At 39.4% G+C, this 143,426-nt stretch overlaps 9 protein-coding genes across 10 annotated transcripts in view; 4 read left to right on the plus strand and 5 right to left on the minus strand.

The window, feature by feature from the left end:
- Positions 1-1,097: 1,097 nt before the first annotated feature.
- On the minus strand, positions 1,098-40,425 carry dchs2 (dachsous cadherin-related 2). Of its 2 annotated transcripts, XM_088075858.1 has the most exons (21): positions 37,528-40,425; positions 32,117-32,308; positions 31,689-31,920; positions 29,576-29,812; positions 24,891-25,919; positions 24,344-24,531; positions 23,828-23,927; positions 23,570-23,739; positions 22,097-22,940; positions 21,324-21,563; positions 16,676-16,810; positions 13,818-14,027; positions 12,394-13,254; positions 11,440-11,553; positions 10,487-10,698; positions 10,231-10,382; positions 8,434-8,564; positions 8,046-8,332; positions 7,105-7,246; positions 4,259-4,785; positions 2,987-3,209 (listed from the first exon to the last, which is right to left on the minus strand). In XM_088075858.1, exons 1-21 carry the CDS (start codon positions 39,271-39,273, stop codon positions 3,129-3,131), a joined length of 7,830 nt encoding a protein of 2,609 aa, XP_087931984.1. In that variant the 5' UTR covers positions 39,274-40,425; the 3' UTR covers positions 2,987-3,128. The 2 variants fall into 2 exon arrangements, with proteins under 2 accessions (XP_042340233.2, XP_087931984.1); XM_042484299.2 differs by having other exon boundaries at positions 1,098-4,785; positions 37,528-40,306.
- A 940-nt stretch (positions 40,426-41,365) lies between these two features.
- LOC148189982 (uncharacterized) lies at positions 41,366-44,095 on the plus strand. The gene is made up of 5 exons (XM_088075859.1): positions 41,366-41,502; positions 41,652-41,852; positions 42,945-43,150; positions 43,545-43,694; positions 43,887-44,095. The coding sequence occupies exons 1-5, from the start codon at positions 41,366-41,368 to the stop codon at positions 44,093-44,095; spliced, it is 903 nt and encodes a 300-aa protein (XP_087931985.1).
- Positions 44,021-51,991, minus strand: plrg1 (pleiotropic regulator 1). Its single transcript, XM_042485040.2, has 15 exons — positions 51,792-51,991; positions 51,459-51,565; positions 50,010-50,146; positions 49,190-49,243; positions 48,978-49,071; positions 48,740-48,830; positions 48,113-48,211; positions 47,914-48,006; positions 47,235-47,384; positions 47,015-47,116; positions 46,221-46,323; positions 45,999-46,107; positions 45,368-45,507; positions 44,400-44,593; positions 44,021-44,313 (listed from the first exon to the last, which is right to left on the minus strand). The coding sequence occupies exons 1-15, from the start codon at positions 51,798-51,800 to the stop codon at positions 44,254-44,256; spliced, it is 1,542 nt and encodes a 513-aa protein (XP_042340974.1). The 5' UTR covers positions 51,801-51,991; the 3' UTR covers positions 44,021-44,253.
- A 3,452-nt stretch (positions 51,992-55,443) lies between these two features.
- Positions 55,444-60,241, minus strand: fgg (fibrinogen gamma chain). The gene is made up of 9 exons (XM_042485042.2): positions 60,095-60,241; positions 59,965-60,012; positions 59,679-59,865; positions 59,287-59,371; positions 58,116-58,246; positions 57,591-57,724; positions 56,358-56,542; positions 55,924-56,201; positions 55,444-55,807 (listed from the first exon to the last, which is right to left on the minus strand). Exons 1-9 carry the CDS (start codon positions 60,155-60,157, stop codon positions 55,623-55,625), a joined length of 1,296 nt encoding a protein of 431 aa, XP_042340976.2. The 5' UTR covers positions 60,158-60,241; the 3' UTR covers positions 55,444-55,622.
- An 8,559-nt stretch (positions 60,242-68,800) lies between these two features.
- lrata (lecithin retinol acyltransferase a) lies at positions 68,801-72,550 on the plus strand. The gene is made up of 2 exons (XM_042485982.2): positions 68,801-69,543; positions 72,050-72,550. The coding sequence occupies exons 1-2, from the start codon at positions 68,818-68,820 to the stop codon at positions 72,200-72,202; spliced, it is 879 nt and encodes a 292-aa protein (XP_042341916.2). The 5' UTR covers positions 68,801-68,817; the 3' UTR covers positions 72,203-72,550.
- An 857-nt stretch (positions 72,551-73,407) lies between these two features.
- Positions 73,408-75,887, plus strand: LOC121963621 (lecithin retinol acyltransferase). The gene is made up of 2 exons (XM_088075273.1): positions 73,408-73,893; positions 74,940-75,887. The coding sequence occupies exons 1-2, from the start codon at positions 73,408-73,410 to the stop codon at positions 75,093-75,095; spliced, it is 642 nt and encodes a 213-aa protein (XP_087931399.1). The 3' UTR covers positions 75,096-75,887.
- Positions 75,888-88,956: 13,069 nt separating this feature from the next.
- On the plus strand, positions 88,957-90,920 carry npy2r (neuropeptide Y receptor Y2). The gene has a single exon (XM_042485969.2). It carries the CDS (start codon positions 89,458-89,460, stop codon positions 90,592-90,594), a length of 1,137 nt encoding a protein of 378 aa, XP_042341903.2. The 5' UTR covers positions 88,957-89,457; the 3' UTR covers positions 90,595-90,920.
- Positions 90,921-100,753: 9,833 nt separating this feature from the next.
- LOC121941698 (PDZ and LIM domain protein 3-like) lies at positions 100,754-113,951 on the minus strand. The gene is made up of 7 exons (XM_042484539.2): positions 113,773-113,951; positions 109,612-109,763; positions 107,670-107,754; positions 107,376-107,563; positions 104,074-104,201; positions 102,587-102,698; positions 100,754-101,491 (listed from the first exon to the last, which is right to left on the minus strand). The coding sequence occupies exons 1-7, from the start codon at positions 113,863-113,865 to the stop codon at positions 101,302-101,304; spliced, it is 948 nt and encodes a 315-aa protein (XP_042340473.1). The 5' UTR covers positions 113,866-113,951; the 3' UTR covers positions 100,754-101,301.
- A 2,236-nt stretch (positions 113,952-116,187) lies between these two features.
- sorbs2a (sorbin and SH3 domain containing 2a) overlaps positions 116,188-143,426 on the minus strand; it is a 59,631-nt gene continuing 32,392 nt past the window's right edge. The window contains exons 9-30 of the mRNA XM_088075860.1: positions 143,335-143,426; positions 141,592-141,767; positions 139,302-139,368; positions 138,331-138,381; positions 137,982-138,195; positions 137,064-137,178; positions 133,620-133,691; positions 131,402-131,458; positions 130,667-130,716; positions 129,520-129,695; positions 127,342-129,165; positions 126,187-126,266; positions 125,763-125,860; positions 125,260-125,374; positions 124,996-125,124; positions 124,638-124,832; positions 122,846-123,841; positions 121,462-121,944; positions 120,726-120,806; positions 120,326-120,363; positions 119,922-120,028; positions 116,188-118,602 (exon numbers count right to left, since the gene is read on the minus strand). The exon at positions 143,335-143,426 is cut by the window's right edge and continues 35 nt beyond it. Coding sequence (XP_087931986.1) covers positions 118,541-118,602; positions 119,922-120,028; positions 120,326-120,363; positions 120,726-120,806; positions 121,462-121,944; positions 122,846-123,841; positions 124,638-124,832; positions 124,996-125,124; positions 125,260-125,374; positions 125,763-125,860; positions 126,187-126,266; positions 127,342-129,165; positions 129,520-129,695; positions 130,667-130,716; positions 131,402-131,458; positions 133,620-133,691; positions 137,064-137,178; positions 137,982-138,195; positions 138,331-138,381; positions 139,302-139,368; positions 141,592-141,767; positions 143,335-143,426 — 5,278 coding nt within the window. The 3' untranslated portion in view covers positions 116,188-118,540. The remainder of the gene's footprint in view (positions 118,603-119,921; positions 120,029-120,325; positions 120,364-120,725; positions 120,807-121,461; positions 121,945-122,845; positions 123,842-124,637; positions 124,833-124,995; positions 125,125-125,259; positions 125,375-125,762; positions 125,861-126,186; positions 126,267-127,341; positions 129,166-129,519; positions 129,696-130,666; positions 130,717-131,401; positions 131,459-133,619; positions 133,692-137,063; positions 137,179-137,981; positions 138,196-138,330; positions 138,382-139,301; positions 139,369-141,591; positions 141,768-143,334) is intronic.

Below are 143,426 nucleotides of genomic sequence, written 5' to 3' on the forward strand. Positions count from 1 at the left end.
TAGCATCAAGTGTTAGATTGATTAAAAAATAAGTAAAACGAATATGACTACAAATTCAGATTTCAATCAAGCATGATGTAGTCTTTATGTGACAGCATTGTTCTATACTTCGAAGCAACTTAGTAAGATATTTAAGGAAAACAAAGTACAAAAAGATTTGGCTTTTAACTATGGCGTTTCCAACATGTGGAATGCAGTATTTGCTTCACTTTGGATACTCGTTGAGGAAAAAAACAGGAAAAAACTGAGGGGTGGACATGCAGAAAATAAATTCATGAAAAACTGGCCATAAAAAAGCAATAAAAAAAAATCTATGATATATTTTAAAGAGAAGAACTTAATACTAACATTTTATGCATCAGTGAATTCTCAGCTCTGTGTGGTAAAAATACATCTAATGATCATGGATTCATTACTAAAATGGCCTACTGGGCACAGGCCCAGAAGCCCAAAATATCAGCCCCCCTTCCCCCTTGGCTTTCACCTACAAAATGTCACTCAAACTAACATGTACCAACCACAAAGAGCCTCATAATGACCACAAAGAGATGCAAAGACACTGCAAAGGGACACAAAATAACTACAAAAATGGTCAATACAACCACAGAATGACTAATAAGCAAAAATGATTACAAAGGCACACAAAACAACCTAAAATGATTGTGAGACACAAAACTACTGAGACAAAATGATCTTAAAGAGACACAAAATTATGTCAGAGAGACACAATACCACCAAAATATGCATAAGAGCCACCAAGTCTGTGCCCTGCTCTTATGTAGGAGAGGTGGTGGGGCGTTTGTGTAACTGTGCCCAGGAGCCCATTGTCTCATTAACCACCCATGCTAATGAGCTAATTTTCGTTATTTTATATTTTCCACTTTTTCCTTTTATTATTCCTTTTATTTGATTATTTCCTGAATGTTCAGAATTATGTTTTCATTATTGTTGCATTTTACTTATTCTCACTAGCAGTGAGAAATCTTTTTTTTTTTTTTTTTTTTTAACGCTATACACATATAACAAGCTGATAAATCATCCTGAAATGACCATGGGTACCACAACATCACAACTTTTAGATGATCAAGCCAAGAAAATACAGAGGAAAGTTTCTTTATTGCAAATTTGTTTGCAAATGTATTAATACTTAAACTACAATTTTCTGGAAATGGTACATAAAGTGCTGTTTATTAACAGGGTGTCTATTGTTTACAGTCAGCACACACAAACAATCATGACGGAAACAGACCATTTCTGTTCATAAGAAAAACTAAAACAGCCACAACCTAGAAGTGGTTTGTGGAAATCTGCCATCATGCTGACCAGTGACAGCAAGACAATATAATCCCATTTCTTTAATCCGGATGAAATTAGTGTCAGTGAAGAATCCCTCATTTTTGGGGTTTTGAGGGCATAAACCTCAATGACCCTTTTAGCTTTGAACAATTGAACAATATCACATGGAAATTAAGAACGGTCCGAGACTGAAGGAATAAAATAAGTTCTGTTTGTCATTTTTTGGCATTTTACTGGCAGAATATATTAAAGAGGAGGGAGGGAGGATAATATGGGTCTGTATTCAAAACCCTGGGCTTTATGATTCCAGCTAGATAGACTCAACCACAAAACAATGTTGCCTTTCTCTGCTTATTAAAGTTAAACCAACCTTGAAAGGTTTTCATTTAGAGGCTGCAACCAACTGCCATTACAAAGTGTTTCATTTTATGCACATATAAACATGTTTACAATAAAACATTCAATAATTAATTGCCAACTCGAACATCTGCTTCTATTCAAAGTGCAAGGCTGAGTGTAGGCATTTCCAGATATTTGTTTTATAACAGAAGTGAGTTATGAAATCAACCTCATTCTAAGTAATTAAATGACAACATGACGTTCAAATGACAACTTTGCCTGGTATCGCCCCTTTGAGACTAAACTTATGACACTCATGAGCCTAAAACCGTAAAAAAGGGAACCGTGGAAATCAGTCCAGGACTTTATTGCTTTATCTCTGAAAACGTTTGATATGTTGTATTTCATGAATAAGTCAGAATGTTCTCAATAAACCAAACTCACAACAACACTGTGTCCCTTAAAAACACTAAGGGAAATACCTTAAGATGGTGAAAGGAAGATGAAATTTAATGTTACAGATAAACCTGATCAAAGTTTGTGCCTACACCTGGATTTCCGCCTCCAACAGGCTTGCAGTGAGGGGTCCTGAGTCAAGTCTGATACCTCCCACCCCGGTGTCAGAGACAACTGGTGAGGCACTCGGGGTCCTAATGGTGAGAGAAGACAGTGATGGAGAGAAAGTGGGTGTCATGGCTGAAGGGGTAAGTCCTGTGTTCCTGGCTAAGGGGGAATATGCATATTTGGGGAAAGAGGGCTTCCGTCTCAAGCTTGGCACACGCCCCGGCTTTCGTGGAGGCACAGTCCTAATGCCAGGCTGAGCCACTCCTGTTATAAGAGGCGGTGGGTACATGAGACAGCTTGCCTCTGCTGCTAGGTCCTCACGGCCGCCTTGAAGCTCCTCATCAGGGAGCATCCCGATATCGGTGAAGACGGAGGCCAGAGTCTGGTAGCGTGGCTCCCAGTCCAAAATGTAGTCCCAGCTGTAGCTGCCCTGCAGCTGCTCCTCCAGACACACAAGTGAAGACAGAGAATCTGCAGACGCCTGGGCATCCGAAAGCGGAGCGTACCCATTCGTCCTCATGCTCTCCTCCAAATCCCTTACCCTAAGTATTGCAGGAAGTAGTCCCTCACCTCCTCCCTCCTCTTTGAAGTGATGGAGGCTTTCTGTGCTGGCCATCCCTGAGACTAAACGTTTATTGATGGATAAAATATGCTCCGGCCCTACATCGATAGAGTGGCAGGAGATATTGTCTCCAGGTAGAGCAGAGTCCGGGATCTCTGTGGCCTGGTTGCATGGTACAGATTCATCTCTTTTGCGGCAGGGGTGCTGATTTATCCACTTGATCTCCTGGTCCTCAGCTGTCTCACCTTCTGCTGATCCACGACCACTGGAGTCTGACTGATTGTATAGGTTTGCTACGTCCCTCTTGGCCACCAAGATGCCTGGCCGTTTAATCTCCTGGAGAGAGATGCCACTGTGGCTACTGGATCTACCAAATGAGCCTGTGCCATGGTTCAAGTTCGCAGCAATGGCAGCAGCCTTTTTGATTGCCGCTTCCTTGATTTTGTACCTGAGAACCAAGCCCACAAAAATGAGAAGGACAAGGAGAAACATGATTAGCGAGACACTCAAACTGAGCATGTGCGCATCAAGAGGCACCCCAGTGAGTGCCTCTGCTGAGCTGGAGATATTGACAAAAACTAGACAGGCAGTGGTCCTGGAGCCCATTCTGGGACTACCTGCAGACACCACCAGCTCCACCATGTCCTCACTAGCATGCCCGCCTCTCCTGCGATACACAGGCCCTGACACAAAAATGGCACCAATTGTTTTGTTTATTGAGAAAAATGGTGATGACTTCATAAGGGAGTACTCCACCAATCCGTCCACCCCTCCATCATGGTCCATCGCCATCACGTAACCAACTGTCTCTCCAGGCTTGGCGTTTTCTGGCAACAGGAAATGGTACCGGTTTTGGGTGAAGATGGGACTGAACTCATCCACTCCCTTTATGGACACCTGCACTCTCACCGTAGCTGCTTTGTCGCCTTTGTCCCTGGCCTCCACTACAAAGCAGTACTCACTCTCACGTTCGTAATCAAAGGTCTGTCTGGTGTGAATGTCGCCGGTTAAGGGGTCGATAGCAAAGGCCTCCCTCTTCTCAGGGCTGCCACTGCCATAGTCCATAAAGCAGGAAGACACAATAGAGTATGTGAGCTGGCCGTAAGGGCCTAAGTCATTGTCAACAGCGTGAATGGAACAAGTGTGGGTAAACGCTGGGAGGTTCTCCAGTACAGAGCAGTTAACAACAGGAAACATAAAGTATGGAGTGTTGTCATTTACATCCAACACTGTGATGAAGACCACTGTAAAAGCCACTTTACGTTCATCAGATGATTCACTGCCATCAGATGCTCGAATGGTGAGGGTATATTTTGAGTTTTCCTCATAATCAAGCGAGTGGTTGACCACCAGAATGCCAGACTGAGGGTCTAGCTTGAGGTGACCTTTGCTGTTCCCCGAGACAATGTCATACTGCAACAGACCGTTGGTTCCCAGGTCAGGATCCTGAGCACTGACCTGGACCAGGCTGGTACCTACATGGCTGTTTTCACTCACCTGTGCATGGTATCCTGTACTGGAAAAGATGGGGGCATTGTCATTGCAGTCTGTCACAGTCACCATAACGACAGCAGAGCTGTTTAGTGGAGGTGTTCCGCGATCAGACACGCCCACTGTTAGTGCATAACTCTCCGTGGTCTCGCGGTCTAAAGGGTTACACAGAACAAGTTTACCTACATTTCTCATCTGATTCTCAACCTGAACCATTTTTACTTCCAGACAGAATCGCCTCTCCTCATTTCCTCTGATGATGCTGTAGTCCAAATGGGTGTTTTCCTGACTCCAGTCTTGGTCCTCTGCAGACATAGTCAGTAGGGTGGTGTCTGTAGGCGTGTCCTCTGGGACAGTGAGCGTGTACATGTCCTGGTGGAATGAAGGTGCATGGTCGTTGGTGTCCAGAATCAGCACGTCTATGGAGGTCACAGTAGATTGCACAGGGTCGCCTTCGTCTTTGGCCTCAACCAGAAGATGGATCATGTTGCTGTTTGTGATGGCCTTCAAGGGCTTATTGGTGAAAACAGACCCTTCAAGACAAAACGTGTTCATGAATGAATGCATTTTTTTTAACCCACAATATTTTGTCCAATAGTAATGCATCCAAAGACGGTGCAATGTGAAAGAGTTATTGACAGACATGCGGAACTCGCGTCTCGTCACTTGTTTAAGGTTAGACTTGAGTCGCAAATTTGAGGACTGGAGATATGCTTGACTAACACTGACAAAAGATTTAACTTAAGCTTGAGACAAATGACTAGAGAGGACTTGACTTTTTAATTAAAAATTTGCAATTGAGATATTGAGAAGTTATATTTCTTTTTTAAACATGACTGGTGATTTCTAGTGCAGTGCACGCAAACATGGCAACCCACGAATACACGGTAGACCAGCATCGGTCATTGCAAAAAAGCAGCTTTTATGGAGAGAACTAGACCAAAAACAATAAAATTTGTATTCAAGCATTATGTTTGTTGATGACAGTTTAGAGAAGAGAACATTTCTAAGAGAACATCTATATCAGAGAGCAACAGTTTGCAAGACCTGCAGCTCAACAGTGATACGACCACCACAACATCCAACCTTACACGTCGTTACAAAACTCACAAAGAAAGGTACTTGAATGTGTGATTTTAGCCAATACATTTGACCAAATATCACATTACCTAACTTGTGTGACTTGCACAAATCGACTAAATCGACAAACAATTACCACCAAACTTTCCTTAGCTCTATGGAACTTTTTTGCTACTTTTAACTAATTGTTGTACACTATGTGTCCAGGACAGAACAGACAGACAAAGTTAGACATGATCATAGCACCTAGCATGCCAAAGAGCCAGCAGTCTCTGTCAGGAATTGATAGAGAGTAAAACCGAGCTAAAAGGAGAGGGACGACTGGATTGAGGTTTTTTCAAATTGTGAGAAACGTGACACCAAATGAATGCTGATGTTGCTTTGCCAACAGATTTGCCAGAACAACTTTACAAGACGATTTCTGGCACTGAAAAAACAAACAAACTAAAATTTGTTTCACTTTTATCGAAACATTATACTATATTATATATACATTACATATGTTGATGTGGTCTTACAACAAAACTGCTGACATGGTATAGAAACTTCAAGGGAGACCTGACATTTGGTCTCTCTAATATAAAACTATATTCAATTGCTCAAACAGATGGTTCAGCAAATCCAAAGAATGTTCCTGGATTAGTTTCTCTTCAGATTACGAACTATAAAACATGTCTGCTTATATGACAATTTACTGAGAGTTAAATCAAAATTGTCCTTGTCATTAGACACCACAAAACAACATCATTTCCTGTGTGACTATTCTTTAATGAAATCCATGTGCAGACTATGAGAGCAAATGTTCCTCCTGGATGACAATTAAGTGTTTGTCCATCCAATTTATTGTTCCACTTCCCATCCACTTAAACTTTTCTACTTGATGACTTTATTAATTCTGAGCTGTACTCTAAAGCAGCACCAGTCATTGTTTGTGAAACAAATAGGCACGGAAAAACCAAGAGGCACCGCACCACAAAAAGCACCATATTAAATTTTTGGATTTAGAGAGCTTCAGTCAACACTGATGCAATTTTCACTTTCCATTGGTGCTCCTCACCACAAAACATGGGCAAATACACGTCTTTGATATTAAACTTTGGAGTTCAGACATGACAGAAGCCCATAAATCATACTTGAGTGGAAAATACTGCCCAGAACTGAGGTTGGGGGGGTTGGGGGGTTCCTGTCAGCTCTGTAGGATTTATCTTCTTTCTTGGGTTTAGAAATTTTAAAAATGAAGATAATAGGATAGGCATGGCTCCTCCAAAGCACTTTATCTCAATGGCTTCTAATTGCCTTCTCTGCTGCTTCTCTTTCCCCCTGTCCAATGAACTCACTTGCACATCCAAGACTACAAAAATATAAACACTGGAGAAATATACTGCTGCTGGCAGAATGACAGCTCTCAGTAACTCCTGATACTGTGTGCTGCTCATAACCAGGCAAAGGCTTTCTCTGTGCCCTTTTCTTTGGCGGATGCTGCTTTAACTGTGCCAGAAAATCTGATTTTAATGGAGGGAATGAGAGGGATGAATATGAAAATCAGACCACCAGACAGTCATAAGTCATAAAACTTGTAAAGCTTGAGGTAATGTCTTTTGCAGAGGAACTGTAATACATTTTGGATCATTGTTTTATCCTTCTGGTGACCTCTTAACCTCTCTCTTTTCAATATTTTCTAGTATATATAAGCACTGCATGGGTTTAATGTCAGAGACATTCATTTCAGAGCTATTGCAGGATGTCTTTCCCATGAGTTAAGCTGTTCTTACCCTTCTCTGGCTCCATGTAAAAGCCTTGTAAAGGAGATGAAAGCAGTCTGTAGGTGATCTTTCCATTGAGTCCAGAGTCTCTGTCGGTAGCGGACACTGACAAAACTAACGTGTCTGTTGAGACCAACTCTGACAGCTCCACCTTGAAGAGAGAACAAATGATGTGTCACATCTGCAGCAAGATTGTAATGTTTCCTGTAAATTCAGTCGCATACCACTTAAAAAAATTAGGTTAGTGAACACACACAGCATTTTTAAGAAACACTTTTGGGTTGTCTAAAAACAATCACTTTGACCAGTATATAACGTTTTACACCTGATTTGTCTTTTTAGTTAACTTTTTTAATACATGATTCAACAAATGGACAGCCCCAGTCTTATGCCAGGTTCACCCTGAATGCGGAAGCACTGCAAATGACGCCAATTTTCTGTGGAGTACTGTCCGCTTCCTTCCACACCCATGTCAAACAATTGAGCTGTTCACACAGGACGTGCTGTGATCCTGGGTTTCATGGCTTGCTTGCAATCTGATGTGATTGTTTCAGTGTCTGGTCCATTTTACCATGAGTGATTCTAGCAAGAAAACATGCCGATAGTTCACAACAAAGAATATAAAGGATATATAGACCTGTGATGTGATATAAATGATCTGATTCATACAAACCATGGAATATGCATCCCATGCTTACTTGTCAATGTGGTTCTACGTCCCATGTGAAGATGATGTCGAACGGAGGAACAAAACCGCAGAGCATCTGGAGATCTTTAACATTAATCACCACTTAACGATCTTGAATTAAGGAAGCTTTGTTATAAGCTTGTTCCTTTTGTCATATTACAGTGGCAACATGTATATACTGTTTTATTTTTGGCTTGGTGACACCAACCAAGTGTCCTTTTACCTTTTTAAATATAAATACTTAGAAATATATCATCTGTACCTGGTAGGAGACCTTGGTGAAGACTGGAGCGTTGTCATTGACGTCAAGCACTTGAACTTTGACCTCTCCGCTGGTCTGGTGGAGCGAGTCAGACGCCCAGACTGTCAGGGTGTACTCTGTCTGCTCCTCATAGTCCAGGGCTCGAGTCAGGGTGATCACACCAGTATATCGGTCAATAGCAAAGGGAGCATTGGTGCTGCTGTTGTCTGAGAAGCTGTAGGTGATAGCTGAGCTCAGGTCCACATCGTTTGCTGTCACTTGGGTGACCATGTAACCTGCCGGCAGATCTACAGTAAAACAGAGGGCGTCGCAATAAGTCCACAAATAGACAAAGAACATAGATGGTAAAAGCGTGTTTGTCATTGAGAGCAGTCCGGGTTGGTCTTACTCTCTGCTATAACCACAGGCTCCATGGGGGGGATGGCAGGGCTGTTGTCATTGACGTCCACCACTTGGACCCTGATGGTGGTGGTGGTGCTGAGCGGAGGGTCCCCCCTGTCTGCTGCCTGCAGAACCAGCCTGTACCAAAAAAGTAGTGAACAAATGATGCCATTTTGCATATCCTGGACGGTGTGTTGATGTATTATGTTATTTTACATATCATGTCAGTCACTATCAATAACAGAATTGAGGAGATTGTTTTGGGTACACTGTAAAATCTGACAAGTCTTAGACTTGTCATGATCAAGACTTAACTTAACTTGATCATGACAAGGTGGATTTTGCCAATGATGATATTAGGAGATCTGTGAGTTTAGTTTTCTCAAGAAAATACAAATATGACTGACTAGTATGCAACCGACAGAATACAGATATATGGAACAGTAAACTTGATTTACTGAAGTTGCTAAAACTTAACACAAAATGAAATAACTGAATTTTGAGTAAACTTAAAGTAAGCCCACTTAAAGTAAACATAAATTAAGATTAATAGTTATATTTACTTACATTTTTTGAAGGCAATCGGTTTCCTAGATTTTTAAAAGTAAAATCAACATGACAGATCTTAGAGAGCTTTTTTACATCGAATCAATTCTGAAATCAGCAATTCTACTTTCACTTGCTGAAAAAGTAAAAATTACAGAGTTGTACTTCTGCTGTGTCAGGATATCAACTTCCTGCTGAAGAAAATACAGGAAGTGCACGGTCATAATTTAATTTCTTGATCAGGATCAGTGACCTACTTCATCAACTTATCAAAATTCAATATGAGCTTATTTCCTCTCAATCATTTACAGTAGTAAATAGAAGTTTCACTAATTACATTAGTAACCCATGTATGAGCTTGCAGGAACCCTGTAGGCCTTACATATTTGTCTGCAATTTGCTGTCAACAATTTTATAATAAAATGGCCAACTAAAGCAAAGATTAATCAATTGGTTGTCAATTCATCAATTAATCAACTAGTTTGATAATTGATGAATTAGTTTAGGTAATTAAAAAAAGTCAATATTTTCTGGTCTTAGCTTTTTAAATGCAAATATATTACATTTTGGTTTTCATTAATCCTTTATAATAGTAAACTTAACATCTTTGGCTTGTGGGCAAAACAAGTCGAGGGTGTCATCTTGGGCTTTGGGAAATACTTCTCAACATTTTTCACCATTTTCTGACATTTTATAGACCAAACCACAAATCCATTACTTGAGAAAATAATCAACAGATTAATAAATAATCAAAATAAGTGTTGACTGCAGCCCTACTGCCACCATTTGCAATCTGCATGCACTGTAAGTACTGGTCTCAAATCATGTCGCCCTCTCACTGTGACCACACACACACACACCAGGAATTTAGCCCCCATTAAAACTAATTTAAACTAACAGAGGCCTGGCCTCTGACTCCTGACAAAGGTGAAACAATCATTATTTTGTTGACGTTCAAGAACTACACTTTGCACCGGGGTCTGACTGTATGCCAGTGGCACAGACAGATGGGATGTGCGTTTGTTGAATGCAAAAAAAATAACTGTTGCTAAATAGTTTGATGCTTAAAAAAAAATTAACATCTAACATCTAATGTTTACCTTTGTATATGGACAAAAAAAACAGTCATTAGAAAACTCAAAGGCTACCTTTGACAGTGCCCTCTATTTCGTATGTAGAAACATACTGATGTAGTTTGTCTCGACTATAAGACAAAGATGGTTACATAATACTTTTTTAATATGTATGGTGGACGCACTTGTATGAGGGGGTGATCTCACGGTCCAGTAAGACATTAGTAGCAAGAATCCCACGAACAGAGTCCAAGACGAATGCTTCGTTAGGGTTACCGGACACAATGGAGTACTCAATCTGCCCGTTCATCCCACTGTCAGGATCAGACGCAAATACCTGCAGAAAATATTTCATATCTTATTACCAAATATTAAAAACTGAAATGTATTAAATACCTGTTTGACAATGTCAAAGAGTGCATAAATATTGATAGTAACTACCTGCATGATGTAGGTGTTGTGCACTTGCCCCTCCCAGACAGCTGTCCTGTAGCTGCCATGTTCAAATACTGGTGCATTGTCATTGACATCCAGCAGGCTGATGGAGACCCTGCAGTGAGCGGTCTGCAGCCCGCTGTCAGCCAGCACCACCAGTTGGATTTGAGGGCTCACCTCAAAATCCAGAGAGTTGTCTTTCTGCACACGGATCTCACCTGGAAGAGAGGAAAAAGATATGATACATTATACATCTTTTACCCCAAATACTGTGCAAACCCAACATAAGAGACTTGTATAACCCATTGTACTACGGTTGGTGTTTTTATCAGGTCGGGGGAAAATGAGGGCAAAGTAATGGAAATAAAAACATAACTTCTCATCTCTTAAAAAGGTGTTGACAGAAACACTTTTAGGTTCAAGTTTTTGTGGTAACCCTAAAAAAAATATTGAGCTCTACGTCAGTATAATATTGTGTATTTAAGCCTAACTGTGTCTGCTTTATTTAGACAGGAATCCAAAAGAGAGTTTGGGGTAGATTATGATAAAATGAGGCAGGCAACAATCATAATTCTTTAGGAAATGCACGCATACAAACAACCAGATAATCCACATAGGTTGAAAGTGCATTTTAAAGATGAGCCCATTTTAAATAAAAGGAGCCCATTGTTGGACTGAACGCTTATTGATCAAAAAATAAACAATGTTGAGGACTAAAAATCAAAAGCTATTCTTTGGATACTTTTGTGGAAAATAAAATGGATGACTGAATGAAATTTTGTGCTATTAGCATAACTTCAATGATGAAAGCATGCATGACTTGCTCTTGTAAATACATAACAAGAACACCATCTGCTAATCATAACCAGTGGACTCTAGTAACAACCTTGGATCGACTGTAGGTACTGAAGAAAAAAGCACAAAAGCAACGTTTTTGATTTGTTTTGGTTTTTTTTTACCCGTGTGACGGTTGATGGAGAAAATATGATTCTCGTTGCCACTAAAGATGGTGTATGTAATCCTTTGTCTGCTGTTGGTCTGGTCACTGGCTTCCACTTTTGCAATCCAAGTACCTTGAGGAAGAGAAAGTGGAAAGGTTGATGAGGATTTTAATGGTACACTCTCTCGAAATAGGGGTTCCAAACGTGTTTTTCCTGACGGGCTGAGGCTCTGCCCAGAACCATTTGCTTCTTAAAAACCCTTTGAAAGGGTTCCTCAAGGGTTCTTTGTGAGACCAAGGGTTCCGTTAAGAAGCATTTTCATCCAAGAACCCCTTTTGGAAGAAAGAGTTCTTGTTAAAAAAGCACAGGTGTTAAAGGATCCTCACCCTAAAATACTCAAATGTAATTTTTTTTGTGGATACCTGGTACTACATTTTGTAGTTGATTCTATTTTGTAGCCGAGTTTTGGTTCTTTTATTGTTTTTTCTTCTTTATTTTTGGTTCTGTATACTTCTTTAGAGCCTCACTGCGTGGGTTCTGGGATGAAACTCTTGGACTATAAAAAGCTTTTCCTTTGAAACCCCTGGGTTAGTTTTTGTTAGCACCCTTAGAAGCGGGAACAGTTCTGGATGAAACCCCCAGACAGGGTTCTGGTTGGAATCATCTCACATAGAAGGGTTATCTGGAGAACCTTTCATAGGGAGTTGTGGCTGAAACCTTTCACACATGGATCTAGGTATAACCCTTTGGTGTTGAGTTCTTGGCAGCAAGTGTTCCACCAGGAACAAAAAGGGTTTTTCTATGGGGACAAGCTGAATCCTTTTGGTTCTAGCTAGAACCCATAAGGTCTACCAAGAACCAAAAAGGGTTATTTTATGGGGAGAATCCAAAATCCTATTTGATTCTAGTCAGTACCTTTATTTCTAAGAGTGAATTTGTGTAAACAGAAGGAACGGAGGGAGTAAAACATACCAGCTCTACTGTTCTCCTTGACAGTAGCGTTGTACACTTTGTTACTGAACTGCAGTCCTTCGTGTTCTCCCTTCAGATGGATGAACACCAGGCAGGTGGAGGTCAAAGCAGGTCGTCCTCGGTCTGAAACCACCACCTGCAGCTTCCTGCCAGAGAAACCGGCTCTCACTCGTCTTCTCAGTGAAATCTCTCCTGTCTCGCTGTTGATGTCAAACAGGTTTTCCTCATCAGACAACATAAAGTGTATCGTCCCGTTGTCACCCTGGTCACCATCTGTTGCTGTCACCATGGTAACTATCTGGTTTGGTAGCATCCTCATGGAAACCCATGCGTTAATGGGATTCTGCTCACAGATTGGCACATTGTCGTTCACGTCCTCCACCTGTATTGTCACAGATGCGGCGGCGCTCAGTGGTCCTTGAGTGCAGCCATCAGTGGCCACAGCTCTGAGGGTGTACTGAGCCCTGCTCTCTCTGTCCAGAGACCTTGTGGTGCGGATCACACCTGTGAAAGCGTCCACTGAGAAGGCCCCCTGACTGCTGTCCTCTGTTAGAGAGTAGGACACGTCCCCATTGGACCCCTCGTCAGGATCAAAGGCGCTAACATGCAGGACCTCCGCTCCTGCAGGTAGGCCCTCACTGATGGAGGCGTGGTAGCTCTTTCGGGTGAAGGAGGGAATGTTATCGTTCTGGTCCAGCAGCAGCAGCTGGAGTTGGGTGGAGGAGCTGAGCGGGGTGGGGCCATAGTCACGGGCCTGTATTGTGAGTGTGTAATTCTGCCTCTCCTCACGGTCGAGGACCTGCGTGGTGCTGACAGCACCTGTGTGGCTGTTGATGGTGAAGCGACCTCTGTAGTCCTCACCTAAAGATAGAAATAAGGGACATTTTCAGTAAATAACATTCATTTCCATCGATTATGTACTCACCAAAATTGCTAAAACTGTTATGACTACGTTAGACGAGAGCAGTGAGACATTTACATAGATTGTAATCCAAATAACAATTTAGTCAAATCATCTAAACCACTTTATTTAATGTAAAACCTGAAATGAAATAATCCCTCATTGCACAGAAAACATAGCATGCACAACAATAACAAAGCTGAACTGGTAACATGGTCTGTTAATATGGGATGGATGTTTACGGTGGACAGTTAGGGAAGGGCAGGGTAGTACAGGGTAGTAATTTTATAATTTGCCTCCATTTTCTCTTCAAAATTAGTTTGTCTTACCTTCAGGTTTGTGTAAAACCTGTATGTTTGCTTAGTTTCTTTCCCCCATGAACTTCTTTTTCACAATGTCTACAAGCTTTGAAACTTGAAACTAACTCTGCAATATAAGGTTATTACCAAAAGAAATGCTAGCCAAAACTATAAAACAGTAACCCAAAAAGCTAAATATGCAGAGCATTATCTGGGTTTCTCACCTAAAATTGAGTAGTGTATGGTTCCATTTTCTCCGTGGTCTGGATCAGAGGCCTGAGCAGTGTGGACCACCCCAGGAGGCAGGTTTTCTGGCAGGCTGATCTGGAAGGATGTCTGCATGAACTCTGGAGGGTTGTCATTGTCATCCAGCACAGAGCACAGCACTGTGGCCGTGCCCGACAGAGGCCGCGTGCTGCTGTCACGAGCCTGGACTGCAGAAGGCATTGAAAGGAATTCACGCCTTGTGATCACTGTAGGAAACTCAAAATTATTTTATATTGATAATAAATGAGTAATTGAACCAGACATGACAGTCACAGTATGTGTCTTGACCACTCGGCCCCCGTGAGGCCTCTAATCTGTGTTTTTTATTTTCTGTCTGAACAGGAATAAGAGTTTGCGGCCATGCTAGCAGCTTTGTGAGGCTGTCATGACATTAACATGCTAACATGCTTACAATGACACCCCTGACATGTTCAGCAGGTACATTAATGTTACCATGTTTATCGTCTTAGCCATAGACTCTGGGCTATGTGAGGACTGACGATGTGTCTCCACCAGCTTGCAACGATTACATAATTTAGAGCCAGAATCTGAACAGTAGCGGCCTTGAGCTCCTGCCCCTAAACCCGTCCAACTCAACTGTCCATTGATTGCAAGCACACTGTTTGACACACAAAGCTGTCATGAATGCCATCAGACACATGTTGTCCATCTTTATATGCAGACATTGTTCCTTGCATGTTAGCATGCTAACATTTGGTAATTGTTAAACAGCTGATGGGAATGCTATTAGTTTTGTGCTGGATGGTGCTGGAGGAAAGCTCAAGGCGTTGACAGTGTTTTAGGAGTCACGCTCTGGAAAACATGGATATTTGTACCAAATTTCTTGAAAAATCATCCAAATGCTGGTGAGATGGTGGTGGATGAACCAACAGACTTGGAGCCATGCCTCCAACACAAATAAATATGAAATACAACTTGGCAAACAGCTCAAAGAGGCCACAGACTATTATTAGAGCTCCTTCAACAATAATTCATGGTTTATACTGAAAACATAAATATTACATGTAAAAGTGTATTGAAAATGTACTTTTTTAAGACATCTCAGTCTCAATCTCTGGTGATCAAAGACTGGAGGCAGATTCGATTTTTAATAGCAGCACAGACCCACAGTATTACAATAATCCAGTCAACAAAACACATATGGCACCAGCTTTTTATAGATGCTTAAAAGAACTCATTTTATTTCTTTACAAATGTATCTAGAGCCAGAGATAATTGTCCCCACGTCTTTCTGCATTTCCCAAAAAGCCCTGCATGATTCTGGCACAATTTCAAGACCCTCCGGCTCTCCTGTTATTATATTTTGTTATTATATTTAATTGTTCATCATACTGCTGACCGTACAAATATTATGATAAAACATCTGAAAGCAGTTTATCACTAAACACTGCAGAATAGTTTGAATGTAATTGCCGTGTATGCCACAAGAGAGTGAAAGCAAACACTTCAAAAGGCAGAGGGTGCAGTCAGCAGAGGTTAGATATACTGTAGCTCAGCCCTTTAAAAGTCTACTGTTTCCTCAACATAAATCAATCTGCTGGTTTATGTTGCCTTCATACAAAAGAATTCTTTATGACTTTGGCCGCCAAGCATGGCAAGAGAGGAGAATAAGAAACAGAGAATGAGAGAAATATCTGTGTTTGATATAGACTTTATACATTTTGTTTTAGCAGCTTTAGGCTTTAGATATTTTTATAACCCTTTGGTATAAGATCTGAGCCAGGGATCCACTTAAATGTGAAGCCAAGAAGCAAAGAAGAGAGTCACAGGCTTTCGAACAGTTGCTTGTGCTTACATCCTCAGTTTCACACTGAAGGGGAATTCATTAAAATACATAATTCATTCAGGAAAACCTGATCACAGGCATTATAATACTACAGGTTGTTTCGTACAAAATTTAAACTTACATCAACTCTATGCAAACTTGAAGCATCTGTCCATCTGGTGATAATGAAACTAACTTCAGCCTGGTGTCTGACCCGCAATGCCCCCATCAGCACCTGGTCGAGATTGATTGTCACTTCTTTTCTCAACTTGTAACAACCCGGATAGTTTTCTTTTCTCACTCCACTGACTCTGCAACATGCTGCTCTGATTAATTATAGCAAAAGGAAACGTGTTCAAACACTCCATACGCTTGCTGAACTGAATCAAGCAAATCCTGATGCATCCCAGCATTATCAAGCCTCCCTGAAAAAGCAAAAGGCTTTGAAGCCAATATGACATGGTGGCCAAACTGAAATTACAATTTCTGGGTTCAGCATTTGATGCCATTGAGCCCAAAAAGACTTTTTTCCCCACAGGCTCACATTGTGAAAGAGATGTCTGTAAATGCTGGCTACATTTGTTTTTAACATAGCAACCCCAGCAAAATAAAATCATTATCAGAATTTGATTTATTTAGTCGGATAACATTTCAAAAGTCTAGCAGAGCTGCAAGATCAAATCATTTCGTCCTCATTAAAGTTCGTTAAACCTAAAGTTAGCTGCACAAGGCTTGCTCTGTGGCCCTAATGATGCAGATGATCCAGGTAATTTTACATCTGGGAAGCTGAACTTTTTTGGCTTCATGCAGCGCTAATGTTGCGATAACCTTGTTATCTCAAAGCACATGTGTTTTTGACGCTATCTTCACAGGGTTAGACCTTATTTATTAACAAGTAACACAACACCCTTGAAGTAAAAAACATGATCAAACTGCTTGCCAACATTAATAGTGTGTTTCAGAGCACTGCTTCTCTTCATACCTCCATTTCTCAGGTTTAAGAGGTTTAATGGGGAGTGTGTGTTTTACCTCTGAGAGTGAAGTGATGCTGCTGCTCTCTGTCCAGGTAGGAGGTGGTGGTGATCAGACCGGTGTATGGGTTGATGCTGAAAAGCTCGTAGCCGGGGCCTGGCAACAGGCTGTACCACACCACAGCGTTCTCCTCTGAGGGAGGAACACAGGAGGTTAATGTGTGTTTTACACGCTCTGGAGTAACACTGTAAAACAAATCCTCATTTCACAGAATGTGAGGAAAATTACCAAAATAAGCAGAGAAAAGAACAATTAAGGTCCCTGATTATTATTATTATTATTATTATGGTTACTGATTGATTTGTTTAAGGATCCTGCACTACATGGTGCCACATATGTACTTTGAAGATGATGAATCCACTTAAAATTTAAAAGGAAAACATTTAGAGAGAAATGTCCTATGACGGACACCAGGTGCTCCGTCACAGCTGTCACTTAAAAAAAAAAAAATTGCTAAACAATCAAAACAACATGGCATTCTTTAGCTAAACTTTTGGTGCCAACCTCATTAGCCAGGAAAGGCACCTCTGCCTTTTTCTTGCTGTATAGTTAATATGAAATTCTATACAAAAATGTTCTTTAATTTGAATGTAAAAGCTTTGCCAGATGTCATTTTTCTATTGTGATTATAAATGAGAAATTTCATGTTACCTTTGTAGTGAATAAGCCATAAAAATCAGTCAGTATTCATCCATTTGTTTTTTCATGTTTAAAACAAGATAATACTTCTATAATGTATGAGTGTTTAATCAAGACTGACACGTTTCTTTCTTCTTTATTGGAGGTTCAGTTTAGCACCTCATCAGGTCAGTTCATGCTCATGGCTGCTTCGGTTTCAGACAGGCCTTATCTGATGCCAAACTGAAAACAGAACCATGAGGTAAAGTTAATCACACAGTGTCATTTGTCACCTTTAAAAAATGGAGAGGGGAGCAAAAGCTTAATCTGGTCCTGCTGCTTACATGGATTTTCTACCGGCTGCCACACATAAACCAACAGACTAAAGTTAGCCTTGAAAGTGCAAACTGTGGCGAAGCTTATCATTGTCTAGCAGCTTCTACAGAAAAATATCATCTCAGTATCAGGAGCTTTACAGTTGTACAACTGTCCTGTGACAGTAAATGGATGCCATGTTCAAGGATAAAAAACAATTCTGTCAAAGCTATGTGTTCCTCAGGTGTCGCTGAAAGATGAAAAAGCAATGCAAATCTGCATCATGCCGTCATTAGAGTTCACTTTTCCTTGATGTGATCAGTTTTCAATGAAAGTATTTTCTCCTTAAACAAGTTTCTGAAAACTGTTGACGGCCTGTTCTATAGCTGTATATATATATATTTTTATTTCTTGAGCTAAGTGAAAAAATATGTTTTTTAGTGTAATTTCAGTGAGCCAACTCTCTATGGTGTTGTATGTTGAGATAATAACATCACTGCCAATGATTTTATAACTGGTTTGACTCCCATTTCATTAGAAAAGGTGTTTTTAACTGTCTGAAAAGTGTGTTGAGTGAACATTTGTGAATGCCAAGAAGCTTCACAGAACAATTTAGAAGGTCTTTTCTGCAGACCAACAAAACTTAGCTTACTCTGTGACTCAGAATATAAGATCATGTTGGGTATTCGTCATTAAATGTTCTTATTCTTAAAACATAGACAGTGAATTCTTCATACTTCTGAGAATAAATTGTAAGGTTTAAGAGAGCTTCAGCACAAGAGATACAAAATGTGTACATTATAAACTGGACTTATGGTGACTTAAAAGAACTCTATGAATAATAAAACTGTCTCTGCATTCATGCGTGGCCTTGTTTTGCTGAGTGGTATGTACAGTTGATCAGCTGTTCTTAAGCTCATGACGATACTTTCCACAAAATCATTAGCATTTTTGTCAATTTGGAAGTTATATGCCTTCTTGTTATGGTCCACTTTCATTGCAACCCTCCCCCCTTACAGCCGACTGGCATGACACAAAAACACACTTGGCCTTTACACCAGATTCCAGCCTCCTCAGGCAAAAAATAATGACACCAAAGAGAGGTGAAGTTTTTGTTGACCAACCAACCAACAAACTGACAGAACGAGCTATAGAAAAAAAAAAAGAAAAAGAAAAATCCCTGTGAACATCTGAGCATTTTCTCAACAATGTGAAATCCAGGACACACAGAGTAACACAAGGGTTAGCTGTCACACTCGCTGATATGGCACATCTCCTCTGACTGACTCCAACACATGGAAACTGGATCCAACTCTGGCACAAAACAATGGTCATCTTTGGGGAGCGTCGTGGAGGGAAAAAGCAGCACAAATGATAATCAAATAAGACTGGTAGGAGAGCGGGCTGAGCTGCCAGACGAGGCGATTTGAGGAGACAGATGAAAACACGGCGCCTATTGGCACAGATGGCTTGGATTATGGAAATCATCATGAGAGAGGACCTTCCAGATCTCCCAGAGGAGCTGTGTGCTTGCTGTTCTTGGACAATTCTCACCCCCAAGAATGTTAGTTCACATCGAAACCTCTCCTGTACAGATCCTGCTGCCACATGCCCTCCACCTCCGGCATTTAAAAGGACTCGTACTGTCAACATGACGAGATGAAATGGGATTTAGGAGGCCCCGCGCACAACGTGTTAAAATAAACAGGACTGACGTGTAGATTTGTGAATATGATTAGGGTTTAGATGAATGAGATTTGCTGCGATGTACAGTGAACGCAGCACGTGGAAAAGACACAAATGGAACAACACACGAGGAAAAAGGGGCAGGGGTTGGTTTCAATTAAACTGCTAATGGAGTGAAACAAAACAGACGATAACCTTGATTCACTGCAGGGCTGAGGTTTAACCTAAACATGGCAGAGAGAGCTGCTGCTCAACTGTATTTTTTCATGTGGTACTATGCTTTAAAGATAATAAAAAGCAACCGTTATACTTCTGCTGAAACAGAGAAATGTTGTTGGGGAATTTCCTCTTTTCCCCTCGTAGTATTTTAGATATTACAACAGGTTTAAATGCCACAGAAAGGAAAACTAAAGATATAACCATGTTTTCATAATTTATAAATACATCATTACTTTGGAGCTCAGACATTTAGTTTTTTAGTTCAATTTTATTTCTGTTTGTCACTATGTGGTTTTATGCATACTGAGTCTGTGGTTGGAGGCTGTTCGGCCTCACGGACGGATGCTAGTGCTGCCATCTAGGCACTCTGGAGGCACACTGCCATCTCCACTTCCACATTTTAGGCTAAATTTGAATACTACTGGTTGAAAACTGCAGCTCATTGAACAGTTGTCAAATAAAACATAATTGGGATTTTAGAGAAAAACAGACTCTTCAGTTTATGTCAGACTACACTTGATTCTTGTCATTACTCCTCATTACTCCTCAGGACATAATGTGCAATTATGTGACATTAAAGGAAATACCATGGCCATATTCATGAACATTATGTATTAACTATCTACTCTAGATCTCTTACGCAAACTGCTTCATCTCTGACAATGTATACAAACAGTGCTAAAAACAACCTCATCCACACTACTAACTTGTTTTGGCATTGTATATATTGGATTGTACCTTACTTACATCTTACTGTTACCTAGTTGTTAAATTTTACGCCCACTGTTATGTTAGTTTTTCTGTATGTGCACTCTTTCAAATTTGTACTGCAACTACTACATAACAATTTTCCTTGGGGCAAAAAAAGCTATAACTTATCTTTAATTCCTCATCATTACCAGTCTTTGGGGGCTATATAGTTGAAGATTTAGTTCAACAGCACACTTTTTACAACCTGCACAACATGCAACACCTCTGTTTTCATAAAATCAGCAGAAGGGAGATTTAGATATAATTCAGATGCCATCATCAGTGGGAGCTTAAGGTCATCCTTGTTCATTCTTTATTCTGAAAAGCAAGAATGCTCTCTCTGTATTTGTGTCAAGCCAAACATTTACGGTATCTGTATTTTAAAATCACTGCAATAGAAAAACATGTGGGTGTCCTTTTTAAGTGGAAAGAAAGTACTTTTCTTGGACTGTATGCACTGCAATCAAGAAAACAAGAACAAGAAGAAAACTGTGACTCATATTTTGAGTAAATAAGCAACTCAACTCAATTTTTCCCCCCACAGCTTTTAATCTCATCTCATGGTTATCATCAGAGCAAGTGGAGTTTGCCCAGTTGTCATGGACTTGGTTCAGTTCAGTCATCAAATAAACCTAAAAATGAACTTCCCTCAAGTCGTATAGTCAATCTCAACCAACATCATAACAGCATGACTGAGCTGATACAGATCATGTGGTTGAAAGCTCTGCAAAAAGCAAGCAAGTGAATTTTGGGTTGAGATTATTTTGTTTCAAAATGAGAGTAAATATGGAGTTGGCTTGAATTTTTGCTTTTGCTGGCGAGCACTGAGGGAGAGAATGAAGAGCGGCATGGAGTTGGCCTGTTTTCTGTTGGACAGGTAGGTGACGACAGTTTTTTTAAGTATCAGCTTATTTATTACTACAAATGTATGGCTGCGACAATAGTGGCTTGCTAAGCAGTGTAAGGAGGAGGCACCAAATCTGAATGCATTTACAGTGACCAACAATTCCTGTATAGCATCCCTTTAAACAAAAAAAAATCTGTTAACAATTATTACCTGAATCTTTGTCAGTGGCAGAGACCCTGACCACTGGTTCTCCAGGATCTCTGTTCTCTGCAACACTGGCGTTATAGATGCTCTCACTGAAGACAGGCGACTGGTCGTTTACATCCCCCACCTCCACTGTCAGGATCTGGGTGGAGGAGAGCGAGGGCATGCCGCGGTCGACTGCACGGATGGTCAGACGATGGAAACGTTGCGTCTCATAGTCCAGAGGGGCCGAGAGAAACAAGAGGCCTGTAGAAGATGGAAGACAATGGATTTTTAGATGATGATGCCTTCATTTTTGAAAGAGAAAGTAGCATGAAACTCTCTGACCTGATATGCAATAAAACAAAACATCATGCAGAATGGTCAGGATGCTTTTTAAGAAACTTTTTAACCTTGATTGCTGCTTATTTAGTCACCATCAATACTGGATTTTGGAGGCCAATGAATATTTGAGGGTTTAAAAGCTAATAGTAATTTGTCTTACAAGCACATCACATAAAAAAAGTAGATTGAAACACAGTATGTTCAATGGCCAAACTATGCAATGTAAGCACTACAAACTCTTTTAGGACTGTACGCACATCTGTGGACTTTTTATTTTAATTTATTAAATAAAATAATCAAGCAGTGCTTATTTTTTTCTGTACAGCATTTGTTCCATCTTGTCACAGACATATAGCACCAGTAAAGCTAAAACAGCAGGGTACTGATACCTAGCGATATCCGGACTATCATTTGATCATCAGTAATTGATTAATCATGGCCTGTTAAAATCCCACCTGTTTTCTCCTCCAGTGTGAAGAACCCTCTCTTGTTTCCGGCTGTGATGACATAGGAGACGACCCCGTTTTCACCTAGATCCCCATCTATGGCCACAAAATGATGCAGCAGACTCCCCACCTCTGCATCCTCCATCACGTGAGCTGTGTCCGCTGATACAAACACCGGCCGGTTATCATTCACGTCCAGGAGGAAGACCTGAGCCGTCACTGACGCCTGCTTACGCTCGGCCCTCCCCTTCGCCTGGTCGGTGGCTGTCACAGTGAAGGCGAAGCTGGGCGTGGTCTCCCGGTCTAAAGGTGCTGTTACAGTCAGGCTCCCTGTGTGAGGGTTGATCTGAAAGGGGAAGCGTGATGAGGATCTGCTGATTTTAGGGTCAAAGGTCAGGGAGTAGTGGAGGGCACTGTTAGCAAAGGTCGCGTCAGCATCCCTGGCATGAAACGCAAAAGCTAGCGATCCCACCGCGGCGTCCTCCCACAGGCCAAACATCACCAGTTTGTCTGGGAACCAGGGCGTGTGGTCATTTACATCCTCCACTATCACACTGACCAGCACAGACACATTCGCTCCCGGAGTGACGTCGACGTCTTCAGCTCGGATCATGAGGAAGTACTGCATGGCCGACTCGTAGTCCAGCGGCTGGTTAATGTAAATGTCACCAGAGGAGCCATCGATGCCGAAGTGGATGCTGCCGTCACCCTCTGAGATGGAATACTGGAATCTTCCTTCATATGAAACACTGGCAGAGCCAATGACAGCGGCGGGCTCCGTGTCCTCTTTCACCGTAAAACGCCTCACAATCTGATGGTCAGAGTGGCTGTACAGAGCCTCCAATCCATGAATCTGCAGGTGAGACACAAGCAGTGTCATTTTGCTTGTTGGTTCACTTTCACAATATTTAAGATTTTACAATTCATATAAAACTATTACAGGTTAAAACATTAAAAAATGAGGCAGTAAGAAGAAAAAGAACAACAAAAAAGCAGTGAAACAAATCATGTGGTTGGAAAAAAGCTCTCCAGTGTGTAACGATTCGGATCAGCATGCTGAACACATTGATCACACTTTGTTAATATAAGTTCATTAGAAATGTGTGCTTTTCTAATGCAAAATCACATCATTGTGCTTATTTTTTGCCTCTGTACTTTGCCTACATAGACTGGAGTGTATTCAAGGACCGTTCCATTATTTTCTTTTCACGTATTTATTTGTTCATTCTATTGTCTTTATTTATCCTTTTATTTCATTTATTTATCTGCTTTTTTTGCTTTTCACATAATTGAAATGTCTTAATGGTTAGTTGGTTATGTATTTTGTTCTTGTATGTTCACATAAGAAAAAAAAGAGAATTACAAAAAAAATCATGTAGTTATACAATCATTTATTGAACAATTTAAGACTCATCTCTGCATCTCTAAATCAATACGTACAAGGTATATCCAGCAGTAACAGTATGAAATGGACGACTGTACCTGTACATGAATGACTGCCGTGTTCTCCAGAGGTGTGGCTCCGCTGTCCTTGGCTGTTATTCTCAGAGCGTAGTATGATGCAGCGTTTTGAGTGAACAGCTCCGTCGTTCGGATTTCTCCACTTTCACTGTCAATCTCAAAGTGTCCAAAACGCTCCTCCTCTAAACCAACTGAGAGAGACACGAGATGGGGACACTCTGAAACTCATCAGCAGTATTGTAACAGTTAAAGTGCATTACAGCAATTTATGTAACTCACCTGTCACCAATGAGAAGGTGACTGTTCCATTTTCTCCTGCATCTAAATCTTTGGCAAACATGTTTGTGACCAGGGATCCTGCTGGCAGACCGGCCCATATCTGCAATAGATAATTTAAAAATTATTGTGGTGAAATTGTTTTGTCAACTACACTACACAACTACAAGCTCAAAATGTATTTTTAGTTACAACATGTAAGTCAACACGTAAACCCTTAGTAACCTAAGTGCTGAAATGTAAATTAATAGTAAATAGTAATAGTATATAGTAATAGTATAGTAATAATAATAATATCGAAAATTCCTGTTGAAGAAGTCTGTATCAAAGAAATAAATCAAAAGAGACAGAACATATTTAGTGATTCACTTATACAAATGAAAAAAAAAACACATGATCTCAGGCTCATATTAAATTAGATACAATTATTAGAAGAAGAGTAGTAATGCCCTTTTTGCTGCATTTTAAAGATTTTGTTTTGTGCTATAATCTATTAGGAAATATTTCCAACATGTCTACCTGAACACTGAGCTCCTTGCTGGCAGGCAGGTGTGTAAACTGTGGAGTGTTGTCATTGATGTCAGTGACCAGGATGTGAACAGTGGCGGTGGCATTGAGACGAGGGCGGCCCTGATCCGTCACCATCACCTTCAGACTGTGCTGGCTGTGCTGCTCCCGGTCCAGCGCCACCCAGTTTATAATTTCACCTGGACGGGTAGAGAGAAGAACAAAAATGTGACGACGGCTAAATGACAATTTTCACTTACACACATATTTTACATTTATCAACCCTCCTCCACACAAACATGCCAAATCCCTCTGAACCCCCCTCCTCCCCTCACATAGGCCCTTCAATCAGATATCATAAAAGAAAAAAAATTACAGTGAATAAATAAACAATATTACAGAAAACCAAGCCTCCTCACTGCAATCAACCATCATCTCTTGGTCTATGAAATGCCTTCAAGAAAATTTTTGATATTCTCTGTCCCACATAATCAAGGAATGATTTCCATATATGATAAAACATGCCAGTTGATTATGTTATTAATGTGATTTGTTTTACCCGTTTTAGCGTTGATGCGAAAGAACTTCCCATCTGTGAGCAGGATGTAGGACAGCTGGGCGTTTTTTCCAGAGTCCTTATCCATGGCGTGGACTGTTCCCACCAGGCCTTGAGGTGATGACCCCTCTGACACAGTGAAGTAGTAGACATCGCTGCTGAACACCGGAGCGTTGTCATTGATGTCCAGCACCAGCACGATAACTGTGGCTGTAGCCGTCATATTTACCAGTGACGCCTCGCTGGCTGTTGCCAACACTCGAAAACGAAATGTGGATTCAGTCTCATAGTCCAGATTATTGGAGAGATACAACCATCCCGTCTTTGGGTGAATCCGAAATGGAGCGGGAGGAAATCCGGCTTCTGCCTCCAATGAGTAAGTGAGGCCTGAGCTGGACATGTGAGCTCCGCGGCTCCGGTGCGCCCTCACCTGGATGACCCTGGAATCTTTCCTGTAGCCCTCACCTATCTCTACCTGGTACACTAACGTCTCGAAGGCGAGGCCGTCTTCAGCAGTGGTTCGGTCCACATTGACAATGAGGGTCAGTGTTGAGCTCAAAGAAGGTTCGCCTTCGTCTTTAGCCACGATCTCCAGGCTGTACCTCAGCTGGTGATCCACCTGTAAACTCTGATTTAATGTAACTGTCCCCAGGCTGTGGTCGACAAAAAACATACCATTTCTGGTACTTTTCAGGTGATAATGCACTCTTCCGTTGGTGCCACTGTCATAATCGTGTGCATGAGCGATGAAGAGCACTGTCCCTGGGAGCGTGTTTTGGGACACAGTGATGGTGTCGCTGACTTTGGGGAAAACAGGTGAGTTGTCATTAATGTCAGCGATGGTGATGTTGACCTGTGTGGTGCTGTAAACTGGAGACGTGTCTGTGTAGGACTGAAGAACCAGCAGGGCGTACGGCTGCGACTCGTGGTCCAGACGTTTAACGTTGCTGATCAGGCCAGACTTTGGGTGAACAGAGAACAAACCCTGAGGGTCTCCAGAGGAGATTCGGTAGGAAACTGACTCCAGAGAGTCTGCAAAGACAAAGAGGTTTTATTGACAGAATGAAAATTGATTCTCTTAATATATTAGTTGTTGCATTAAACTGTGCAGACAGTTTTGGTTTTATTTGTCCAGGCTTCTGAGATATTTCTACTTCCTCCTTAAAACAATAGAGGTGAATGAAATTCCAGGGTGTCTACAGGTATCAAAATCTTAAATTGAAAGACCTTTTCATGATAGTTTTTAATAAAATGTAAGACTGTCATATTTAAGCTTTGCAGTTGAATATAAAGGTAAATAATACATATGTAGTCCTGTGCAGTCGTAGGCTTTCCATATTCGTAGGAATATGGTTAATAGGTCTATCTGCATTTTAACAACAGGTGCAAGCATAAAGTAAATTACATTTAGTAGTAGATTTGTAACATCATAAATATGGATTTTTACACATAAAAGCTTGATTCATTTTGACAAAAAGAAATCAAAATATGGATAAATGAAATTAGATAAAACATTTGTGGCAAATTAAGATCACACAAGTTCAAAATGGATATTATTTAACTACTCATAAAATGTAATAATAACCTAAATAAAAGGTAAAATTATAATTTATAAATTAAAATATTTAAGATATTTTAAGGACCTGCAGACCCCTTGGAATTTTAATTTGCTGTTTTTTAGTGCTTGCAACAATAAAACTAGAGACCATATAGCAATGGGATCACACCATCTGCAATAATACTTAAAACAAACCCCGACCTATTTCTGGCTCCCTTGCTCAGACCACATCCATCTTTAAGTACAACCCTCATTTTGATCTCAACTACACACCTGCAAAGTTTCATGACTGAATCTGTCCACAGACAGACAGACATATAATAATTTACTAAAAATACTCAACCTGGCATCTATCTATCTATCTATATTGCAAATACACCATTTTACTTGCATGAAAGCATCAAAATGAATACACTGCACAAACACACACACACACTAAGTAACATTAAGTAATTACAGTCTAGCTCAGAAGACCGTGCTAATCCCCTCCCAGTGTTTGTTGCGCTTCAACAGTAACTAACAAACAGCTGAAACAAGCAGAGAGCTTAACGCCGACCTCTTTCAAACACGCCAGTTTCTGTTGTTTCTGCTTTAAGTCGAAGCGTTAATCTGTTAAGTGATTAGACAACCTTAAATAACTGTCTAGTGTAAAGAGTGGTTCAGCTGCTGAAGGGACTAAGTGGGGTTAATGGCGTGTAACAAGTGGACTATGACGGATAATCCTGGAAAACTGGGGTGTCATGAAACTCCACAGAGAGAGGAGCCTCTAGTCTGTGTTGCTGTAGACTAAATATAATACAGAATACAAGCAGCTGTACCTTATTTAAGCATAACCCTGCCTCTCACTGATAACACGTAAAACTCACTTTTACCTTCAACTACAAAGAGTCACACAAAAAAATTATAGTATAAATATTTATAATAACAATAAATCCTTCACCAGCCCAGCTGTAAAAATATGACAGGATTATTATCTTTGACTTCTAAGAATACAGATAAACTGTGCTGTCTTTGACACGTTATCATGTGTCATCTGTGCATGTGGTTTAGGAGGATTAAAGATTAAACCCCCCTCTTTAACTGCTCGCCTCTTTATGTCTGGAAAGAGATTTAAACAATGACAACGATCGCTCAATTGTCTTTGTCACAGTCATCTGTCAGGATAAATCCCACTAAATACAGCATTTCTGCAACATCCAGCACTGGAGAAATGAGCCTTTTTAATCAATTAGTTAACTTTATATCAACACTGATTATGAAATTATGTAATTGGACATAATATTAGGTTACATTTGTTCAGCCTTCTCACATAGTTATAAAAAATAATTTAAAAAAATGTCATGCATTTCAAAAGTAAGTGATCAATTTCTACACATGCTTAGCTGCAGCCAATTAAAGCGAAACTATTTTAAGTTTCCAAATGACCTGACGTGCACTTCTTTGAACAGACACATGGAGAGGAGACGGTGATTACACCTGGGTCACCGTGCCATGTAAGGACATTTTGAACAAACTCAACTTTTTTTCCCCACTATAAAATGCCAAAAGTGATTGAGCATAGGTCAGACACAAGTGCTCACCTTGTGGAATTGATTGAGGTAATTCTGCCTTGGCTTACATGAGGCAGCGATGGCTAACTTCTTAACTATAATTGGTGGTATTTAAGCAGCAATATTCTTTCTAAGCGTGTGCAAAATGTAATTCTGTATTTAATTATAATTATGTTGTTGGGGGGAAAGGGAGAGATGCATGCTGGTGTTCTATAAACACAAAGTAAGTTGATGTAGTTCAGCATGCTGATCTGGCCTCCTTATAATTACAGTCAGCAGGTGGAGCTGCAGCAGAGGCTGTGACACACAGCTCACTGGAGGCAAGTCGGGTACTTAAAAACTCAAACCATGTTGGCCGTAATTTGCATAACACATGATACACATATATTCAGTCACATAATTCAGTGTGACATAAACTTTCAGAAGAAATCCACATCTCCAGTGTCCATCACAAATAAACAGTAAATCCACAATCATAAATCACAGGAAAAAGCCTCTCTAACATCAGAACTTGCCTGAGAATCATCACGTTTTCATCAGTATAATCAATGCAGTGATAATTGTTTGCACATCCATTGGTACACTGCTAGCATTAGATGCTGATATCCAATTCTAAATACTTTTTAAGTCAGATCAATTTTATTTATAACATTATCACAAAACACAATTTGCCTCAGAGGGCTTTACAGCATACGACATCCCTCTGCTCTTGGACCCTCACATTAACTAACTTTTAATGATGCTAATTTGCTAAAATGTAAACAAATATAGGCTAAATGCACACAGTTAACTTGCTAACTCTGTGGCAACAGGATGCTGTCTTCCCCCTTTAATTCCTTCTGGTGAATACTTGATCTGTTTGTTATGATGTGACATATTTTATTGGAACTATCTGCAGAAGATGAAGATGCAGACAGATTTCAGCCTTTTCGCTGATTTGAAAAAAATTATTTGGTATGGCTGTCAGTGTCAACGTATTAATGGTGATGCGATTAAGGTCTGTAATTAATATGTTAATTTTTTAATCACTGGCCAACATCCCTGTCTTTAAGAGGCAGTACCGCACTGACTTTAAAGCTAGAGCGATGATACTGGTATCATATGAAACTAGAAGACCTGAGTCCAGCACAATAACACTCCAAAGTTAGGCCTAATTTCAGCAACTGTAAAAAGGCATGGGCATTTCACAGGGGACCCTTGACCTCTGACCTCAAGATATCTGAATGAAAATGGGTTCTGTGGGAGACAAACCCACTTTATGCTAGTCCCATGCAGTTTTTTGCTAACATCTGATCACTAATCAAGACAATCTGGTAAGAATTATTTCACCTTCTCAATATGGACTTCAAAAAAGCTTAAAATGCAAAATAATGGAATTGAAAACCTGTGATTAAAGTTGCGATTAATCGTGATTAACTGTTGAAATTCTGCGATCAGAAAAATTAATCGTTTGACAGCCCTAGTATTAGGTAATCTGATTACTCTTATATTAATCTGTGGTAATATCAGCCTCAACCATCCCCTCTGAACATGCTGCTCTCTGACCAGAAAATTACGATATTGCCAGATATAAAACTCACCTGCTGGGCTTATGGCCTCCACCGTCCCCACAGGAGTCCCTGGCGTCGCATCCTCGGGCACCATAAAGGTGTAACGTGATCTCTGGAACACAGCTGGAGCCTGAGCGCTGCGTAAAACATTGATAGTGACCTCTGCAGGCTTGACTGAGGTTAAACCCTCCCCATCCTGAGCTGTTATTGAGAGCTTCACACTGGCTGCACCCAGGTGGGTCAGAGTAGAGCTCAGGAGGAGCATTCCTGCAGGGACAGAGATGAGCTTTATTTATTAAGCTGTAAGAGTAAAGTCAACATAATAGCATTATTTCAAAGTTTTTCTGCTTAATTTCAATGACATAACTTAATTGAATTGTGATTTTTCTTCATTTTTTCCTTCATATAACCAGGTAAAGTCTCATCAAGATAAGCAATAAATATTACTCAATCTGGAAAGAAATTACCCAACAAATGTTATCTACAATAGACTTTTGGAGTGTTTTGGACTGTGTTCTGGTCAAAACTAAAAATCTGAATGCATCACTTGGGCTCTGAGAAATTATAGACAAAACAATCTATCAATTAATTGAGAAAATAAATATCAGTTTGATCCACAATGAAAATCATTGAAAGTTGCAGCACAAAAGCAGTGCAACAAAAATACAATTTTAATAACAAAAAGTAAACAAACAATATCCATGTCACATTGACATGCAGGTATTAAAATATTCTTTAAAAAAGTTTTTTTCAAGGAAAAAAATGCAACATCTTGTATGGTAATAACCACATCAGAATCAACACTTCGTTTACTCTGTTTATAGACAGACAGCATGATGACAGATGGTGCATGAACGTAACAAACTTTTGTCCCCTAAACTCCCCTTTCCATCTCATCCCTACGATCCCAGAGCATCCCCGCTCATACTGTGTTCAGTCGGAAAAGCTTTCATGTGCAGGTACTTTAAACACAGCTGTTCAAAAATATCTGGCTTATTGTTCTATTTCAAACATTTTATTCAGTTTCACATTGCAGCTGAATCTTATTTCACACTCAGCCACATGAGGATGTAAAGCTTTGGGCCTCCTGCATCACCCCCGCTGAGCAGTGACACTGGCAATCATATCATGAGGACTTACACAAAGTAAGCACTTGTTTATCCCTGAATGCTCGGACTGCCAGCCACACAAGTGACTTAAAGACTAGTGGATCTCCGTGGCAAGTCCCTGAAGCTTGGGATGTCATATTTACAGTTTAAAAACTCAATTAAAGTTTAACTATCCACCTAGAAACTGTAGTGTTGTGTGATTGTTGTGTTAATATGGTATCCTGAGTTTGGATTTGACTATGACAGATTTGTTAACTGGTGAAGTGCCAAAAAGTACCGAGGCTCAGAGGTACAAAACACATTTCACAAAACACAATATTTCTCCCTAACATTTTAAAACCCACATTAACAGTTCTGTAAAAACACAATAAACACAGTGCTAGCCACTGTTTGCCACGTGTTTCACTCTTCAAGTCCTTGTACTTGGGACAGATAATCATGTATGAAAGATCAACTGATCCCAAGAAAATAAACAACATCTATTCCATTACACACATGTGGGGCTGTGCAGTCAATCAAATTTCAATTATAATTTTGGCTTTCAGTAATTGTGAAAACAAGATATAACATTTTAAATCATTCCAATGCATGCTGCTCAGAGTAATCACAGTCCACAGCTCCTCTGCAAACAGTGCAGGGTTTCTCCTCTTGCACCGTGTTTATATCTATAGATCATATTTATTTATCTCTTTTTATGTTTTTTTCTTTGTTTCTGTTTTATTTATATTTGAAGTTCAAGGAAATCCACTGTTAAAAAGAGAAGTTTTTCTTTTTTTTAGTTCAATACATTTGGCTTCCAGAGTCAGTGAGTAATCATGATGACCATCATTTCACATGACCAAAATAATCATAATTATTATTTCTGCATAATCAAGCAGCCCTAAAATCTTGATAAGCCGTTGTTGCGATTAAAAGTGCTGCATGGAAGCTTTTTATGTTTATTGTTTTTTACTCTTTAACTGTAACACATACTTCTACTTGGTAACAAATGAATAAAGACACGGAGAAGTCTGTGTTTTCTTACGCTTGCTTACCTGTTTGTTTATCCAATGTGAACAAACTGGACATGTCTCCAGGTAGGACGTCGTAGGTGATCTGTCCAAACCTGCCAGAATCTCGGTCAGTAGCGATAACGTTGAGAATTTCTGTGCCGGGCTGCGTGTGGCTGCTGATGCTCATGGTGTACTCGTCAGGGTTAAACACCGGAGCGTTATCATTGAGGTCTTCTACCTCAATGTGCACGTAGGTTTGAGCACTCAGGCCTCCCTGGTATTTGAAGAGTAAAAAAGAAGAGAATTTAGTAAGAGAAATGGAAAATTTAAAAGCTGAATTTTGTGAGTAAAATGTGACCTTGTAACCTTATTTTGATCACAGTGCGGAGAGTAAATGATGATGCTTATAGAAAAGTCAGGTTATGACAAAGTACGTCAAAGCTAATTATTCCTAAATGAAAGCCACTCACTGGATCTTCAGCTTTGATCAGAATGTCATGGACCATTTGCCCCGAGTCTCGATCAATATCCTGAGAGACACACAGCTCTCCAGTCTGCGGGTGGATGTTGAAGAGAGGATGTTTGTCCTGCACGTCAAAGCCGTCAGACAGAGAGTAGAGCAGTGTGCCAAACTCGGGGCTGTCTGCGTCTGTGGCAACAACCTAAAAAGAAGAAAAACACAGGTAATGCAAGAAATGAAAACACCATCTTTAACATCTGTGCTACAATTAGGGAAAAAATATGAAAGATGTGTCCAGCGTAAAAGACTTTCAAGAAGAAGGGATCTGTAATTTTAAAACTTTAGATTTCAGAGACACTCATACGTCCTCGTTCTATAATTGCATTCTATGATTTACTTTATTAAAAACAGCAGTGGAAAAAGACAATCAGCCCTCAGACAACTCACTGCTGCCAGATTTAAAAAAAAAAAAAAAAAAAAGAAGAAACCAAGCAAAAAAATAAAAACCCTGTAGAGAGTGAACTCATATGGATTTTATATATAGTTATCTAGAAGGCAACAACATTTTACATAAATTGAGTATAAGAAACGGCATTTTAAAATGTTCATATTAAATCATTTTGGGGATTTAGGGGAGTGCGTATGAAGACAGCCTTTTTGGGTAACACTGGCATTTTCTCAGAAAATGTATCAATATGCACAGTCCCTGTCAATACATAAATAAATAAATACATTCATTAAAAACTGTCTGCAGTATGACTTGTCCCTGTTGGAGGTGGCTGTCTTTGGACAAAGCTAACTCTTAAACCTGTAAATCCTTATTTGTCAGTAATCCTTTGTTTGCCTCGACTAGAAGGCTGTTATTTACTGTAAACATCACCTGTGTATTTAAACCGATAAGCCTCCATTAAGAGTCAGGTAGTGTAGAGTTTAAAATGCATATTTCATACAGAATTTTGTCTTCCAACAATATTTATTTTTACTGTTTCTGCCAAGGCAACATTGGCCCTCTCCATCACTATTTACGTAAACACAAGGGCGTCGGTTGCGTCATAACATGTGGGGGACACAAATATGAAACTGAAGGATTGGGGGTTCTCTGCCAGACAAATTTGAGTCTCAAACACTATTTCCTGTATTCTTGTACATTTGTATATACCAGTCTATGCCTTTTCTTCAGCAATTTGTTGTAAAAATCTTTAATTTTGTCAAAAATAATCTGCTACACCTGTGCATATACATTCTTATAAATTGCTTTCCCCTAACCTTACTTAATATACTGAAACACTTTGATATAATTTTGACTTCAAACAATAGTAATGACCAAGATTATGCAAATTTTTAGTTAAGTGCGTTTGTATTTATGTGCTTTTGATAGCCATTTCTGTTAAATACCAGCACTTAGTGTGATGAGCATACGTCGATTTCCCAGTGTACAGTTTGCAGTGTTTCATGTACAATGTCATGGGAGTGCCCTCTGCAGTAAGCGTCATCTGTCAATGTTTAGATTTAACCTCTGTAGTAAACGTGAATCATAAGACTTGTCTTCTTCTGCCGGAAAAGGTCTACATAATAAAATCATTAAAGTATCCCCACAATCACAGGGTGAACAGTAAAGACACACATTAGAGCCAACAGAGCTTCTTTCATGTCTCACTGTGACCTTACAAGAGACACATTTTACAGATAGAGCGCTCACTTTCCAGCCATAAAAATGATATCTTCTCAGAGTTTATGAACTCTGATCAGAGCAACATTTACACACATGGGTCAAGGTCTGATTAGACGTGTAACACACCCAGAAAGCCTTTGATCAACTTTAAGGCTCTCTGTCTGTCTGCCAAGAAAGCGATTCATTTTCAAATCCTGGATTTCCTCTGATCTGTTTACAAATAATTGACTCAGCATAGGAAATCTATAATGTACCACAGGCTTAATAATTCTCAATCCTCTATAGTTGAGGCCTAGGATTCATAGAGGGACATTATAAGTTCTGCCACTTTGTTAATAACACCCAACTGAAACTAATGCAGTCTAACAGACCTGCATCCATCCAACAATCCTGTCTTTATGAAGATTATAATATTCAGTTTTTGTTTAAACTGATTCAGAGAGGTGTTGGAATTGCCTAATATTCTCTGCTTCTCATCAAATCAGTGGCGCTGCCAAGGGTGGCCAGGGGGGGCAGGGGGCCAAAGCCACCCTGATACAACCACTAAAATTCAGTTAAGTTTTTTGGTTTTGGCGTGCTACCCCAAGATTTTCAGGGGCCCCATCTGGCCACCACTATGACAAATTTCTGGGGGCACCACTGTCTCAAATATAAAGATGTAATGCTTTTCCCAGTTTTGTATTATTGTAAAGTTTTTATCTCTGCGCTTTGGATTGTTGGTAAAAGACGAGTCGCCTGGTAGCTCATTTGGTGGAGCAGGTGCCCCATGAACAGAGGCTGTGTCCTCGCCTTTGCTGCATGTCGTCCCCTCTCTCTCCCCCTTTCACGCTTAAGCTGTCCAATATTTAATAAAGGCAAAAGCAAGATACATTTGACAACATCACCTTGAGCTCTGAGAAAATAATCACAGGTATTGGTTACCATTTTTTGAAATTTTACAGACTAAATTCGTAATCTGAATAAAAATCAACAGATGAATCAATTATGAGAGCAACTCAAGTTGCTTCAACTTTTCACCTCTCACTTTTATCTCGCCCTCTGCTGAGGATTTACCTTTGTCAATTTGTTTCAAAGTTAAAGTTTGTGTGGACCATCAGACTGTGACTGATTCTCTCATATTAAAATGTTTGCTTTGTCTGAGTTCCTCACATTTCTGAAAGCACTTTGTTTTGGCATTGAGCTGACTTAAAAGAGCCTAAGCCCACTTGCAAAACACATACACTTACAGGCTTCAGCTAGAACACTCTACAGTGAAAAATATATATCATTTTTAGTCTCTACATGTTAAGTATCACTTATGTTTACAATTTATGTAAACAAGGCTTCTTTTGTATTGGGCTTCAGTTTGTGCCAGGCAGCAGGAGTTTGGTACCAGGCATCACATCTGTCATATCAGAGTCACACTGCTCAACTGGAAAGTGTGTGCGTGCGCGCGCGCGCGTGTGTGTGTGTGTGTGTGTGTGTGTGTGTGTGTGTGTGTGTGTGTGTGTGTGTATGTGTGTGTGTATGTGTGTTTAGGAGGAACACTGATGTCTTTGTGTTTACAGACTGAAGGCAACTTTTGTCATATGAAACATAAGAAAAAGAAAACAAGACAGAACAGACGATGTTGAATGCCGTCTCTAAACTCTTCTTAAAGCTTCTCTGGTTTGCACCAAACTCCTCAACTTTTTGTAAAAAACTAATTTAGTTGATGTATATTTGTTAAGTTAGAAGTAACATGTTAGTGTCTTGTTGAGCAGAGGTTCCCAAGTTTTTGGCTACGTGACAACTGAAAATAAAGCAATGTCAGCTTGTGTCAAAAATTGCAATTTCAGAAAGACTGAATATTTTGCAAGAAAAAAGCAAAGATTAGAGACTTCTATTTCAAGTGCTGATGTAAGGTAGCAAAATGCCTATTGTTTCTCTGAACAACCCTTTCCTCCTATGACTTAAGTCCTTCATTTCACATGGCTTGTAGGCCTGAACAGGACAAGATGAAACTTGAATTAATGGTCTTTGGTCCTTCAGCCATGACAAGTAAGGCAACTCTATTTCATGGAGATTTATTCTTCTCTATGTACAAAAACAACAAAGATAATTTTGGGGAGCAGCTCTATGTTTTTTCCTTGTTTCCTGGTAATCATCTCATGACCCCTGAGATTAGTACTGTCACCCCTGGAGGGGTGGCGACCCCAGATTGTGAGCCACCGTGCCTTAACTTTTACCAAACATTACACTACCAGGAAGAATAACATGAATCAAAACAGACGGAATAATGTCATTTATAGGGTCAGTTCATCTACATTAAAAAAAAAAAACATTTTTGACTCTGGTTTTGTCTTTACATACAGACTGCTTTGGTGTAAGTTTGTGCTGCAACTAATTATCTTCTTTATTACGATAAATCTGCTGATTGTATTCCTTAATGATCAATTGGTGCACAAAAAAGGGCCCATCATAACCTCTCAGAGCTCAAGATGACATCTTAAAATTGCTTGTTTTGTCTGGACAACAGTCCGAAACACAAAGATATGCAGTGAATAATCACAATGTATGAATTGGAACTAGTGAATTTTGTGGAATTTTAGCTTGAAAAATGAATGAAATAATTATGTTATTACAACTACCCAATATTAGATACTGATCACTCACATTTGTGTTGGGTGATGGGCATTGTGGTGGCTGAAGAGTTTGAGACACTCATCATCACAGCTTCAGATGGTAAATTTTAATAACTTTTTGTCATATTTGCTAAAACTGTCACTACACCTACACAGTATTATATGAGAGAGATATTCTGTGACAAACAAAAAATAATGCTCCTCTCTCTGCTCATAGCACCTTTAATGGCCTTTGTTAGAATCCACCTCACCTGAAGAAAAATAACCAACCAGAGCCGAGGAGTCTCTAATGCAGCTGTCAATCACATCAGTCTCTGCTTGAGAACTGCAGTCAAACTGTTAAAGTAGGCAGCGTGGATCAAAAATGAATCAAGATTCTGTTACTGCATTGCCTAAATCTCATCCTAAATTTTCCCAGAAACATATTTTAGTGTACTGTTTAGCAATAAAATGAGAAAGTTTGCCACGCCTGGTGGGTGGCGCTTCAGTTTTGGCTCAACTGTTTTCAACATGGCAGCCGAGTCACAAATGCTCTAATTTTACAGCTGAACAGTACACTAAAATATTTTTCTGACAACATTTATGGTGAGAAATAGGCAATGCAAAAATGCTAATTCATATTAGCGACCACAGTTCATGAGCAATAATTGACAGCTGCATTAGAGACTCCTCGGCTCTGATTGGTTGTTTTTCAGCTGGGTTTGAGACTCCTCATCTCTGTTATTACATTACAAGCACTATGTGAATGAGGAGGAACATATTTTTTCCCACAGATTATCTGACTCAGGTAATCCTGTGTGGATGCAGTAAAATGTTCAGCAAATATGACAAAGTTATTTTTTGTTAAAGTTTCCAAATACAGCTTTAACTCAGTTTCAGATCTGACTGGGTAACTTCGGTGTATAAAGTAATTCCCTTTACTTTCTATTGTCGTTTCCTGTCAACTCTCTACTAAATACAGTGCAATCAACACAATTAAGTCATCAAAATGCCCCAAAATAACATGAAAAACTGTACTGGGATGAAGGCAAAATTTTCAGGGACAGATATCTTAAAAGCACAAACTATTTGCAAGACAACTCACAACTAAATGTAAGTGAGAAAATTTGCTTGTGTGCATTTTATCCTAACTATTCTCCAACATACTTGCAAAAAGCAGCTCCCAACGTCACTGTGCTCTGGTATGGACACGTTGTACAGCTGCTGCTGGAACACAGGCTCGTTGTCATTGACGTCCTCCACCAACACTGTGACTGTAGCCGTGGATGACAGAGCCAGTTCCCCTCCATCAGCCGCCACCACCAGGAACCAAACCTCCATCTGCGTCTCTCTGTCCAGAGCTGCAGCTGTTGTGATCAGACCTGACTCCGGGTCGATGCTAAGCAGGCTGTCCTGGTTGGACTTGAGGATGGAGTATCTGACATCTGAGTTGATACCCTCATCTGCGTCTCGGGCCTGCATCTGGATGAGGGAGCTCCCCTGAGGAGCGTCCTCAGAAATACTGATGATGTAAACATCCTTCTCAAAGACTGGGGGACAGTCATTGCTGTCAGCCACCCTCAGGAGGAGGACCGTCTCACTGTTCAGAGGTGGGCTTCCAAAATCTGATGCTTTCACCTTCAGCTCATACAGATCCTTTTCTTCCCTGTCCAGCTCTGCATTGACACACAAAGCATACAGAAAATCATCTGTCTGCTTCAGGGTGAACTTCCCATCATCCTCCTCCAGCGTGACCGCGATCCTCTCCTCTCTTAAGTCGAGGTCCGACACTGAAATCCGGGCGACGTAGTCCCCAATCGCTGCTGCCTCTGACACTACTGCATCTCCTGTCTCGCTGAGAAACAGCACACTGATGGTGGGGCTGTTGTCATTGACATTAAGCACCTTGACACCCACAAAAGTGCTGCTGTACTCAGGCTGAGCCCCGTTATCTTTCGCGCTGATTATCAACTCATGAAAAGCCTGACTCTCATAATCAAGCGGCTTGTTGAGATATACTTCCCCACTGGTTTTGTTGATGGAGAAAACCTCATTTGGGTCGCTCTGCCGCCTGTTGATCTCGTAAGTGATTCTGCCGTTGTCGCCCAGGTCGAGGTCAGTGGCGTGGACCTGGCACACAGGTGACATTACCGGAGCATCTTCAGGAAGCGAGGCGTGATATTCAGTCTGGTTGAACACTGGTGGGTTGTCGTTCTCATCCAAGACGTGGATGTTCACCTGAAGAGTCCCCGTCCTGGCTGGGATGCCACCATCGAAAGCCTCAATCGTGAGGGAGTAGAAATCCTGTGTCTCTCTGTCCAGTTTGCTTGTGAGGATGAGATCCAAGCTCGGGTGGCTCTCAGACCCGCTGCGGTACTCCAGGTGGAATAACTCCCCCTTCTCACTGTCTGTGATCCTGTACCCCTGGGTACCAAACTCACCCTCATCCTCATCTTTAGCAACTTCGAGCTGAAATCGGCTCCCCGGTGGGCTCAGCTCTGATACCTCCAAGTCCACCTCCTCTGAGGGAAACACAGGTGAATGATCATTCACATCTTCCACCTCCAGCTTCACTTTTATCATCTCACCTGTAAGAGTGGCTGCCACAAATTCATACTTATCTCTGCTCTCTCTGTCCAGGATCACAGCTGTGGAGATGATCCCCGTGTCTGCGTCTATCTCCAAGTCTCTGAAAACATAAGAGTCTCTGCTCTCTGAGATGAAGAATCCAGTGCTCGGCCTGCTTAACCCCGCTCCCAGATCCCCGACTATGGTTTTAGCAGGCAAGCCCTCTTTAACAGACAGCGTCAGGTTAAACACCTGCCCGAGCGACTGCGCGCAAAGCAGCGACAGGAAGACCGTCCAAAGGAGCGACGTTGCTGCGTTTTGGCGACCCATTGCTCCTCTCCACATGGCTCTGAACTTTGTGAGTCGAAGTTAGACTACATATTTCCGCGTTACAGTCCTTAATCACATTTCAGAGCACCTCTCCAAAAAAAACAGCTACACGCACCGTGCATTTTTGCGCGCGGGAAAACAGCCAGCAGTTACTCTCCATCACAATATTTCAGCAGCTTGTTGCGTGATTCCGGAGACTTGATATCAACACATCTAGGAGCGCAAATCCTCCTCTGGGCTTCTTCACACATCATGGCACGGAGTGGCCACAGAGCACTATCTGTGCGCACTGAACACACCTCCTCCTGGCAGGCGGCACGTCCCACGCTGATCGGCTCCATCTGTGGCCTTGATTGCCTCAGATTAAATTAGGCCGAGAGATTACCTCCAGGTCCACGTGTTTAAAGGTGTCATAGTACGTTTGACCTGTTGGAGACCTTTTGAAGTGTGCAGGAAAGTGGAGGAAATCGAAATAAAACAAATGCAGAGTAAACTGGTGTGAAAAAGTAATTACAGTCTGTGATTTATACCACCTGATTTTGGTAAACTGCTGAGACTTAATGAAACCATTAAACAGAGTTTTAGTTTTGGCAGAGGTCCATATAGTATTTGGGTGACTTCCTCCACTGGTACAATCGAGAACTGCAGGCACTGCATTGGAAGCTTTTACTGCAACTTCCCCACAAGATTAGTAAGAAAAATTTGAGTTTGATCAATTGTTGTGAGCTAAAATGAGAGTCAATAACATTTTTGCACAGGAATGAAGAACTTTTAGATATTAGTCCTTTAGTGTTTTCTGGGCTTGTGTTTTTTTAAATCTGTTTTTGTTTTTATCTGTTTCTATCTGGTTTTTTTTTTTACTTGTTTTTATTGTCTGTTGTGCAATTCTTTTTTACTGTGAGCTGCTTGGCGCTGCAATGTCCTTCAGGAAAATAAAGTTAATCTAATCTAATTTTAAGTGCCTGAAATGATGCTCAGAAATAATTTGAAAAGCTGTGGTTGTCTCTCACCTTTTCTAAACCTGTAAAAAACTTGTAAACCTATCCTCACAATAGTACGTTGTCTACATAAAATTTGTGCATAAAAATTCTGAGGAAAGTTTGCACAATGTGTGTGACACTGAAGTTTTATGTGCGCACTGAGGTTTAAGTTATGAGTTTTTGCCATTGTTTGATGAAGTTACAGAGGGAGGGTTCACACACAGATTCACACTCATATAACTAGGGCACATATACTACTTGTTGCTATACAACTATTGAAATCTTACTCATTTGATCAGCCCATAATGTTAATGACTTGAAATGACTTGATTTATGTGAAGGATACCAACATAAAAAATATTTAATGTTTTTACTTTTAACTTTACTTTTTTAAAAACGATTATTAATTCTCCTACATTTTAAGCTAAATAAACTCTTTCTAAATCCTCTTGGATCAGATGAAAAATGTGTTGTCACATTAGAGATGTGGTTCTGACAGAACAACCATACTACAATAATATTATGATATTATCTCATAGATTATGATGCATCGCTGTACATTAAACTACCCAACAGTATATAGAGTAAAATATGTACACAACCACATTTGCAGCTGTAAAATGCACCATGCAGTTTTAACATTAATCCAGAAACTTCATATTTAACAGTAAAACTGACAGGGAACATTTTACTGCACAGTGAGTACTTGTACTTTTCATACTTTAAGCACATTTAGTTGATTAAACTTACATACTTTTACTTATGTGAGATTTGGAATGCAGCACTTTTACTTATTGTGGAGTATTTTGTCAGTGTCCTATTAGTACTTCTACTTAACTAAAAGATCTGAATACTTCTTCCAACACTGCTTTGGTCACATAACTCTATTATCACCTTGATTATCATCGTGTAGCCCTCATTGGTCCTGCAGGGCCTCATGCAGCCTCCCATGGGTGCTTACAAGCACTGCAACCAAGCAACAGATGTAACCTGAGCTGTGTACCTGAGTAACCAAGCATAGCTGCTGAGTGTCCCTTTGTCTTTGTCAGTTTGTTCAGCAACTCCACAAACCTCACCAGCTTCACACAGGATTGTTTTCTAAAAGATATCAGTGTAAAAAAAGGAACATGCCATCGCATATTATGCTTTCCTACCAGTGGGATGACCAGGCTCTTGTGAAGAAGATATACAACCGCCTCAGAGATGATGGTCTACCAGTGTGGATGGATATTGAAGGAGGAGTGACGGGGAACATAAACGACTCGTGAGTACAAAGGAATCATAATCACTAAGCGGATAAATGATGTATGTGTTAGATAAATGAGACTAAATTTAGTTTTTTTTAAAGCAAAAACTCTCTCTCTGTGTGTGTGTGTGTGTGTGTGTGTGTGTGTGTGTGTGTGTGTGTTTTAGGATGGCCGCAGGCGTGGAGGAGGCTGTGGTGATTTGTCCGTTCATGACTCCAGCTTACCAGGCGTCTCGCAGCTGTAAGAAAGAGCTCAACTATGCAGACTCCAGGGAGGTCATTATTGTCCCCGTGATGCTGGAAAACAACTGGGAGGCCAGTGAGTGGCTGGGGCTGATCACTGCAGGTCTGCTGTGGGTGGACTTCAGGTGAGGACACCTTTCAAAGGGGACAGGAGACACATTTTTAAACCACCTCTCAAAATGTCACATTAATAAAAAATGATTTGGGTTCAAAGAGTATTCTTGGTCACATGAAGTATATTCAGTGCTCACCCCAAAATCAGAAGCATATTTTTCCTCTTACCTGAGGTGCTGTTTATCAGTCTACATTGTTTTGTTGTGAGTTGCCGAGTGTTGGAGACATCAGCTGTAGAAATGTCTGCTTTCTCTCAAATATAATGGAACCAGATGGCACTCGGCTTGCAGTGCTAAAAGTGCCACAAAATACATTTGGAAAACGCAACAGCAATGTCTCCTTCCACTTACTCAAGATAATTCACAGACCTTGTTGTGAGCACTTTCATGTAGGAACTATTTTCTTTTGAACCACACTCACTGACTGTATCACTGTGCAGAAGTGTGCATCTACTGCTAGCTCACATAGCTTTTCTGAGCTAGCTAACGTTACACATCAGCCAAGGAGGACGCCATTAATGTTTACATCTTTTCTTGACTGTCAAGAGCATGGGTCTCTTGTCTAGAAGTCGATGCACGCTTCCTCCTGCACAGTGATGCTGTAAATCAGTAAAAAAAAAAATTAGTTTCTACATTAAACTGCTTACAAGGTCTGTAGTTTAGTTTAGTTTTTGAGCACCACAAGCCAAGTGCCATCCAGTTCCATTATATTGGAGAGGAGGCAGATATCTCTATGCCCAATATCTCCAACATTTGGCAATTCACACCAAAACAATCTAGATTGATAAATAGCAAAACAGGGAAGAGGAAAATTATGTATTTTTGATGATGTTTTGACTTTCCCTGCAGCATGAGTCTACTTTACTGAGCTAAGATTAAAACCTAACTGCAAAATAAAACAACAAAATTTGCAAATACAAACATAAAAGCATGGTCTACCACTAAACCATGTAAATACACATAAACACCCTTGTTTACAAGTATTTTAAAGCTCAGGTGAGATAACCCCAATCCTCCAAAACTGTATATGGATGCACACAACAGAAATCAAACATCTGATTTCTCAGAAATTTTACATCTTACCATCAACTGTCGTCTTTTTAGAAATGCAGAAAAGGACGAGGACCACTTTGAAATGTGTCTCAGCTCTCTGGAGGAGGAGATCATGTTTAATGCTGGTCACCTCCTGGCAGTTGAGGAACCTCCAAATGAGGAGGTGGATCAACCAGAATCACCAAAACCTCGCCTGAAGAAGAAACCAGGACGAGGATTTCGCCATGCTCTCTCAAAGCTCTACATACATGACTCAGGTAAATACGAGCATGAATCACTGAAGAAAAAAATGTTCCCCTGGGGACCACGAATGCACAAAAATAATGAATCCATCTAATAACTGGACCGATTCACTAACACTGCCGCTCCTGGTTTCACACCTCTTGAACACTTTGTTTGGTGCATATTAGTTTCAGTAACTGTGCACACTGACGTAGGTGAATTCCAGGGTTAATGGGGAAATACTGTGGAAGTACTGTAATTTTCTACTTGTGTGGCTAGATACTGCTCGATGTAGAACAGGAAATGTAATTGGGGTGAACCCTTAAATCCTTACAGCAATTTGAGCCTTTCATATTGAAACGTAACTGCCTAACTTTAAACTTGTTTAAGTAACACCATATCTTTGTGCTTTGTGAAATAATTTCACAGGTGAGCAAACCAAGGAGATAATCTTCCCAACTGCTGACACCAGAAACTCAGTGGAGCTCAGTGAGACACCTGGAGGTAATTGTTACTGGGTGGAGATTAAGGGTAACGGCTGTAAATACTACAGGAACGTTGTCACCAACAGATACCTCGGTAAGTACACCAACTGATCTTCCCTGAACAAAAGAAACAGCGAGTATGTGAAAAATGTCGATTTTATGAAATGGAGCAAAGTAAACTTGACATTGCAAGCCAAAAAAAGGCCACATTAGTTCCACGTCTGTACAAATAACAATTTTGAGTTAAGAATTTTTTTTTTGTCAATTAACAACTGTCTCTCTGCAGGGTTTGACCCCATCAGTAACCAGGTCCACTCTGAGGAGAGTCCGTCTGTTTCTGAAGAGTGGTTGATGTTGGTGGATCAGTCGGACCAGAGCCATCAGAGAGCCGTTATCATCAAGAACAAAAACTCAGGGAGGTTCCTGGCGGTCCAAAACGGCCACTTTATTGGACTTATATCGTACAATGAAGACTGCAAATGGTTTTTAGAATAAAAGGGGACAATGTGGTTGCTTCTGTCAAAGACACATTAGTCAATTAGAAAAAGCAGTAGCAAGCAAAACGTGGTGTGTATCTACAACAGGGGGGTTGGTACAAATAAAAGTAAACATTGGTACTATGACAAAAGGGGCAAATAAAAAATAAAAAATTATTAGAATCTTTTTCTCTTGAGGATTTCTGGTTTCCAGTTGACTGGATGGCTTTCTTCCGTCTGCAAGACAGAATAGAGAGTTGTCATTTTATCCTTTTCAGCCTAGAAACTATCGCTAAAACTTTAAATATAATGGTATAACTTACAGCAGTGTCGTCCTCTTTGTATACTTTAATGGTCTTGTCAGCCTCTGCAGTGATCAGTCTGCTTTCTGAGTTGTCAAAAATGCAAGCAAAGATGCCTGACTCGCTGTCAAGAGATCCAGGCTGCACAGCTGCATGAATCCGCTGGAAGTTGTAACCTGTCCTCCAATCCCACATGTGGATGGTCCCATTGTCGGCTTCAGAAACAACAAAAAACCTGTTTGATCAATCCTGATTCTGAGCTAAATGTGTACTAATCCAATACTGTGCATACCTGTATACCTAACACACTAACCCAAGCAAAACTGGTAATCTATCAGGGTCGAGCCCGACTCAGAATTATATCAGTCGAATCAACTTTGGCTGTTTAACACCAATATTCAACGACTCTGTTTTTTTTCTCCCTGTACAAAAATTTAAAGTTTGAACAGGGTCAGCAGGACGTCAGTGTGACAGTGGCATTCACTTCATACAGTAAAGAAGCTAACTGCGCTAAAAACGGATCAGAAATGTGCCCTTTTTTTCGACACTGTATCAAAAAAAAGCTACAGACTATGTCGTATTAAGTTTTTATGAGCTGTAAATTCACCACTTCAATGCAGAAGAGAGAAGATAATGTTATTTCGGAGCCTTACGGTGCAGTCTCGCCCCCTCTGTGCTGATGTCTCTGCTGATCTTGTCTGCAGCTGACTGTACCAAAGACTATCGCGAAAATAAAGAGTGCTCGCTCTCTAGCAAAATCCGAGGACCAAAACATCCCCAGAAGTACACTGCACAGCACGACGACTAGCCAAAAAAACCCCCAAACAAACACAAAACGACTGCTCGATCTCAATAATCGATTATAGGGCTGCCCCTTGAAAGTCAGATTTGAATCATCATTTGGGGAACCCTCAGATGACTGAGATTGCTTAACAATTAAAAGTGAAACATTTTATGCAGACTAATCAAGTGTAACAAGTAATAAATACCTCCAGACACCAACACGCCATCAGAGTTCACAGCCAGAGTGTTGATGATGGCGTTGTGGCCTGACAGGTTCTGAATGAAGTTGCCATCTGGAAACATCCACTGCTTGATGTTATCAGCAGAACCGGAAGCAAAAGTGTATCTGTAAAACACAGGAAATAAGATGAAAACATGTTTAACATATCACAAATTCTATTTGTTTATAATGGTGTAATGGGTGTACTGTAATCCTTAGGGTCAAACGTCTTACTGTTCCTAAAAACCCCCAAAGGCCTTTGATTAATGATCATTTGCTATTGTGTTATTTTTCAATTAAGCTTTTAGTCTGTTTAATATATATAAAAAATCAAAAATGCCCATCACAGGTTTATGTAGCTCTTAATAAAGTGTTCAAACAAATCTTGCTTTTTCTTTAAACAATTAAAATCCTCAAATTGATCTGATTTAATGACACAGAACTGAGAAATGCAATAAATCCTAAAAAAAATAGCAACCAGCTAACATTTAGCATATCTTTTTGATACAAACGTTAATCAAATATTTTACTGCTGTCGGCTATTAACCGACTCAGTGTTTCAGCTCTGAAGTAACACCAGCTAATTAAACAATCTATTTTTGGGTTCAGTAACTCACTGTCTGGGGTGCAGCGCCAGAGTTCGGACAGACTTCTTGTGGTTTGTCAGAGTAGCTCTCGTTTTTCCAGCGATCAGATCCCACAGCCTGATGGTTGAATCGTGGCTGCCTACAAAACGTTAATCAGTTGTCAGATGAGATTAATAGTTTAGGGTAGAGCATTTAGCTAAAACATGAACGACAATACCATTAGATTTGATTTTAATTATCATTTTTCTATACCAGTGATGATTTGTGGTTCTGCAGCCTGACATCTCACTGTGGCCACAGTGTTGGTGTGGCCGGTGAGCGTGTGCACGTTAGCTTTCGTCCTGATGTCCCACACCTGCATGAACAGAGGAGAAACAGTAAGGAAAATAATTAATCCTACAGAGGCCTGATTACTTACACATAGTAATCAAAACATATTCCACCACAGTAACCTGATTTAAGTATGGTCTCTTTAAACACGTTTTCATTCTGACACTTTTCTACATTCAGCTGTTTTACGTGGGAGGGACCAATGCTATACGAAGGTGCAAAAAAACGAAAACTTCACCGAGACCAAGTGAAAATAAAGCTCTATTCAGAGCAGAATCAGGATGTTGTTCATTAATTAACGTCCCATTGTTCTGTTGGTACTGTTCGCACGTAAGGTGATTCAGACATGTGATAGCCAGAAGGTATTTATGCTTAAAAACAAAACACAAGATAAAGACCACACACAACAGAGGCAAAATCATCGTCAGGAGCAGACTTAGCAAAGAATGCAGAAAGATGAATTTGTGAAGCCTGGATCTAAAATGATTGATCTTTCTAAAACTGTGTCCAGCAGACGAGTCATTTTCAAATCCACAGAGTTTTTGGTTACATGCTGTGGTTTGCTTGCAACAGAGGATATTTAAATGGATTGAAATATGTGACTGCAGAGTGAGGAGAGAATCCTTTCCTAAAATATGAACTGAACTTGTCAAGTGGAGTAATTCCAACAACATCATTCATAAATTCAATAGTGAACGTGCAAAATATGAGCTTACCCTTGCTGTGGCATCTCTGCTGCACGTCACCAGCACGTCAATAGTTGGATGAAGGTCTATATCATACACAGCACTAAGGTGTCCGTGGTAGTGCCTGATGACCTAACACACAGATTGACATTGTCAAAAGAAATCCCATAAATCAACTGAAATTTCTTTCTTATGACCATTTCAGACTTGAATAACTCTGTCACATTGATCTCGCATTACGATGTCATACCTTGTTGTACTCCAGATCCCAACACTTTACTTGTTTGTCTTCTCCGCAGGAGAACAGGTACGGGCTACGATTGCTGACTGCCACACCACGCACTGTACTGATGTGTCCAGTCAGGGAGAGTTTCAGCTTCCCACTGGCCAGGTCCCAGATCTATAAGGGCAAACAGCATTCAAGTCACATTATGACCATTAAAAAGCATTTCCAGAAATAGTGCCTCAAGTGCACCATCTTGAGGTGGCAGGAGTGACATTAAAACAATTGTGATTTAAAGAAATAACGAGATAACACTGAATAAGTTGCCAAGATACGTGAAGGGAGAATAGAATAAACATTGTTAAGGTGCTCTGGCATCATTTGTCATTTTCTCTTTAAACTACATCTCAGTCTTAATCGGTGCGCTAAACTTGTCTCACTTGTCATCATGATGTGACCAAAGAGAGAACACTTCATGACAACTGAGCCCGCTTCAGTTCACTGATAAAGATCATGAGATGCAACTGAAAGCTTTGAAGCTCCAATTTTCAAGGTCAGAAGTGAGCTTTCAGTCTCGTAATTCATCGTATTGAATTGTTCTTCCACATTAAGATAATGAAAGGATAAAACGTCTGGATAACATTTGTTATTATGCCTTTTGTACACAAAATAATGGACAGATTATTGTTATGTTAGCTTCATTCACCTTAATGGTTCTATCAGCAGACCCTGTGACAAACCACTGATTCCCAGGCTCCACAGCGATGGATCTCACCCAGCCAAGATGGCCACTGATGACCTGTCGGATAAAAAAATACTTCTATTAAAAATACCACAGAGGACATGTACCACATGCAGGCCTCACTTTAGCATCAGTTGGTCAAGTTGAAATTATCTTTACTTACCCGAAACAGTTTCCATGGTGGATGCCACTGGGGTTTCGGCATGGTCGGTGCTTTTCTTGCGAGCGCAGAATTTCGGGTGCCACCTCCCTCCAAGAGCGACTAAAACAAAAATATTATACATTCGGCACTGTACGTCTTTCAAAGATTTTATCCCTCAGCCAACAGAAATTGGAATTTAAGACTTTTTAAGACTTTTTTTAATGCCACTCAAAATTAAATTTCAGACTTATTTTACAGCAGCCACAACTGAAGGTTAAAAACCACAATGAACTAAATGAATCACTTAAGATTAGGGAAAATTTTGCCAAAATATTTATTGTTACATAAAACGTGACTTTTTGGTGACAAGACCAATATAGTTTATTATTATTATTATTTTAAAGTAACAGTTATTTTGAGCTTTTACAGCACAATGTCATAAAAACAATTGATAAAAATTCTACTTCTCATGTCTAAGCATTTTTAAGACTTCTGTAAGATTGATTTAAGACATTTTAATACCAAATAATTTTATTATTAGATTAATGGGTTCAATGCCTTTTAAGACTTTTTAAGGATCCACGGGAGCCCTATTTATAGCGAGAATAAACAAGATATCAAATCAAGTGGATATACACTGTGACGTACCACAGCCGTTGACTGAGGGTGAACTCTCTCTGCTCCTCCTGCGTGTCGGTGAATGTCACCAACACTGGCAGCAGTGCGGCTTGCGTCCTGCCTAAAGTTAGAAAACAACATGAATACCGTTTATATATGAATTAGTTGTTTCAAAAAAGTTCTGAAAACGTACTTCATCTTGAGTGTTTATGCCAAATAACTGCTAATAACTCAATAAACTTATAATGTGAGGAAGGAAAATGTTAACCTGGCTTGTGAGGGAGGCAAAGCCAGCGCCATGGAGTGGACTCCTGCCTCGCTTGGATTTCTGTGCAGCTTTGTGTCAGCAGTCAAAGCTATCCCTATTGAATTTTTAAAAAAAGAGGTATAAAGCACAAGAATAATGTTAATGCAGTTAGAAGAATGACTTCAGAACAATTACAGGCATGCACTTTGTTAAATGAATAGCATAATAGTTACCCGGTCCAGAGGGATAAGCATGTGTCCCTGTGATCAGGTATTCTGGGTCATCACCTGAAACACAAACAAAAACAAGAGTGACCTTGTTTTAGAGCATAACTGTTTAGAAAACCAACCATAAAAACATCTCAATTTGTCCAAATAAGTTACAAAACATTATTAAGCACAGAGCTCTTTGGAGGCATGAAAATAAAATGTCTGCATGGAAGTTTTCAGTCCGTAATCAACTGCTTTATTGAGAGTAAAATGCAGCGCTCGTTTCATCCTCTCGTGATATTGAACAGAATGTAACAGCTTGTACATTTTCTAAATCTTTTTCTTTTCTGTGTACATGAATATGCTGTTTAAATTCAGGCCTTATAAGATAAGAAAAGATAAAATAGAACTTTATTAATCCAGAAGGAAATTCTTATGCCAGATTGCTCCAAAAATACAGTAGCAAAACAGAATACAACAGAGCATTAAATAAGTGAAAATAAAATACAAAGTGTCTTAAAAGTAAAAAGTATTATTGCACCTGGAGTTTAAAACTGCACGACAACATAAGTAAAGTACTATTGCACAAATTGATTAAGTGATTATGAATTAAGTGTATATTTATATGTATGTTGAATAAGAGTACGGATAATTCTAATACATAATGTGTGTTTGACATCAAAGGATTGTTAGTTATCCTTTTCTTGTTTTTAGTTTCAACTGAAACTTGTCTGTAGGTGTCTAATCTTTTGTCATGTCTTTTATGTTTTGTGTGGACCCAAGGAAGAGTAGTTTATGTTATGCATCAGCTGATGGGGATCATAATAAAATCATTATTTCTCACCTGGTTGTGCGTAGCTCTGGTGACCTAGCATACCGCCAGGAAGCTGTGACACTCGGTCTTTCCCTTCCTTCAGGACAGGCATGTGCAAAACTGCATTATAATCCGCTTTCAGCTTCACATCCATCTTCAGCTTGTGGCTGCACACACAGGAGACAGCGATGCATTATTTTCTCCTTCAAAATCACTCACTTTGTTTGGCAAAATTGCATCATATTTGTCTGATGTAATGCATGATTTTTCATTTCATTTTATGTTTTTCTGGAGTGCCTTGATTGCCTTCCTGTATATCCTGTTGCTTCCTGTTCTCCATGAGGACGCAACACATCTACATTTGATTATACAGAGCAACCAGTCATCTCTGCCTTTGTGCTGATTTTGGCATTGTTGGATTCACACTTTATTGCTATTGTTATCACAGACTTATACACCTGCAGTCTTTATATTTCAACCCTTCCTGCTTTCTATTGCGTGTGCGGAATAAGTGTGCGGCTGCACGGCAACTTTCTTTGGAATCAGTGGAACTTTATCTTTTTCAGTTGTACCTATCCATCTATCTATTTATCTATGTATCTATACATATAAATCACTTAATATGTTTTTAATTCATCTAATCTAAATTACCTGATAAATCCATGCACATTAAAAGATTGATACTATCATACAGCAGACTCACAATATATTCAATTACATTTTGGCCAACAATACATTTTATGTGTAATATATTAATTACATCAACCCAGGCGTTCACTTCACCGTCAAATATCTATATGGGGAGCTACAGCTGTCCAGGGTGAACGAGAGGATAGTATCCAGGAAAATTATGAGACTGGCCTGTTTTGCCAGACACTGGAAGCTCCCAGCAAGCAAACTGGTGCTTTGGGAGCCAACACAAGCACATCATTCACTAGGACATCCCATATCAACAAATGTGGATGGCCTAAAGAGCTAGCCAGATGCATGGAGGATCAAGGTGACTGGAGGTGCTGATGGAGGGCTCGTCTGAGGACGATTCAATGGTATTTTTTACATACTGATAGATATTAATGTTGGAACAAACATCCTTATTAATACCATTAACGCCACAATACACTTTAAATATACTGTCCAACCCTGAGTTTAAGTGTCTCTCATAATTACATTAAAAGCACACTATGGCTGAAGGAAGATGAGATGGAAAGTATTTCTCCTTACACAACTTTTGAAAAAAAAAAAATCAACCAGCTAATATAATAATGAGATTGTCAAGCCTAAAGATTTATGATATCATAATAATGACAGCAGATGTAAGTGTAATTTTACAGGTCTTTTTCTCTCACAGCTCAAGCTGCCAGACCAGAGACAGTTTAAAACCTAGTATAAGATTTGTAAATCAATTCATGTACTTGTGTAAACAAATGAAATTAGGTTCAAACACATCTGCAACAGGCACTGATGTAGTTAAAGAATTACCTTTCCTCGTCCTGTGCGACGGATTTCGCATGGTCGGACACAAACATATCATGCGTCCTTTTGAGAGATCTGAAGACCAAAGTGTGCACCGAGTGCTTCTGGACATCCTGGAAGAGAAAATAGTAATATTAAATACATGACATATTGACCAGAACATGATCGGCAAAGTTTATAAATCTTTCTACGTCTGAATGAAGGTTAAACAGACAAGAAATCGTATAATAAACGAAACACGATCCAGCAAATAGACGGACCCAACATGGTATCCGCTCTGTGAAGCGGCAGCGCGGGAGCAAAGAAACAGCCTCGAGACGGCTTCAAACCTCGGCTTACCTCGGCCATTGTGGCGATATGATCACGGATAAAACCCCGCACCTGAAGAAACGACTTTCTTTAAGGGTTCTGGTTTAGTCAAACTCCAAAATATATCACAATCCGAAAGACATGACCACCACCACAAGCCGATGACCGCACGCTCCGGAACTAAACAACGCCAACAGCAGATGGCAAATTAGTCAGCGCCATCTGCCGGTCAGGAGGTGTGGGCAATTCTGCAAACGCACCAGAGGACAAACAGCCCCCTCCAAAATATCTTTTCTGCTTTACCTCCAAGTTGATGCCAAACGTTTTGAAATGACATATTTGAATTTTCATTTATAATGTGTATGCTTATATTGACACAATAACCAGCAGTGAGCACAGGCCAGTTGATTTTCCTGCCTCATGTTCCAGGCCATGTTTGCCCAAAAGAGTACATTGATTAATGGTTATCCAATCCTTCGGCACCAATGCCAAAATAATGTACCTGGCAGATGCAGTGTGTGGGTGTGGGGACATGCGTTGGCACTGCAGGACATTAGCCAATCAACCCTGTTTAGGACCCTGTTCACCACCTTTTTACTAGACTACAGCTAATTGAAGCTATGATCCTTCCACGTGTGCAGCAAGATGTTGGAGATCTTCTCCCAGTCTGTTGTCTCCAGTGCCATCTTCTTCACTGCTGTTTGTTGGGGTAGCAGCATCAGAGCCAGTGACACCAACAGACTTAATAAAATCATTAAGAAAGCTGGCTCTGTGGTGGGTTTCAGGCTGGAGACCGTGGAGACGGTGGTGGAGAGGAGGACACTTAAAAAACTGCTCGCCATCATGAACAATGCTGAGCACCCCCTCCACCGCACACTGGACCGACAGCGGAGCACCTTCTCCAACAGACTGATTCAGCTTCGCTGTCGAAAGGACAGATACAGGAAATCTTTCCTGCCACAAGCCATCCACCTGTACAATAACTCACCTCTGTCTGCGCTTTAAACTCCGGTCTTAGCTCCATGTCACTCTGTACTGCTGACTTTATTTTTATTTATATTTATTCAGATACTGTTCCGCACTTTTCACATGTATATATGTAGATATATACAGTCTCTTAGTTTTTTTAGGTTTTTTTTTTAAGCATATTCCTTTATATTCTATTAATAATGTGTGCTCTTTATTCTCTGTTCTTACTGTATGGTGCTGCTACATCCCAATTTCTCAGTTTTGAGATCAATAAAGTCTATCTATCTATCTATCTATTCAGGGTGTCTGCAGATCCCTAAAATGTCTTAAATTCAATTTCCTAATTTTTAGGCCTTAAAGTGATTAAATAGTTTTATTTTTTAATTTTCAAGGTCTTAATTACCACATACATTTTATCTAATTTCATTTATCCATTTTTAATTTATTTTTGTCAAAAAGAATCGAGCTCTTCTGTGAGAAAGTTCACATATCAGATTTTACAAATCGTTAAACCCCATACAGTCATTTTACTTTATCCTTACACTTGCCTGTTGGAAAAATGTAGGTTAACTTAACTCAATGTAATAATAATATTCCCACATAACACCTCCCTCCATGTAGTGCTACATGCTCACCTTCATACTTCATGCAATTATTGGCTATTATTAGACACCCTGAGCTAATAGGAGTGAGACCAATTTCACAAACACTTGCTGAAATTAGGCATTGAAGGGGGCTGTGTATTTACTGGCCTTTTGCACAATTTTCCCTGAATTTGTTTTTACAATTTTGCCTAAAATGAGGCCATACAAGGGCACTTGTTATTCGGCACAACCATCTACAATGAGCCAGATGGAGTTTGGACTTCACTTGTGGTTATTGAGGTGAGTGTGGTGATTCATGGGGACAAGTCCTATCAGTACACAATGCAAAATAGATAAATTGTCCAAAATAAACATGGCAACTGTGAGGTTCCGATTAGAACGCTGCCACAATAACCGAGTCACTATTTGGTTTCATGTCCTGAGTGACACTGAAAGTTTTAACTAATTTCTGCAGGTATTCTGCGAAGGTATTATCCCATCAGAAACTTATATTTCTTATACTTATACTTACTATATATATATATATATATATATATATATATATATATATATATATATATATATATATTCAGAGATACCACACTGTAAAAAGAAACTATTTGTTTAAACTTTAGACAAAAAAATCATCCAGCCTGCCTTAAAATTTGAATTGACTAAAATTTGAGAAGAAAAGTTGAGTCACTAGAAAATGATCTCAACTTGTCTACTCAAATTTAGTCAACTTAAATTTTTGAGGCAGCTTTTTAAAATTAAACTTTTTCATGCAGATTATTTTCAAAATAGAATAAAAATGTTTGTTTTTATTTGTCTTCTTATATTATGCCGACTTGAAATTTAAGGCTGCAGACTTTATTTAAACCTAGTAGTAGGGGTACCACCTCAAGCCCTGGAAATGCAGTTCACCTTAATACCTTAATGTGAGAGATCAACACGGTCATACTCCAACACTGACGTGTGTGGTGGAATGGAGTGTGTGTGAAGAGCAATAAAGTAAGAGAAAATAAAAAGGCAAAAGCCATTGGGGCACTATTCAAAATTAAATAAATATGAAAAAAAGAAGACAACATTTGCAACTTTGTGCATACAGTGCTGTATTATTTCTTAGTTTATTATTATTATTGCTTGTTAGTTAAATTGTTTTGATTTGTCATTAGCTCTTATATTTAATCAACACAGAACTTTATTAAAGATAATAATGTATTTTTTTAAAAGGGGGTGCCAGGGGAGGCGTGCGCCGGGTGCTGAATGTGTAAGGTCTAGCACTGAACAGCTTATCAAGTTTAGACTTTCTTCAAGACAGACAATGTTTTTTTTCTCCAGAGGCACTGAAGATTCTTCAGAAAGAGCACGTTAGTTTATATGATTTAGGTAACAGGTAATTTAATTACATACTTGGTGAAATTACACTGGGATGTTTTCAAGTGCCTGTTAGAAGTGCTTTGAGGATCACTACCCAGGCCAATATTTTTCAATTTCAATTACTCATTTTATGCAGAGAACAGGCAATAGATGGTTTGCATTTTGTTGCTTGTAAAGCAAATTGATTTCAGCTATGCTGCTTTCAAACCTGGCTTTTAGTTTGCTTAAAAGGTTCTCAGTGTGGCCATATTGCCCATTACTCAAAAAGCAGTGATATAAAGTAAATGTGCGGCTATTTTCATATGTTTGTGTGCTCACGTGTGAGTGTGTGTATCTGTGAGAATACGACCAGGTGTCGGGAATAAACCAAACTATGGGTTATGCAATAAATGCATATGTGACACTTGAATAATTTAGATGATATGATCTTTAACACTGTGCTAAAGTAGTGTTGATTATATTCGATAGTATTAGCAAATGAAGTGGACAAAATATTTGTTTGGGATGCTTTTTATTTGGCTTATTCTTATGGCTTTTGCATTGCATTAGACACAGGTGTACATTTCTGGCCACTTGACAAAACATTCAGACACAATTTAGCATACTGCATTATTTATTTTTACCAGGTGCTTTTGTCTCATCTCAACATTGTTTTGCAAAACAGCTGCTTGCTATATGGACTTAACTGTGTCTCCAGGTTGGCTGCAGCTGAGTCTAAAGTGTTACTGCCCAATGAAGTAATGAACATATTTGGTTCAGAAAAGATGTTTATTTAGTGCTCAAAACAACAGCAAAACATGCATCACACATCATAAAGTCAGAAATTTTCCACTGCAGCATGTTATTTTATTTAAGGAGGTTTCAGTGCCGTTGTGCTGAACACTTTAACTGCAGCCTAAACAGACCACAAGCATGTTGGTTAACTTTTTTAAGAATCTCCAAGTCCGCCAAACTCTTTCACTCCAGACTGCTGTCCGCCTGCTGTGATGCGGCTGAGGGGAATGAGCTTCATGGTGGTCTCCTTCAACGAATACCAGCGGTCGTGCCATGTGACCCAAATAATGCCATTGTCAAAGCCGAATTCACCTGCATCCTTTTGTGTGTACCTGCCACCTATAGGCAAAGAGAATACAGACAGATAAGAGTGATTTTTATTAATATGTACGTGCTTGGTTAACACATTTGTCTTTTGTGTGTGTGTGTGTGTGTGTTTAGCTATGTGGTCTCACCCTGGTAGTATTTGCCGTTCAAATGTGCAGCATGACATCTGTTCATCCACCAGCCAGAGCTGTCCTGCTGAGCACAGTTGCCATCATACTTGTCGTTGTCCTTGTCGGCGGTGCTAAACTGCATGCCATTGTGAGAGGTGTAGAACTTGTCGCTGGGATCATCCCCAAAGTCAAAGCCATCAAAAGCGTCTCCAGCATCGCCTCCAAAATAGTAGCCATATGTCATACGGTACTGGTCGATCTCTGGTCCAACTCTGAACATGTTGTAGTCAGCATACCTGGAAAAAAAGAGGCCACAGTGGAGGATTAATGTTTGGTAACCTCTGCTGCGTCATTTCTTCAAAGGGTACCTCATCGTCAGGGTCATGTTTGCCTTGTCAGCAAGTTTCTTTGCTCTCCTCTTACATAATCTGTTATCATGTGTGTGGACGTACTTTTTGTTGCCATCCCAGTCAACAAGCTCTATCCTCAGTACAGTTGGGATGGTGGTGGTAGCCGTCAGGAGATGGAGCTTCTCGTTACCGAGCCAGAACTCTGTGGTGTCATCTGGTGAAAGATAGCCAAAGCCATTCTTGTACTGAATCCAGTTCTTACCGAAGTCCACGCTGCCATCACGTCTCTGTGGACATGAAAAAGCGATCAGAGTCGGGGGGCAGTCTTTTGAATTTTCCTGATTAGATTTTATGTTGACCTTCCCTTGTCAAATGTATTATCTGGACAAACATCTGATTTAATATATAACAGGCCCTGGCATCAAGTCACCTAATTCTAATTAAAAAAATCAAACTATGAGAACAGTAACCTTTAAAAGCTGCAATCCCATTATTTTTGTTTTTAACATTTTGTCTCTTTCAGTAATTTATTGTGAATTGAATTATATCGACTTTCGCTCTTTAGCTCTGTTACAATCAGTGGTAGATGTATTAAGATTTTTTTTCCTAAGTAAAAATACTTATATAACACTTGTTTGAATTAATAAAAAATATATTGTGCAGGCTGCCTTAAAATTTTAAGTTGACTGAATTTAAGACAAGCTGAGTCATTACAAAGTTACCTCAACTTGTGTTCCCAAATTCAGTCATCTTAAAATTTTAAGGCAGCTTTTAAAATAAATAAAAATTAAACATTGTGAAACTTTTAAAAATTTAAACAAATAGTTTCTTCTTACTGTGTGAGATTAAAAAACACTTTGGTCAAAGTCCTGCAAAATTTAATTTTATAGTATTAGATTGCAGTAAGAGGTAACTCAAGATGCATTTATGTAGTGGGCTGCAATGGAGCTAATTATTATGATTATTATTATATTTTTTTAGTTTTACTCTGTCAGGGGGTTTAATTCATTGTTCAACTATTCAATAAGTAAATAAACCTAGTAACTTTCCATCAAGAGTTACATTATTTTGAGATATTTGGGAATGGTGATGTAATTTTTATTTAAAATCAAAGGGAGGGTCAAAAACAGTTTTCATGACATTTGGGAAGGCTTTCGGCTTTTAAAGATCTAAAGGTAAAGTTTATCCCTGCCATCCCACCCTAATAATTTTCATACAGTCCGTTATCAGTTGTTTGCTTTGAGAATTGGCAAATTAAGCTGTGTTCTGAGTAATAAAATCTACTTTTAAAATCCAGGAAATCTGAAAAGACCATTTTCTGAAAGTGCAACATACCCTCTGTATTACTGTGAAGCCGCGTCGAAAGCTGTCGATCTCACAATAGACAAGGAACTGCTCCGGGGATTTCTCTGGCTTCACAAAATAAAGACCACTGGTGGTGGCACCTTTGTTTGCAATATCCTGGCAGTCTGATGAAAAAAAGGAGGAAGAAATAGACGGCTTCAATATTATTAAATTTATCACAAAACCTATAAAAAAAGACTGTATGGTTCATTTCAGATTTGTGCTGTTTCTTATAAATAATCACATATTTTTACTTGTTACTGGATTTAATTCTTAAGTAAATGGGTCAATTTATTTTATTGGTAACGTATAGAAGTAACTTATTTGAAATGAGGCTACAACAAGTTAAGAATACATCTGTTTACTCTGCACTGATGCACCATATTGATTTTAGTCTCTGACTAAACATTGAACAAGGACAAATGTGGTTCAGATGAGGGGTGATTGAGAAACCTCTTGTGAAATTGGAATGGCCTGAGAGTCAATGAATTGAATTTTTTTTTTTTTTTTTTTTTCCTGTTCCTGTGAAGCTCTGAATCTCAACCTCGTCCGTGCAAGGCTCACTGCATTTTTGCTGCAGCTGGACGGAGAGTGTTCTCAAGTTTGATATTTTCTTCTCGTTGTCTGTCATTAAAGTCTGAAGTTGACTGGAGAAAGGAAAACAAATGCGAGTTGTACCAGCTGTATCCAATGTAATTCATGTCTCAATGTCTTACATTGTGAGAAGAACAAAATGATATGGAATTGAAGAAGAAGCAAAAGGAAAAAAATGACCGAACTTTGGAAAAAAGACGTGTAACATAATTAAATTTGAGAGCTCTTTTAGTATAATCTCAGGAGTGAGTCTGAGTTCCTGGAATGAGGAGTGGGCAGCACATTGCCCCATGATCTGAGGTCAGTCATGACTGCGTGGGCGAGGAGTGTTGGCGTGCATTGACCTGAAGACATGGGCGGCCAAGAGAAGTAAAAATAGGTGAAAGTATCAGAAGAGGAGGGTTTTTTTATGCTGATTTTTATATCAAACATTAGCTTCATTCAAATACTGTCACTGATGCCTTCATGGATAAGAAGTACTTTTAAAGTAAAGAAAATGTCTTTATATTGTGGATAAAAAAAAGTATAACACATTAGAGAATGTGGTAAATAATTACTTTCAACCACTTGGTATAAGGATAATATATAAGTAGCGGTGGAGAAAGTATTAAAATCTTTCACTCAAGTAAATTCACTAATACCACACTGAAAAAATACCCTGTAGTAAAAGTACTGCATTGACAATTTTACATATGTATGTATAAAGGAAATTTCATTTAAGTGTAAAAAGTACTGAATGCAGAAAATTTTGAATGAACTGAATAAATCCAAATTATATAAAGGACAAGCAACAAGCTCTCATAAATGAGAAACCTCAACAATTAAATGTTTTTACATTAAAAAAATGACTTGGTTTGTGTGCGGAAATCTTAATTTGCAAAGTTACTGAAGTTATCAGATAATTGTAGAGGAGTCAAAAGTACAATATTTCACTTTGAAGTGTATGGAGTAGAAGTAGAAAGTGGCATGATATCAAAATACTCAAGTTAGTAAATGTAACTCAAATTTGTACTTCAGAACATAAGTAAATATATTTAGTTACAGTCCACTGCTGCATATAAATGGTATACTTTCAGTGGTAGTAATAACTTACTATATTTGCTGCTCCTGTATGCTGATGGTCTTTTGAAATTGAATGATATCATCCTCTATACTTCTTGACTTTTTGTAGTATGAGTCTGAAATAAAAAGTCAGTGTCATTGGAGATCTCAGTGCAGTTTCAAAACATTCACCACAGTTTTATAATACTTTAAATATATTAACATATGTTTGTGCTTGAGTCACACCAGCTCAAATTAATTTCTTTAAAGAACACATTTAAAACTATCACTGACCAAAGTGGAATTTGTGAGAAAAAAGCAATTTAAAGTAAGAAAATAACTAACAGACAAAATGATCTGGTCTTATTAATAAGATGACTGAAACACAGTTGCATACAGATAGTCTTGGGATGATATTTAATGGCACAAAATTAAGTGTGTTACCTGACGGGGAGGATTTTTTAACATGAGTAACAGAAGTATTAATGTCAACAATTGTTTGGTCGGCCCCCTGGGTTAAATTGGCAATTGCCTCAAGTTGGTCTTCCATGTAATCCAAATCCCGCTCCACTACAGGCAGATATCTCGACATGTAATCAGCCACTCCACATGTTGTAGGACAGTACGTTCCCTGGATTCAGACAGGAAAAGTAGAAAACTATTGATGACACCATGCTCAGATATCTACCTACACGGTAAAAAAGTGTATTATTTGTAACTGCATACTTACAAAGCCGTCATTTGGGAAGCATCTTGCAGTGTTGTCTCCTCTGGTTTGCTGCACAAAAAAAACCCATAAAAATTTAGATGTTGGGCCCAAGAAAGTCATGTCAGTGAAAAATCTAAATTCAGGGACTTACTGCTGATGAGAAGGCGAAAAGTAACAGAAGTCCTCCTGTCGCTGCAAGAAAGGATGGAGCCATGCTGCTTTGGCCACCAGTCGTGGTCTTGATGTCTTTGGAGAATGAAGAGCTGCTCGACTCAGTGGGATATTTATCTGAACAAGGTCCTCGGGTCAGTGTTTGATAAGAGGTTCATATGCAAACATTCCACTCACTGTGCTGGGACAAATCTGTGACTCATATGTCCAACAAAGGTTATTTCCCAAATTTGACGGGTCTATAACAGACAGATGGATTAACCTGTGAGAACTCAGCTGCATGACTTTACCATAAACTGTGCGTTTGTGTTAAACCCAGTGCTGCTAATGATGACATAGCAAGTCAGAAAGAATGACTAGGCTCTTTATATTGCTGCCTTTTAAATAAAAGAAATTATCAAGTAAATGATAATATTTTTTTATTAGCCTTGAACTATCAAATTGAGTGTAGAACTAGGACTGGACCAGAGTTTATTAATTATTCATTGTACTACAAGAGAAGTAACAGCATGAGTCATACCTTAAAGACAAAATCTTGTTATAACAACATGTCCCTGTAAAACATTAACATCAGTCTGCTGTCAATATAGATGAGCCAACAAGAACTGGATAAACACAGCATGGCCACAGAAAATACTCACTTTGAATCGGCTGTCAGGTGTCCGTTTCTAACATTGTGAGAGGGCATATTAAATACAGAATGAAGCCTATTTCTGCCAGGAAAAAAAGGCAGCAATTGTGTTAACACAAAATTAAGTCACAGTTGTAAGTCAGTGTGATGAGATCCTACGTTGACAATTTTGCACTGTTTTGTGATCTTAGGTCAAGATTATAAGGTTGTAAGTAAGCCAAAATTTTAACTGCAAAATTTAGAATTGCACGTTTGACAGTTTCTAATTATGGTAACACAAAATTAAGTCACATTTGTAAGTTAGTATGAGATTCTACATTGACCTTTTGTCATTGTTTTGAGATCGTAAATCAAAATTATGAGACAATGAGGTACAATTTAAACCTGCAAAATGACCACAACAACAACAAAAAAAAGATGGACTTTCACACAGAATATTTCTGTCAGGAAAAACATCCCATTTTGCCAAGAAAATAAAGAATATGAAACAAAACAACATCAACAATAACAACAAAAACACTGCAATTATGGTAACATAAAATTAAGTCACATTTTTAAGTCAGTATGATGAGACTCTCAGTTGACCGTTAGTCATTGCTTTGAGATTGTAAATCAAAGTTATGAGATAGTGAGGCAAAATTTAAACCATAAACTTTAGAATTGTGCATTTGAAACTGATCACCAAAGAACAAAAATCAAACTGGTTGTTTCTTTTTTCCAACTTAACGTCAACACTGACTTCATTTAACCATGACTATGATCATTTCTTTACCTTAAAGGGTCCAGTGTGTAGGATTTTGGGGCATCTATTTGGAGAAATTATGTATGGACTAATATTCATAACTATAACTTTCATTAGTTTAAAATCACCTGAAACTATGAAATGTTGTGGGTTTTTTGTGATCTTAGAATGAGCTGTTTATATCTACATACGGAGCAGGTTGTCTTCCACCGAGTATGCCATGTTGTTTCTACAGTAGCCCAGAACGGACAAATCATACACTGGCTCTAGATAGGGCCTTGCCGTTTTTGCATTTTTGGCCACTGTATGCTCTCCTACATGCTTGGCACATGGGGGAATGTTTCAGTTCTTACCTACTGTTCCTTTGGTTTAAGCCAAACCACAACAATTACCTATAGTCTTACCCAAGTAGCAATAAATCAAATTTTGACTACAGTATCGGCTATTCCACAAATTTTGTTTAAAATTCTAACTTTCTTCAAAAATTTTGATTTCTCGTTACATATTACAAACTCACAATATTATGTTTTTTTTTAAACCATTCCTAAATAATCATCCCTTTTCTCCCTTTCCTGGCAGAAATGGGCTTCTATACAAATGTGCTTTTCTAAATCCGGGTTAACTGTATATATATATATCAGTTGCAGTGACAATCATAACAGTGGTACTTGCTATACAGTATTTGCTACTTACTAATGGTAAAGCTATCCTCTATTCTATTTTTGCCTGTGGTAAATGGTGATCATTTTTAAGCATCTCAAAAAGTGTATACTAAATGAAATGATGATTATGATTGAGAGCTCTGGCTCAGGCTTCATATATAAATACAGGTGCATGTCAAAATAATGCATTTTCCTACTTCTCTTCATATACTGCAGTATGGTGCATGCTGTTGATTTCTTTTTTGAAACTTGGCTGCACTTGTAGGTTAAACCACTAGTGGGAGTGAAACCATCATGAACTGAAGATACACACATACAAACACCTTCAAACTGAAGACTGTATTAACATTCAGAACAGAGCTATATAGTTTGGGGGGGGCATACACGCAAAATTCTGTAGAAAATTAATGAAGATAAATTAGACTGTTTACAATGACATTTTTGTGAGATCCATGTGACAAGTTATAACAAATGTCCTCAGTAGGCTAAATCGGACTAAAAAATAATTGGTGCTATGTATTGAGGACAATGTAAATGTTACCTCTCTGAAACACTGTGTGTATAGATGGGTCTTAATTTGTGGCACACAAAGACAAATGAACCACTGGTGAAGATATCTTTACACATTACATAATGAATATGATGATACCTTGATAAAATTGTTCTTTATGGGCCGTTTGTTTCAGATACAGGAGATATTGATCATTTGCTTTCTCCAGTCTGCAGGAAAATCAGCTTCAGCATGTTTTCTCAGAAAAAAAGCATGTTTCTCACAGGCTTAATTTATAAGAAGCAGCACATGTGCAGCTGAGCTACTGTTTACTTGAGAAAGGAGACAGATCTATAGACGAGAGCAGCGGGAGAAAATATCAGACAATGATGCTGTAAGTGAGTAATCATGATCTTCTGGGCACTTTCAAATAAAATTTTTACAAGATTTCTACAACTCAGAGTAATTATTCTAGACAAGGAGGGCATGTTCCTTGTGTTTTGAGTGGATTTGAGGGTGTTTAGCAAGTTTAATATCTGCAATGTAAAAAAAAGAATGGGGGACACCTTTTAGACAATAAATAAAAAAATTATGGTCTCAGTAAGCGGAGTAGTTGAAATGAAAAAAATTCAACTTATCCAGTTCATAATAACGCGCAAATGAAACAAATCTGTCATTTTCAGAATTGTACAATGCCAGCATTTTCCCTGCCAGCTGAGTTCATTGTTGGGGTCGTGCCAGGCCTGCTGGTCTCATACCCCATGTATTTCTAAAATCATGGCAACAACCAGGTCAGGTCAAACAAGGCCAGGCTACCAAAAGAGTTGGTCACAGTCAAACACAATTTGAAGCACACAGCTGAATGCGAAATGCTCATTTAGCATGTTATGTTATTACATTTGCATATCACATTTCATGTCTCCAGTACAGTAAAAATGAATCACCTCTTGTCTCCAGTCACTGCTCTGGTTTCATGCTGCTGTACTTGTTTGAGCTGCACTTAATGGAAATACATTTCTTCTCTTGTGACAGATGAGTCCACGTTTTTTTTCTTTTTTCTTTTTGGAAAGAGGCCCTTGTTCAAAAGAGAAACATTTGTCTGCTGCGGATTTTAAGGTTAAAATGTCAGTGGGTTAATGGCTCTAACAGTATGACTTATATGCATCCTTTCACCCACTGCTGGGTGAAAGTGAGTTGAGGTGATATTGACGAGTAAAGTGCGATGTTTTACTGTTTTAGACTGAGAAATGTTTGCAGTTCTGGTCAAGGTCGCTTTACATGGGTCTTGCCAATGTGCCAATATTTTGTATGCTGCACAGTTAAACTACAACCACAGATTGATGTAGTTGTTGATAATAGTTAAAGGATCTCTTTTTCAATCTCTTTTTATGACAACAAAACAAACAGTGGCGATATTTGTGACAAAGTAACCCTTAATAAAGCTTCATCTGTGGGCCCCATGTTGACATTAGATGATAAATTCTAACTTAACTACTGTGTGACCTGGTTTTACTATGTGTGGAGAAAAAACAGGCCTGGGATAGATATAAAGCCTCACTGACCTGAGAATGAACTGCCAGGCCCGTGAACCTAAACAGTGCTGAACTTTTGCTGAACTGGCCTCTTTGTGAGGAAACACCAGATGGAAAGTGTTGCTTCCTTTCTTTAAGTGCCATGAAGACATGGCACTCCCACCAAACACTGTGTCCTGGATGTTAAGATGCGCTTTGGGCTGTTGCTGTTATTGATGCATTCAGACACTGATGCCCATCTGACAGTCTTACATTATGTGTACTGTGTCAGCAACAGCAAAAGCAACACAAAGTTATTAGTTTATATTGTGCTGAATCATTGTTTTCCATATAGGAAATATGCCTGAAAGTAATCAACTTAAGTTTCAAGGCTGAAAAACAAAGTCAGCATAGTTCACAGCTGGCCTGACCAGGAATTAAACTTTAAGAGCCTTGTTCGGGTCCCTCATTGGTCACAACTTTAAGTCTGGAGCCATTTGAACATGGTGTAAATCTCCCAGACGACAGAGGGCAAAGGTTTGTTGTAATGCCACCTCAGGGTTCAACCTGTGGTCAGAGACGGTAAGTCCACTCAGCTGAATGTACATCTGAGGTAAAACATGCGGCCAGGTTGCTGTACACACATCACAAATTTTCTCAACTTTTTAATGATTGCCCTACCAAGCAACTGAGTCAACCCGGATATATTGCTCTTAATGTAAGGGCCGCCATATAGATATATTGTTCTCCATTTATTGTTCCATGTTCTGTTTGCTCACCCAGTTCAGAGTGGGTTCAGTTGGTCTTGCAGCTGTGCTGTAATAATGGGACCATCTTTTATGTTAAGAACAGCATATTAATATTTGACTGACCATTTATTGCCCTGACTGATTTATATGCTATGTAGTTGTTCCTGTTCTCTATGAGAAATAGCAAACTGTTTCAGCCTGTTACATTGTAACCCAATACCAGAATAAATGCTGGCATTGTACGTGTCTGCATGAATATGTTACATTTGTACATTTTATGTAGCGAATAAGCTTAAATTTTGTTTTACATTTCAACAACCCTGTGGATAACGTGTTTATGTTAAAAGATTTTTTTTTTTTAAATTGGGGGGCTTTTCCCATTATTACACATATCTCTGCAAAAACAATTGTCTTTCACATCCTAGCAGCAAAAGCAGCAGTAGCTACAAAACACCCACGATTGGAGCCTAAAACAGAAGATGCAAACACATCAACGGGTCTTGAGCAATTGTCCACAGCTTGGTTGGTGTCTCACCTAAATGATATGCCATTCTCCACTACTGCATCAATTTAGAAACGTTGATATGAAAGAATTATAATTTATTTACTGTTTATAGAAACAATAACACCAGCATTTTTATCTGGTGACTGGGTTGAGTTTAATGGTCTTTTTCATATAATTTATGGCATAAAGCTTTACAGTTATTTGGGTTAGAAGTTCAAGATTTGAGCTGCGTACTCATGAATCACACACACTTCCTCAAAAGTAGGGTATGTATACTTTGTGGGTCAGACTGGTTTTTCTCATGGTCTGAAAAACAGTGAGTTAAATACCAGCGATCGTTTATCCTTTTAGAAAGAATTTCACGGTATCTAGGTCAGCAAATGTACTGTAACAAATCATTCAAAGACACAAGATCAAAAAATGCTTCTCAAGGTATTTTCTGGGTCAAATGAAGACGGTGTAACTGAAGCCTACAGGATTATGGTAATCTGGTCAAAGAAATGTTTTATCTCATCATCTGGTTCTTCAGAGGAAGGTGCAGACCAGCCTGAGTTTCCCCAACACTGATCCTGGATTGATGATGGGACTGAACAGACCAGCCTCTGTGAGTTAACAAAGTCCATCACACAACAAGTCGTCTGCACCTCATTGTCTGGAGGGTAATCAGCTTTATAGTCTCCTTACAAATTAGTTTCACATAGGGGGAGTCAAATCATCAAAAGGGTAAACAAAGGTTGGAACAAATGTAAAAAAAAAAATAAAAAAAAAGAAAAGAAATGGAAAGGATGTTTTGGGGTTTTCATCCTTATTTTATTTACAGCCATATATAATTTCTATCTATCCATCTATCCATCTATCTATCTATCTATAGATTTTTTTGCTGCGCCTAACAACATTTCATTTTGTTATGGCCCTATGCTTTAATTTTGTAAAATTCAGTGTGGAAAGTATGTTTACTCAAGTGCTGTATTTAAGTAGAATTTTTAGGTATTTTACTTTAATATTTCTATTGTATATTTCAGGTGTTTTTATTTTGTACTATACTGACTATTAATCCATCCATCCATTTATTTTCATCTTTTTTTCATGGGCCAGGTCGCAGGGGTATAGCATGCTGTCTATACTTAATGACTGATTTTGATATTTTTCAATATATAATGCAGTTATTTTACCTGTAATGAAGTATTGTGCAGTACAGCCTTTTTTACTTTTACTTAAGAAAATAAAATCTGAGCACTTCTTCCACCTCTGTTGAAGACTTAGCAAAAATCTCTGCAGGGATCAATCTGCTATCAGTTCATTAAAAACACACATGAGAAAATGTGTTTCCATCAAGCTGGTGTAAGTTTAATAACTTACATTTATCAATGTTTTTACATGATTAAATGACATGTGATCAGACATCAGTCATCCACTTGTCTAATTAGATGATTTTTACATTTTTGGGGGAGTTACAGGATATATTCATTGATAGATTATTAGTCCACTGGGGGAGACAGAATAATCTGAAAGCACAATACTTAGATATTTTTATTGTATACATTTGTTGTGGTCAACGTGCACATTATTTCCAGGTCTGAAAAGTGAAGCCGATGCACAAGTACCTAAAACATGCATTATTTCTAATGGCCAGCAGCGAGCGACTTCCCCTGATTGCAAAAAGGAGTCTGAATGTGTGAAAGTTGATGAGGAAATGAGCCAAATTCTTACTTGCTTTATCACCTCAGGAAACATTTTTCTAATGAGATTGTGGCCTCAGTCTCATAGTTTCAAGTCCTGTTTATACAGCATGATGATAATTTTGAACACTATGGTCCCATTTAGAGTAGAATAGATAATAAAGTAGGGTATGCTTTGAGTTACCTGGAGATTGAGAAGTCACTCCCATGGCGGTGTCCTGAAATTCTCAGTGAGATCCACCCCTCACTCCTCCACAGCTGCACCCTCTCATCCAAAAATGGTCACCTCTGGCACCAAAAAGAGAAGATGAAAATGCAAAGCTTGAGGTGTAAAAACTGTAGCCCACAAATTGATGAGTTACGTTATGCTATATGTATGTATATGTACATACATGTATATGTTATGCCCATATCTTTTATAAAGTCTAGGTGAACACACACACACACAAACAAATACACACACAGTTGCTTACGCCGTACATATCTAGCAGACACTAAAAACACTAGCATTTATTAGCCACCAATGTTAGTCCGATATTCACTCTTTTTTTGCTCTGCTTTTGGTCTCCACCAACTTCTGAGCGAAATATTTTACTCTTCAGCTGCTAAATTCTCCGGTTACAGATGCTAACTTTTTCTGTGAGCCATCTGGTGCAGACCAGGTGGTGTACAACATGTTTATCAGAGCCTTTCCTCTTCAAACAGCTGCCTGTTGTGTAATGAAAACAGTAACGTGTCAGGCTAAAAAACCAACACAATGAACTGAAGGACGCTCTGCAGAGCTGAGGGCAGTTGCAGAGTTGGATGATAATTCTCTTTGGGTTATCACTGTGAACAACATCTATCACATTACATGGAGTCATTGTTTATACAAAATTTGTGCAGCTTTAAGGTGGATTGACATCGATTCTGGGGATTTGTAATGAAAAAGTCTTGATATTTGTCTTATCCATGTTTTACTTTTACATAAATGTTTCTAGCTAGGCTACTTACTTAAAAACTAAAGAAAAGAAAAAAGTAAGTATAACCAGAAAAGTTTACTGAGTATCAAAAGTAAATTACCTAAAGCAGAAAAATCTCTTTTTTTTTGAACAAACACATCAAACACTCAAAATAATTCAAAATAAATTAGAGATTGACTTAAATGTTTATCAGAAATTGTTGACAATAATTTTCTGATAATGGGCTCATTGATTTAACGACTTATTGTCACGGCTGTACTAGTAGCCTACTAGCTGTACCATTAACTGCTGGGTAGTTAAATTTATAGCAAAACATATTTTTTTAATGCAAAAACCATTATATGTAAAGTAACTAGTAACAACAGACTCCAGAAAAGTGTAGTTAAGTAAAAAAAAAAAAAACAAGAAAAAAACCCACCAGCAGATGCATGAAAAGAATAGACTAAAGTAAAAGTACCTCAATTTCGTATGTAAGTAGTCTACAGTAGGCTACCTTAGTAAATGTACTCACTCTTTTGCCATTAGTGATTAATTTTCTCTGCACCATTTTTCATTTTACTTTATTGCCTTTTATTTTAAGAGGTAATATTTTAAAAAAATAAGCCTATCATTATACTTCGAATTTCATGCGGTATCTTCGTTCAAACTTTAACTTAAAATATATTTTATTACAAGACCTTGTTTTAATTATACATTGCTTCTAAAGGCTCCAGCTAATTCTCTTCTGTGCTTACTCGGTGAAACGATTAATGAAAGGGTTTAGTGAAGCAGTATGCATCAGGCTGGAGAAAAATGCAGCAGATTAAAATGCAAGATGCTGAAGAGGTCGCACGTGCAGAAGGTCACTCGTGGCCAATCGTGTCCTCGGGACTTCCCCGGAACTTTCTCTCCTCCTCGTGCCACCGAGGATAAAAAGCTCATTTCACTCAAGCACTTTAGGATATTTCCCCCCAAAACCCTCACGATGCTGCAGCTGTTGACATTCCTGGTGGAGAAGCTCTCTCTTTTCTCCAACTTCAAACTTTTTGAATCCAGCTGGTCGGACGGAGAGGAGCGGGAGCAGCACGCGCAGCGCGGCCCCCCTCTGCCCCTCCGGAGGGGAGACCTGCTGGAGGTCCCCAGAACCCTCTTCACCCACTACGGCATTTATTTAGGTGACAACAAAGTTGCTCACCTGATCCCTGACATCCTGCCCGTGCTCACAAACGACCAGAAGCTCATCAGCTCTGTCATCACGAACAAGAGGCTCATTCTCGGCTGCATGTACAGGTGTGCCACAGTGCGCGTGGACACTTTAGAGGACTTTGCATATGGCTCCAACATACTGATAAACCGCATGGATAAGATGATGAAAAATCAAGCGTTTCCAAATGAAGACGTCGCGAAGAGAGCTGAAAAACTCATTGGAGCGATTCCGTACAGTCTGCTGTGGTATAACTGTGAACACTTTGTCACACAGTGCAGATACGGAGCTGCAGCGAGCCGGCAAACAGAGCAGGTAGAGTCCTGAACACTGTTCTGTGAAAAAGTGCAGAATTAGATGCATATCTCATGTGTTGTTTCTGTTATTGATCATGTAAATAGCAGGGTCATACAGATTTAGCCCAATGCATCATAAGGCGGAATAAATATTGGAGTGTAGTATACAGTAGACAATTTGCACAGAAAGATTATACCTTGTTGAAAAACTCAGTTCACGTTTTGAAATTTGCTTTTAGTCAGTTTAACCATGGTCTACACTATAGAAATGATGGCCTGTAGGCCAAATCTGGCACCGGGTAGAGTGGTGGATGCTGGGTGGTCTCCAAACTATTTTCTAATTCACAGTAAACCCTAAAGCGCCTTTACAGAGGTCCTGGCTAAGCCCCTAAAGTCCCTCCCCTAAATATCCTTGAAATTTCCTAAAAACCTAGAAATGTTCTAAAATCCAGAAATGTCCTGAAATACTAGAAATATCCTTAAGTCCCCAAACCATTCTAAAACCCTGGAAAAATCCTAAAATCCTGAAATGTCCCAAAATCTTAGAAATATCCTACATCCTACAAATATCCTTAAATCTCAGAAACATCTTAAAGTCCTACAAACATCCTAAAATCATATAAACATTTTAAAGCCCAACAAACATCCTAAACTCTCAGAAACATGCTAAAATCATAGAAACATGTATCTGGCTGCTGTGACTGGCCCCTGGCCACCTGTCATTTTGCAAAAGTGGCCCCCAGGTAAAGCAAGTTGAGAATCAATAGACAAAAGAACAACAACAACAAATAGACTCTACGGTAAAATGTTGCCCCTCTGACCTCACTGGGGTCAACCTACCTGCCACCTCCAAGTTCCCATTAGACACGGTGCTCACAAAGACCCCCAAAAAAACAAAAAGTTGTTGGATGTTGGACTAATATCTCTCATTTTCTGTGTCACTCAGTTTAAAAAAAATAGGGCCTTATAATTAGATTTCGACACTTTACAAGACTTCTCCACAAGTTTAGATCAGGGTTTAACATTTAGCTGGTGGTAAGCCACCCAGACTCTGACACATCATTTCATCAGGGGCATAGCACCAAACCCTGGGCTCTTTTTACAGAATCACTTTTCCTTCCGTCCTTCCTTTGTTCCTTCCTGCCTTCCTGCTCCAAATTCCCTTTCTTAAGACATGACAGTGTACGCTGGTGCTTCCACAGCAAAAGCAGTCACTCACTGGGCTGTAGCTGTGTTTAGAGACAAACTGTGCAAGGGTGGATTAAACCATTTTGCACTCAAAGGGGTGAGAGGGATCTCAGAGAGCTTTTTATGTCTTATACTATTTCTTCTCAGTTTAGACTTTCACCTGTTTTAGTTGACAAATTAGATTTTTTTTAATGGTCCAAACAATGAAGTATATATATATATATATATATATATATATAGATAGATAGATAGATAGATAGATAGATAGATAGATATCGATATATTTCTGGTGTTAGCAGAAGCAGTCTTCATTTTCACCTTTAAGCACAGCAAGAATTCCTGACAATTCAGGGTTTAAGATAGTTCATACTGTACTGTACACATTCCCAAACAAATCTGCAAATCTGATTACTGAAACCATACAAAATTAAGTGGACATGGGTGTTTAATGAATTTTAGGGCCAAGTGGCAGCTTTTTGCCAAGTTTGTAATCCAGACTTGAGTTTAACCATTGCAGGCAACCAGTGGAGCAGTGTACTTAAATATATATTTGAAGTACTTTTACTTACTTGAGTGTATTAATCTCATGCCACTTACTACTTCTTCTGCCTACACTTCAGAGGGAGATATTGCACTTTATACACTACAATAATTTGATAACTTTCGTGACTTTACAAATTAAGATTTCTGCACACAAAACAATTGAAAACATTCGTATTAGGAAAATTTGTACTCAATTATTTGATAACTTTAGTTGATATTTATTTTACAAATTTGAGGGTTTTGCACACAATTACATGAAAACATACAGCTGAATTAGTTGATTAATTAGAAAATTAATTGCAAACTATTTTGATAATGGTTCAAGTTATTTTTCATGCAGAAACATTTTATGATTCCACATTTTCAAATATAAGGACGTGCTGCTTTTACTTTTAATGATTTTAAATATGATTTATGAAATTGATTGGAATTTTTCTGCAACAAGTACTTTTACTGTTAATACCTGAATATTTTCCAAATTGTACTGACATACTTCTACTTAAGTAACACTTTTAATGCAGGATATTTACTTATTACTTTTACAGTGTGGTATTAGTACTTTTACTTGAGTTAGGAGTCTGGATAATTGATCCACCACTGTAAGGAACTGGTGCAGATTATCATTACTTCCAGGTTAACTTTACACACTGATTTAGAGTAGTGATGAAAAGTTTACAGAAACCCTGATTGTGGTATTAAAGATGTGATTTTAAAACAGAAATACTGTGCAGTCATAAACTTTACTTAATATCAGGATATCATGAAACAGTTAACATTATTTATTTCCTTTTTAGTTCTGTGAGTGCTTGAAATCGATCATCAGAGACCAGCGCAGCGTGATTGTCACAGGCCTGCTTGGAATGATCTCGATCATCTGTTTTGGCATGGCACCGTCAACAACATTACCCACAATCCTTATTCCCTTTACTCTGTGGATGGCTGGTTAAAGGAGACTTGCAGCTAAACTGAATGGTGAACTCTTGTCATGTGATGCCTTATGAGTCTGCTTCACAACCGTACTTTCATCTGAATGTGTGGACAATATTCAATATTTTGTGTTGATACATGTATTATCCTATGTGGCCTACATTTGTCCTCTCATAATACTGGAGAAATACATTACCTTTTTTAAATATAGGAATACTGTCAGGGATTCATTTTTTGCTAACATGTGAGTCCCCCCAAAAATGAATATATAGTGATACGTTTACTACAACAATATTTTATGTGTATTTAGTCATTTTTTAGTAGTATGCTAATGTTGTAAATATGAAAAATGTTTAATAAACAATTTATTTTTACTTGTGTGCCTTGTGTGAGTGTAACTCTCCATATTGCCATGCCAGTAAAAGCAGAGCCCCACATTTGTGTAATATTTTCTTCTTGAGAGGATGATACCCTTGGGGGCTGCACCAACCTCTCCCAATTCAAATCACTGATCAACAGTCCCAACTTTTCAAAGCTGCTTTTAATATGTGAATAATGTTGTGTGTATTTCAGTGTGTGTGTTTCTTGGTGTATACTGTTTTATAATCTTTTAAAAAGTGGCTTTGAGTATCCTGAAAAACAGTCTATAAATAAAATGTATTATTATAAATAATTATAATGTAATAATGGCACAATTTCAACCAATCACGTCAATGCCGAAACGTCATTTTGCCTGTGATTCTTCACTTATGACCTTTGATTTTTACTATTATGATGGATTTCAATAATATTGTTTCATATGGCATGACATTTCTATAACTGTGATAAAAAAAAGTTTTAAAAAAGATATCGAACTATTTAAATGTCTAATGATAATATCCAAGAAAATGCTGATTAATGATGAGACACATTTTGTAGACCACTCTAGTCCACATAAAACAAAGGCTGTTTATTTGGGCACGATGGCTCAATATTGGTGACATTTTAAATAAGGATTGAGGTTGTTGCCACGTCAGCCTTCTTAATGAGAAACCACGACCTCAAAACAATAAGGCCTGGATTTCAAAATCCAACCACACTGCAGAGTAATTAGAGAAAGCTCCTTTAATTCTGTCAAAATCTCACTGAAACATTGACCAATATCTAATCCTACTAACTTTTGTAGCCCCGCCCAGGTCCCACACAAATAAAATAGGTGTCAAGCTCTTTGCAGCACACTGTCATCATGTTCCTTTACAAACTCCTCAGCTTTTTCTTTGTAGCTTCCAAAAAGGAGGACGACTCTAAACATGACTTGTCCCTTTACAAGCGTGGGGATTTATTAGAAGTCCCCAGGACGTTATTCACACATTTTGGCATCTACTTGGGGGACAATCGCGTGGCTCATCTCATCCCGGACTTCCTTCCAGTAATTTCCAAGAATAAATCTGCCATTGCCAAGATGGTAACAAATAATCGTCTTCTGCTGGGGGTTATCACTAAGGTTGCCAGCATCAGAGTGGACTCTGTGGCGGACTTTGCTTACGGCTCAGAGATTCTGATTAACCACATGGACAAGGTGTGCAGCCAGCCTCCTCTGGACGGGGACGAGGTGGCCAGAAGAGCTGAGAAACTCCTGGGCTCTGTCACCTACAGCTTACTGTGGTACAACTGTGAACACTATGTCATGTACTGCAGATATGGCATGGCCATCAGCTACCAGACATACCAGGTAGAGTCTCTGGCCTGCTGTTAGTAGACATTAAAAGAGAAGTTTAAATGTATTTGTGCATATTGGCTGTAAAAAGATCCTTTCCACTTCAAATACACAGTCCTGGTTCCATGCAAAAATAAATTCCAAAGTTAAGCTTATGTAAGGCTTCAACAATCTGAGTCAGTCGTGCTAATCTTTCCGATTTAAATTGTTTCCATCCCAAAATCCCCCTTTTTATGTCCCTTGACAAAATTTTCTTGCTGAGCTGCAGTGGAAGGGAATATGGCACTAAAAACAAAGTAATTTTGGAGGATAGTCTTTTAATCAGACTGCTGAGGCCTCATAACAGCTTCACCTAAACATTGAAAGAGCCACATGGAGACAAACCTGTATTTTAATATAAGAGAAATTTAAGTATCTTCCATCAAAGTATGATTGAATTCGCCTATGAAGTATGGTCTACTCCATGTCTGCTGATGAATGCAACAGAAAAAGTCTGTAAATTTATTATAAATAAACAGTAGCTTGTCGAGAATATAATATTTTTTAGCAATTATTTAGAGATTTATGTGAAAATGTGTATTTGTTTTCCAACATTAATCTTGAATTCTTCACGTGTTTCCATCTTTACACTCTGGGGATTATTGCATGAGAAAGGTCACATGGAAAAACCACAGGTTTAAGGTTGATTGCACGTGCAGCATTTGCAATGCTTTCAGTTATTTCCATGGATTTAGTGAAACACACTCAGTCTAAGGTGATGTTAATCTAATAAGAGTATTTATGTGAGTATGTGACTGAAGAGAACTTATTTCACAATGTATGGCCACCTTGAGCTGAAATTCAGATTTAATGACATTGGGTCACATGAGGATATTCTCACAGCAGTCATGTTACTTTAGCCCACTGGAGTAAAAATTAACTTATTTATCAGTCAAGCAGCTCCACCTAGTGTTACTTAATGCAAAAATTACTGCTGATCTGGAGGCAACTGCCACTGAACAGCTAATTATTGAATTAGTCAGCCTCTCATCACCAGCTAATTCTCACTCTCTCTCTCCCAGTTCTGCACGACGGTACGGAAGATTGTTTTCAGCAGGATGAGCGCCTATTTGACTGCACTGTGTGGCGCAGGAACTATGCTGTATCTGGGCTGTGTGACACCAGTGACAGTTGTAACAACCCTTCTCATCTCATTCACCATCTGGATGGCAGCCTAACAGCCTCTGTTGGGAGAGAGTGATTTAATACACAGGGGGGGAAGCTGAGATGAAGTCCTGGGATTCAGCTGCATCTCTAAAGGCATTGGGAAACAAATATGTTCACTATAAAAATGCCAGTGCTTTACTTTTTACCTTTTTTTGGGCAGTTACAGAGTTTAACTGATGTTCTATTTTTGTCTTTGCCTTTACAGTTTGCTTCTAACAGTCGTGCTGTTATAAACCATTTTTGTTGTTAGATGTCTAATTTTGTACGTTATTCATTATTAATGTTCACCAGCAGGCTCTGATATTCAACATTAATCTCATTTAACAGTAGCAGCTCATTGATTATAAATGGACTTTGACTGAGCACAGCGGCAAAACTCCGGAAGACTGAGATAAAGCCCAACAGAGATATCTGGAAAGAAGAGATGGACCTGTGGAAACATTATGGTGTGTGCAAATGAATGTTGTAGTGAATGCTTTTTAGTGTGATGTTTTAATCATGCTTTAACTAAACACTGGCTAGGACAAAGTGCAATAAGTTTCTTTTTAATGGAGTACAGTATATTTGTGATATATTGTAATGATGTGTTTGTCAGTCCATTAAATGTGTATTTTTACCTGCTTCCTCGTTCTTTCTTGCACAAAATATCAAAAACGTATAACTTATCATCCTTGCTGGTGCCATTTTAGTTTTCTATTATTTTCCTTGTCTTGTGTAATTTGTTTCATTGCAGTTTTATGTTATTATTTTGGTACTGCCTTGCACAGCAATGTTTTGAGGTGCTGTATAAATAAAGTTTATTATTCTTACTATTGTTATTGCATTTCCTGGATTGTGACAAATAAAAAAAACAACAACAGGCCTTAAAAATACAATAAAGGACTCTCCACGGGAGCATATTACTTGATACAGACATGGGAAAAATAGTCATAAACAATTAAATTACAGTGAAATGTTTCACTTATTACTGCAGAAAATAAGAATAAGAATAAGAATAAGAATAAGAATAAGATAGCAACACTGGGAAACTTTCTCCAAGCATTTCCCCAAGAGGTCAAAGTAAGGAAGCAAAATCCTCCAGCTAATAGATAAACTGATTACAGGAGATACTTAATGGTGAGCAATTGATATAATCAAAAACGACATTGATTTTTTGGGTGATTAATCATTTCAATAATCAAAGGATCATAGTTTTAAATCATTAATCCTGCCTCTGTCCAAAGGGAAAACATTCAAAATGGTTACAAGAGTCTTAGGAGACACTTAGTGGTGAACAAGGAATTTATATTCATATCGAGTCAATAAATCTTTATTATAGTCTGACCGTGGTGGATATATATGTGTCTACAAAGCTATTACGTTAATGTAAGTCCTCAAAGATATACTGATGCCCACAACACTTTTCTGAAAAAATAACCTATAAACTCATACGAAGTAATCCCTCTCAATCATCACTTATGACTCTCTAGAAGTGTGTGGCAGTGTATTTTTTCTACACAGACTCTGCCCTCTGCCTGTACTTTCTTATTCTCCTCGTATTGTCTGTGTTCGGGGACGTTTACAGGCGTGAAACCCCACAGCCCTCAGCTGAGGTCGCACTTTATAAAAAGGTAGCGACCATCATGGGTTAACTATGAGACAATAGGCCCTTGGGCACAGACCACGGCCTCTCCTGCTGTTAAAAAACAGAGTCTGAGGTAATTTTTGTCTCATTGAGACAATCTTTTGTCTCTTTAAGGTCAATTTGTGTCTCTTTCAGGTCTTTTTGTGGTCCAATTAAAGTATATTTGTGTGTCTTAGAGGTAATTTAGTGTTTTTAGTTGTTTCATTAAGTGTGTTCTCGTGGTTGTTTTGTTTCTCTTTGTAGCATTTCGTGTCTCTTTTAAGTCATTATGGGCCTCACTGAAATATTTCTGTCTCTTTCAGATCATTTTGTGTCTGTTTGTGGTAATTTTGTGTCTCTTTATATTAATTGTGTGTTTCCTTATGACTGTATCTCTTTCTGGTCAGTACGTGTTAGAGTGACATTTTGCAGGTGAAGGCCTCTGACACTTGCACCCTCGGGCCTGTACACTGTAGGCCTGTTCAGTAAACCATTCATGGTTAAAAGGTGGTAAAACATCAGCAGCAGGCATACAAGAGGCACATTGCCAAAAAACACAAATATAGTGAGGTAAAACACTAAACGAGAGTGACACTGGGTATGGCTTTTACTTTCATTTTTGCTCACGAGTGCATTTACAAACATGAACAGACAGTCCTTAAACTAATCAAAATAATAAGTATAACTTCTTTAGTGTAAAATCACCTGAAAATAATAATTATAAAAAAAGAATAATTTTTACCTCTTACCTTAGAATGAGACATTTATATGTATAAGGAGCAGGTCTTCTTCAAAAGAGATCGCCATGTTTCTGAGGGGATGCTTGCCTCAGGCACTGAATGTGTTCGCTCCGCCATTGCACCAGGTAAAAACCTCCTGATCATTTGGACCTAAGTTATTCGAGAAAAAAGATGAGCACTCATTAGTAGGTGTTGGGCAAGTAGTCCGTCCCTGACATGCCAAACAGCATCTGAGAAACAGTCATTTGTAACATTAAAGTGCTTTATTCCATTTTTTTTCCCAATTAAAATCATCAGTACTGTTTGTTTTGGAGAGGTAGAGACCTTTGAGAATAATTTGTAGAACCTGAGCAATGAACACTGAAGGAAGTCTGACAGGGTTTTAGCTACCTGGAATCTGCTATCCTCCCCACTTAATGACTCTAAATCGCCCCAATTGTTACACACTTTTCCTTTAATATACATATTTCCTAATAATCTTTTAATTATTTGAAGAATCTGAGAATAAGTGCAGCCAACAAAGTCCAAAAGAGTACAGGAGACAAGCAAAAGGTCTAAAAAGGCAGGCACCAGTTACAACTCAGCGTGGAGGAACAAAATGGCGAGAGAGCTGTGATGCAACTTCTACAGCACAGGACTGGAATAATAACTAAAGTGCAGGTAGATACAGTATATATATATATATATATATATATATATATATATATATATATATATATGTTGTGATGAGCTGATGAGGGAACTGGGACCAGATATGTGAGAGTCAAGGTTAACTGACTTGGAAATGCAGGAACACTCTGGGGACAGCTACTGGACAGCGAGGGAAAAGCAGGTTCTGTAATATTAACAGGGAGATTAGAAAGTGTCACACTGGAGAGAAAAAGAGAAAAAAAAGAAATGCAATTTCATGTTATGAAATTGCATTGCCTTTACATCACACCTGTCTTTCTTTTTGCAGATAGTTCACTAGGATAGACAAAGAGCTCTGGTTGCAGATGTATTGATTTTTGAATGTGGTGTCAACAAAGAAAAAAACACTTACAATTCAGAGTCTTTGTTTGATTCAACTAAACCACAAGAAACATGTGCTCCAGAAAAGGATAGGCACTCAATGAAGATCCTTGGGTCACTAATCAGCAGTTATGACTTTGTAATTATAAAGGCCAGAGAGCAAGAAAGAAAGAGAAGGCAGAGCCAGGGTGGCAGGTCTGAACAGACTGCAAAAAAACGATTTCTGGTTGCGGAATGATGCAACACTGAGTGGTGTCAGTTTGTAACATGGCAGAGCTGTCTGATAAGCTGCTGGAGGTTGAAATGTGCCGGTGACACGATGTAATAAAAGGAGCGCGAGGGTGTAGGTGGAAGGAGTGGTGGATGGGTCCATCTCTTGTTGATGTCCCGGCATTGGTTGCCCTGTGCTTTTGTTGCCTTTACGTAATCATGTGATTTTCTTGACTAACCATGTGCTTTTGTAGATGTAAAAAAGCAGATTTTTCAAAAGTTCTGAAAAAATAGCTTTGCTAATGTTTTATGATGAAGAATATGCATCTGATGCCAAACCTCACCTCACCTCCCATATACAACCATGTGTTATCACCTGATCAAAGATCGGTTGAAGTTTCATACTTTAGTGACTATAAGCCACATGCATAACTTACTGTAGTGATTAGACCTGTAGTTAAGATGATTTTGTCTCATCCTATTTTAGGTCCAGTGGTGGACAAAGCACACAGCTCTTGAGTATGGATATTCCTGGTCAGATATTACCCAAATACAAGTGAAAGCTTCTGAATCAAATTATTACTTGAGTTAAAATGCTGAAGTACTCTCTTTAAAAATCTTAAGCATTCAAATTACTTTTTTTAACAAATAAATTCAATGCATTGCTGTATATTGTCATACTACATTTACAGATCCTTATGACTCTAAATCATGCCACTGAATGCACTGACAGGCTTGCAGAAAATGCTGCAAAGCCTTTAGAAATCCCCTTATTCTTGTAGGCTGTGATGAAATTTGTGTGTGGTAAACAAAGCAAACATTGAACACAACATGAATGATTCTTAATTCATAGAAACTTCAAACATGCACTTTGAGGTATGTCCATGAGTGATCTGATGGGGAATCTCCATCTGCTGCTGTAGCCATTACCACATAACCGAAAACAATCACATGCTGATGACCTCTGCTCTCTACCTGCCTCTACCGATGAGCTGTCCAATCTGAATCGCGTCTGTGTGAGGTAGAAGTACAGGAACACCACAAATACAAACAAATCACAAGCAGAGCTGCATGATCACAGTTGATGGACTATAGCCTTTTAGAAAATAAAAAAAAAAAAAACGTCTGCAGACTTCAAAGCAAATCTAACGAGTAATGAGAGCCTTCATAGAAATGTCGTGAAATCAAAAGTACAAAATTTGTCTTTAAAATGTAGTGGAGTCAAAGTTATAAGTTTCCAAGAAAAAAAATCAATTTAAGTACAGACACTCAAGAACTGTACGGAAGTACAGTACTTAATGACCGTTTGGGTCATGTATGAAACTCTTGCTATACACATGACATTGGTGATGACCTATCAGAAGGTCCTTGGTCTCAAACTACATCCATAGTAAAATATCTGAAGTCACTATAATTCAGACAGTCTAAATTTATATCTGCTGTGAAACTGAGCAACACAGAAAAAGTCCAGTGTCAATGAAAGATAATTGCCTTGCCGTTACACTTACACACTAGTCCTGCAGAGAAGTTCTACGTATTGATTAAAGAGAGGCCCATGTAATGGGCTGAAGCTCTCAAGTTCTATTAAGCAGAGTGCAGGTGCACAGTTCCCGCTGAGAGTGAAGAGTAACTGAGTTAGGTCAGCCTGAAAATTGATGCCTTTCAGCTTTTAGCCTGCATTCACTGAGGCAAATCGGATTTTTGATCTATATTCTCACATGGTGTCGAGGGTGTCCCTTATTTAGTAACCCATAAACACAAGAAACATGGATCACATGGCTGCTTTAGAAACCAAGTTTTCTATGACAACAGAGTATAAATCTATACCGAGAGCACAAACCAAGTCTGTCTCAAGGTTAAAATACGACTTGCTTTGAGCATAAACACGGTTACAATGTCCACCATTCATAATCACTAAAAACAAGAGAAAAAAGCCATTGCTATAATCTATGTGCTGATGATTTTTTAAATTCTAAATTTCTGCATTTGATATAGATTGATAGATAGGCCAACCTTTTACAGCTGAGACTTTCTTTGTGTGTGTTGTTTGAGCACAGCAGTAAATCTCAACCATTTTCTTTTTTTAACCCACAGCCTTGAGGGAACTGTGAAATGGTTCCCACACCAGTGAAAAAGTTATAGACTCAATTTAATGATCTGACCAGCAGTGGCCATCAATTTAAGTTCACTTTCATGGTACAAAGGCAAAGTCCTTGAATGTAATAAAGCACCTAATTGCCTAGGTAATTACTCAAGTTTTTCAGTGTGAATTGTAACACACATTGGCCATGAAACATACGTCGTTTGATGCCCATACTGCCAATCTGACACAAATACTGACAAAAGAGGTAATCAAGGTTTAGCAGCTGGCAGTTTGTGAATGAAGGTAGGAAATAAGATAGTGGCGTATCCTGATGCACTGATGAACTTCAGATTGCAATGATGAACAATATGACACTGTTCGTGTGCAGGGCACATATAAAACAATTGGTGCTGGTGTTTAGACATGTATCATACATAGCCTCTTCTGTTTTCCTCCAATGCTCAGGTACAGTCTGCCATAGGAATGACACTGTTTTCATGTATGCTGTTTTAATCTACGTGAAAATAAAAACAAATGACTGCTCACAGCTCCCCAATTTCAAAACTTGCTTACTTGCATGCAAAAATGTCTTCTGTGTAACTGCCCACAAGTTACCCATTACCCAAAAAATGGTCATGGGTGTTTAACCCAATTGCCAGAAAAAATGTTGGCACTGCATGTTTCTGCAAACCATGGATACAAAGCTATGTTTCAACAATGTTGTGGTTGATAGTTAGTTAGGTTTAAAAAAAAAAACCCACATGGTTATGGTCATGAAAAGATAATGTTTTGGTTTAAAATACCTGGTTTTGGGGGCACAATCTCAGCAGGTTAAGTAGCTCTGTGTCTCTGTAAAAAAAACCCAACAGTTATAGTCTCAAAAACGCCCACATTTGGAGCCTAAAAAGCCAAAGAAACCACAGCAGTGGGTGGCTCTAAAACACTTTGGTTATTTGTTGATTTCAAACATTAGTCTACAGTGGTCTGTAGATTATAGATTATCAACCATCCCCTCCACCGTCTGATTACAAAGTACGCTGATAGACTATAGTGTCACCTTAGAAACATTGTTATGAAATGTATGAAACATGCAAATGTGACGTATAATACATAATATATACGTACAATCAAAGTAGCTTTTTTCTTCTACATTGCTATTCTTGACTCACATAAAAAGTGCTTTATTCCCACCACATTTCCAGTACAGTATACCCCAGCTCATCTTCAGTAATAGGTCTCAATATTGGGATTTTTTTATGTCATTATTATTCATGTTAAGGCCCAGACACACAAAACTGGCATCAAAGAAAGCAGCGACAAAGGTTGACGGTTGTGTCACCTTATGTTGCCTGTATCTCAGCTAAAAAGTTGCACTTCAGCACATCACAAAGACTACAGCCAATGGCCAACCAGCATGTTCTACACCTGTGACTCTCCATAGCAGCAGGCAGTGAAAGCCTGTATTTGTCATTTAAAAAGAGAAACTGGAAGACAGACGGACAGGACGGATTAAAGACAATAATTAGCCTGTTAGCACATTACCAACACAAACTGATGTTAAAAGAACAAAAGATATTTACTATGCACTAGCAAACAACAACACAAGCAGTTGGAAAGTGCTTCTAGCAAAGAGCTTGATGGCAAAAAACAAAAATCTCACCAACATAAGTTAGTTTTTATCTCAGGCTCTCTTGACTTTGCCATTTGTTTGCTTTCTTTACCTTCATTTGTCTTCGAATGAATTGAGCTGAACTGCCAATAAGAGTGATTTCAGTCACAGAGGGCTCCACTGTCTCCGACTCAGATTCAATATGTAATGGCCAGAAAAAAAAAAAGCCAACAAGGGCTAAAGATGTGGGACATACCACAAAAACAAGGGCACTCACCCATGGCCCAACACTGACCGACAAACAACCACTGACTTGGTGTGTCAGGGTCCTTACAATGATTACACAAGAGGCAAGGGGACTCGTGAAACTAAACTCACATCTTCAACATTAAGCTCAGCTTCAACAAATGCATAACTTGCTCATCATTATTTCATCCAGTATATCCTTACACCAGAGACAAATTTAAAAAAATCATTCTTTTATTGTTGCAGGCAGCTGAACTGGTCTGATGCTAACTGAGAAATCTGAAACAGAGACTGTACAGTTATTGTTTTCCACAGCTTTTTAAATGCTTAAATGTTACACAACAGCAACTATTATGTTATTATGATGTATATTAAAGCAGAGTCGTAGTCAGCCCACAGACAAAAAGAATATTGGCATTGGCTTTGAGAAAGCACTGTGGTCTAAATTGACAAAACACACACACACACATATAGCAGCCTTGGGTGTATGAACAGGAAGGCCAAAACTTTAACATTATTTGAATACAAATTTCCGGTGGTCGTGACATGATCACCTCATTTAGATTCACAAAAGACTCTGGTGTGTCTGGAGATACAGATCAAGATTGAAGGAAACGCACACAAAGATGCATCCTTTAAGTGAAACCTGCACAGTCATATGGATAGAAAATACCTTCAATATTTCATTGAATCTGTAACAAGAAAACCCTAAATGATGCTTTATGCAGACAATGCCTATGATTACACAAAGTCATTACACTGTCCTTTATATCTGCATATTTGACCTTAGAAGGGGTGTCAACATAATTTGCTGCACATCATCCCCTCCTCTCTTTCAGCTTATTTTTATCATCTCTATATTGCCACTACCAAAATAAAAGCAGAAATATCTTTAAAATGACAGTTTTTGTATAGAAAACAATTACATAATTTGCAGCATACAGTAGGGTTTGCATTTGGATGTCTACTTTTCTAACAAGACAACAACACAAGCAACAACATTTAAATGTAAAATAAATGTTTTGCTAAAATTGACTATACAACCTTAACATTACTGTGCCAAACATTAATATGTACCTCTTTTATTAATAACTAAGGATTTAAAAAAAAGGTTAATTGTTTGTTATTTTTATAGCTAAAATTAAAGCAAGTATAGTGTAAACTTTCCTTTTTTAACCACTTCACCCTCAAACAGCCATTTGGTCTATTGATCATGACATTCTGTGGGAATGTGCAGTTTTGTGCAGAACAGGTGACATAAGGTTGATTTTTTTAAGAAATATTTTTTTATGAATGGTCCCCTGACATAAGGATTGTATGTAGCTAAGCATATCAATGCCTGTGCTGTTCAGAATGACAAATGTGCTGTCGTCTTCTAGAAACAAAGTGTATAAAACATGAGAACTCCTGTGGGTAATTACGTCAGATATCTCTGGAGCAGGATTCTGTTCAGATCGAGGGAATCAATAAACAGCCACTGCTTTGTGCAGTCATGTTCAGTTACTGACTTGCTGCATGTTGCTATTTAATGCAGTGGATAATTAGCTCTAATTTCTAAGATGATTGCTATAAGTCAACTCTAAATAATGCATAAAGCAAATAAATTTACATTTTTAGCATTGCACTGAGTTTACTAAAAAAAGGATTTACACATTGTGCAAGCCAGAAATTATTTTAATTGTCATTACATATAATAATATTATAAACTAATTTAGTGTGGTGAATTTCTTATTATCATTTGAAGCAATCTTGTGAGAACTTAATTTGATTATAAAATGCAAATTCAAATGGAAATGCATAAAGAGAAAGAGGAGAGATATAAGTTAGTTGAACCTTTACTTGAGTGAATTAAAAAATAACCTCTTCTTGTGAAAGCTCCAGCATTTTCATTCATAGCACTGTTTCTTTTACAAAAATAATAATATATAACTATATTATATAATATTAATATAAAATATATCATATAATATATTAATATATACTCCTTTAATCAATTCTTTAATATGAATCTATATTTTAAATGAATGAGTAGAATCAAAGGTATTTATTTCTTAGGATTACACATTTCACAGCCTGCAACTTCACTGTTTTGATTGACTCAACACTCTCATCAAATGTTGTTTTCAACAAAAAGAAGAAAAAAAAAGTCTCCAAAAACCCACTGCATGTTGTCCAACAGGAAATAACAAACGAAGCAACTATCTGGTGAACATAATGAAGCATATAGCAGCTTAAGAGCAGGATATTTTTCTCAGGAACTGACCAAAACTGAGCTAAAAGGAGTGAATACTGGAGTTACATTCATCAGGTGGCCAGACACATGACTCCAAAATGAATGCTATCAACTGGATGTGTAAGTAGCCAACTATTTGCCAACATGTTTGACATATCAACTAAAAGATATACTATGCAGAAATTGTAGATTACAGTTTGTAAAATAAGCAGGCATAATTGTGACTGGAGTCACTGGAGAAATCATGTCTTTATGTTTAATGGATGAAGTGGATTGTTGCTATGGCCTCATATGTGCCACTACTAGGGGCGACGTAGCAGAGTTTAACTGACTGTGGCATTAGCGGGTTTGTCGTGTACCAGTGGTGGACGCAGTTTGTAGGGGGCATCATGTAGGCTGCAAACAGAATGTGGCTGCAGCTATACCAACACTATGTCATCCCACATCTATGTATTATATTCTGGGTATCCTCCTGCACCTACTGTTGACGTTCCGGGATGCTGCAACCAAATCCGGGATGTCAACCAAAGCACACAGTTGGGATTAGGCCTATAAAGGTCACTCATAAATCGCTAAATGAAAGTGACAGTGGAAAAGAAAGCCAACCCTAAATTCCCTTTGTTATGAGTATTGCCTCCTGGCATTTCAGCCTGCTATATTTGCATAGTTTTCAGTTCTCGACTGTCTTTCTCTAAGATATATGCGGCTTACAGTCCTGACCCTTGTCACAACCTTTTTATAAATTCCAAACTTCACCTGCCCGCTGTGCCCAGGAACATCTCAACCATAGCAAAATAAGAGGAAAATAAGACAATACAGAAAATGAGAAAATACAGGCAGAGAGCAGAATGTCTGCAGATAAATATACTGCCACACATTTGTTGTAAGCCGTAAGTGAGGTATAGAGAGATTACTTCTGTATGAGTATATATATTGTTAATTTTTTTTTAAGAAAAATTAGTAGATGTGAATTTTTTTCACCCCATTTACTACAAATCAAATATATTTTGCCTCCCAGTTTAAATCCATGCTTCTGTGCTTTAGAAAATGGTAGACTCTTAAATCTTTCTTTTATTGTGCAACATTTAGTCTGATTTAACATTACTTTACAGTGGAGAGATTACGATGGATAAACAATAGCTTACTGGAAATGAAGGAAAAACACATGAAAAAATATAAAATTATTTCAAGGATGGTCACCCAAAATGGTAGGTGTACACACATTATGGTTTAAGAGTTCAAACCTTAAACACACACTGTTTTACTGAGAACAGAAGAGTCTTTTCTTGTGCTGACATTCACATTAACGCAAGGTCATAATTTACAGTCTGCCCCACCTCCTGAGGTCATAGGGAAACTCTTAATTTGGGTTTCCTGGTTGTTCTCATCACTTCACCATCTGTGTTGCTGCACTGTAGGCTAAGTGGGCTTTTGCCAAGAAGGCTGCTTGACACTAACTCAATTTCCAACGGCCACATGGTGTCTTGGTTTATAACAGTGGTAATCAAATTATGAGCACAATTACCAGCGAGGGGCTTCACAGTTTGAAACAGGTCAGCTACCTTATAGTACTCTTTAAATGGCAAACATACACAGTCACTGACCAGATGATAAAAAGTGGAGGATTAGTGAGGTCTCCAATAATGATGCAGCTGGTTTTTTGTGAAGGAAAGTCAATCATGCTTCAGGGTTTTATCTTTTCTGAGAAGTGGTCGTTTGCTGTGATTTCTCAGTGTAATCTGGGACAAAATTATTATTATTTTTATCAGGGAGAGGTTTCAGTCAAATTAATTTTCAGGCTCTCAGTTAATTTTGTCAGGAGTGTAAATTGTTGACACTGGCAGACTTTAAAGAGCTCTATACGACATTCAGAGCAATGATACTGCAGCAGTTTATTTGTTATGTGTAAATATAGTGGAGTAATGGTGCCTGAGCAGAGAATGAAGGCACGCTGCATCGGTGTGTGTTATCAGGTGGTAGATGGTCCGAGTACCTGTGTGTATCACACAGGTTAGATTATCGCCTCTGCCCTGCCCTGCATCATACAGCAGTTAGAGAGTGCACCAGGTTTTTCGGTGGGCCGAGGCTGAAGTTAGCATCTCCCTGGTTCCCTGGTCAAAATGTCAATGGAAGTTTTCCCATTGACACACACATGCTAATACAACACTGTAAAGACCATCATCAATTTGTCAATAACGATGTGTCATTGTCTCATCTGTCCACCACCTTTTTTAAGACACATAAAACCTTCAAAGTCTATGAATGTGATATTTAGTAATGTATTTAATGTCATAGAACTAACCATGAAAGCCTCTTTAGCTTGTGTTAACCACAGACCTCATCAGGCATCCAACCAAAAAGCCATTTAAAAAACCTACTGACTTTGAGATGCGTTGACCTCAAGTGCTGAAATGCTGACACCCAGCACGGAGCTGCTGACATAAATGTGAAACTGATGCTAAACTGAACTTATACAGCACGATGTAACATAAATGCTCATCATACTATATATTGTATCATTCTGCATTTTGGCACTGTCAGGCGGACACATGCCATTTGCCTTTCCAGCACGAGCAGACGCGTAAGAAGTGCATCAAAAACCACACACAGACAGCATCTCTCGGTTTGAGGATGCTGGTCGCGGAAAGACGCGTTTCCTCTCTGTTACACAACCCGCCTCATCAGTCGGTCTCTTACAGTCTCTCAGGGCAGGAAATGCGCCCTCAATGCCAAACGGGCTCCTGTGCGTGCTGGCACATGCTGCGCGCTTTGCTGTTGCGCGCACGTTGGTCCTTCTTGATGACGATTTAATAATCGGTGTTTGGGATTTTTTATATTGTTTTATTTGGATATCTCAGGTATGACAAGCAAGTGAAAAGCTTTTACGAAACTTCGCTGAAGGAAGAAACGATGAGGGGAATCTGAAGACCTCACTCTGCAGATGGAGGTTGGTAAAAAGCTTGTTGAATTTGATTTTTTGATGCGGATAATTTTCCAGTGTGAAAAACTGACCGGTAGTCTGCTGTGTCACTGCAGCGTTCACTGACCCATGTCACGTTTCATTCATCACTTTTTCTGTATAAATGATTATCGCAAACTGCCAGGGGACTCGGTAATAACTGCGTTTTAACTTTTAAAGCCACTTATCTGCTAAACATGAAATATCAGACCTGGAATGGACTCATAGCTCGTGCAAAGGTTAATCCGACAATATGTAGGGCATACCAATTTAAGATATACAGTCCAGCAGCAGGTTGTCACTTATCTTATATTTTAAAGATTAGAGATTCCGTTTTTTAGTAGATAAACGAAGTGACGATATTTATCAAATTAAAAAAGATGAAATTAAAAAAATATATCACTACAGCATCTATTATATACGGAGAATAGGCCTACTGTGGTCAGTGTGATAGCCCGAGAGATTTTAAAGGGAAAATGCACCCGAAAAAAGCAGGTGTAGGACTGTGGTGCTTCAAAATCACAGCAGTTGGGAAAAAAAGAGCATCACGACTTGATGACTTTTTAGTCAGTTTGGAGTGAAAGCTCAGAGCTGTTTTTGTTTGAGTTTTATGTGAAGAGGGATCAAACTGCTCATATTGCAAAATAACCAAGGCTGCTTTAAGTGTGTCTGTAGCTTTTGTTGAACCTTTACTGTATCTCTGAAACAGCTCCGGGAACAGCCTTCTGAAGGTGTCATCTTCAGTGTGATAAGCTCATTTTAATAAGACTTGTCAAATCAAAACGTTAATATTAATTGTATATCAAAGATGTGGCATGTTATTTGTTTAGAACCCAATTATGTCCACAACACAAAAAATACTGTAAAGGAGGATTTCTATTTTAAATGCATTCAAAAACGTAGAATCAAAATACTTTGTGTTATTATTTTCCTGTCATTCCTATGGACAGATAATCTGAACATGTGAAACCACGCAATAAAAATGACAATAAATGGTCTAAATAGGAGTTTGTTTATTTTTAATGAATAAATAAATAATGTGTATCTCTTGAATTTTACTTGTCATTGCTACTCAAAAATATCCTCAATTACTGATGTATCTACAGTAAACAGTGTGTTCCTGAGATGAATATTCTCCGTAAATAATTAATGGGATGTATTATAAGATGATTGTATCATTAGAAAATCAAATAGGACCAGTATTTCATTGTTTAAGTGATATTTCCCCTCCTCATTCACAGTGTCATTAAAATCCCCCATCAGTGTCAATGGACAGATTTCTTAAAAAATCTTAGAAAATTATGAGAAAAAGCCATTTCATTTGATATTCTGACATATATAAGTAATTTAACATCCTATGACATTAATCATAGATCTAGATGCCCTGGAAAAGCTATGTCCATTCGGATGGTCAGAGGATCTGAACGGGTTGCAAATTTGATATTAAGTAGGGATCAGTGTATTCCTAATCTGTTGAATTCTTCACATAAATTAAAAATAACACTTCCAAAGTGTCAGTGCTGTCTGAAGGCTCAGTACATTACCATTAGCTGCAATGCTTATAATATTTTCCAAAAGAAAATAATCCTTGTTTTACTTTTTTTAGTGCCAGATTATTGTTGGTAAATTGAAAATAACTGACTTTGTCTGGGTCATATGTATGTCCATTGCTGAAAGGGATGTCCATCTTTTCACAGAGTGACTTATGGGGACCGCTAACCATGGATACAGCAGATCAAATCAACACAACGCAGGTGGCAGAACTTGAACTTAAATCGTCAAACTGCTGTACAGTACATGATGAGAACTTTCTGAAGCTGGGCGACAGCACAAATCTGGTCGGGGTTCAAGTTGTTCTTATTCTTGCTTACAGTACAATCATATTGTTTGGAGTCACTGGAAACTCCTTGGTGATATATGTTGTCTTCAAGTTTAAAAATCTACGGACTGTCACCAATTTTTTCATTGTAAACTTAGCTGTGGCGGACTTGCTGGTGAACACGCTGTGTTTGCCTTTCACCCTTGTGTACACTCTGTATGGCGAGTGGAAGTTTGGTCAGGTGTTGTGCTTCGTGCTGCCCTGCGCTCAGGGCATGGCGGTGCACGTGTCCACGATCACCTTGAACGTCATCGCCCTGGACCGCCACAGGAGCATTGTCTACCACATGGAGACCAAGATGTCCAAAGACATGTGTGCAGTGGTCATTGTCATCACGTGGGCCGTCAGCGCCCTGTTGGCCAGCCCGCTTGCCATCTTCAGGGAGTACGGGACGTTCGACTATTCACCAGACGAGTCTATTCAGGTGTGTGCAGAGAATTGGCCGGGCAGCAGCATGAACGGAAGCATCTACAGTATATCAGCGCTTCTGGTTCAGTACGGTTTACCTCTGGCCATCAACTGTGTTGCCTACATCCGCATCTGGAATAAACTGAAGAATCACATGACTTTTGCAGGTCGAAATGACCGCCATCAGCGCAGGAAGAAGACCACAAAGATGCTGCTGACCATGGTGGTGGTCTTTGCTGTCAGCTGGTTGCCCTTCCATGCGTTCCAGTTGGCTGTTGACATAGACAGCACCGTATCGTATATGAAGGACTTTAAGCTGCTTTTCACTGTGTTCCACATTGTGGCTATGTGTTCGACATTTGTCAATCCCATCTTGTACGGGTGGATGAACAACAACTACAGGGAGGCCTTTCTGTCCGTTTTTAAGTGTTACATGCCCTTCAGTCTGAGGTCAAGACGCTCCAATGGCAGAGAGATACAAAAAGTTGGTGATAGGGTGTGTACAGATTGTAAATCAACAAATGTCTAAATTGTCTGTCTAAATTCTGCAGTCAGAGAAGGTGAATTGATGATATGTGTGGCGATACTGAGGGATGGTGAAAATGAGAGAAGAAATTACTTAAACATTTACATAAACAACTTTTAAATGATTGAATAACCTTTACAAACACTGCTTCAAAGTTGGGTCCTACTAGCTCTGGTATTTAAGAGTCAAGCTATTATGGATACTCCACTTTGTTGATATATTTTGTCTTTTTTTTTTTTTTTTTAAATGTGTTTCTTTATGATTTTTCTGACAGTTTATGTCTTTTGTATAAAAGTGCTTTGGATTGGTGGTTTGGTTGGACCACAAGCCCCAGGCGTGGAGTATGTGACAACCTGAAATTGAGACTCAACAATCTTTCTTCACGGTTATGGTGGGAACACACCAAACGCTAAGCGAAATTTCATGTCACGTTACTCGCACAAACACAGTGCAGTATTTTGCATCTTGCAAATATCTGCCCCTAAAGCTATGCTAATGGTGGTACTAATGAACTGGGGAAAGCAGCGAACAGCTAACTTGGTTTGCAGTAAAATACTAATGATAGTTGAGATCAAGTTGTGTAAACACACAGAGGCAACACAAAGGCTCTGAACCTGCGTGAACCAATCATTTATCATACTGTTTTGGTAGTGCATTACCACTTCACTCTCTCCACTGTGCACTACTTTCAATAATAAAAAAAACAAGAAAAATTACTCAGAGCATGATCAACAAAATTGCTTACGCAGGTCACAAATCCATATTTTTAGAACTTACCATGTAGTCCGATGCCTTCACTCGCTAATCTCCGAGCCCTCTCCTTTGTTCTTCTGTACAGTACTGACACTGAGCGGCTGAGCTCTGGGTGCCCACAGATGGCGACAGTAAGTTTATCCTCCATTTCTGATTCTCTGTAAGATAAGAAGAATCTTGAACTTAGATTTCAACTCTGATGGGATTTCACTTACCAGAACATTGTTCTTGTACTGTGCACCATAGTTCAGGTGAGAGAAGATCTGAGGTTTCCCTGAGCAGAAAAATAGAAATGCTCCTATCTGTACCATGCTGTTTTAAAAAAAATCCCAGACAAATGTTGCTCACTGACATTCAACATAACATGACCCATTTTTGTTGCAGTGTTTGTAACTGTGATTTTGTCACTTTACGGATTAAGTCATTTTTAATAAGGTGTTAACACCAGTTTTGCTTCTCTCATAACTATTGTGCTAAGCTATCAAATATAATTAATTTCAGTTTGATTCTGAACCACAGCAGGAAAGGATAAATCCCCAAACTGAATCATAATAAAGAACTATGAAATAAAGTGTATATCATTTAAAAATAATCTAAAATATTAATGATAACACATGTATCACAATAAATTAAAGCACCATATTTTTTCATATTGTAGAAACAAAGCTGCAACCTTCGAGGCTGAAAAATGAAGCCAATGCTAATGTGCCAAAAACTGCAGTTCCTTTACTGGCCACTTGAGTCTGACTCAAAAAGAGAGTAAATTCTCATAGACCCCCATATTAAAATGCCCAACTTTACAGCAAGAATAAACATGTTAGTACAAGTAAATTTTCCATTTAGAACAGCTGTACGAGATTACAAAAGTCCCCTGTTTACATTTTGTTAATGCTTAAATTTATGAATAATTAAGGGCATGGTCTCTTTGAGTGACAGGCTGTCTATGAGGCGCGCCACAGTCGATGAGTCATATCCACCGCTCGCTCGTCCACAGCTCCACCCTCTTGTCCAAATATGGTCAATGCTTCAAACTCGAAGCTTCCAAACGGGAGTCCACAAACCAATGATTGACGTCACAGTCCATTATTTCAACACTTTCTATTATAGAAACAGAGTCTACTACATTATGATTATACATTAAGATTCGTTGTCACAGCCTGACATGTGGGTCAGTTATTTATATCCTTATAGAATCTTAACAGTAATATCATCATAGCATCATATTAGGTGATTGTAAGTCTGTAAGTTTCCAAAGGTTGATGATTCAGAGGCCAGCTCGACCTTGCCCTCAGTAGAGAATGATAAATGGTAAATGGACTGCATACCTGTTGTGCTTTACCAGACAAAGCACTTTACAATTTCACGTTCACATTCAATGCAATTACACATGACTTACAGAAGCCATGGGATCAAACCACCAACTTTGTGGATAATGGACAACCACTCTACCTCCTGAGCAATAGCCACCCCAATAACATGTGACGCTAAGAATAAGTCTGTTAACCTCACAACATAATTCAGTCCATTTGTACAGTATGTCTAACAACCATTAAATCATCTGCAAAAGGGTGACGCCCCACACCCAGGTCAATCTGCTGGATTCGCTGGTATTTATCGCTTATGGCTTCGAGTGGCATTGATGGAGACACAGCACCTGGGTAAATGGGACAATTTAAACCATACTGTTTGTCTCAACCTTAACAGGGTGAGCAAACATAATTCCACTGAATAAGTAAGAGACATGTAAAGAGTGAAGTAACCACCAAAAAGTTTTCACAGGTTTTCATCCATGCTGCTTTCTACTGTTTACCAGTTTGCCAGTGACGTCGAACAAGACACACCAAAGGAAAAAAAAAAGAAAAAAAAAACACACCAAAGCATACACTGCTGCTGTGTACACAGCTCTGGTCTATTGGCAATAGAAAAGCAGTCTGTAGCCTCTTTTTAGTGGTGTTTATGCATGTTTAAATAACCCATGTATACGCACTAATATTAGTGGAAAAGGGTGACTTATTTGACCTCAATGCATTTTTAAAGAGCATCTCCACTTCAGTTGAATATCAGAAATAGTCATGTCTTTTATATTTAACTGTTAGAAAGTCAACACTTCATTTAGATCACATAGCTCATTTATTATCTCTAAAAGAACGAAAATAGTTATGTCAGTTTCAAATGTCGAAAAAGTCACTGTTCATATACAATCATGCATTCTTTATGAAGGTTTATATTCAACCAGTAGATGGCACTAGTGGGCATAGATAAAAACAAAATGAGGCGGTGGTGGAGGAGATCATAAAAATGTACCTTTAAACAGAGGCAGTGTTGTAGATGGTGGTGGTCTGTGAGGCCATTAAGTGCATGGTGACATGTTGATGGAGAATTCTTTTCACTATATTCGTTCTGTTCATTTCGTTTTTCCAATGTCTTTGCTGATTCCTATAGTCATCTCACACATGAACTACGTTACACTGCCCCCATGATTTCTGGTGATACTGCTCCATTTCGTCCACATCATAAGCTTTCAGAAAACATGCACAAATATACGTAGATGAAATGAATGCAGAGAAAAAATAGAAGACTCCATCCGTGTCTGTGCTTGTATCAAACGTTGAGCATAAATGAGCCCTTAATTGCTGAAAATGAGCACGACAGGGAGAAAAAATACCAAAAACAGCGGAATTAAATTAAAAAATATGAAAAAAAAAATTAAATACAAAACAAAAGAAACCTGCCTGTTACTGCACAAGGCATCCACTGACAATTAAAATAAAAATGTAGATTATATATTACCTTACACCATTTCTGAAATACAAAGAGTCAAAAACAGCTCTATACTGACTAACCTGCATTATCTGTACACAATACTAATTTATGAATGGGCATTTAGATACCCCTGTAACCCACATTAAAGTAAAAACAAATGTCCAGACTGATTTAATGTGATGACTTTAAAGCATCTAAAAATACATGAATATGCTGAAAATGAGACTATTATTCGCAATAATTAAAGCTTAATACACCTATTTTCAAAATTTATTATAAATACTTTCTGGCAAGTGAAACAGCCTCCATAGTACTTCACTTGGAGGCTGAAGGAGGAGGAGAGCTCTTTTAAATTGGTGCAACTTTGAAGTTTGAACAAGGGCCCCTCAACTGCAACCATGTTGACTTTTACAACTAAAGCCGAGTATTTTTCCACTGTATGGTGCGAGTTAGCAGTGTACATCTTTACATAAGGTTTCTAGATCGATCTATTCATAAGTGGCTCAGTTGATGTGACAAACTTGATTATATGTTTGTGACATTGTTTTCACCAGTGCCGTCATATGAAACCATAGCAACGTATGTGGTGTTATTAAATAAGATACCTCTGCTAAATGTACTTTTTTGGAATGTATACGTAACAATAACAATAAGGCAGTATTATGTTTTTCATACACATGTTGCTTCATTTTTGAACAACTTGTGATGGGGAAATCATGTAATAACTGGAACTTTTGTAGATAACTGTAAATATTAATGTGTAATCAATGCTGAAGAGACTTCAGTGCCTAATGAAATGTTATATGAGTAAAATATGAAGCTGCTAACCTTTAAGAATAATTGCATTTGCCAAAGGATAAATCAAGGATAATAAAGGACTTCAATTAGGCCCTGTCTACACATATACAGATATTTTTGTAAACAGATATTTGTCTCCATGTTGGCCTCTCTTCTACACACAAACAGGAATCAGGTCACTAAAACAAAGTCATTTTTGAAATGTCTTATAATGTGAAGATTTTTCAAACTGGTTACTTTTTATTTGCTTGGGTCATAGACAAAGATGGATGAAATGACAGCCCCCCAAAAGTGAAGCCAAAACATCTTGATCCTCCCCTGGTGGCTGGCTGCAGTATAGCTCAAAAACCCTGCCCCCCACTATGTTAGTGAATGGGACATTGGTCAAACTAAAAACTCCAAGCACGCTCCAAATAATTTTTTTCCCAAAAATGGTTTCTGTCATTTAAGATCGCTTTTACAACCCCAATATTTTTTCAAGTATTCTTTTTTGCATTTGCAGTTTTGTTTTTTGTTTTTTTTTGCAGTTCAACATAATAATAATAATAATAATAATAATAATAATAATAATAATAATAATAATAATAATAATAATAATAATAATAATATCTTGTCATCTGTCAGCATCCAAGCCAACCTGAGTCAAGTGTTGCATGCTAAAATATCGATAATGAATGGAAAAACAAATAGACATCCATGGCACATGGAGGAAGAGGCACATGGTGTACATACCACTAATTATTCTACATTTGGTGTTCTTTGTGTCATGAGGCGGAGGGGTGCAGATGTTTGCATTATGGCTTCAGCAGGAAACTGAAACATGTTTTCTTATGAGGCAGATGTGGAGTTCCCCCTCTCCCCTCCCCAACTTGTCTTTGTTTGTAGCAAGCATCCTAATTACCACTCTTTGCTTCTTCAGTGATTACACCGGTGCTCAGGTTTTAAAGAGCCCTTCCTGTTGACCAATCCCTCACTGATTTACTTTGTGTGTACGTGAGGAGCCGAGAGACTGATGTATTACCTCTACATGTCCATTTTTAGTCTGCTATTCATAGTGTATGCAGCAGAGCAATCAATAATTGTTTTCTTTAACTGTCTGACGTTATTGAGCAGCTGCTGCTGTCACAAAGTATGTCCTTACGAGGACGATACACTGCTAATCAAGTAAAATGAACAATGGCTTTGAAACTAATTAAATTTATCTTTGTTTGCTGTTGGTCTCTTCTTCAGGCTTTCATAAGAGAAAGCACTTCTGTCACCCCCCATGTCTGTCTCCTGGCTTTCTATCCATATGTATTAGTATTTGATTAATGGCATTTTATCAGCGGACAGTGTATCAGTTTTGTCCATGAATTGTATTTCTATTGTGAAATAATGAAGTGGAGCCGGTGTGACAGCATATTAATCAGAGATGGTTCACTTTAGGAACATTGTTTTGAGTTAATGGTGGCTAAGAGCGCTCTGTGGAGATGTTGTAGAATATTTATATGGGAACACTAATGCTGGAGAGATTAGTCATATAAATTATTCTTATATAGGCAGAACATTCACCATATTATCATGTATGAGGCAAAACAGCCCAACTTTTTAACATTTCATTTTTCAATTTGTTTTCTTGTCATTTTATTGTAATTGACTGATGAAAAGATAAAATAGGTCATTATAAAGCTGCATCAATTTTCTGGAAATAACTAATAAAAACTGACAGACGGCCCTGACATAATATAGCCTTATAAAACTATTAAACTGCGTCAGTTATCCATTTACACATCCTAATTCTGAGGAGTTTTTGTCAGTTATTCCTTTAGTTTTTGGGGTTTTTTTCAGTTTTCAGTTTGGTGATGCAGGTAACAAACAATGTAATTTTCAGGGCTTTCTTAAAGAAAACAGGTCCCTGTGCTAGTTAATGTGAACTGCTCCATGAACTTTGAAAAAAAAAGAATAGATAATAATAGATAAGATAATCCTCTGTGTGTTTGTCATTATGAGCAACACCTTTCACTATTCATGTTAAAGGTGTGGTGTTTCATATTTAGGGGGATATGCAGATACATTTTAAATTTATATATATATATATATATACATTTAAATCCTTCCTAAAACTCGTCTTTTTAAACAGGCTTTTAATGTGTGATTATTCAGTATACATTTTTGTATGTCATCCAATTTTATTTTATGTGAATTTGTGTGTTACTTTATTATGTCTATGTTGCTTTTTTTACTTTTGTACAAGACATCACTTTGTGCTGGTAACTTGTTGTAATGGGCATTTCTGCTTGTTTTTAATATTTATGAATTAAACAATAACAATAAGATCAAAATGATCATGTGCAGCACTAGTCTACTTAGCACCTTAGTTCAACACACAGTACTAGTATACCTGATATTTTGTCTACAATGTTTGCTGTTGTTGGGTGAGAAGCTTCAAATAACACTTTAGCTCCCCCTGCTGGCTTAACAGGGTCTTGATACAGCAGCAGGAGTCGAGTGCAGTAGACTGAATTGTGGATGAAAGCTATGCCACTGGTTTGCCCAACTATATTTATTAAGCAATGTACCTGTATGTATTTGTATTCTACAGTGCAGTACGGCCACCAGAGAGTTTTAGAGGTTATGCAGAAGAGTTATGCCATGTAGTGTAAACAAATATTTTGTTTCAACACAGCAGATGATTGTGTTCTCATCCTGATGCCATGTTTGTAATGATTGCACCATAACATCAAATGGATGTTTTTGAATAATTTACCTCATTTTAAGCCTGATAAGCTGGAAACTGGAATTTGAAATAAAGTTCTGTCATTTTGAAAAACACAGTATGAGTAATGATAGACCCACCGGCTCTGTGTACTTTATCTTCAGCAGACTCAGATGAGTAACTGTCTGTGGTAGACGCAAGAATAGAAAAATTATGACCTCACTATTAACATTTTTATCCTTGCAGACTTTTCCTTCTACACTTGTTAAGTGAAGCATGTCTTCTAATGGTGATCAAGCCAACGGCTAATTTAAGAAGACACACAACTGTGTAACATTACTGCAATATAAATTATTGTTGAAGTTAAGTAACAAATACTAAAGCAGCCCAAACAAAGAATAACAGGAGAAATAAAATCATTACTTCACCCTCTGTGTATATGAACTGTTGTAAATAAGCTTTTTTTTCGCTATACACTACAGCCGTGACTCTTAATTTATGGCTCGTGGGCCAGATCTGTCCTGTGACAGGTTGCAGGGTGGCCTGTCAACCATTTCTTAAATTCATAATGAAAATCAATGTACTTAAACTTGACATTTTTGTACTTTGAATCTAAATATAGTGCATAAAAAGCATTAAAATAGAGCTTGTTTTTTAAAAAAGAAAAGTGCCCCAGGACAATCACCAGACCCCCATTAGAGGTCCAGGTTAAGCCCCAAATGTCCTCAAATACTAGAAGAAACACCCCCATGAATACATCTGATCTTTGCATGGCTATTGCGACTGGATTTTCGGTCTTTGCAAAGACGAGTGAATACACATTAACATTTCAAAGGCTGAAAACAGGCAGATTCTTTAATATATATATACTGATAGATATTACTAATACTTGTTTATTAACTGGCCCCAGTCTACTGTCAAGTGGCCCCAAGGCAAAGCAAGCAGAGTATCACTGAGCTATAGCACCAAAACTGGTGTTTCAAGGAGGTCAATTACATCACTTTGCCTTCCCTTTTTATTAGCAAGTTCCTTAACATTACCTCACTTCATCAGTGTTCCCATTTTCAGACACGTTGGTCCCGGTCTAACAGTCTGCTCGGCAGCAGTGGTCAAACACATCACTGTAGGCGGTCTCACAGCATGGCTCCTGGCCAGCGCTGATGTATTTTTCCTCAAAAAGAACAGATGATGAAGACCAGGCAACACAGGCTACAACCACAAAGATTTAACCAGATGTGCTCCCTCTCTCTGTAAGCATATTGGGCCTAAGATGAAGTTAAGTAATGCGGGGCTGGATGTTGTTAACAGCAGACGAAAAAATCTATTTTATAGATGTTCTGGTGTACAGGTCCTGGCGTGCCAGGTTAAATTGTCTGATTCGTTGTGCTCTTCTACTGGATCATCACACAGCTGTGTTCTGTCATCATTTTACAAACTTAAGCCCAAACTGACAACCGCAGAAGTCCCGATAGACGCGCAAATGAAGTGGCCATAGTATAAGCATGTTAGGGAGGAGTGAATCCACCTACAGTGATGTGATAACCAAATGTAGCAAAACTAAAGATACATGTGTACATTTTAAAATGAAGTCCTACATGCTCATTCAAACAGTCATCAAAGGTCAGATCATCATTAAACAGATTCAGTGCTACAAATATCTGGAGACCTTAGATGACCATAAGTTGATGTTTAATGACAACACTTCCCAGCAACAACTGAAAGCTCTCCTGGAAGTACAACTGGTTTGGGGTGGGTAGTTAACTCATGACATCACCTTCTCTTTGGGTTTGGTAATATCTCATCAGGTGACAAGTACAGGCTGTGAGCATTGGTGTTAAAGCGCCTAAAAGTCTCTGTGTTCTACATTTGCCTGCAAGGCAACTGTCCCCTCAGGGCCAATATAAACCCTGTTTACATCTCATATTAACATGTGTCTCTGGTGATCTGATCGAAACCGGATAGTGCTAAATGCAGGTGTAAATGGCTACCAAGATGCATTTCAGAGCGGACCCCTCAAACCATTTGCCGAGGTGGTCTGAGACTCACTCGACCACATATCTTTTGTAGTATAAACAACAAGGAATAAGTCATCAGTGCAGGACATGGTGGTTGTTTTGGTGAATGTGTGTTGTGCGCTCTGTAACGTACCCATTTGATGGCAAGTTGGACGAATCGTTGCTTTACCATGCCTCATTTTGCCTCATGGCAGGAGATTTGTTGAATTCTGCTGACAGCGATACTTCAGCTGTACTAACACAACTGCTAATGCGACCAGTGAGCATGCTATAGAGCAGCTAGCAAAGGGGTGGACATACTAACTGTGCTGGGCAGCAACACAAACTGAACATAAGTGGTCTGCTATAGATAAGGACAGATGTGCACAACAATGCATCTCGTCTGTCCACTTGTGTTTGGATCACTGAAACGCATGCTAATACCAGGTCTGAACAGGCTCCTAGTTACAGCTGAAGCTGAAGTTGAAGTTGAAGCATGCCAGGTCCTGCACACTCACACAGGTGCTTTTAGTTATTCTTGCTAATCACACCTCAGCTGAGGTTGAGGATAAGCAAATCTCTTCCTGGAAGAACACAAGTTTAACAGGAGGCTTTGCTCCAATAGGAATGATGAAAGGTGTAATTTGTCCCGCCCTAACAGGCCAAAGAGAGAGTCAGGGACATAAAGCAAAGCAAAAAAGCAAATAGAGCCTAACCAATCCCACAAAGTCCCAAGCAAACCAAGTGTCACCCGTGTGGTTTTATAATGGCTGTGACATGTGTTTTGTCTGTGTTTTGGATCATTTTACTGAAAAAACAAAGCCTATACTTAAACAACCCTAAAAGGTGGTTTTTAAAATTTTGTAGTTATATCAGACTCAATCAGAGTGGAGGACCAACCATCCATTAGCTGAAATGTCTGAAATGTTTTATTTTTGAAAATGTCTTTTTGATGTGATTTGAAGGACATCTGTGTAAAATAATGAAGACCACAGCACATCCATTTGCAAGCCTTTGATCTCTGTCTCTCCCTTTTCTTTTAGGGCTATTTGCATACTGTATTGTACTTAGTCTGGGTTACTCCACTTTTTTAACATAAAAATGCTTTCCTGTTAATACCAGGTGGTGCTTTTCATCTCGACACTTCACATACAGATGCTTTCTTACAGTATAAGCAGAGGTCTTTATTGAAAAGACATCAAATTGCAAGAAACTGGCAAGGTAGTTTTGTCGTCACTGCAGCTGGGCTCTTTAAACAAACAGGCTGTTCAATGGGCTGTTCTCACAGAAGACATTTTGACTTTTCATAGTAAGAAGAGCACAGGTGTTACTAAAAACACTAATGATGGCTCCTTTATATTCAAGTGCTCCAGTGAGAGTGATGTTGGGATAGCATGCAAGATACCAGGAACCTGAAAACAAAGCTGCTAAAAACACCTCAACCATCATTAATATCAACACTTAACACCTGTTCTTTTCCTGCTGTGACAAGTCAAAATGTCTTTCATGAAAAAAAGGCCTTTTTTTACCTGTAAAATGTTCCTAAAATGTTCCTACACAAAGATTTAAATTCAGAAAAGAGAAAAGTGTATTGCCATTGAAATATTGCACACAGACATCATCAGAAAAACGGGTGCAGATAAACACATAAAACAGATGCAGGTCACAGGAGTGTCTGTTTGTATGTGTGTCTGAGTGTTTGTGAATCTATGCAGAGGGGAAAGTTGTGATGAGGTCGTGTCCCTCCGGTGGTCTCATTCTAGCCCGAGCGTGAGTCTCACAGTACAGTTGCCCCTCTACAAAGAAATAGCCCTTCTGTTTGAGGTTGACGTCACAATCAGAGCACACAAAGCAACCAGGGTGACGATACTTGTCTCGTGCTTTCACCACCGTCCCACTGTAGCATGAAAGACAGAGAGGGAGATGTCAAATGCAAAGAATAGCCTAGTGTACGTGTGTAGTGTGGCAGTAATAGCCTACTTTTAAAATACAGCCTCCCTGGATGGATATAAAGTGGGGGTCGCTGACATGAGTTGCCTGTAAGCAACACAAAGACTGCAACAGTTTTAGAGACTGTCTCATTCATTAACAGACAGAATCCTATATGTTATAAGAACAATTTGAATAATGCTGTACCAAATAATTATACAAATGCAACACATAGCAGCATTAAAGGAACGCTTCACCCTACAAATCATCATCTGTATGTCAGTTACAAACCCCACCATGTTACTTTTATTTTGGGAGGAAAGTTTAGTTTTTTACACGTGGATTCTCGATGAACTGAAGTCATAGGGGTCTGTGTTTAACAACAGCAAAACTATTGTAAAACAAAACAAAACAGCACATGAGCGTTACTTGTCCTTGCATGAGGCTGTTTATGCAAAGGTGCTTTGAATAGTAGGAGTTAAAGAGAAAATGCTTCTGATACACACGAGAATAATAAAACATTTCTAAACCATTAACTTAAATGTACAAACTATTTTCAGGCTGTTTATAGATGAGTATGAGCGCAACTTATATATATATATAAACAATTAAAATGATACTACTTTTATTTTAGGTTACATTCATCTTCACATTAATTAGCTAATTTAAAACAACTAAGAGAATAAATGAAAAGCTCTTCATCAGGACTTAATAAAATTAGGAACAATTCATGCTAAAAGAAAGGTGGTTTATTATTTAATTTTTAAGTTTTAATTTTGTTTTTTACTTTACCTATATTTGCTGAAGAATGTTTTTTTGTAAAAAGGCTGTGTTTTCAACAGCCCTGCAATAAATCTTACTTATAAAGCTTGTACAGTAATGCTCAGCTTCTGTCAGTTCAGAAAATGTTAATCAATTTGAATATATAGTTATAGTTATAGTTTGTGACGTTATGCTACAGCGGACTGTATTGTTCTCTTATACTTTTCTCCAGCCTTTGTATTGATTCACGGAGGCTCTGAATGTGAATCACAGATGATTGTTTTTTTCTATTTTTACTCACACAATCCCATTCCCACACTTGTCGCAGACGGGCAGTTTCTGCAGGTTTCCTGTGGGCGGAGTTGGTTTGGTTGTGGGAGCTTTTACTGTCCTGGTTAAAATGGGACGAGTGCCTGTCCACATGGGAGAGAAACCGCTCAACAAAACAGCCCTCGACTCATACAGGAGCACATAAATAAAAACAAAACACTCAAGAGAAATGAGGCAGGACAGTTAAAATGCCTTGAATCCTAATTACCTTTTGGGTAAAGGAAAATTGTGTAACTTCAGCTGTTTACAACTTAATTAATAATGGAAACACATGGAGGAGTGCTTTTGTAACGATGTGTTGAGCAGATTTATCCCTGCACTACTTGAATAAGGGGGACACATGAAGTTATGGCTTGATGACATATTGTGTAGCATGTTATGAGACTGGTTAGTCATACAGGGTCAACATATTACATGAATAACACAGTTCTGCGGTCAGTATTGTCTATTTATAATAAGAATAGCATCATCAATTGAATTAATTGGAATAGTTGTTTATGCAACACTTAGTAGGTCATCGGCTGAGGGAGGTGTTTTTTTCACATTCAGCTGTAAAAAAAAAATTAGTTACAGCAGGTTAGTTGCATTTGTTATTGGTTCGGTCCCTGTCTCCTCCTGTCTGCATGAAGTGTCTTTGGGCGATGACAGTAAACACCCCAAATGTACAGGATGTAAAAATACACATCCCAAGTCACTGTGATGAAAACATGCTAGTATGTCATGACTGTCCTCCACCAAAATACGATGACTCGGGCCATTTTTTAAAAGCAGAAATTACAACCCATATTGACTTTTTATGTTAGGCGGCAACCCCTAGTGGCCGTAGTTATTATTACGGCAGCAAAGGTCCGGCGAGTGATTTCGCCTTTTCGAGGATACTCTGCCTCTGAATGACTTATCCTGACATTCCTCCCTGATTCTGACCAATTCCACTCTTGCCTAAACCCAACCAATCGACGCAACAAAGACGAGTACTAGCAACTCTTAGGAAGAGTAGGGCATGTCATTCCTTAGTTATCCTAGGATTTGCAAATTTGCATCCAGTGACGTAGTATAAAAAGCAATTAGGGTCTTCTTAGGGCAGGAGGGTTAAACAAGAACAGGACTGTCATCTAGGAGGTAGGTGTTTGTGTCCCAACCGTTTTGCTGTAACATTAAATACTTATGAGTAAATGAGCAACAAAGTTAAAAAAAGAAGAAAAATAACATTGTTTTAAATCAGTAGGAGTAGCAAAAAAAGAAATAATGTGAGGAATCCTGTAACTCACTGTAAAAAGCTGATGTAGGAAATACTTTTTCAGGGCCTCTTAAACATCTGTATCTGTTTGTACAGTGAGGCATTGCCTCTTTTTGGCTGTCAGTAAAAGCACAAATATTTTACTGCACCGGTAATCATTTCACCCTGTACGATGTTTCAGTGTTGTGGACGTAATCGTCTGGTAGAGATGAGGTGCTCACCATCACTGTCAATAAATTCCTGCAGGGCTTTGAACGAGCCAGACTGTCGAGGCTCCTGGGGCTCCTCCTGGTCTTTCTGTAACATCTGGTACACGTCAGAATCCTCGATGCTGGACAAAGTCCTGGGACTGAGCAGCACATTCAAACACACACACACAAACATCAGGTCAGGATACAGAACACAAATGTTGACTATCTGGTGATGGAAGAAGTATTCAGATCATTTTCTTCCGAAAATTATGTAGGTATTTTGGCCAGTTAATGCACTTAAACTATCAAAAGTAAAGGTACTTGCTGTAATAAAATGTTCCCTGTCAGTGTTTTATATTATATTTGTCATTTCTGGATTTATATTACAGTTGCATTAATGTGTATTTTGCATTTTACAGCTGTAGATGTTTACAGCTGTGCTAATTCTAACTCCTTTATATACTGTTGGGTAGCTTAATCTACACCCATGGTCTTTCTGTAGGAAAACAGTTCCCAAATTAACTGCAGTCCAAAAAAAATAAAAGCTATTATGAATTAATTGAAAAAAACAAAATATGAAAAGGTGACTAATTACATGTAAGAAAAGGGTCAGGTTTAATCTGATCTTCTAACAGGTCAAGGTTAGGAAAAATGACCTGATTTGGGGGTTCAAGACCTTATTAATAAATTATTTAAATTAATAAAATCTTATTCATTCATTTTAGTCTGACATTATGACTCTAACATGTCTTATGCACTGATATGTAGAATAAACTAAAAATATGTCAGGGACAGAGTTTCAGAGTGGCAAGAAAGTGATATAAACACGACAGGAGGGTTGATGTGTGTTAAAAGAATATTAAACTGGGGTATATAGGGCCTTGGGAACATAGATATGCTCCCAGATTTGGAAATATATGGTTTTTATTGGACAGAAAGATTAAATTGTAATTTGAAAAATAACTTAAGCTGTTCGACAAATGTGGAGTAAAAGGTACAGTATTTTCTTCTCAGAAAAGGAGAATAAAGTTGTATAAAATAAAAATACCTGACTAAATATACTTTGTTCTCCTCCAAAGCTGCCACTGTCGATGGCACGGTATCGCTTTGCTCTGGAGGTTGTTATGACTGTGACAAATTAAACTTCTTTTTCCCAGACCAACCTAAGTCAATATCATTAAGAGAGATTCATGCTTGTGGTAGAAATGATGCATTGAAATTGCATTGCCCTGAGTTTTTTTGTGGTTACTGACTGAAGCAGATCAGGTGAGAACGAGCAGCTGGAGATTATTTACAGAGCTACAACATGGTGAGTCAACCTTAAAAGGAGAAAAAGGAATTAGACGCTGAATGTGGAATGAGTAAGAAAAGTCGTAAACTGGAGTTTTCCAGCTTACTGATTCTACAACACGCCATTTTTTATGCATATTGCAATATTTTCTTTCTACCATCATCTTCTGTTATATGATAATTCTCTCTAGTTGGCTGGTTATTGACTATGAATACATTACAGACATCCTTATTTTTCCGTGTAGCGTAGCCCAGAAATTATGCAGATTAAGTCTATGTTGTACCAGCTGACATGTCATAGGTTCGATGTGATATATGACTTATTCAGAGGCTGCGGTTAATCCATGGATGGATTCATTCCTGTGGGCTGTGGTAATATATTCTCAGCGTGACACACTATATATCAGGTAGCCTAATGAAATCCACATGACGGGAAGGCTGAAGGCTACTTCCACATCTGTGGCTGTATTAAGCTACTCAGCTGACATCCTCAAACTAACTGAGCAACTGGGTGATTGAGGAGGTGAGTCATGTAAAGAGCAGGTGGACTACGATGAATGTAACAACAGCAAAACAGAAAAAAGGCTGTACAGGGGCAGGAGGAAATCATGAAGGGAACAAAATGCATTGCTACATCAGTAACTCTTTAAGGCTGCAATGATCGTTACACCACAAAATATAGGAAAGCAGTTTGGCCTGAGGGTGGCACCAGAGGAAAAGTTATCTTGAAATTATTGGATCAATTAATCTGCTAATTCTGTGCTAAAACATTCTGCACTTGAAACAGCAACTAAGTGAGGTTTGAGTTTAGAAAAATTCTTCAAAAATACGCATTTCCAAAGTCCTCAATAAAGGTAATAGCTAATTTCATAAAGTTTGGCACCAACACTTTTTTTTCCCACAGCTTCTAAATGTTATTGTAGATTCATTACTTTTCTCTGTTTTATATCACTGTAAATTTCAGTCAGATTTTTTTTAAAAAAGGAACATGAGTGGCTTGGCTTTTGAATACATTTTACATACAAAAAAATGTGTGGCAGCCTTAAGGCCACACAAGCTAAAATGCTTATATGAAGAGGGACAGTCTATACCCCAAATCAATAATACCGAGCTAGCATGACAGCTCAGCCGAGGAGGTCGCCATCTAAATCTTGTGCTGTCATGAGCATGAGCCTCTTGTCCGTGACTAGAAGCACGCTTCCCTCTGTGCAGTGATGAGGCTGGTGGGTATATTTTGGGGAAAAAGTTTCTAATTGGACAGGACTTTTGGAAAGAGACACTGCTGTTGAGTTTCTCAAATGTATGTTTTTTTAAACACTTTGAGCCCCACAAGCCGAGTGCCATCTAGTTCAATTTCTTGAGAGAAGGCAGACATCTCTAAGGCTGATATCGCCAACATTTTGCAACTCACACCAAAACAATCTAGACTGATGAATGACACTACAGGTAAGAGAGATGTTAGCATGACTAATGTTGTTGTAGTATGGGTTTTTTTTTAGCCAGTATTAGCCTTAAGTTCATAACAGAAGTAACACCATTCCAATAAAAGTTTCTCACATATGCTAAACTAGTTTGTCAAGCTTTCACAGATTTAAACCCACACATTGGAGCAGGCTGACTCCTTGTGCACGTGTTAATATGACACTTTAAGATGTTATAGTAAGTGGTGTGGCTCAAACTGTGATTAAAAAAAGTAAGTTTAATAATCAAATATATCCAACAACCATTTCTTGATGATTGATTGTGTATGGGAAATGTGATTGTGACCCAAAAATCCATGCAAAGCCTGGTGCCACTTCTGGGAGCTTGGGGCCATAGAACTTAACTCTTATGTAGCTGTGAAGATATGTCACCCTGTGCAAGAGACCAGCTGTTGAACAGGCCAAATGACAAACTGACATAACTATCTGTTGAGCCATATTGCTATTGCTAGCATGGCTGATAGCATAATCAGTGCACTTACGACTCACTGTGGCTGTATGGTGCAGGGCTCTGAAAAACCTGACTGCCTTGTCAAAGCTTTATAGAGTGAAAACAATCACCTCACAGGCTTGGGCAGAACCAGGCCTCGGATCTGGCCCTCCATGGCGTCCTGGATGTTGCCTGAGGAGTAGAGGCCTATGGGGGTGTTGTAGGCTGTACTGACCACCTGATGCGTGTCATCAATATTTGCTGCCGCAACAAACGGCTGAGCTTTCCGGTTGTGAGCTGTCCCAATTGGTTTATATTCCTGCAGGGAAGAGAAGGACGTGACGTCATTATTGAGACAACAGCTAGATAATGATGTGAAGCAAAATGGTCAACGTGATAAATGTGAATCTATTTCTCAAACATACCTGCTGTGCTGCTTCCAGGTTCATTTTATAAGGGTGAGTTTTACCGTCCTCCACAACACGTGGTGACCACAGTCTGGTGTCATTTCTGAAAATAAAAAACAGATCCAGGTCAGAAGGTCACATGACCGTTTAATTTTTGAGTCTATGAGTGTGTGAGTTGTTTGCAATCCCAGTGTATAAAAAAACTGAGGTTTAATCTGCTGCTGCTCACACTTTTATTGATGCACCATAGGACGTGTATCACTTTCAGAAGTGGATATTTGAGTGTGTCCAAACTGGAAATGTGATAAAGCTAAGCCAAAGTCATAGGCCATACCAAATTCACCTGATTTTGCATGAGCTGTTAGATACCCAGAAAAGAAAGGTGAAATGGTCACAGCTGGGAAGGCTCAGACTAAATTCAGATGTTGGTGGGAAAGCTCCAGAAACACAAACACAAGTTTTCTATAACAGCAATTTGAGCAATGTCAGCATACATCTTGTATCAATTCCTGTTGGTACAAAACAAATAAGTATACTAATTTCCTGCATACTAACCTCCGAAGACAGCAATATGAAGATTATTATGTAGTGATTCAAAACCTGGAGGTCAGCGCCCACATGAAGGTATCAAAAGATAAATCCAAGGGAGTCATAAGATGATTAACAGGCGCAAAGAATTCTCCGACTTTCCTTTACTCCCATTTCTGCTGAATTTCCAAAAAAGTATGTAAAACACCCACATAAAGCCAATATCTCTTTGGTAACAACTGACCTGCAACTGGTGACTAGAGATCACAAAGTACTTTGTTTTAAGTAGTTACGAGCCAACAACTTTGGGAGCCACTATTGTACAGTACCAGTCGGCCATTATCTAACACTTTTGTTTTTGTTCCTATTATCGCACAAAAGGCTTAGCTTTCTTAAATTTTGTTCAAACATTTGCATAAATCCGCGTTAGTGAGCAATTTGCACTTTGGCATCTTGGCAGTACATCCAACCGATTTAGTGAGCCAGCTCAGGACCTCCACCTGCAGCTTATTCACCCAGAAGCAAGGTCATCTCAGAAGCCGCCAATGAGAAGAGCGTCCTCGAGACAGTTTCTGAAATTCTTCGATTGTGCAAACAAACTGCTGGATCAGCTGGTCAGGTGGTTAGTCTCAGACATTGTTGCAGGTGAAGATGCTAGGCATGGAAGTCTGGGCTGGTGTGTTTTTTCACGGTCTGCAGTTGTGTGGACAGTTGGATGTACCGCCAAATTCTCAGAGACGACATCGGGGACAGCTTATGGTAGCGAAATGTACATACTTTACAGGTAAAGCTCTGGTGGACAAGCCTGCAGTCAGCATGACAGTGGCACATTTCCCCCAAAACTTGTGACATCGTGTCATGTGACCAAACTGCACTTTTTAGAGTGGCCTTTAATTGTGACCATCTCAACGCATATCTGTGTAGTAAAGATCCTGTTTAATTTGCATTTGGATATGCCACACCTGTCAGGTGGATGGATTATCTTGAATAAAGGGAAGTGCTTGCTTATACAGACTTTTACAAATTTGTTAACAAAATTTTAGGGAAACAAGCCTTTTGTTTTTGCTTCCGATTTTTCACGCGTTAAAATAAAGACGTAAGGCTGCCTTATGCTCAGTTAAGTGTTGAGTAATATTTTTGTTCTTTACTATAGAATATAAAGGAACAAAATATTTTCTGACACTTGGATATGGATCTGCTGGAGACAGTAAAAGCAACATTCACAGCACAGTATGTAACCCAATACACCACAACATAACTTAATTTAGAACTGAATCCACAGCTGTCTGACGCTAAAATGGAACAATATAAACTTCATCAACACAGTAATTATGGCAAAGCTAATGTATTACATTTCATTATACGGTGCAAGTGTTGCCTCTGCTGTGTCCAGCACCTGTTTGTGTTCATGCTTTCGGTTTCTGCATACAACCTTTCAACGGTAAGACTGAGCTGACTGGTGGACTCTTTTATCTTGTTCTGGGCTTCACAGTGCAGCATGTTTGTGGCTGGGACTCCCTCGATGGCCAGGATGACATCGCCAGCGCACAAGTTGGCTATGGCTGCCTTACTCCCGGGAGTGATCTGGAAGTGAATAAAAGAGGGAATAATTAACAAGAATAAATACACTTATACACTTACACTACACTCGTACAGGTTGGACAGAGCAGATGGATTCTTGCAAGTAATAGTCTTTTATGTCTTCTTATCATTATTAGTTGGTCCACGCTTATTTGTGGATAAAAACAAATAACTGTAAGAACAAACACTTGTAGGTAAACAATAAGATCCACCATCGTGGAACTACTGATAACTTAAACATGTTCTCAGTCTAAGTCGTCACGAATCGCTGTACCGGTATGTACAGGTGGGGCAGCTTTGTGAAAAGTCTGTTCTCCATCACTGGCACTTCATCTTTCAATACACAACTGTTCTTCATGTTTGCCTGCTGGTATCACAGCTTTACATGATTTACTTTTCCTTCCTCTGAGTCTCACCTGGCCTAAATACTCCTGCAAAAAACAGAACAGACTCTACTAAGAAGCCCAGCAATTCAGTCAAACTCACAACAGAAAAGATTTGGGCCAGTCATGACCTAAATCTACAGGTTTTTCACCACATGCACTCTGAAAAACACTCTACTGCTCTATGAGATGCAGATTGCCCTGGTTGGTATGCACACGCGTAAACTGCCCGATCCTTGTCATGGAGATAAAGTAAACATGCGCTGCTTCCCACTAAGTGACAGCATCCAGATGGAATATGTATTCTGCCGGCCAGGAAGTGATCAAGATTAATAAGAACCTCCAGAGGGCTCTCGGGGTCATAGAAAATACCTCAGGAGGCAACTTCAAACCCAACCGCACATTCCCACTTACACTACACAGGCCCTGACCTATGCTCAGCCAGATTGCATTACGGGACACAGGAAACTTAGCTACACTGGGATGTTGCATTGAAACTTGAATTAGGTCATATACCTATAAATAACTGTGGATGAAAGTGCTGAGGGGATGCCTCATGCTGCCAAAAAGGGAGCAGTAATTTACAGTCAGGCATTTTTGGGAGTGCTGCTGTCTGTATGTTTTACTGCTCTGATGTTACCTGAATGCGTGCACAGCTATGCTTTTTATCAGATTCTTTTGTTTCCACGCAGCTAAGTTTTCATGTTAAACATTTGTCTTTGTTTAAATTACAACCATCTCTTCCTTTTTCCATTCCCGTTTTCTGTCTTGCTTTTTTCATCTTTCCCTTTGTCTTCCGACATCCGTTTATCTTTTGTATTTCTTGCCATCTTTTCCTTCTTCAACTGATCCGCAAGCAACCCAAAAACATAAAAAGAAAAAACTAAAAAAACTAAACTCTGCTATTCTTCCCCAAGTACTGTTACTTTGGATACTTGAGTACAATTTATAAATATTTGTCTGTGTAGTTTTGTAAGTAAAAAAAAATATTCCAATATTATGCAATGTAAGAGTGAATGAGGAGTCAAAAAGGAAAAGAGAGAATCCAGTTCGATCTTACACAGGCTCCGCCATCAACTGGACTCTATGGGTTATACTATTCCTACTGAATCTAAATAAACGCAACTTCTTGCACTTTTGACGTTTGTATAAAAAGGCAGAAAATTGTTACAAAGACTTTAATAAAAGATGAAAGTTTCTGAGTCGTGTAAATGTGATTGACATAACATGAGGTAATATTTATTTCTAAACTTATGACACGTGCAAATGCCTCTACTGTAATAAATTTGCAGTCTCCACGCTCAAGCTAAAATACCCCTGATGACATCACCAGGGTTATTTTCTCAGACTTGATAGAAGTCCCTCCATAAAGCACAGAAGACACAATACAACTTTCTTTCACGAGTGTCCCTTTAAGGCTGCTGTCTGCTGAAGAAAAAGATGACTATCGCTTGTGTTTACTTTCCTCGACCAGCTGGGAACACCGGCAGGTCATAAAGAGGAGGATGTTCCTGCCCAAAAATGGCAGTGTGGGGGAGACACAATTCACTCGTGTTTATATGAAGTCTGAGAGCTCACAGACACTGAATCTCATCAGTGTGGTGTTTTAGTCCGGTTTATCTTTAACGTATGTCTTTCTTTAATATCTTTCTGCCTCACAAGAACATTTTAGCACATTGCTTCTTGTGTTACTGCTCACATATCATTTGCCGTCTCTCTCTCTCTTCCATTCCTCTCCTTCATCCCAGTCCTCTATCATCGCAGTTTCCACTAACACAACAGGTGTGGGGTTACTGGACAGAGCCAGTGGTTCGAGACCTAACTATGCTTTTAGTCAGTAGTTCCTGAGGTCTTTCTCCTAAATATAGATTCACATAACCCCAACAGCGTGGGATTACTGGGACCCCTCACATCTGATCCTACGTGACATCGAGGACACAGACATGAAGACATCACTGTTCATATTCTGAAAGTTACTTTTGTGGTAGAGTGGTGAAAAATACTTTGCAAACCGGCAAACTGATCAGTGACTGCATGCTATAACAGGGTATTTCCATAAAAAGCGACACACATAAAAAGACAAAAATAAGCTTTTCTCTTTCTTGCTGAGAGTTAGGCGAGAAGATTGACAGCACTCTCTCATATTACTCCACTATGAAGTTAAAGCTAGGAGAAAGTTAGCTTAGCATAGCATAGAGACTGGGGAAAACAGCTGATCTGGCTCTGTCCAAAATGTCTGTGAAAACATCTTCCACTTGGATCCAGGTGTGCACCTGGGTGTGATGTTTCCATTGCCGCCGATTGAAGCGGAAGCCAATAACTATGAGTGACGACTGCAGAGTCGCTTATTCCATGAATTGTGATTGTGGCATTTTACCACTAAAGACAAAAGCCAGATGTTGGGAAAGCTAAAAGGGATGCTGGTTAAGGTTTTTATTTATTTATTTATTTTTTAATTTTCTTTAAGTCTTTGGACAGAACCAGGCTAGTTATTTCCCTAATATTGATCTTCTCATCTGACTCTCAAACAAAAGAAGCCTGTTGGCGTGTTGCATTTAAAGTGAGTATTTTTTGTATCAGTAACAGTCTGGTATTTTCATGTGATCCATTTGTTTGGATGTACTTTGTATAAACAGTAAATACCATATTAGTTTAAGGAAATTATCATTTTCATATAAACAGATGAAAAAGATTTTAATTTGCCAATCTGAATCAGCAGCCACTGCCTTTTTTTTCTTGAACCAAGTATCTCACTCATAGGTCATTTGTTCGTCTAATGTGTAATGTGCTCACTGTGAGATTTCATGACACAATAATCTGTCCCCTGTGCTGTCAGTCTACAATGAGGACAAGCTGTGTGATGCTGCATGTTGACCTCCAGCTGACCATTTAGTGACTTTTGAACAGCTGCACTGTTATAATAGATATATCATAATGATGCAGTGACACATTGCCCATGTTCTCCAATCACTCACAAAATCATTCTGATACGTGTTGACTCGGCTGTCAGCATGAATGCGTGGGGGGCTTCAAACACATAAAGTGGATTATTTACAGCTGGGGGATTCTACCTTTCTTTTTCTTCCATAATCTTTGCAGTTCAGAGTTGATTAACACACTCTGCAGGACTGACTAATGATATCATGACCTTATTTTGCTTCTAAATTCTTCCATTGGAAATCGACTCAATGAGACATTTGTGTGTATTTGTGTGTGTGTGTGTGTGTGTGTGTGTGTGTGTGTGTGTGTGTGTGTGTGTGTGTGTGTGTGTGCACATGTCAGAGTACAATGTAGGCTGCTATTTGTATCTAAGCCTCTTGCATTTACAGTGGCACAGGTGCAAGCCTCATACCAGCCCAGACAGACTCTTTCTAGAACAAACCCTCCGGGAAACACTATGTTACACAAACACTGACTCCTCTGGACTGGACCACTAAAGGATTAACTTCAAATTTTAGACATTTGGCTGATGACAGTGGAAACATCCTCAAATCCTTGATCTTCTGCTAATCAACGACAATAAAGATATTAAAAGCTGTTAGAAGTTTTTGTTTTCTCAAGTTATTAAACGGAACATCATTCACTACTTTTTTATCTGATCTCATGGAGACATCCTATCAGTCACTCACCCTGGAGATGGTCAGAGGCTGGTTGAAATCCTTTCCTCCTGTCAGGCGAAACCCCCAAGGGGCCGGACCGTCCAACACGACATTGACTGGCATGGCCCTTCAACGTCTCCCAGCTGTTAGGTAACAGCAGCAGGGACAGTAAACTGCACACTGCAGGGCACAAATTTAAAGAGCAAAGGAATATCAAAGTGATGGAGATTTTGACCCATGTGGGTGGGTGCAGGGGGAGGAGAATGGACAGACCCCACCCCAGGAGTGAAGTAATTGGTCAGATTTTGGGAACTGGCTCTCAGACTGTTTTTACCAGCACTTGCTCTCCACTTTTGCTCTTTCTGTTGAGCACTTTTGTTTTGTTTCTTCTCTTCTCTCTTACTATCTCTGTCTACAAATAGAAAACAATGTTTTGCTTCTTGAAACCAAAGCTTGCAGTTGTCCTAAACAAATCCAGTTTTGGCTCTCAGTCTGCATACCTATATGGACACTTGTAGACAGAGTGAGGATGTAAACCAGCTCCCCCTCCCACCATCGCTCCTCATCCCCGGGCAGCTCACAGTCTGGCTGGCCTCCTCTCGCTCTGGTTGACGGGTCTTGCTGCTCCTGTCCTTATTTGGTCTGGAGGCGCAGCTCCGCTCTGAGGCCCTGGAGGTCCCACAGGCACATTCCAGCCACTATTGATCTGGATGGGACCCAGGACTCTCACCCCAGAGCTTGTCAACAATCCAGTCTCAACAGTTTTTCAACACATCATTTCCCAAACCAGATCTGTCTTGTCTGTTAAGATAAAGGATTTCCTCGAGCCTTCAGAAATCCTCACTGTGCTTTTTGTTTATGATCACAGTGTTTTATTCCAGTCAGCTGATGATATTGTTTTCTTGTTGCCACATGCCTTTCATATCTGCCTTATATCCAGAATTATAAAAACACCAAAGGCTTTATGTGGCGACGAGAGCACTTTGTCAACAAACTGTGAGCGTGGCTCGTTAATCTGTGTCAGCACTTGCAGGCTTTCGCTCTGAGTTTTTTCATTGTGTAAATCAATCAAAGTACCAGTTAAAATATTTGTGCAAATTAGAAACTGCACCACAAAAAAACATTTAAAGCAGGTGCTGGACCAATTAAAGGCAGCAATAAATGGATGTGGATAGATACTTTGTGTGAAAAGTAGATGTGCTTTTTAAATTGCACTTAAAGAAGCTACAGTGTGCAGACATTCCTTGATGTTGTTTAAAAACCTGAAACTAAAAACTATTCGATGCTATTAAAGGAATACTTCAAATTTAGGGCACATAGCTTTTATTTTGAAGTACCATTTGTGCTTATTTTTGCAATAGACTGTGCTTTATTTAGTTGTACTTTCAGCCAACACGTTGTTTATATTTTGTGAAATAAAATTGGAAATGTGGTATCTGATCTGTATTGTGTGAACCCTAAATTAATGACTGAGGAGGTATTGGGACCCCGTGACTGGACCAGTTGGAAACCACAACATTTTCATTAAGACACCGTGTGTGCCCTGTGCAGTTTGATTGAAACAGTGTTTTTGCATTAACCATTTCTCACCGAAAGCATTGTGCATTAACATTTTGCAAAATCTCTCTGAAAGCTCTTAAAATGTCTTTTCTTTGTCACATTGTTGCCTTTTACTGCTCATTACCACCACCAACTGTTCAGATGAAATAGTGTGTGAAATAGAGAGGACTTGAATGTGTACAGTCACCTCTGTGCTTTGAAAAAAAACATAAAAAAGTGGTCAAAAACTCAGAAACGTACCTTTAAACATCATAAATGAGATTTCCCTTTTAGTCATCAGCAAACAAGTCGGGCTGAAAGGGGAAAAAATGGGAAATATTTCATCTACCAGCTGGATTTTATTAGCAATACAGCCCCATAAAATCATTCAACAAATGCTAAGATACTGTAGAAATACTTAGGTCCAAGAGTGTGCATTGAATTTGATATTAACATGAATAACATATAAGATTAACATTTTCATTACATGTATAAACATATCAGGAGTCAAATTCATGTCTTCAATCCAAATCTGTTCCTAATGTATCAAAGGCAGACTAGAGGTTCACCGTATGTTTCGACTCTGTCATTTGTGATCACGCTCTGTGCACACTTTCCTGATGTTTTCTAGACTATATATGCATAAATTAATTTTTTGCATCACAGAAGAGGTTTACATATACATGGCTATTAAATTAGTGAGTTGGATGTAAGGCAGCAATCACCAACTCTACTCAACTCTAACTACAGTAACTTCAGTTTAAATACGTTACTGGCTCTTAAAACAACAAATAACTGGACGGGAAAAGAAAGGCCTACGTGCCTGGCTACCATAATAAGATTGAAAAAGGGTGGAAATTAGCACCACTGATGAAGAATGTGAAGAAAGAAAGAGAGGAAACCAAATATGATGGCGGGTGAGAAAAAGCTGACTTTATAAAGCAAGTGGATGTTGGCCATTTTACAGCTCTCATACAAAAGGCTTACAAAAACACCACAGACACACAAGCACACGCACACAGAAAGTGTTGTCACCAGCTGAGATAGAGGATGACAGGGGGTGACGTGAAGGGCAATGAATGAGAAAACACAACATATCTTAAGGTGCTTTAACAATTATTTTGATGTCAGTGTCCATCCTATGTGAAACAAGTAAAGTGAGAAACTAAAACATAAATCACATTCACCGAGCATGACAAGCTAAGATGCCGATAATTCCAAATAGTACATAACTACATGAAACAGTGACCCACTCACTCTGACAACAGGGTTAAAAGATGCCACCAAAGTCTAGTGGGAAAAAAACTGCAGTTACATGACTGAAGTTTTCTTGATAAAATGCCATCTCATCCTGCATCTGATTTAAATAATTCAACATAAAACATCAATAACCCCGGCATAATTATAGCCCATGAACTATGGTGTTGTTTCACTCAGCACCTATCTGGACGATGATACAATAAAATAATCCTTCAAATGTGGGTTTGCTGCTGATTAAAGATGTTAGAAAAGCATTGTGTTGTTCCATCCTTTGAAAAATTGTCAGTTTCACCAGCAGTTGTCCTCTAATAAATATAATACCTAAATAGTTGGTAGCCTTTTTGCATACACTTCTCAAACATGGTCAATATACCGCAAAGCCCCACGGACATATCAGAGACACAGTGTGTAGGATTTAGTGGCATCTGGCGTTGGAAATTGCTGATTGCAACACAAGCAAAGAGTTCACTTGTGTGCCGCCATGTTTAAACTCCAAGTTAGGATTCCTTCAGTGTTTTTTTGTTCAGGAGGTTTTTAGGTGGTGGCTTCCTCTTCAAAACAAACAGATGCAAATATTTAAACCGGTAAAAACACTGAATAAAACAGTTTCTCGTTACAAATCAGTGTTTCTTGCTTTAAGATTGGCTCATCTGAGACAGGCTGTCTCTTCCGAGGGGTAAACGACATAATAAATATAAGGAAGCAGTTTCATAGTTTTTTTTTTTTTGAAAAATCAGTGTTTTTCTAACACTGCTTGTTGCAGAGGGGCTGCCAATTACAATGGCAGATGTGAAAATAGGGAAAAAGTAAAAATGGCCCCATCTACTGTCAAAAACAAACAGACAAGGAGATTAAAAGCGGTAAAAACACTGAATAAGGACAAGGATCCACTCTTTATGTAGATTCCTATCACTTGAAGGAATCATCAAAAACATGACGATTCTTACTTTCAGCTGATTATACATTTAAGAAAATATACTTCAATTTTTCAATTTCTGCCAGTATCCCCTCCTAGATCCTACACACTGGACCTTTAACATCTACTGTGTAAAGTCTGAAGTGAATTTTGAGATAAAATAAACACGAAATTGTGTTAAAGTTTTGTTAAAGTGCATTAATCCTAGTGTGAAGATGAACAAGTCGAAAATATTTTTGTGTTTTTAATCTTATACTTTAAATCTAATGTATTAGGTTGAGAAAGCAAGTGCAACAGTGCCAATGATAGATTTTTTTTCCACTTTCTCATTTGCGATATTTGAAACAACTGATTAATAACGATTAATGATAGTGTTTCATATCCCCAAATTCTTACCAACCAATCAGTACCTCGGGCGACACATAACATTGATACATGCACAGTCTTATCCACCTGTATGTGTGGGAAGTAACATCCTTTACCTGAAATATCGTCTGCATGACTGCAATCCCTTCGACACAGCTCGAACACAACAGACCTGCTGACAGAATACTGTTTTGACAACACTTTCTGCACTGAATGTCTTTGGGGATATTTGTAATTGAACACTGAAATGAAATGTAACAAGTGTTTTTAAATTTGAGATACTGCAGTAAAGTAAAAAAAAAAAAGTGATCTTACTGCCCTTTAACAGAATTGAAAGCATCACTGTGGTGCCCTGTTTTCTGTCATTGACTGTTCAAAGTTCCTTTGATATCCTTCCATCACAGTCAAAAAGTTAAAGGTCACGGACTGGAGCACCAAGTTTGGGTTCTCCGTAATAGAAAAATAAAGATAAAAAGATAAGATTAAAAAAACAACGTTATTTTATAGAAGTCTTCCATTAAAGATGGCTAGTTAGAGCTAAGTGTTCTGTCTGTGTGAAGCTGACGAGCCACACATAACACGCAAACACAGAAATGTGCGACAGGTCTTGGGGGACCAGTGTTGGGAGGTGGTGTCCGGCGGCTGCTGTGCTGAGGGCGATGAATGTGTCACAGGAAGAGGCGGGGCCACTGGGAGGGAGGGAGTCTGGAATCATCATTATAGCTGCTTCACGTAGTTTCCTGGGAAGGTTCCAAACAACTTGCTCCTTCGAGAGGTCCCTTCAAAAACAAAGAGCAATAAATCAGATTGTCAGTGTTTAAAATTGTGGCTGAAACTTGGCAGCAGCAGCAGAAGTGCACGCTAATATTATTACAGCTCACTGCGGTCTGGAAAACAGCCAAACCTGGAGATCAAACTGAATCACATGAAAGGATCTTTAGAGGGCAAAGTTTCCTGTAAAAGAATGTAAAGAGTAACACGGCAAACAGATTCTCAGGGCCGTCAGAGTTGCTCAGCTGTGAAAGATAATGCCGATTACTGCAATAGTCATGAAGTAAGCGTGTGGTGGGATCATAGTGACATCTAGTGGTCTCAGTTTGTTTTACATCATAGTGTCAACCAGACCACAAATGCTGCATAGACCTGCTGTGTCTGTATATGGTGAACATTTGTTATCCAGCTGTTCTGTTAAAAATATATGTATCTAGCATATAGATGCAGTCATTCATTTATTAGTTGTCAGCTATTACATAAATCACAGACTTATTTGATAATCAGTCAGTTTGAATTTCTTTTTGGAATTTGTCTACAGGTATCAGACACTTTAATCAAAGTTTCTCCCACGACCTTCAAGACAAGTCTTAACCAAATGTAAGACACATCGTCTTTATCTTGTTCAAGCACTGTAGGTAGGTAAAAAAAGTAAGTATATGAACAGTCCCGTGCAGATGTAGGTTTTACATAGGAATATTGTTATTAGTGAGTGAGGCTAATCTACATTTTTGTCAACAAGTAATTGCAAGTAAAAAGTATTAGATTCAGTGGTAGGTTTAAAGATTTGTTACATCAGAAATGTGGACATAAAGGCTGAAGAGCTTAACTTGTTTCCAAAAAGATACATTAAAAGATTGAAAAATAAAATTAGATCAAATATTTGTGGCAATTAAGACCTCACAAATTTCAATTTAGCACTATCTAATGCTTTTAAAAGTAAAATATTGATTAAAAATTGAATTCAAAGACAATGTTAGGAGTTTTAAGGACCGTTGAGATCGGAGTTAAAAAAAACAAAACAAAATTCTGTGGTTCCAGCTTCTTAAATCTGAACATTTTCTAACTGTTTTACTCCACCATGACAGTGATTATCTCTGGGCTATGGACAAAACAAGTAATTCAAGGTCATCTTGGGTTTTGGGAAACACTGATAGATAGTTTTCACCATTTTCTGATATTTTATAGTCCAAACAACTAATTGATTATTTGAGAAAATAATCGACACATAAATTGACGATGAAAATAACCGTTATTTGCAGCCCTAATCTTGTATCATACCTACTTGCCAAATAGACAAGAATGACCCCATATCCCCTCTTCTTACCAACAAACCAGCCATCATCACACTTCTCCATCACATCTACAATGTCGCCCTCCTTCAGCTCCAGCTCGTCCTCGTTGCGAGGCAAGTAGTTGTACACGGCCTGGTAACTGTGTTCGAAAAAAAATATAAATTAGTAGTGATGCTGAACAGTGATATTACACTTTCTGTTCCATGTAATATGATCACCTTTGCTTTTTGTCTCTTGTATCCAGTATTTTCCCTGTCTGTTTGTGTTTATATGTTCTAGCGATAAAGCAAATGTAAAAACTTAAGTTACATGTAACATGATCACTGTAATCATTGCACACATATTGTATATATTGTAAGCCTACATTTCTGCACAAAGAGATATCTTTTTTTTTGGATAACAGCAAATCAGTAGAGTAGTAACAAATATTACTTACGGGTCTCCTCCACCATGGAGTGCATCCTGTACCAACCGCTGTGAAAATACAGAAAGAGACAGAAAACAGACAGACAGTAAGTCAAAATGAGACATTTGTGAGGTTATTGTTTAGGGTTTGAATTTAAAAGGAAAGACTTTACGGTAGAATTTTATACCCAGAAGGATGACCATTTCCTTAAAAAAATAAATATGAATAAACAAACAAACCAAAAACTCCAAATTCTCTTTTCCTAAAATGAAAATTACACTTTTACTACAAGGAAAACACAGCGTACGTTAGTATGTGTTTTATGGAATGTTTTGTGATTAATCATGAATGTTCTGGTTATTTTTTAAAATGTCCTTTCTGCACAGAGACAAGAGTAAGAGCGTGGTTGAATGAAGACATGCCGCCCTACCCTTCGACCTCTAATGGGGGACATATAGGACCTCCGGGACAAGATGGGGCTACGAGGAGGTTTACCACCAACAACTGGATCCTGCTCAACAGGCAGAAAGACCAGAAGCAGCACAATGATAATCTTCAACAGAAAACGAGTAAGCAGCCGTCACTATGAGCTGAACACTCAGGCGCAAACGCAAATGACATGCTGTAAGACAGTATCCATCAACATGCCGATGAAAATCTTAAACACACCACAGTACAACCAACCCGAACAACACACTAATTCAAGAATGTTTTCTGCGGTCCATAAATCAACTCCACATCACATGTAGTGGACAATGCGTGTTAGTGTACAAATGACTCAGAAGTTTGAGCTACAATTGCAACAAATGATTATTTTCATATCTATCAACATATTGTGATTAATTGTTTAGTTTAGAAAAGTCCAGAAATAGTAAAAAATGACCATCACAATTCACCAATTCTATTTTTGTAAAGGTAGTAAATTTTCAATGATAAAGCATCAAATTGTAATGGCATTTTCCTCACATATAAAGCAAAAGCAATTAATCAGATTAAAAAACATGTTGTCCATTAATTTTCTGTCAGCTGATTGTTAAACTAATCACTTCAACCAGAGTCTCAGCTTTTCTAACGTCAACAACACAAAAGTTAGAGAACTTGCACCGATCCTCAGCACCACAAGCATGATCGAAACCAACGCAACGATATCCACATTCCAGCTTTACCTTCACCTTCGGAGACCTACATCCTGGATGGGGCACAGCGGGGGGAGAGCGTGGGGTGGCAAGGGGAGGAGAGGCAGGTTTATGGGGAGTCGGGGCAGGTAGGGGAAGAGGCGACTGTGAGTTGGGGCAGGATGTGACAGGAGGAAGACAAGGGGAGCTCGAGGGGTGAGAGGGGTGGAGGGGAGGTGGGGAGACAGGCGGAGAGGGAGAGACTGCAGGTAGCGGCGAGGTCATGAGGCGGGGAAGGGATGGGGGCCGAGGGGAGACAGGGGGAGAGGGAGGGATGGTGGTGTGATCCTGCTGTTGTGATTGGGAGAAAGAAGATGACGAAGGAGTGAAAGAAGAAACAGAACGAGAGGAAGGAGTAAAAGAAGAAGCAGAAGAAGACGATGGAGGAGGTAAGAAGGTCAGGGGTGGTGGTATGGAGGGTGAGGGGAGGCTGGGGTGAGGGAGCTGAGTCAGAGTGGGAGGAGAGACATCAGCCTATGGAAGTAATGACACGCACATCAATTCAGAAACTGAATCGCAGAAGCTAAATGCTGAGGATTTTTACTGAACCCTGGAAGGGACATGGAGGAAAATATATTTAATGGATTATTAAAAAAACATGTACTGTACTTTATCCAAAAAAGTCTTTAAAATTCCCAAAAATCTTTAATATCCCATAAAAAGTCTTTAATAACCCCTAAAAGTCTTAAAATTCCAAAAACAAATGTTTAATATCCCTGCGAATTCATGAATAACCCTGAAAAGTATCCAACAAACACAAAAGTCTTCTAAAAAGCCTTTAACATTCCTGAAAAGTCTTTAATACCCTGAAAAATACTTTTGATAACCCTGAAAACTCTTTAAAAAACTCTTTCTTGCAATTTGTGGAGCTTTTATTACGGAGTTGCTCATAGCCTTTTTCCACTACTAGTATTAGTACTATAATTACTATACCAGTACTACTATACTTTTGAAAGAAATTGCACCAATTTGTTCAGGGTTCAAAGGTTTAAATATTTGTGAAAGGTGTTTGAAAGCAGCACAAGGAAGTGATGTTCCACTCTGCACCAGTTACAACATTCACTGCTAAGTACAAACAACAGATTATCTTCATCACACTCCCCCATCTCCATTAACAGGAAAAATCTTTCACCGTTGCTGTGGTGAGATGCCCTGAGTATTTAACTGTTTAGTTATATGACATATTGCTTCCCTGTTGATGCATTCAGGCTTTGCACGTGTCTCTGTGACACAACTCCATTGACCTTTGTGTCAAACTCTATAAGAGAATGCAAAATTAGATCTATTCTAAGATTAAAAACATTTGCCTCCATCTACCTTTCAGGGCCTTGTAGTATTTCCAAACTCAACAGATGCAGCTCACTCCATGCTCTACCTGTGGACTGAGTCTCTCTTTAAGACCTTCAAAGTCCTCCTCTTTGTCCTCTCTAGCTTCGTCCTCTTCCTCAATGAACAACTCAGTGTATCCCCTTCGTTTTACCGATGGCGGCCTCTGAGACTCGACCGGCTGCTCACACAGAGTTTTTGTCTGCTCTCCCCAAGTGATGGAAAGTGGCTCCATCATCACAGGCTTGTGCAACTGCATCTCTAACCGAACACTACCAGCCGAGTCGCGGGCTGGAGTGACTGCTGGCTGATGGGATTCTTCTGCTTTTTTAAACCTACTCTGGGATACACTGGTTAGCGTAGCTGGCGTTGAATATACCGGAGACAATCTTGAAAAGCCAGAGTCGTCTGTACAGGTAGAACCATCCAGAATCATAAACAACAGCTCGTCATAAGGGTCTTTTACTTGCAGCTTAACGTCAGGGGTTTTGCTGCTTTTGTTTACTTCCACATTTTTGTGCTGCAGAGGAACATGTGTGGATGACTTTACTGGCTCCGGCACTGTGCAGGACAAAATCTCTGGCTTAAAAATGTGCAATGGTGGAGTTTTACCGCTGCTGTATCGCAGTGAAGAGTCAGGCAGTGGAGAGGTAAATGAGGAATGAAGAAGGGGAGGAGGAGGTGGGGAAGGTGGTGGGGAGAAAGGAAGGGCAGCTGGGGTGTGTCCTGAACTGAGTCTTCCTTCTTTAAAAGGAGGAGTAACAGAAAACCTCTGGGGCAGCGGGACGAAGCCTCTTTGTGTCGACGCAGGTGAGGGTGCCTTAGACTCCTGAGCCTTCAGGAAAGGCGAAAGGTCAGTGGGGAGAGGGGGTGGTGTGGGTGGTATAGGGGTGGTTGTGAGGGAGTGAGCTGGAGTGGACGCTGACGGGTCCATTGTGAGGGACAGCCACTCGTTGGTGATAGCTTGCAGGTCAAGCCTCCTCAACGGGGGCTGAGGGGAGAGGAGGTCACGAGTGGTGGAGGATGGAGGTAGATGGTAGAAAGGCTCCATGAAGGTAAAGTGAAAAAGAAGGAACAATGTAATTTATATAACGGGAACAAAGAGTAAAATGCTTCTTTTGTGCATGTGTGTGCGCGTTGCGTGACTGAGATTTGAGGGCCAAACAGAGTCTATAGGGACAGTTCACCCAAAAATTTAAAAATACATATTTTTCCCCATACACTAATTTCTTACAAGCCGATCTTGCTTAAAATAATCTTGGAATTCAAATCCCTTGGCAAAAGGTGGTACATAAAACTAATAATCTTAGTGTAGGTTTACTTTCTATCTAATTGTTAAGTTTACTAAAAAATTTGTATTTACTTAATTTGGTGAAGTTGCTGCTACTTAAAAATGACAAGTGAATTTGGCTTGTTCTTTCTAAGTGTTAGCAACGTCAGTAAACCAAGCTAGTCTGACTTAACTTAACTTGATCATGACAAAGAGGATTTTGCCAGTGATGAAGTTTGGAGATCTGCAAGTTAACTGAGTTTACTGAACTTGCTAGAACTTATTAAACTTGTCATATTGAATTTGCAACAACTTCAAAAAATTAAGTCAGTATGACTAAATTTATTTGTAAACTTAACAATTAGATATAAAGTAAACATATATTAAGACTTTTGGTTATAGTTACTTTATTTTTTCAATGCAATCGGCAATATCGACTCGTCATTTCATTGAAAAAACAGTTAAAAGCTGAAGTCTAACAGACACTTTTAAACATTGCTGGTTAGAAATAAATTTCTATTGCATTGGCTTTGCATATTTTATTGTCACAATGTTGTCATGATTCCCTTACCTTGGTGGGTGTGGAGCTTGGTGTCCTGTGGCCTGGGTAACCATGTGGGTCTATGTGGTGGGCAGAGCTCTTTGCCGGGGAGCGCTTGATGATGTCAACATATGACACAGGAAAGATGCCCTGTTTGGTTGTGTCTGGGATCTTCCCCTCGTACCAGTTCTGGTCCACCTGCCTTATCACAATTATTCTCTCCCCCTACACACACACACAGAGACACACACAGAAAAAATATACTTGATTTTTTAACTGCAAAACAGCACTCTTTTAATGAAACAGAACTCCAAAGTACCAACTCCTACACTGTGTAGATTTTTAGGCACGGTTCCTGCAGCTTAAGGCAAGTAATAATTAAGGCTACCTTTCTAAGAGATAGCTCCACGTTAGTATCAGCGTTGAAGTTGTAGCGAGCTATTGCCTCCCCGATCTCTCGGACGTGTGCTGGCGGAGGAGGACGAATCGGCTGGTGCTTCTCTGAGGATGGCATCCTCTGTTTATTTGTGCGTGTTAGCACAAACGTGTGTAGAAGAGGGAGCGAAATCACAAAGACAAATTACATGTTAGACACAAAATGATGCACATCTGTAGTACTTGCAAACAAAAAATGTATCAGGTACACACTCACTTCTACATAAGATATGGGTAATATTCCAACCCGCCCGCGGTGCTCTCCTTCATACCAGTTGTTGTCGATTTGCCGGATGATGTTGACTGCATCACCCTTCTTAAATGTCAGCTCCCTGCAACACATTCATGTCATCAAAGTGCTAGCACACAGACGTGAAGCATGACATGAACTGACCACTTCAACCAGCACAGCTCAGCTCAGCTCATGTAAACAGCTACAGAATATCAGCCACTGAAGCACGATGAAATAAAACAGAGTGCAGCAGAAATTAGCTTTAGTCATGCATATTGTAAACATATATAAATTAAATAAACCATTGAAAGCCAACCAGGTGTGGTGTAAGATCCTAGAAAGCAAAAGACACTTTACACAAGAAATGCACAAGAATCTGAAACCATAACATTGAACGCAATGAGTCGTGACGTGCTGAAATGCATAAAGGCATTCATGCTTTAAAGCTCGGTTTCCTTGTGCATGCACTGTGCATTTACGGTACTCACTTAGCTGTTTGTGCCTTAAAATCATAAATGGCTCTCGCAGGCTGTTTCTGATGGAGGAGAGAGAACAGAATAAGTTGTGTCATCTGTTTATGGGAGACCTAAGAGATGAGAGTGAGAGAGAGAAAGCCGGCAAGCATTACCAGGCAAAATGTAAAATAGAGCGCTGTAATTTTTGTGAGAAAATGTAACTGTGCTGTGGGATTGTGATGCTAAAGACAAAAACGGTTATTTAGGTTATATATCAAATATATTTATAGCGTCAAACTAATGTCGTAGATTATTTAGGTGTACTTTAGTGTAAGGAAGAACTTTATTTTAAAGAGAAAAAAAAGAACGTTTTAGTGATATACATGATAAGATTTAGTGAGTGTACTGAAGTGCACGTGGGTGTTGAGAATACTAGCAATCAATTTCAATGTTTTACCTCTCTGTCAGGAGTAGGTCTTCTACTCTGTGGTGTGTGGCGTCCATCCATGGTGGAATAACACCTGGACACATCCTGGTCTGTGATTAGCAGAGACAAATGAGAAAGGTCATGGATGTCATCGTGGAAATCACAATCATGTCACATGCGTGCTCACAATACAAAGACGTGCTTTGGGAGAGTGCTGAATGGTACAGTGATGATGCCATTCCAACAGATAAATGAGGGAATGAAAGCACAGGGTCAAAAATTGTGTTTTATTTCCATTTCAAGGTGATTCCCACAATATGACACATGCAATCAAAAATAGCTGAAACACAAAATGAAACAAGGGGGAATGCAGCCAAAAATGACTAAACGTGATAAAAAACCTTTTACAAATATGAACATACAAGCAAATGGCTAAAAGGAAAGAATGATTGAGGGATAATAAAACAACTCCATAAATAAATCTGCAAAACAGACAAATGAAACTAAAAAATAATCAAATTATAAACAGATATTTTTCACATTTATTTACTCCAACCACAGTAATATACTGTAAATTCTCAAATACCTTTTCACCTCAATTACCAAGAAATTGAGGTTGTAGTATCATAGGAAGCCTTCCTGGCTTTATAAACCGAATCTAATCTACCGTCCTAATGCTCTGATTTCCTCTTATAAAATAATTGTACCCCAAATTGTTCCAACTTGACGATTGTTCTGTTCAGCATTAAGCTTCTGTCAAAGTCAGCATTTTCTACAAGGTTTCAAATTAGGTTTCCAGTAGCTCAAAGACAAAACCTCCCCATTTTAGTGGCAGAGCTTTAATGTGAAACATCAGTAGAAGTTTTTAGTTTCACTGACATTAAGTTTAACACGAAACAAAAGAATGGCTATTCCGTAACACCAGGTTTTATTTGAGAATTTACAGTAAACAGATTTAACTGAATAGCATATAAATGTACAGAAAAGCACAGTAATGGATGTACTGGCTGACCAATGAGGGGTAAAGGGCAACGAGCCCATGCAATACTGAAAGAGACATAGAGGTAAATGTTTGTGGATGTATATTTGTGTTTATGCAGAAACAAAACTATGTGTAGATATGACTGGCTACATGACAAAGTGTACATGTGCATAACTGTGGTGTGATATGTGTATTATCTCCACCTGAATAACAGAGACCATTTCCATTTCCCTGCTCCTCTCCATACTCATTATTGTTTGAGGTGTCTGAGTGGCGTCCGTAACAGGCACTGAGTGGTGACTGTAGCCGTGGTGTGGAGGGATCCCCTCTGTGTGAGGCATACCCAGTAGGGCTCCCATCTGGGTACAAAGATGCAGAGGACTGACCCCCATGCCAACACCCCCTTCTCCCTCGTAATGAGGAACTGCGTTCAGGCACATTTGGCAGCAGTTCTGCCAGTATTCTCCTCAGGATGCTATCATCAGGTGCCCTAGTTCCTCTGTGGCCTCTCTCTGCTTGAATGTGCTCATATATGTCTCTCAAGGCTGCATCTAGTGCTTCATAAATGGCCTGTTTGGACTTGGGTCTGCTACCTCGATCTCCGCCACCACTGCTTCTTCTAGAGGTAGGTGGTGAGCCCTTTTTTCTGCGGAAAGGCACTGGGCTGACCAGGAAGGCCAGCTTGGACATCGCTTGCTGGGACTGTGAGCTCTGGATTTGGGAATGGCTGCCGCGGCTCTGCTGTGGAGGTCTCTGGCGCTCCTGCCGAGCACGTTCTCTCTCATGGCGAAGCATTGTTGTGAAACGGGTGTAAGAGGCCGGGCAGCGGCCTTTGCAGGAGCTGATGAGGTGGCGGTGTTGGTAGCCCTGGCTCTGGCCGAGACTTTGATGACCAGGGTGGTGGTGGTGGTGATGGTGGTGGTGATGACGGAGGTGGTGGTGGTGGTGAAGGGTGGAGGAGCCGTATAAGCTCTCAGAGGAGGTAAGTGAGCAATGGTCAAAGTCACTCTCACTGCAAAATGAGGAGCCCTCCACCTGTATGAAGTCACTGAGGTCTGACGCAATAGCGTCCTGTTCACTGTCGGAGTAGTCCGGGTTGACTTGTGGGCCTTGAGGAACAGGAGGAGCAGGAAAGGACCGCCCACGGCTGGGCTCTGGCCCAACACGAGGCTGGCCCTCAGGTGGGCTACGAGGTCGATGCAAGTGATCCATGGTGTGAGGTACTGTTCCACTGTTGCCGTTGTTGTCTTCCTCTAGTAAAGATTCTATGGAAAAACGGCGCTTTGGAAAGTTGGGTGTGCCACCGCCACCACTGCTGGCTCGAGATGAAGAGCCACCTGGTGTGGTAGTGCCTGACGGCACCTCACTGTCACCCAAGTTGGGCATGGATTTAGACTTTTGAATAAGGCGCTCATATGCAGAAATGCGGTTTGGCACCATGTCGCGCGGCACCTCCACGCCCCAAGAAGGTGTCCAAGGAGAGAGGCGATGTCGATGCAGGTGAGGTTGGCGCTCCAGTTCCAGGATGCGAGTGCGGACTGAACGGATGACCTCAGATGGGATGAGCTGAGCTCGGTCAATCTGGTGCATCTTACGATAGAGCTGGAGAAAACCCGGTGAATCATGTGCCCGTCGGCGGTGGAGGCGAGGCAATGAGCGAGTGGAGACGGAACCAGTCGAACCTGAGGGATTCCCGTCACAAACCAGTGACCCAGCACTTTCTGAGCGGGTGGCGTTGCGCCCGCCTGAGCCAGAATGCCCATCATTGAGTAAGTCATCGCAGCTGCGTGACTTGAGCTTGCCAGGGACAGGCGGCACCTCCTCAGCACTGCTCCATGTCTCACCGTCCTGACATTTTATCTGCCAGCTGTTCTTACAACAGAGAGACTGCCTGGAGGAGGAGCTACCCTCCTGGCTGGCATCCTCCTGGCAATGGACAGGGTCAGAGGGGATAGGGGGCAGAGAGGGGCGCTGATAAGGACCTGGGGAGGTCAAATTGTTTGAATACATGTTGCATGCGTCCCCACCTTTCAGATGTCCAGTAAAGAGCAGCGTGGTGAAAGAGAAGAAGGGGGAAAGCAAGTTAAGCAATAATACCCAGCAAAAGGGTAGAAGAGCTGAGGCGAGGGAGAAGAATTAGGAATGAAAAGAGAAAAAGTGGAAAAAAGATGATTTGATGTTTTTTCTTCAGACTTCACCAATACCAATCAGAGATACTTAAAACCACACAAGACGGACATTATACTGTGAAAAAACACAACAAATCTTTGATTTCCTGGCGATTTGGAAAGTACAGTACACACATATGAGAGTCTGGGGAAGAGGAAGGAAAAGAGAAATACAAAGAGAAAAAAATATCAAGGAGATGTTTGCATGTTTACCTTTGGCTCTGGAGGGTGAGGACGGTGAGGAACGAACCACGGGTTTCTTTAGGCTGCTGCTGGGTCTATAGGCATCCACTGGTTTGGGGGAAGTTGCAGCTCTGCTCTGAGACTGAGCATTCACTTGGGAACTTGATGGCTCAGACTTCCTTCTCTTCCTGTAGTCGCTGGCAGCACTGCAACACAGTCAGACTTCAATGGCATCTGCTCCCAGAGCGCTACACACTGGTGAATGCAGTTTGCTGCAGGCAAATTGATTTTAGGTACTAGAAATTTCTTGTGAGTTCATTCTATTTACAGTATTTCCTATTACATCTGTGTTTACACAACATTAACAGACCACAATAACAGAGCAAGTGAGTGGTGTTTCACATCTCTGTTCTCCTCCGTGAATAATGTGAAAACATTATAAAATATGATTTGTCTTTTCTAAATCACTTATAAGAGAAGAATGAAGTACTATAAATACTATACATACTATAAATGTACCCTCGGGCAAAATTGTCTTTTTTTCCAATTTTGGGGTATTTTTTATGGTAAACTTCTTCAATAAAAAGGAGACAATGTAACAATCCTTGGCATCATTAATGCATTTTGAAGTATATCCCAGCTGATCCTTTTAAAGATTAGGTTATTACCCTTGCGTCCAAAAAGATGAGACAAAAGAGTTACCGTAACTTCTCTTATTCAAAGTGTCTAAAAACCCAGTGGGCTTTCTATTCAGGACAAACACACTCAATGTCGCATACATGAATTACATGGCCTATTCATCTTATCCCATTTCTACCCTTTCTGTTCACCGAGGAGAATGCGACTGAATAAGCAGGCCATTTGTGAAAGGGAGTAGGACGAGGGGAGGGGGGTTGAAGGATAGGAGGTGAAGGGCAGAATCAATAGGTTTGCTGGGTTAATTTATTCTGGCTCAGTTAGTGAAAGAAAGATGCAGAGCTCCCTGCCCTCAGTGGCAAAAGCAAATAAAGACGAACACTAATCCTTGCAAAATTATCAGACACAGAGGCTATTTGCAGCAGAGTCAAGGCGAGAAAGAGCAGTTTTGATTCCCTGCTGAATCTCAACAAGGACCAGTGCTGGTGAGGGGATGGGGGAGGGGGGTGATGCAGAGGAAAATAAAAGAAACAGAGGTTACCTCGCAGGTCTCTCCGGAGCTTTGTCAGCAGGAGTGATGTGCAGGGATGTCTGAAATAGGGCAGACGACAAAAGAGAAAAGTGAGGTCCGCAAGAACAAAGACTCGAGGCAGAGTAGCTCACAATGCACAGTCTGCATGCGGTTGTTACTGTGCCACAGTCAAAACGGTCCCCCAGTGTAAGGTGCGACGGATGCTGGTTCCACATGGCACACCTGAGCGAGAAGAGGCCTACCGGTGAAGCAGCGAAGATAAATTTCTGCTCGCTCTCAGGCTGCTCTTAACGATGATGGCAAAGGTGATAATGCACAGGATGTTTTGAGCTGAGCTCAGTGGGGCAAATATTGCTCTGCAAAATCTGGCATGGATCAGCTGGAATGGGTCTTAGTGGTAGAAAATGGGTGATACACTTTAACTGCAAAGGTCTTTCTGTGGAAATGCTACCCATCAAATGAAATCACAGAATAATTCTGGCAACATAAAAAAGATTCCCAGTGAATTGAACAATAATATACCAAGTAAATACATGAACAATATTTCAAAGCTACTATATCTTCAACATCATCCTCATGTTGTGGTGCATGGCTGACATGATGACATGAGATCATACTGAACTGCTGCTACACTATATTACACGCATTTTAAACAATCGTGTTTCTTACAATATAGATTCCTATGTTTGGTTAGAAAATGTGAGATTATCAACACTATGTGAACACTCATGAAGGTGAGATTACCTCAATGCGCTGGCGAGCGGAGATGTCTGGATTATAATCCAGCCGTTTTTTAGGAGGCTTGAGCCCCAAGCGGCAGCAGTGAGCAGGAGGAGGAGGAGGAGGAGGAAGAGGAGGAGGAAGAAGGTGAAAATGAGGTGAAGGAGGAGAAGCAGTGGTGATATCACGGGGAGAAACCAAAAAAAAAACAAACAAGAAAGATGTGGAGAGAGTGACACCCGTTAGAGAATCTGAGTAACCAGAGATGGACTAGTTCACAAACGTTGCACATGTGCTTTGCATGTACAATGCACACGCGTGCACACACTCAAAACACACTAACACACACACCTACACGTAATATATGTTCATTTCTATGCACATTCTGATGTCATCTATTTATGCTTTACTCATATTCTCAAAACAACAACATTAAAACTACAGTTTCACATTGCTAAAATAACTTAAGCCAGCTATCACACCTTTTTACCACGCACACGCACGCGCGCGCGGGCACACACACGCACAGAAATGTGCCCATGTACCACACAAACACATGCAGAGTGTAAGAGCAAGCTGTAGAGCAGAAGGCTAAGTGAAGCACAAGTGACGGTGTTTATTTGAGAGTGCAGTGAACTGCACTATCAAATGCTGTGATTTAGTGCAGGTTTACTAGTGCAGATAAACTACTGTTCACTCAGTCCGTCAGAAGTTCTTGTGACTTGTCACCTCAATAAACACTCAAACACTGGACATACAGTGAGATTCTGTCCCAGCTGGACCAGTCAGTGAATGTAGGGGAACGGTCTACACTCTAAGGGCTTATTCAGTGGTGTGAAACATTCAAAAAATATTGCAGGTAGAAATCTCAACACACAGCCCAACAGGACTCTGGGAAAGTCATGCCAGCTCCAGATGTGACATTTTCACCTGAACATTTCGAATAAGCCCAACAAACCATCACCTGATGTCATGCTCTGGCATGGACAGAGGCGTGTCCTCATGACTCTTTGTAAATCAGCGAGGTTGGGATATTTTGATCCCAGATCTGTGGCTAGAGGCAATCCCTGCCCTGAGCCACTAAGATGCTATTACCACTTGCATCCAGAAGAGGGCACTGCTGTATTTAGCTTGTAGGTATGCAGTGCATTGCTCCACCAGAGGTGAAAAGACATACAAGTACTAGCAGAAATTAATAAATGGTCAAAAGAATAAACATAATTAATGGGAGGCTGATTAACTGATGCTCATGTGGCATGTGCAAGACATGTTGAAGAAACTGCACAGACTCAGATTGTTATGTAGAACAAAAGGATAAGATTTATCAGTATATCATGTATCAAAGACTGACTGACTGTTCTGTGCAGTTCTACCAGCCAAAGAGTCAGGTCATCTGAAGCAGTTGGAGCATGCTGCCTTTTTAAACTATTAGCCTGCTTATTTTTGGGCAAGATGCAATAGAGTGCCCCAGGGGTAATGCCGACATGGAAGTTAGCATCACCGTGGTTACCTGATCAAACAGCCTATGGGATTTTTACATTGGATTTTGGATTACTGTAGAAAGTATGCTCTGTGGCAAACACATTTTTATGATACTTACATGTTTTGTAGCAGGATTATCTTCACAAATGAACCACTTTTGGGATTTTTAAGGCCTAAATGCAATTGCCATTAGTAAAAAGCTAATGTTAAACAAACTACACTATGGTTGCATCACAACCACTACAAGGCTGTAAAGCCATGTTTGGCGCCACTTGCTAGCATAAAGATGTATAAAAATTTTATGTCTTAGTGTAATATGTAAAACTCTCTTAAGCTTGTGTTAACCACAGACATAATTTAACGCATCTAACCAAAAACCAATTCAAAAAAACGATTGACTTTGAGATGAGGTAACCAGAGGTGCTGAAATGTTAACTCATTCACGGACTCATTCCTGGGGTACTCTATATGGAACCAACTAAAGTAAAATTATCCAGGTTTGTACGTTACGTGAACATTTCAGTGCCTGCTAGCCACCAGACCAAAAAACCCAGCAACACAGAGACATAACACAGCCTGTCACAAGGGTAGGGAGGGGGGGGGGGTCACAGCACCCAACAAGTACCACATGCCCAAACAACTAGCCCCACCCAGTCTAGAGGCGAACACATTGAAAAAAAATCCTGGGTGGAGTGGAGAGAGTGGGTGTATGCCTATAGCAGGGTTGTGGTTGAGGGAGTACGCTATGGCCCTGACTTACCGGCCGCCCAAACTCCAGCTCGGAAAAGAACTTATACCAAGGCTCGTTCTCTAAATCTATGTCATCATAGGTCTGGGAAAGCATGACAGTGACAGAGAGAGGAGGTAGAAGAAAGACAGTGTGGAAAGAAGTCATTCACAAAGAGAGACATGGACCTCATGGTTAGGAATGAGCAAAGGTGGCACAGAGTGATGGGCACAGGATGAAGATTTAGACTGGCTCATGGGGACGAAAGCAGTGATGCAAAAATCCAATTTCCTACCAGGCATAGTTTACTTCACTACTTTAACTGGTTTGACAGTAATTCAACAATGTTAGGGAAACTATTTGTTAGCCAGTGGACAAAAGTGCCATATTGTCAGACATTAATTAAACTTGTATACACTGAACAATCTAATATTCACAGTCCAACTCTTGTCACCATTGGGGACTGAAGAGGCAGTCAATTTCAACACCTAGGCCCTTTTTAATTAATATTCATTAATTTCATATGCATACAAATGAAGAGGGCTGTGAATCCCATGACAGAATCACATTACCACAGCTTTATCCTAAGCCTAAGCACAGGTGACTGATAATGAAAATCAGCATGTTACTTTAAGCATTACATATTTAACACCCAGCCTCATTATCCACACCTTTGTGCAGGCTCAGTGGCTAGAATACTAAACACAGGATGTCAGAGCAGCGGGAAATTCTCACCAGAGGTACTTATTACATTTAAAAAGAGGAAGAAGGGGCACATATTGAAGAACTCTCTGGAAAAGACATGAGGGGTCATTCACATAGGCGTGCAATAAGTTTCACCTCTACATTGGTGTGGGCAGTATGGCATCACAGTAAGCCAGCCAACTGACCCAAGTACTACACACGTACACCGCATTTCATTAGTAGTTCCACTTCCCTTCATTCACACACCCTCAGCACTCGGTATTACATAACTGCATCTCGCATGGGGGCCACTTGGAGTGCAGAGGGAAAGTGGGCAGAGGAGTAGTGAGGGATTTTAATGGAACACACCTGCTATTGTTCACTTTCAACCCAAACTATCACGGACTGACTGCCAGTTGTGAGCTTAGTGCTATACTGCTTTTAACAAATCATCGAAAATACCTGCAGATTTGTTACAAGGAGGCCAAGACGTCTTGTGCAGATAATTGCAATATTTCAGCACTTTTGTTGCACCAGTTTCTGCTTTAGAAATTTGTGTTTTTGATCTGTCTCATGATTTATAATATCTTGCAAAACAGCAGTTTTTCCATGCCTTTACAGACAATGTTGGGAATAGAAAAATCCCAAACGCTGAACAATATAATCTAAATACTGCCGTTTTACATTTATTAATTTTATTTTTGAATATTTTTTATGTATTTACTTTTAGCTTACATGTTGTCACTATAAACCAATAAGAAGACAATTACAGAAAAAAAAAATCCCCCAAAAAACAAAAAGAAAATCACATGATGGCAGTGCGGACTCCCTGGGCAAGTGGCAAGGGGAAATCAGTAAGGGAGTGTTGAATGACTAACGAAATGCAGCATTACTTTTTATACGTAAATATAGTGAAACTGAGATGTTTAATATTACTCTTTTTAAAACCTACTTTATTATTATAACGATGTTTAAAATGTACAAATAAAGGGGACTGATATTTGGCATTTCACTATTTTTTTTTTTTATATGATGTCGTGACTCCTGACAAATTAAGAATTAATTGATTGAAATGCTGTAAATGGTGAATTGTCTTGTTATTGAAATGTGCTATACAAATAAACTTGCCATAACATAACTTTCCCCCTTTACAAATATTTCACTTAGCTACAGAACTGAGATAAATCTTTCAAATTGAGGCTCCTGAGCTGCTACAAATGTGTAAATGTTATTATCTGGAGAAAAAAACCCTTTGTATACGCCATTATTTTTTGCATTTGCATGTTATGTAAATGATGGACAAATTGCCTTAGCAAGCAGAAGTTTATCTCTGTTGATGTAACCTGACGGATGATTAATGAGAAACACTTCCTTCGTATCACACAGAGATACATTTTCATATCAAAACAACCTGCAATAAACGCTGTCAGGTGGGATGTAAATATTTATATTCAACAACATTAAACGGGGAAGCCAAAACAGCAGTTGCTGCTGTGTGGCAAGTTAATCATCTACTCTTGTATGTTTAAACTCTAACAGTGTCAATGTGCACTGCAGTTGAGAGGCTTATTCATTTTACTGTTATTTTAACAGAAGAGATCATGCTTTGGTTTACTACTCTGTCTGCTCTTTCTAACCTCATTCCCACATGGAAATGGAGTTTTCACGCCAAATGAAACACTGCCAGGAGATGCTTTGTAGGTGTTGTGCATCTCTTGCTAAAAAAAAGGGAATTCAGCTTCGAGACAAATGAGTCACCCTGTAAAAAATAAAGAGCCTCGAGCAAGACTGCCCGTCACACAAGTGCTAAACACACACAGAAAAGAAGAAACTAAACAAACAGAGTGCCAGAAAAACATTTTTGTTTGTTGGCTCATAATTGGACACCAAGTGGACGCTTCACCACAGAGCAGAATATTTTTGGGAGCCGTTTCTTGCTTTTAGGAGTTGAGCTTCCTAACTGACAACATATATGAGGAGATTAGCCAGCGTGGGTTCACTTCACTTCTCCTCTGCCCAGCTTTCTCCTTTTATTGCCTTATCAGGAACTGACTCATGCATTATTACCCTGAAAGCTCTCCGCAGTCATCACATTAAACATCTGCAAAACCTTCACAAAAACCTTTTCCACATAACAGACTTCTCATCCATAACACATTCACCATTATCCTGTTCTTTTCTCAGATACCTCATGTCGATTATTTCTTGCCCTCCCTCTACACAGCAATTATCTCTGCTGTCTGCTTTGTCATTCACCCCACAGAGTGAACAGCCAGTACAGCCACTAGAGAATGCAGCACCTGAAACCTTCGCTTTTTAACACCCACACAATGTCTGATGGAAAGAAGTGCATGCAGGAGCCCATAATATGAAAATACATTAACAACACAGTAATGCCTACTAAGACTAGCAAGTAAGAAAAGTAAATGTGTTTGTGACTCTTTTCCCTATTATTTGTGCACCATTATTTCATTCCATGTCTCCTAATGTTTAGTTGTTTACACCACCGCTAAATAGACCCTCTAACTCAGCACAGTGATGCAGCAATTAAGTGAAGCCTAACAGCAACAGAAAAAACTCTTTCTCTAAACAATAAAAATATAAATCATCTCACTGTCACAATAATAGAAATATTCTCCCAAGATGCTTGTATGAAGCGAGCTAGCCTTAATCAAACATGAAGGAAGGCTGTGCTGTAATGTCAGCTACCACCTTTTCAGTGGATTTTAACAGAAACAAAAATGTCAAAAAACATAATAATCAGATGAGAGAACAATTTTTAAATATACTCACTGGTCTTTCATGCTCCAAAATGGAGGACTTCCCAGGCTCATACTCAAAAATACTCTTGGGCTCTGCACGGTACTTTCGTGTGTCCACTTTTCTGTTGGGAGGACCCCATTCATTCCTGGTGCAAGAAAACAAAAGTGTGTTTCTTCTTATAAAGCTGACTAAGTGAGTTAATCAATCAATTATGTCTTTAAGCACATTTTAGATTAATATAATTGAAGAAGGCTCAGAATTTATGTAAACAAAGGAGATATATGTGAGATCCAGAGCCACACCTTTGACTCTGAGCTGGGATTGTCTGCACATGGCTGTCAGATAGAGGTGGCTAAGCTGGTGGCGAGCAGCTAACAGCTAAAATAGTGTTATCATGGTGGGGGACTGCAGTGTAATCAAACACCAAGCCGACGGTCGGCTGTCAGTCAATGTTGAGCATCAGTGAGCATGCATGGCCCTCATCGCTCTGCTGTGTCCGACCCTGTTGGCCCCAATAGTGGTTTTTATATTAATGCTCTGAATGTTCCATACAGCTTATTAAATTCACATAATGCACATAAACTGTAATAATAAACAATCCATCCAATATATTAATTCATGTGCATAACAAGGGGAGATTTCAGGGCACCGGATAGCTCTGTTGGTAGAGTGCCCGCCCCATATTTAGAGGCTATGTGTCCTCATCGCAGTGGCCGCAGGTTCGAGTCCAACAGGCAGCCCTTTGCTCCATATCATCCCCATTCTCTTATCGCCCTTTCCTGTCATCTCTCTAGCTTTCCTATCAAATAAAGGCAATAAACTCCCCCAAAACAACGACTTTGTGAAAGACAAGGGGAGATTTCATTTTCTTTCCTTATATATTAATTGAGGGCCAGTATTCAATACCTAACAAGGTGCAATAAATGAAAGAGGCAAAGCTCCTCTTACGTATCAGTTGAGTCTCTCTCACGGTCACTGTCTCTGGCCCTCAGCTGGAGAAGAGATGGCATTGGTGGAGGTGGTGGGGGTACAGGAGATGGTGAAGGCTCCCGAGGGCCCAGATGCCCTCCGTTGTCCGAGGGGCTTTTGGCGAGTGGCCTGTATGTATGTGTCCGAGGAGCAGGGTGAGCCAGCGTGGTGCTGGATGACAAGTTGTAGTCATCTGTTAAGGACAGATAGGACAGAGGAGAGAATGGAGGGAGAGTAATGGGGCAGAGCAAGCCAAACAAAAGGAGACAAATGGAAAGAAAATACCTATTGTATGAGACACAACTTTTTACATACATACATCCCTCACCATTGTTTATGACTGCATAAGTTGCATTGTATGTGTCAGAATAGTCATCATCTGTAGGAGAAAGGAACAAAGACTGATTGGGATACAGACATACTTTCTAGTGCAGAGAGTTAAAGTATGTAGTTTCCTCTCCTGAGAGAACAGCACCTTTCGTCAGCTTGAATACAGTCAGTTACAAAGTAATTTCCAACACTGACCATTTTTCACAGCGCAGAAAAGTAACAAAACCACCCAAGCAGCATAAACCACTTCCTCTTTGTTCACCTACAAGCTCAGCACGTCTTACACAATTGTTTTTCAAACATTCTGAGTTAAAAGAAGGCCTACAGACGCAGTGTATTAACCAGAATTTGTCATAACCATGAGTATTTGATTCTGGCTAAATTCAAAGCTGCTGTTTTCTGCAAGTGAGGAAACTACTTTTTTGACTTCAAGTCTACAGGGGGTTACTAAAAACACAGACTTTGGTGGGGCCAGAATATGAGAATATGTGAGTATTCAAAGAGCCATGGGAACTCTCCAAGATGCATCAGAAAGATAATCATGGGCCTGTAGATGTTTTTAGGCACACACAGTTGTGAAAAAGTATGTGTGTTTGAGTGTGTGCTGCAGCAGAAGAGGCCTGAGCAGTTTAGAACAAACAAGCTTTGAACTGACTGTGTGATACTGTCGAGCCCATAAAATTAGAGCAGATTTCCCAGGACAGCTCTGTGTCTATTAGAGGTTTCTCTCAATTCCTCCTCCTCCTCTCCAGACTCTCTTGCTCTCATCTAATGAGTTCTGGCTCTGAGGTTCTCTGGGTCTTTTGGTTTAACAAGAACTGACATACATAGACACACAAAGATACACACATACACAAGAGTGTACACAAGCATGCATGCTTGGCCAATTCCTCTCATAAAACCTGATGATCAAATCACATCAAATAATAGGACATTTCTGCCTTTCAGTGTAATTCAGGACAGACTCACCCGCTTTGTGAACCTTGTGGATCTGTTTAAACATCGTCTTGTACCAATCCTTAGGCCGATCCACCGTCTGTGGAGAGAGAAATAACTATAAAGATTTATGTGCCTCGAAATGCAACATAAACTGGATAGCTGAAACTGGAAAGTAAAGAGGGCTCCTACTATTTTATGGGACTGACTACTTACTGAGGAGAGAAAAACACACTCTTAGCCTTTCTAGAAATCCATATTTCACATAAAGAGATTTTAACCTGTGCTGAGACGTGAATAAATTATTTATAAAGATTAAATCAACGAGAAACACTGCATATACTGAGGATGACTACATCCCCTTTTTTTCATTTTCACAATAAATAATCTTGTCAAGATTCATTTACATCAAACTATCTAACATAAAGGTCCAGTGTGTAGGTTTTTAGATGGCAAATATTGGCAGAAATGGTACATAATAATCATAGCTATGTGTTCATTAGTGTATAATCACCTGAAAAAAACAATTGTTGTGCTTTCATTAAATGAGCCATTTATATTTACATACAGAGGGGATCCTCTCCCACAAAGTCTGCAAAGTTATTCTACAGCAGCCCAGAACAGACAAACCAAACACCGGCTCTTGACAGTGCAGTTTGCATTTTCACATTAGTCTCAGTAGTTTTCCTACACACAAGTTTCAGTTCTCTATCCTCACCACTAGTTACCACTACATCCTACACACTTGACCTTTAATTTGAGGTTTAAATCTTTGTGAACTGTACATTCATCCCTTGATGTTATGTGACAAAGACTTTTCAATTTTGAGGAATTTTATATTAGAAATCTCTCTCAGTTCCCTTCCGCTAAAACATTCAAATTCTGTTGTTGAATCGTTTTGAACTCAGGAAGGTGTGCAGACATTTATCCAATCAGATGTGATTTGGGGCAACAAGCTAAACATAATATAAACCAGACTCGACTATTAGCTCGCACTAGCTAAAACAATGATCTCGGAAAGGACGTGTGTTTGGATATCAGTTCGCAAAGAGCATTCCCAAAGAATTTGCTATTTTAAAGGCTTATTTTAACATATGGCCAGGGACTACATGTAAAAATTAGCCGTGACACAATCAACAGATGTGGATCAATGTGCATCATTTGTGAAAATAAACAAATAAATGCATAAATAACATATTTTGTTGTAGATGTTATTTTATCATTCCTTAACAACAAAAAAGAGAAAAAAAACAGGATGTTTCATCATCTGAATGTATCACCTTTTAAATATATAATATCTGTATAAATTGCCACAACATCCAATCATAACGCCAGAGAAAGACATAACAGTTCTACGTGAAACTTGATAAACTACCAATGCAGTTTGTTTTGGTATAAGTATGCTTGCGTCTTTTAAGGAGATTGTGCCTATTTTCAGAAATCAATGTAAGCAGGTTTGGCTTTACAGAGGATACAGAAGCCATGTTGCTACAAAACCAAAGTGGGAGCTCCTGGTGCTCTGCCTGGAAAATCCAGGAGAAACTCTGGTATGTGTGTCTTTGTGTATACAGTATAGATCTAACAGCCACTTGAAAAAAGAGCTATCAAATGGCAGAGAGACTTAATCCTCCCTTTATTCAGTAGCGCTAAACACTGGGTCTGGACTCTGGTCAGAGAGGAGGCAGTTTGGCTCCACAGTGAAGGAGTGTGTGTGACTGAGCATGTAGCATTGGCACAACCAAGAGACGGGCCAATTACCACTTCACTCTCCATGGTTACCACATAAAGTGCGCACAAAAATGTTTGTCTGCTCACAACAAGGAGCATCTGTTTTTCTTCTTTCCAGCCTTTTTGTTCTTTTCACCTTTTCTCTTTGCTTTTATAGCCTGTCTCTCATTCTTCCCGTAACTCTGTCTCACTCATTCTGTAGTTGATCATGTCCACCTTCAAATGCTGCTCTTTACGACATAGATAACTGAGTGAAGTGTTAATACACGAAAAGCCTACACAGAGATAACGCACTTTGACAAGAAAGCAGCGAGAATCTTGCAGTGCTAAAAGAGAGACCTTGACTTAGCTTATCTTAATAACTAACACACAGAGGCAGGGTAAAAGAGATACTGAGAGATTTTAAGAGGGAGAGAGAGAGGGCTTTTGGGATCAAAAACTGCTGACAGCTGAAAGTAAACCCCTCTCGTGAGCCCAATAACATATCAAGACAACAGAAATGTGTTAATAGATACTCCTGTTCAACACCACGGCATCTAACTGTCTCACACTGCTGCACACCAATGTGTTTGGCTCAGTGTACGTTTGACCTCACCGTGCGGATGGCAATGGGGATGCCGGAGTCGTCCACAGGGCCGATGCCTTCATAATGAGGGGCTTTAATGATGGACACCTTTTTCTCCTCTTCGGAGAAGCGGGCGATGGGCACGGTGCTGCTGATGCTTGTGTGGCCCGACACCACAGACTCTCTGGTAACTGACTCACTGCCCTCTGGATATGAGGAGGAGGAAGAGAGGAAAGAGAACAACAAATTGTCAGTCATAGCTGCGAATAATCAAACAGTTTGGGCATCAACACAGGCTGAACAAGCGAACACTGAATCATCCTGAGATTAACTGCTCTTTTGTATGCTCCAAGATTTGAGTAGTACAAGAACAACCACTTCCTTTCTCTCCATTCTGTGCTAATTAATTTCATACTGTGCTCCACAACTAAATGGTTCTGTCTTTACTAATAATTATACCCATCAAATCCTGGGCTTATAACAAATGTAGTAACCGTAAGAACCAATAACTATTTAATTGATATGGACAGTGATATGGCGTTTTCAAGTATGAATAATTTGTTCCTTGCCTGAGAAGGGTTGCCCCCCCCCCTCTCCACTGCCCCGCTGATCAGCTCTCACATTAGTTGTTCTGTAACCAAGAACACTTGCTTCATCATCTAAACGACATTTTTGTTGTGCTTTAGTGTAGAAAAGGGTGCCGCTGATGGACACTGCTGCCCCATGGACCATCTTCAGTGGGGGAACAGCAGAGAAGCAAGGCAGGCTCTGCTCCTGGCCAGGGAGGAGCCACATTTAAAGGGTGCAGACCTCTCCGCCTTCCACCAAAGCTCTGACTACAGGTCGAAGGTGCCAGTAAAGGCTGCTCTGGGTCTTTCCACGCTGAGCTGCACTGCCGTCTGATATAGAGGCACCAGTATTAATTTGAGACTATATACTTTAACCATAACTGGTTAAAAACTCTACTTGTAGTCATGCTAAGTAGCAGTCCACTTGTGATTTGGTGCAGTTAGGGTTGACACCTGATGCATACCCAGTGTTTCCCACAGAATCAGAATCTATGTGAGGAGGCAGCTGACTTCCTGGTTTTTTTTTTTTTGTTTGTTTGTTTTTGTGTTTTTTATTATTCTGTGCCCCTTTTTACAATTCAGACGTTTTTGCAGGCCCGTAAATGCAGCACAGTTATTTCATGAATTGCGTCAGTCAGACAGGGTTCCCACACATTCTCATGGACAAAATTTCAAAACTTTTCAATGACTTTTCAAGGACTTTAAAAAAAAATTCTTGCCCCACTTGTCCAGTGTTTCCCACATGAGGGACATGAAGGTTCAAGGACCATTGGAAATGAGAAAATCCAACAATTTCTGTTTCTGGCTATGATAAATAGTGTCATTTTGGCCATTTTTTAGGAAAACATGCCTTCCAAACCAGTTTAAGATAATGAATGCAAACTTGTAGACCCAGCACAATGAACAGTTAAGTTTCACTATCACTGTGCCTGATACTGATGCTCTACTGCTCCGTCTGTGACAACAGTATTTTCTGCACTACAAGAATGTGCCACAATGAATAACTGTAATTGGTCAAATATCAAATATGTAGTGAAACAGTTCTAGCCAAGTAATTGACGAAGACATAATGACCTCCCTAATAATGCATTTGGATGAGTTCCCCATGTCATACAGTTAGCACTGTTTTTTTTCCCCAAGGAATCGCTAATAAACCATAGGCTTTCCTTTACTCAAATGAAGGGACAAAATATCAGTGACTTACCTGAACTCCTGCTCTGTCTCTGGAGCCCAGTGTGGAGTGAGGCAGGGGGAGGAGGGTAGGATGGAGGAGAGAGGGGCCTCTGTGGATGGCCA

Source organism: Plectropomus leopardus, chromosome 3, assembly GCF_026936395.1.
Source record: "Plectropomus leopardus strain MGB_pleo_1.0 chromosome 3, ASM2693639v1, whole genome shotgun sequence".
Taxonomy (NCBI): domain Eukaryota; kingdom Metazoa; phylum Chordata; class Actinopteri; order Perciformes; family Serranidae; genus Plectropomus; species Plectropomus leopardus.

What these genes read in the sequence shown, in the direction of transcription:
- dchs2 (XM_042484299.2), bottom strand. Translation starts at nt 39,273, where the DNA reads ATGTGGAGAGGAGCAATGGGTCGCCAAAACGCAGCAACGTCGCTCCTT. An exon ending in TCGCATCAACGCTAAAACGG is followed by an intron (nt 24,532 to 24,890) that starts GTAAAACAAATC and finishes CTACCCGTCCAG; the next exon opens with GTGAAATTATAAACTGGGTG. An exon ending in GCATCACTTCACTCTCAGAG is followed by an intron (nt 14,028 to 16,675) that starts GTAAAACACACA and finishes TGCCTTCTGCAG; the next exon opens with TCCAGGCTCGTGACAGCAGC.
- LOC148189982 (XM_088075859.1), top strand. Translation starts at nt 41,366, where the DNA reads ATGCCATCGCATATTATGCTTTCCTACCAGTGGGATGACCAGGCTCTT. An exon ending in GCTCTACATACATGACTCAG is followed by an intron (nt 43,151 to 43,544) that starts GTAAATACGAGC and finishes ATAATTTCACAG; the next exon opens with GTGAGCAAACCAAGGAGATA. An exon ending in TGTCACCAACAGATACCTCG is followed by an intron (nt 43,695 to 43,886) that starts GTAAGTACACCA and finishes GTCTCTCTGCAG; the next exon opens with GGTTTGACCCCATCAGTAAC.
- plrg1 (XM_042485040.2), bottom strand. An exon ending in GTCGCACAGGACGAGGAAAG is followed by an intron (nt 50,147 to 51,458) that starts GTAATTCTTTAA and finishes CTGTGTGTGCAG; the next exon opens with CCACAAGCTGAAGATGGATG. An exon ending in CTGCTGATAGAACCATTAAG is followed by an intron (nt 47,385 to 47,913) that starts GTGAATGAAGCT and finishes TTGCCCTTATAG; the next exon opens with ATCTGGGACCTGGCCAGTGG.
- fgg (XM_042485042.2), bottom strand. Translation starts at nt 60,157, where the DNA reads ATGGCTCCATCCTTTCTTGCAGCGACAGGAGGACTTCTGTTACTTTTC. An exon ending in GCTTCACAGTAATACAGAGG is followed by an intron (nt 56,543 to 57,590) that starts GTATGTTGCACT and finishes TCATGTCCACAG; the next exon opens with AGACGTGATGGCAGCGTGGA. An exon ending in GAACGGCAAATACTACCAGG is followed by an intron (nt 55,808 to 55,923) that starts GTGAGACCACAT and finishes CTTTGCCTATAG; the next exon opens with GTGGCAGGTACACACAAAAG.
- lrata (XM_042485982.2), top strand. Translation starts at nt 68,818, where the DNA reads ATGCATCAGGCTGGAGAAAAATGCAGCAGATTAAAATGCAAGATGCTG. An exon ending in CGAGCCGGCAAACAGAGCAG is followed by an intron (nt 69,544 to 72,049) that starts GTAGAGTCCTGA and finishes TTTCCTTTTTAG; the next exon opens with TTCTGTGAGTGCTTGAAATC.
- LOC121963621 (XM_088075273.1), top strand. Translation starts at nt 73,408, where the DNA reads ATGTTCCTTTACAAACTCCTCAGCTTTTTCTTTGTAGCTTCCAAAAAG. An exon ending in TCAGCTACCAGACATACCAG is followed by an intron (nt 73,894 to 74,939) that starts GTAGAGTCTCTG and finishes TCTCTCTCCCAG; the next exon opens with TTCTGCACGACGGTACGGAA.
- npy2r (XM_042485969.2), top strand. Translation starts at nt 89,458, where the DNA reads ATGTCCATCTTTTCACAGAGTGACTTATGGGGACCGCTAACCATGGAT.
- LOC121941698 (XM_042484539.2), bottom strand. Translation starts at nt 113,865, where the DNA reads ATGCCAGTCAATGTCGTGTTGGACGGTCCGGCCCCTTGGGGGTTTCGC. An exon ending in AGCCTCTGACCATCTCCAGG is followed by an intron (nt 109,764 to 113,772) that starts GTGAGTGACTGA and finishes ATTCACTTCCAG; the next exon opens with ATCACTCCCGGGAGTAAGGC. An exon ending in GGAATTTATTGACAGTGATG is followed by an intron (nt 102,699 to 104,073) that starts GTGAGCACCTCA and finishes CCATGTGGACAG; the next exon opens with GCACTCGTCCCATTTTAACC.